The sequence below is a fragment of the Leopardus geoffroyi genome, chromosome D4, assembly GCF_018350155.1.
Source record: "Leopardus geoffroyi isolate Oge1 chromosome D4, O.geoffroyi_Oge1_pat1.0, whole genome shotgun sequence".
In the NCBI taxonomy this organism is placed as follows: domain Eukaryota; kingdom Metazoa; phylum Chordata; class Mammalia; order Carnivora; family Felidae; genus Leopardus; species Leopardus geoffroyi.
Genome location: NC_059342.1, coordinates 81,987,575 through 82,109,470, shown reverse-complemented (window position 1 = coordinate 82,109,470; position 121,896 = coordinate 81,987,575). Strand labels below are relative to the sequence as shown.

Below are 121,896 nucleotides of genomic sequence, written 5' to 3'. Positions count from 1 at the left end.
TCAGTATTACTGCACACACACACAAAAAGATATATGGAAGTCAAAGGGAGACAACTCATGTTATAAGTTAAGTAAAAAAGAATGTATATTGTACATACAGCATTTCCTCATAAAAGCAGAAACAAGATCATTTTGAAAAAGAAAGTAATGATGTACAATATTAGTATTGGTGGGTTTTAAATGAAGGGATGGTGGGTGATTTCTTCTTTTCTCCTACTACTTTATGTTTTATATTCTTATTATAGTGTTTATTGCAAAAAACATATTCTTTTGCTTGGAGGGAAACAAAATAAATTAGAGATTAAAAACTAAGGAATTGGGGTGCCTGGGTGGCTCAGTTGATTAAGTGTTTGACTCCTGATTTTGGCTTGGGTCATGATCTCATGGTTCCTAGGTTCAAGCCCCCCATCAGGCTCTGCCCAGTCAGAGGCATTCTTTCTCCCTCTCTCTCTCTTTGCCTCCTCTCTCTGCCCCTCCCCAGCTCCGTCATTCATGTGCACGTGCTCTCTCCCAAATGAATAAACATTAAAAAACCCCAAAGAATCACGAGCTTGTCCCATTAAATAATAACCACTCACTGTCAGAGTCTTAAATCCAGTCTCCGTTGTGTGTGATTTGGGGCCAGGCTTCTGATGTATCTGTGCCTAGTTTCTTCTCTTAGAATTATTCTTGTCCTCTTAGTCCCAACAAATTCTTTCTCTGCTTCTTTGAGATGTAAATCTTTGAAAAAGCCTCTTGCCAGTTTTACAACTCAGGAATGTCCCAACTCAATAGATGGGAGCCATGCCTTTGAAATGCAATGAACAAGAAAGGAAGCCATCATTTCCCCCTCTTTGTGAGAGGGTAGAATCCTCCCTCCTGTGGACAAAGCTTGTTTGAAGTTACAAATCTATCTCTTATCATAGAGGTGTGAGAGGTTTGTTTTTCCTTTGGGTGAATACAGTTAGGAAACACAGGTGGCCTGTGTTTTTTCACTCACCCCAGAATTTAGGAGTACTCTCATCATTTATCCCAGCAGACTTGGGTTCAGAGTGAGCTCCGCTTTCTCCCCCTATTGCAAGAGCCTTGAATAAAGTCTTCCCTGCCTGTTTAACTTTGTCGGTGCCATTTCTGCTTTGAAACCCTGCAGGAATTGATGGCCGATCCCTGTCTCCAGGCAGGAGTGCTGTCCTTGGCCCCTTGGTTCTATTCCCCTCCTGTCAGGTCAGGTATCATTTGTTCCTTAACCTGCTTGTGATGCTGAGCATTAATCCTACCTTAGACTTGAGCTTCTCAAAATTGTAATAGAGAAGTCCAATGAGGAAGGAATTCCAAAAAGCCTGGTCTTCTTTTCTGGTCTTTTTATGGGATGGAACATCTTCCCCAGACAAGGAGTTTCCATAAAGCCCTCTTCATGTCCCTGTTCCTCAGGCTGTAGATAAAGGGGTTCAGCATGGGGGTGACCATCGTGTATACCACAGATGCCACCATACCTGTGTCTGCTGAATAGGAGGAAGAAGACTGGAAATACACCAGAAAGACAGTTCCATAGAAGAGAATGACCATTGTAAGGTGAGAGCCACAGGTCGAGAAGACCTTGTGCTTCCCCCCAGCAGAGGGGACCCTGAGGACGGTGTGGATGATGTGGGCATAAGAGACCAGGACACAGGTGAGAGGGACCACACCTGAGAGGGCTGCTTCAGCAAACATCATGACCTGAAAGATCTGGGTGTCTGAACAGGCAAGTTTGAGGAGAGGGAGAAGATCACAGAAAAAGTGTGGGATGGCATGAGAGGCACAGAAGGAGAACTGAGACATGAGGAGGGTGAGCGAGGAGGCCAGGAGGTGGGAGCAGAGCCAGGATGCGGCGACCAGCAGCAGGCAGCGCTGGGGACACATGATCGTGGTGTAGTGGAGAGGAAGGCAGATGGCCACGTAGCGGTCATATGCCATCACAGCCAGTAGGAAGTCATCCAGTAGAGCCAACGCCATGAAGAAGTACATCTGCACGAGGCACCCAGTGTGGGAGATGGCGTGGCGCTGTGTCAGGATGTTCGCCAGCACCTTGGGGACAATGGTGCAGGTGAAGCAGGTCTCGACGAAGGACAGGTTGGCCAGGAAGAAGTACATGGGGGTGTGGAGGTGCTGGTCAGAAACTATGGCCATGATGATGAGCAGGTTCCCCAACACGGTGACCAGGTACATGCCCAGGAAGAGTCCGAACAGGAGAGGCTGCTGCTCAGGGTGTGCAGAGAAGCCCAGAAGCAGGAAGTCAGAGACCCTGGTTTGGTTGCTGATTTCCTTCAAGGAGAGAAATTGGAGGAGAATCTTGTTTAAATAAAATTAGCTCTGACTAGTACAGGCTGAGTACAGACCGAGGGGACTGAGAGGGACCTGTGCTTTTTTATTTCATAGGTGCTATGTGAACATCACAGGTGGGGCTTGGGAAAGGGTGGTCTGAAGACCATTCTCTTCAGTGACTTCAGAGAGGACCATCAGGGACATGAAGGACACCAGAGAAGGTGATCAGAAGAGCCAGAAATCGATTGGCAGATACAGGTATAGGATAGAGAGGAAAAAAGCAAAAGGAGAAGCCGAATTGCTACGCGTGTGTGTGTGTGTGCGCGCGTGTGTGTGCACGCGCAAGCATGTTTACAAGGGGCCTTAGGTGGACCGTTCATTCTCCATCCATATGCCTCAGTTCTTACCTGGACATGCTGGCCAGCCTCAGTCTCTGACACTTCCAGGAAGGAGATTGGGTTTGCTCTCCCACTGACTCTTTGAGAAGACATGGCTAGAGTCACTGAGCCCTTCCCTGCCTGTAGGAACAGCACGGACTGGAGACTCAGGTCCTTGGTGACATGTCAGGCACAGGAGCCAGGAGGGGCTGCTGACTTTTCACAGGTAGTGTCTCCTGGGACCCATTCCCAGATCTCCTAGTTAGAGCCTAGATGGGGCGATTGTCCAACCTCCCAGCTGGCCCTTCTGCTTCGTGGTCCCCTGAGTCCCAGCAGTGTCAGTGATAAGACCGTTCGGATGACCAGATGGCCTTCCTGGTTTTCCCTGGGGTGACGTGCTGCTTGGATCCATCCTCATAGCCCTGATCCTGACCGGGGTCTGGCTCTATCATGGAGTCATACTTTTCTAATTGGAACCCAGTCCCCATGGATGGAATGCAGTATGTCCTAGAAAACAAGGGGGAAAATGTAGATAAAATAGCACAATCAACACCTTCAATTGTCATATAGTAGAAATAGTAGCAGGAATATTCCTATTTTCTCTGACTCCAGAGAACAGAGATATAAGCACTATGTGGTCTCTACATCAGGCTTGGGATACAGTTTCTGAATATATTTATCTTTTGTTGTAATTTTACCTTACATAAAAAAAGCTTATAAAACGTGTATGTGCTGTTGAAGGAGTGATAATAAAATTACTGACCACTCTCCCACCACTCAGCTTCAGTGGTATATAGTTCAATCTTGTAGAAGCCCTGTGTGTACGTGTGTTTAATCATATCCTTTCTTCCCCTTTTTGAGGAAATAACCATTGTGAATATGTGTACTATTTCTTTCTGTTCTTTATAGCTTTGCCACATGTGCGTTGTTGAAGATGTGACCACCATTGGATCCATAAGTTGTCCCCAGGTAATGGGAGGCTCCTCACCTCTCCTCTCCTCGGAATGTAGCTCTGCCCTCGTTCCCACAGTGGGAGCCGGTGTTGTCAAGGTCACAGCCCTGAGAGAGCAAGGTGCTGTTGAGGCCTTCTGGAGGGCGAAGTGACTGAACCCCTATGAGGCCTCTCTCTATATAAACTTTTAGGATTCTGGCAGGCAGGTGTGGGTATCAACTTGTCTTGGGGTGCCCAAGACACATGCCTTGTGCGTAAGTTCCCTTGCTTATTAGCACTGCTCCCTACTAATCCAGAGTGGCCTGCCTCTTTCCTTGTTCTGTCCCTGCCCTCTGTGTACTGTGGCCAGTTTGAGGACCAACACGCATAGATGTCTGAACTGTATGGTTTACTCTAAATTTGCCTGTTCTTGTCATTTATGCGAATGGAATTATACTTTTTATATTCTTCTGTAGATCGCTTATATTGGTCTGCATTATTCTTCCACATTTGTTCATGGGACGCCTGTAACCGCAGGGCGTTCCCGTTCAGTGTCGTCTCATACACCCCTCACTCTACACCCTTGCTGCCTGCTGACGTTTCAGTTTCAGAACTTCTGGCTTGGGAATTACTGTGTGTGTACGTTGTCTGTGATTCTCTCAGCGGATTCTGGGGTAGCATTCCATAATCAAACACATGGCACTTCCACGACAGAATGAATGCATATTCCCACTGAGTACAACTAGTTGAGAATGTAAATACTCTTGTGTAAATTCGGATCATGTTTTGTTGCTCAATGAGTTCACTGAGAACATACAGAAAATCCTTCTCTCATGAGAGACTTTTTACAATAGAAATGTAGGTAGATTTTCTGGTGCCTATGTATGTATGTATGTATTTTCTGTGCCATTGTATGTATGTATGTATGTACGTATGTATGTGTTTATATGTAGAGTTTTTTAGTTTTAATTTTTTTTTAATATAGCTTATTGTCAAATTGCCTTCCATACAGCACCCGGTGCTCATCCCAACAAGTGCCCTCCTCAATGCCCGTCGTCCACTCTCCCCTCTCCCCCACCCTCCCATTAACCCTCACTTTGTTCTGTGTATTTAAGAGTCTCTTATGGTTTGCCTCCCTCCCTCTCTGTTTGTAACTTTTTTCCCCTTCCCTTCCCCCATGGTCTTCTGTTAAGTTTCTCAAGATCCACATATGAGTGAAAACATATGGTATCTGTCTTTCTCTGACTGACTTATTTCACTTAGCATAATACCCTCCAGTTCTATCCATGTTGCTTCAAATGGCAGGATTTCATTCTTTCTTATTGCCAAGTAGTATTCCATTGCATATGTAAACCACAACTTCTTTATCCATTCATTAGTTGATGGACATTTAGTCTCTGTCCATAATTTGGCTATTGTTGAAAGTGCTGCTGTGAACATTGGGGTACATGTGGCCCTATGCATCAGCAGTCCTGTATCCCTTGGGTAAATTCCTAGTAGTGCTATTGTTGGGTCATAAGTTAGTTCTATTTTTAATTTTTTGAGGAACCTCCACACTGTTTTCCAGAGTGCCTGCACCAGTTTGCAGTCCCACCAACAGTGCAAGAGGGTTCCCTTTTCTCCACATTCTTTCCAGCATCTATAGTCTCTTGATTTGTTCATTTTAGCCACTCTGACATGCATGAGGTGATATCTGAGTGTGGCTTTGATTTGTATTTCCCTGATGGAAGAATGATGTTGAGCATCTTTTCATGTGTGTATTGGCCATCTGGATGTCTTCTTTGGAAAAGTCTCTATTTATGTCTTCTGCCCATTTCTTCACTGGATTATTTGTTTTTTGGGTGTGGAGTATGGAGAGGTTTTTTATAGATTTTGGATACTAGCTCTTTATCCGATATGTCATTTGCAAATATCTTTTCCCATTCCATTGGTTGCGTTTTAGTTTTGCTGATTGTTTCCTTTGCAGTGCAGAAGCTTTTTATCTTCATAAGGTCCCAATAGTTCATTTTTGCTTTTAATTCCCTTGCCTTTGGAGATGTGTCGAGTAAGAAATTGCTGAGGGCGAGGTGAGAGAGGTTGTTGCCTGCTTTCTCCTCTAGGGTTTTGATGGTTTCCTGTCTCACATTCAGGTCTTTCATCCATTTTGAGTTTATTTTTGTGTATAGTGTAAGAAAATGGTCTAGTTTCATTCTTCTGCATGTTGCTGTCCACTTCTCCCAGCACCATTTGTTAAAGAAAGTCTCTTTTTTCCACCGGATACTCTTTCCTGCTTTGTCAAAGATTAGTTGCCCATATATTTGTGGGTCCATTTCTGGGTTCTCTATTCTATTCCATTGATCTGAGTGTCCGTTCTTGTGCCAGTACCATACTGTCTTGATGATTACAGCTTTGTAGTATAGCTTGAAGTCTGGGATTGTGATGCCTCCTGCTTTGGTTTTCTTTTTCAAGATCGCTTTGGCTATTTGGGGTCTCTTCTGGTTCCATACAAGTTTTAGGATTATTTGTTCTAGCTCTGTGAAGAATGCTGGTGTTACTTTGATAGGGAGTGCATTGAATATGTAGATTGCTTTGGGTAGTATCAACATTTTAACAATATTTGTTCTTCCTATCCAGGAACATGGAATCTTTTTCCATTTTTTTGTGTCTTCTTCAATTTGTTTCATAAGCTTTCTATAGTATTCAGTGTATAGATTTTTCACCTCTTTGGTTAGATTTATTCCTAGGTATTTTATGTTTCTTTGTGCAAATGTAAGTGGGGTTGATTCCTTGATTTCTCTTTCTGTCACTTCATTGTTGGTGTATAGGAATGCAATCAGTTTCTGTGCGTTGATTTTATATCCTGCAACTTTGCTGAATTCATGAATCAATTGTAGCAGCTTTTTGGTGGATTCTTTTGGGTTTTCCATGTAGAGTATCATGTCATCTGCAAAGAGTGAAAGTTTGACCTCCTCCTGGCCAATTTGGATGCCTTTTATTTCTTTGTGTTGTCTGATTGCAGAGGCTAAGACTTCCAATACTATGTTGAATAACAGTGGCAAGAGTGGACATCCTGTCTTGTTCCTGACCTTAGGGGGAAAGCTCTCAGTTTTTCCCCATTGAGGATGATATTAGTGTTGGGTCGTTCATATATGGCTTTTATTATCTTGAGATATGCTCCTTCTATTCCTACCTTCTTGAGGGTTTTTATCAAGAAAGGATGCTATACTTTGTCAAATGCTTTCTCTGCATCTATTGAAAGGATCATATGGTTCTTGTCTTTTCTTTTATTAATGTGGTGTATCACATTGATTGTTTTGCGGATGTTGAACCAGTCCTGCATCCCAGGTATAAATCCCACTTGGTGGTGGTGAATAATTTTTTTAATGTGTTGTTGGATCTGGTTGGCTAATATCTTGTTGAGGATTTTTGCATCCATGTTCATCAGGGAAATTGGTCTATAATTCTCCTTTTTAGTGGGGTCTTTGTCTGGTTCTGGAGTCAAGGTAATGCTAGCTTCATAGAAAGAGTTTGGAAGTTTTCCTTCCATTTCTATGTTTTGGAACAGCTTCAAGAGAACAGGTGTTAACTCTTCCTTAAATGTTTGGTAGAATTCCCCTGGAAAGCCATCTGGCCCTGGACTTTTGTTTTTTTGGCAGATTTTTGATTATTAATTTGATTTCCTTACTGGTTATGGGTCTGTTCAAATTTTCTATTTCTTCCTGTTTCAGTTTTGGTAGTTTATATGTTTCTAGGAATTTGTCCATTTCTTCCAGATTGTCCATTTAATTGGCATATAATTACTCATAATATTCTCTTATTGTTTTTATTTCTGCTGTGTTGGTTGTGATCTCTCCTCTTTCATTCTGGATTTTATTTATTTGGTTCTTTTACTTTTTCTTGTTGATCAAACTGGCTAGTGGTTTATCAATTCTGTTAATTCTTTCAAGGAACCAGCTTCTGGTTTCATTAATCTGTTCTACTGGTTTTTTTTTTTTTTTTTTTTTTGGTGTTGATAGCATTAATTTCTGCTCTAATCTTTATTATTTCCTGTCTTCTTCTGGTTTTGGGTTTTATTTGCTGTTCTTTTTCCAGGTCCTTAAAGCGTAAGGTTAGGTAGTGTATCTGAGATCTTTCTTCCTTCTTTAGGAAGGCCTGGATTGCTATATACTTTCCTCTTAGACCGCCTTTGCTGCATCCCAGAGATTTTGGGTCGTGGTGCTATCATTTTCATTGACCTCCATATACTTTTTAATTTCCTCTTTAACTTCTTGGGTAGCCCATTTATTCTTTAGTAGGATGTTCTTCAGTCTGCAAGTATTTGCTACCTTTCCAAATTTTTTCTTGTTGTTGATTTTGAGTTTCATAGTGTTGTGGTCTGAAAATATGCACGGTATGACCTTGATCTTTTTGTACTTACTTAGGGCTGATTTGTGTCCCAGTATATGGTCTATTTTGCAGAACGTTCCATGTGCACTGGAGAAGACTGTATATTCTGCTGCTTTAGGATGAAATGTTGTGAATATATCTGTTAAGTCCATCTGGTCCAGTGTGTCATTCAAAGTCATTGTTTCCTTGTTGATTTTTTGATTAGATGATCTGTCCATTGCTGTGAGTGGGGTGTTGAAGTCTCCTACCATTATGGTGTTACTCTCAATGGGTTTCTTTATGTTTGTGATTAATTGATTTATATGTTTGGGTGCTTTCACATTTGGTGCATAAATGTTTACAACTGTTAGGTCTTCTTGCTGGAGATACCCCTTGATTATGATATAATGCCCTTCTGCATCTCTTGATACAGTCTTTATTTTAAAGTCTAGATTGTCTGATATAAGTATGGCTACTCCGGCTTTATTTTGTTGACCATTAGCATGACAGATGGTTCTCCATCCCCTTATTTTCAATCTGAAGGTGTCTTTAGGTCTAAAGTGGGTCTCTTGTAAACAGCATATAGATGGATCTTGTTTTCTTATCCATTCTGTTACCCTGTGTCTTTTGATTGGAGCATTGAGCCCATTGACGTTTAGAGTGACTACTGAAAAATATGAATTTATTGCCATTTTGATGCTTGTAGAGTTGGAGTTTCTGGTGGTGTTCTCTGGTCCTTTCTAATATTTGTTACTTCATATATATATATATATATATATATATATATATATATATATATTTTTTTTTTTTTTTTCCCATCTTTTTTCCCCTCAGAGAGTTCCCCTTAAAATTTGTTGTAGGACTGGTTTAGTGGTCACAAACTCCTTTAATTTTTGTTTGTCTGGGAAACTTTTTATCTCTCCTTCTATTTTGAATGACAGCCTTGCTGGATAAAGAATTCTTGGCTGCATGTTTTTGTGATTCAGCACACTGAATATATCCTGACACTCCTTTCTGGCCTGCCAAGTTTCTGTGGATAGGTCTGCTGCAAACCTGATCTGTCTTCCCTTGTGTGTTAGGGACTTTTTTTTCCCTTGCTGCTTTCATGATTCTCTCCTTGCATGAGTATTTTGTGAATTTGACTATGATATGCCTTGTTGATGGTCGGTTTTTGTTGAATCTAATGGGGGTCCTCTGTGCTTCCTGGATTTTGATGTCTGTGTCTTTCCCCAGGTTAGGAAAGTTTTCTGCTATGATTTGCTCACATGACCCTTCTACCCCTATTTCTCTCTCTTCCTCTTCTGGGACCCCTATGGTTCTGATGTTGTTCCTTTTAAATGAGTCACTTATCTCTCTAACTCTTAAATTGTGCTCTTTTGCCTTAGTCTCCCTCTTTTTTTCTGCTTCATTTTCTCTATAAGTTTGTCCTCTATATCGCTGATTCTCTGTTCTGCCTCATCCATCCTTGCTGCTGCTGCATCCATCCATGATTGCAGCTCAGTTATAGCACTTTTAATTTCATTGAGACTATTTTTTACCTCTTTTATCTCTGCAGAAAGGGATTCTAATCTATTTTCGACTCCAGCTAGTATACTTATTATCACGTTTCTAAATTCTGGTTCAGACATCTATCTTGTGTCTGGGTTGTTTAAACCCCTGGCTGTCGTTTCTTTGTGCTGTTTCTTTTGGAGTGAACTCATTCGTTTTGTCATTTTGAAGGGAGAAAAGGAATTAATGAGGTAGAAAAATTAAAATAAAAAGTATTAAAATTAAAAAATTAAAAACACACACACACACAGAAAATCTAATAAATGATGCTAGATCCTAGGTGTGTTTTTTGTGGGTGTTGAAAGTGGTTTGACAGATTAGAGAAAAAAAGGGGGAAAGGAAATTGTTTGAGAATTTGAAAACATGAATACACTGAAATAGACTAAAATAAGATGATGGGAGTTAAATAGAATTTGAAAAAAATTACACAAAAGTAAAGAATGTAGTAGAAAAAAAACAAACTATTTTTAATAACAATTAAAAATAAAAGAATTTTTCTCTTTCTGTATTCAAGAAAAAGAAACTAAAAAGAAAAATGAGAAAAAAAATAAATCGTTTGAAAATTTGAAAAAGTGAATACACTGTAGTAGCCTAAAATAAAATGATGGATGTAAAATAGAATTTGAAAAAATTTACATAAAAGCAAAAAATATAGTAAAAAGTTAAAGAAAAATATTTTTGATAGAAATTAAATGTAAAAATGAAGTTTTTCTCTTTCTGCATTCAAGAAAAAGAAAAGAAATGAAAAGAAGAAAAAAAGAAAAAAAGGAAATCGTTTGAAAATTTGAAAAAGTGACTACACTGAAGTAGACTAAAATAAAATGATGGTAGTAAGATAGAATTTGAAAAAGTTTACACAAAAGTAAAATATAGTAAAAAAAATAAGGAAAAATATTTTTAATAAAAAATGAAAATAAAAATGAATTTTTTCTTTTTCTGTATTCAAGAAAAAGAAAAGTAGTGTAAAAGAGAAAAAGAAAAGAATGTTGAATAGTTGGACCTGCTAACAGATTGAAATCGGACTGAAATTACTTCATTTTCCCCTAGAAGTCAGACTATGTAGCGCTCTGTAGTCCATAAACTAAGCAGGCGGTGAGACTTGTGTTCTTAAAGAGTGAGGTTGGCCCAGTTGGGCGTGGCTCAGTGTAATGGCTCTGTTCTCCACTAGATGGCACTGCTAGCCTGCTGGGGTAGATTGTTGTGGCACTAGTAGGTGTGTATGCATATGCCCTGGAGCGGTGAAAATGGCGTCCCCTAGCTACCCAGTGTGTAGTATGGGTAGTGTTCTCTCCGATCAGCAATCGTGCACCCGTCCTCTGTCTTCACCTTTCGTCCACTCCCTGCTTTTACACTGTCCGTGATCAGGCCCCAGGCAGTACCTCTCTCCCGAGTTTTGTCTCAGATGCGGCTGTTTTCCCCAGCCCCTTACTTCTGAAGGTCTGTGGCTTTGACCCGTTCCTCCCCTCTGCGAGAGGATCTCACTGAGCAATGGGCAAACAATGGCCGAATGTCAGCTGTACCCAGGAACGCTTGCTGGACCCTGCTGCTGCCGGAGCCCCGAGACTGTGGCCAGGTGCCAGCCCGCCCCAGAAAAAGTTTGCGAGATAGTGTAGCAGCAGCTTTTCACAGATTATGGAAAATCACGACACACATCTGGGACCAGGCTTCATCCTTAACACCAGTACCAGCTAATGTGGCCGCCTTCCGGGGTCTGCTGGGACCAGCTGGCTTCAACAGTTTCTACCAAGTGTCCTTCCAGCAGTGGAACTGCTTTTCCCCATGTAGCCTCAGAACCTCCCAGACCCCACTCTGTTCCTGGGGATTCACCTTTCCCACCAGAGCACCGCCAGGTATTGAGCGGTTGAGTTGCAGACTTTGCACTCCCCTTGTTTACAGTCTTAATGAAATTTAAACCCTCTCCTTTCTCCTTTCTCCTTTCTCCTTTCTCCCATTTTAGTTTAGTCCCTGTGGCTGTTCCCAATTTTTCACTTTCTCTCCAGCTGCTTTTGGGGAGGGGTGCTTTTCCCGTATTCTCCCCCCACCCAGTCTCAGTCCTCTCTCCACCTGCAAAAGCAGCTCCCTGCCTGCCACCGGCTTCTCTCTCCCCAAGTTTACCTCTCCACACCACATACCTGCTGAAGTCTATAGTTCAGGTTGTGCAGATTGTTGTGTTAATTCTCCAATCAGCTTACTAGGTGTGTAGGATGGTTTAGTGTTGATCTGGCTGTATTTCATGGATGCGAGACACACACACACACAGACACACACACACAAAATATTTTTATTTTAACTGATTGAAGTCATCAATATATATTTTATCTTGTAAGCACTTTACTTGTGTCTGTTTGTAAAAGTCCTTTCTTCCCTGAGTTCAGGGAGACATTTCCCAACATTCTCTTTTAAAAACTTTATAATTTGGCTCTTCCCAATCAGTTCTTTAGAGAATTTTTTTTTTATGTGTGTGTGTATCTTGTGATGTGTGTGTGTGTGTGTGTGTGTGTGTGTGTAGGGGGGGGTCTATATTTTATTTATTTTTACATCAAGAAACTAATTATTAAACAAATGGTTCTCCATAGACTCTTCTGAATTGCAATTATATGGAAATATCATCTGTAATTGAAATGCAACCTTGTTTCCTCCTTTAGAGGGTTTAAATATTTTATTTTTTTCTCCCTCTACTGCAGTGGGTGGGACTCAGGTAAAATGTGGGCTAGCTGTGGTGAGAGCTGGTATTCTGTCTTTTTTTTTTTAATCTTTATTTTTGAGAGAGAGAGACAGAGCGTGAGCGGGGGAGGGGCAGAGAGAGAGGGAGACACAGAATCTGAAGCAGGCTCCAGGCCCTGAGCTGTCAGCACAGAGCCCAACGCGGGGCTTGAACCCACAAACTGTGAGATCATGACCTGAGTCAAAGTCGGACGCTCAACTGACTGAGCCACCCAGGCACCCCCCTACACCTAACGGTAATATCATTCTACTATCTGTCAAGTATACTTCTGTCTATGCTTCATTTTTTCTGAAGATATTAAAAAAAATTTTTTTAAGTTTATTTATTTTGAGAGAGGCAGATACAGCATGAGTTGGGGAGGGGGAGAGAGAGAGGAAGAGACAAATCCCAAACAGGTTCTGTGCTGTCAGTGCAGAGCCCAGTGCAGTGCTCGAACTCATGAACTGTTAGATCATGACCTGAGCCCAAACCAAGAGTCAGATGCTTAATTGACTGAGCCACCCAGACATCCCTTTTCTGAAGATTTTACTTTTTTTTTTATGAATATAATTTACTGTCAGATTGGCTTACATACAACACCCAGTGCTCATCCCTACAAGTGCCCTCCTCAATGCCCATCACCCATTTTCACTGTCCCCCACCCCCCATCTACCCTTAGTTTGTTCTCTGTATTTAACAGTCTCTTGTGGTTTGACTCCCCACTCTCTGTGTAGATTTTACTTTTAAAGCAAAAGTAAAAGGGCGCCAGGGTGGCATGGTTCGTTGAGCGTCGGACTCTTGATTTCAGCTCAGGTCATGATCCATTGGTTCATGAGATAAAACCCTGCATCAGGCTTTGTGCTGATAGCATGGAGTCTACTTGGGCATCTCTCTCTCCCTTTCTCTCTCTGCCTTTACCCTGCCTGTGCTTTTTCCCTCTCTCTCAAATAAATAAATAAGATTTAAAAATGTATGTAATAAAGTAATATCTGTACAAAATGTGAGGCTCAAACTTAGAACCCCAAGATTAAGATTTGCATTGCCCTTGTCAACTACACTTCAGTTAAAAAAACAATAGGGATGCCTGAGTGGCTCAGTTGGTTAAGCATCTGACTCTTGAATTTGCCTCAGGTGATGATCTCAGGGTTGGTGAGATCAAGCACCACATCAGGTTCTGTGCTGGCAGTGTGGAGCCTGCTTGGGATTCTCTCTCTCCGTCTCTCTCTGCCCCTCTCCTGTTTGCACTCATGCTTTCTCTCTCTCTCAAAAAATAAAAAATAATAAAAATAAAAGAATGAAATGGAAGAAAATGGTTAACAGACTGTGGAAAACAGTGCCTTCACCAACAATCAAAGAAATTAAAACTAAAGCAAGGAGATACCATTTAGCTGTCATATCATTTATAATTAAGGGTACAGTGTGAACATCAAAATATGGAGAACATGTAGACAAGAGGGCACCCTCATTTGGTAATTTTTGCAGAATGGATAAAGGGTCCTATAGAGGTTAGATATTCTACTTTTAAAAATATTAAATATAACAGATTATGAACACATGAAAATATTTTTCAGAGATGTTCTTTGCATCATTACTTGTAATAGTGAAAGCTTAGAAACCCTCTAATCTTTAACAATGGTGAAATACCGTATATGTTATGGATATTTATTCTGATGTACTTTCAGAGAGCCAAATGTCCAGGAAGAGATAATAATATGGAGATAACTCATGAGATTAAGCAAAAAAGTATATATATTTGTACCAGCAGTATTTTCTCAACAAAGTAAAGACAAAAAGTCATTAGAAAAAGACAGGCAGAAAATATTGTAAAATATTACCAGTGGTTTTCTTTATATGGAGGAATAGTGTGTGTTTTCTTTTTTCCTATTTCTTATAGTTTACAAATTTACTATAGTAAGCATGGATTATTCTGTAGGTGAGACATATGAAATAAACCAGAATTTAAAAGCCAAAGAATCAAGGACTTGTCCATAAGTAATAATTACTCTCTGTCAGAATCTTAGATCTGATCCCTGATGTGTGATTTGGGGCCAGTCCTCTGAAGTGTCGGTGCCTAGTTTCTTCTCCTCAAATGATTCTTGTCTTCTTAGTCCCAGCAAATAGCATGTCTTCTTGGTGCAGCCTTCTCCATGGGTAGGTTAGTCCCTATCAGTGAGTTGTTTCCAAAGCTGGACTTGGAAATGGTCCCTGAAACTCTGAGCACTTGAGCCTTCCTGGTTGTGAGCATTTCTTGTAGCTGAGTGGGACCTGTTAGTCCCAGGCTGAGCTGCTTCTACCTGGCTTCCTCCCAGCACCCAAATTCTGTCTGGTGTCATTCTTGGTGATTCCTACTCTCTGGCTTGGATCTGCTTGGACACCTATACCACTAGTCAAGTCACCCTGTAGGGATTACTGGCCACTCATCTTCCAGGGGTGCAGTTCTGTCCTTTTCCAGTATCTCTGATTGTAATTCTGGCCAGTGAGGCATTCTCTGTTTGTTAAACCTGGTTGTGATGTTGGGCATCCATCTTGCTTGAACTTGAGTTTTCAAAATTACAGTGGGGAAGTGCAGGGAGAAGGCATTTCAGAGAGCCTGAGCTTCCAGTCTGAGGAAGGACCCTCTACTGAGTAGAGCATCTTTCTGAGTCAAAGAGTCCCAACAGGGCCCCTTTCATGTCCCTGTTCCTCAGGCTGTAGATAAAGGGGTTCAGCATGGGGGTGACCATCGTATATACTACAGATGCCCCCATTCCTATTTCTGCTGAATAGGTGGATGAGGGCTGGAAATACACCAGAAAGAGCGTCCCGTAGAAGAGAGTAACCACTGACAGGTGAGAGCCACAGGTCGAGAAGACCTTGTGCTTCCCCCCAGCAGAGGGGACCCTGAGGACGGTGTGGATGATGTGGGCATAAGAGACCAGGACACAGGTGAGAGGGACCACACCTGAGAGGGCTGCTTCAGCAAACATCATGACCTGAAAGATCTGGGTGTCTGAACAGGCAAGTTTGAGGAGAGGGAGAAGATCACAGAAAAAGTGTGGGATGGCATGAGAGGCACAGAAGGAGAACTGAGACATGAGGAGGGTGAGCGAGGAGGCCAGGAGGTGGGAGCAGAGCCAGGATGCGGCGACCAGCAGCAGGCAGCGCTGGGGACACATGATCGTGGTGTAGTGGAGAGGAAGGCAGATGGCCACGTAGCGGTCATATGCCATCACGGCCAGCAGGAAGTTATCCAGCAGGGTCAGCGCCATGAAGAAGTACATCTGCACGAGGCACCCAGTGTGGGAGATGGCGTGGCGCTGTGTCAGGATGTTCGCCAGCACCTTGGGGACAATGGTGCAGGTGAAGCAGGTCTCGACGAAGGACAGGTTGGCCAGGAAGAAGTACATGGGGGTGTGGAGGTGCTGGTCAGAGCCAATGGCCATGATGATGAGCAGGTTCCCCAACACGCTGACCAGGTACATGCCCAGGAAGAGTCCGAACAGGAGAGGCTGCTGCTCAGGGTGTGCAGAGAAGCCCAGAAGCAGGAAGTCAGAGACGCTGGTTTGGTTGCTGATTTCCTTCAAGGAGAGAAATTGGAGCAGAATCTTGCTTAAATGAAATTAAGCTCTGACTAGTACAGTTTGCTACTGGTCTGTTTTCTCTATACTTTGAAAGGTCTCTGAGATTCACTAGCAGCTATAAGTGCAGGTTTGCAGATATGAGGACTGTGGTCTATGGTAGTGAGGTGTCAGAGTGGGGCCGTAGTCTGCATTCTAGATTTCTGTAATGTGGCAAGTTTTTGCCATGGATTGTCTGATACTGAATGGGGATTCACTGGAAAGAACTGCTTCACCTTTAATTCCTTTTATAGTAAACACAGAGCAACCACTTTGGATTATCTCTTTTTTGGAGCTACTTTTGGGATCATGCATCTACTAGGATTTCATGGACTCATGGAGTGCCTGTGTGCATGTGTGCAAGTGTGCGGGGGCATATTGAGGGAGATTGAAGAGGAATGGCTTCTCCAGAGAGGAGCCAGCTGAGTCCAGGGGTCTCCAGGTGTATGGAGTGCTCTGGAGCCCTTTGTCTTTGAAGATCATTCCAATGGGTCACCGTGGACGTGAGAACATTGGAAACTGGGAAGCACTCTATCATTCAGGGCATATCATTTTCATTCTCCTCACCATCAACACCTTTCTTTTCATCTTCTGGGCTTTGGCATCCTGGAGATGGGGTGGGAATCTATTCTCTGTTTCTTATTCTTGGTCTGACCCTGGTTGGCCACTTAACTCTGAATGTGTGTTACCTCATTTGGACTATGTGCAACACTTTCATGGAGTCATTGAAGTTATGACTGAGATGATATGTATGGAGGGCAGGTTACTATTGAGGGTGGTGATGCCCCTGTCTCTGTTAGTAGCAGTTGCTGGAATGTGAAGCGGAGACATAGAATGTCACGGAAAAGCATAGCATGCTGTGCTTGATGGCTCTGTTCCCCACATGCCTTTTAACTTTGGGGGCTGTTTTCTCCCTTTGAGCCTTCCTTCCTTCCTCTGTATGATAGATACTAGCCCTACCTGAGAGGTCTGTTGAAGGGACCAAAGGCTGGAATCCGTTGAAGTTTCCTTATCAATCATGATGTGCAATCAAGATGAGAAATTCCCATGTTCCTGTTTGATGGTGTGGAGAAACAAATGTGATGAACAGTCAGTGGCAGCACGGGTTAATGTCATGTTTATTTAGTGCTGTGATAAAAACATAATATACCCTCAGGAATTGGAATGCATTCCCCAATCTGTACTCTTGATGTGACTTTGAGAAGGTCATGGAACCTTATTTGGCTTTAGTTTCAACATCTGTTTAAATGCAGTAACAATTGAGTTTACTGCATATAGTGGTTATGAGGATTAAGTTGGATTAGAAATTATGGTATACTATTTAAACCAAGGGTGGCACATAGCAAGTGCTCAGTAAATAGGATTTAGCATTGTTACTGCTGTTTTTAATAAAACAGCAGTCATCTTGTACAAGGTGAGCCAAGCCGTACAGGGTGTTTTGTGGTTGTTGTGTTCTGGTCAATGTCTGCAGATTGGGCTTGTCAGTTGTGAGATGTCAACACCCAATGTCACCACCACCATCACCACCTTTAACATCAGCAGAAGCACTACCACCTTTGAAGGGTTATGCCTCAGAAATGTCAATGCAAAGCATTTGTTTTAGCATCTGAAAGCCATGTGTAAACTTGGTTAAATAACTGAATCATCAGAGCCCCTCAAATTATTAGTGGAAGAATGGGAATAAATGAGTGTATCTGAAATAGTTATTTGCTGGCTCAACATTTTAGAAAGAGAAGGGTTGTGAAGAAGTGATTTGGGGTGGTGGCCGAGAGAGATTCTGGACCCACACCTGCTGAGTGGACTGAGAGGGAAGTGTGCTTATTGTTGCCTAGGTGCAATGTGAACGTCACAGGTGGGGCTTGGGGAAGGGTGGTCTGAAGACCATTCTCTTCAGTGACTTCAGAGAGGACCATCAGGGACATGAAGGACACCAGAGAAGGTGATCAGAAGAGCCAGAAATCGATTGGCAGATACAGGTATAGGATAGAGAGGAAAAAAGCAAAAGGAGAAGCCAAATTGCTACGCACGTGTGTGTGTGTGTGCGCGCGGAAGCATGCTTACAAGGGGCCTTAGGTGGACCGTTCATTCCCCATCCATATGCCTCAGTTCTTACCTGGACATGCTGGCCAGCCTCAGTCTCTGACACTTCCAGGAAGGAGATTGGGTTTGCTCTCCCACTGACTCTTTGAGAAGACATGGCTAGAGTCACTGAGCCCTTCCCTGTCTGTAGGAACAGCACGGACTGGAGACTCAGGTCCTTGGTGACATGTCAGGCACAGGAGCCAGGAGGGGCTGCTGACTTTTCACAGGTAGTGTCTCCTGGGACCCATTCCCAGATCTCCTAGTTAGAGCCTAGATGGGGCGATTGTCCAACCTCCCAGCTGGCCCTTCTGCTTCGTGGTCCCCTGAGTCCCAGCAGTGTCAGTGATAAGACCGTTCGGATGACCAGATGGCCTTCCTGGTTTTCCCTGGGGTGACGTGCTGCTTGGATCCATCCTCATAGCCCTGATCCTGACCGGGGTCTGGCTCTATCATGGAGTCATACTTTTCTAATTGGAACCCTGTCCCCATGGATGGAATGCAGTATGTCCTAGAAAACAAGGGGAAAAATGTAGATAAAATAGCACAATCAACACCTTCAATTGTCATATAGTAGAAATAGTAGCAGGAATATTCCTATTTTCTCTGACTCCAGAGAACAGAGATATAAGCACTATGTGGTCTCTACATCAGGCTTGGGATACAGTTTCTGAATATATTTATCTTTTGTTGTAATTTTACCTTACATAAAAAAGCTTATAAAACGTGTATGTGCTGTTGAAGGAGTGATAATAAAATTACTGACCACTCTCCCACCACTCAGCTTCAGTGGTATATAGTTCAATCTTGTAGAAGCCCTGTGTGTACGTGTGTTTAATCATATCCTTTCTTCCCCTTTTTGAGGAAATAACCATTGTGAATATGTGTACTATTTCTTTCTGTTCTTTATAGCTTTGCCACATGTGCGTTGTTGAAGATGTGACCACCATTGGATCCATAAGTTGTCCCCAGGTAATGGGAGGCTCCTCACCTCTCCTCTCCTCGGAATGTAGCTCTGCCCTCGTTCCCACAGTGGGAGCCGGTGTTGTCAAGGTCACAGCCCTGAGAGAGCAAGGTGCTGTTGAGGCCTTCTGGAGGGCGAAGTGACTGAACCCCTATGAGGCCTCTCTCTGTATAAACATTTAGGATTCTGGCAGGCGGGTGTGGGTATCAACTTGTCTTGGGGTGCCCAAGACACATGCCTTGTGCGTAAGTTCCCTTGCTTATTAGCACTGCTCCCTACTAATCCAGAGTGGCCTGCCTCTTTCCTTGTTCTGTCCCTGCCCTCTGTGTACTGTGGCCAGTTTGAGGACCAACACGCATAGATGTCTGAACTGTATGGTTTACTCTAAATTTGCCTGTTCTTGTCATTTATGCGAATGGAATTATACTTTTTATATTCTTCTGTACATCGCTTATATTGGTCTGCATTATTCTTCCACATTTGTTCATGGGACGCCTGTAACCACAGGGCGTTCCCGTTCAGTGTCGTCTCATACACCCCTCACTCTACACCCTTGCTGCCTGCTGACGTTTCAGTTTCAGAACTTCTGGCTTGGGAATTACTGTGTGTGTACGTTGTCTGTGATTCTCTCAGTGGATTCTGGGGTAGCATTCCATAATCAAACACATGGCACTTCCACGACAGAATGAATGCATATTCCCACTGAGTACAACTAGTTGAGAATGTAAATACTCTTGTGTAAATTCGGATCATGTTTTGTTGCTCAATGAGTTCACTGAGAACATACAGAAAATCCTTCTCTCATGAGAGATTTTTTATGATAGAAATGTAGATAGATATTCTGGTGCCTACATAGTAGTAATTGTTGTGTTTAAAAAAATTAATCGGGTGCCTGGATGGGTGTGTTGGTTGAGGCTCCAACTCTTTATTTCAGCTTGGGTCATGATCCCAGGGTCATTTGATCAGGCTCCATGTCAGGCTTTGTGCTGTTGGAGCCTGCTTAGGATTCTTTCTCTCTCTCTCTCTCTCTCTCTCTCTGTCCTTCCCCAGTCACTCTCCCTCTAAAAAAGTAAATAATAAAAAATAATAAAATAAAGATGGATAGACGTAAAAAAATTATCAGCATAGAGTAACACATACAGAAAACTGCAGAAAACAGAAACCTTGCACCCGGGAAATTATTAGAAAGCAGTCACCTATGTATCACTTCCCAAATTTAGAAGTAAAACATTGCCAGCACATCTGAAGCTCGTTTTGTGTATCTTGCTAAATCATTACTTTTCTCTCCTTCTCAGAGAAAAATAATCCCTATCCTCTTTCTAACAGTTTATTTTATCTTTGCCTGTTTCTGAAGTTTAGTAAACACACTCACTCATTATGTATTCTGGTTTCTGGCTTCTTCGAAATTTTACTTGTGTGAGATTCATCTAGATAGGTGTATGTAGTGGCAGTCTGTTCATTACCATCGAGGTGAGTTGCTCCACTGTAACCGTGTGTGTTACTCACACACTGTAAGGTTGAAGGAATAGTTGGCTTTGTGGCTGTTAGGAATGATATTAGGATGATCATTCTTGTACATGTTTCTTGGTGTGCACACGCATTCCTTTCTGTCGTGGACATGCCTAGGAGTGGCACTGCTGGGATCTGAGATGTCCATATCCCCCCATTTAGTGCACACATCAAGTTGACTTCCAAAGAAATTGTGTCAAGTTGCACTTGTATCAGCAGTGTGTGCGAGTGCTGGCTGCACCACATCCTTGATAACTCTTGGTGGTTTCAGCCTTTTCCGTTGTGGTCATCATGTTGGGTGTGCTTTGGGGGACATCTCCTGATGCTTTGATTTTATGTATCAGTGATTAATCATGAGATGGAGGACCCTGTAAATACTTACTAGTATTTTCATTTCCTTATTTTGAAACTGCTTGTTTAAAGTTTTGTTCATTTTTCCGTTTAGTTATTTGTTATATTCTAATGTATTTGTAGAACTATTTAGAGCTATTTATTTATTCTAGATACTAGCCTTTTGTTGATTTATGCATTATAAATATTATATCTTGGTGGTTTGTCTTTTCACTCATTATAGTGCTGTTTGCTAAATAAATATTTTTACTTTAACTGATTGAATTCAAGTGTGTGTGTGTGTGTGTGTGTGTATAATTTTTTTCCCTTAGCGTTTTATTTGTGTCTAGTTGAAGAAGCCCTTTCTTTCCTGAGTTGAGGCAGACATTTTACACCATTCTCTTTTAAAAACTTTATAATAATGCTCTTCCCAATCAGTTCTTTGGTACACTTGGAATTGATTTTTGTGTATGTTATGAAGTGTGTGTGTATGTGTGTGCAGGTGTCTATATTTATTTGTTTTTACATCAATATAGCTAATTATTAAACAAATCGTTGCTCCATAGACTCTTCTGAATTGCAATTATACGGAAATATCATCTGTAAACAAAATGCAGCCTTGTTTCCTCCTTTACAGAGTTTAAATCTTATTTTTTTCCTCTCCTGCAGTGGGTGGGACCTCAGGTGAAGTGTGGGCTAGCTGTGGTGAGAGCTGGTATTCTGTCTTGTTCCCCATTTAGACAGCAGAGATTTAAATGTATAAGCTTTATATATTGTATGTGCTGTGTGTTTGCAAAAAGGCAATTTTTTTTTGAGATTAAAAAAGTTTTCTTCTATCCACATTTTGCTAGGAGGACTTTTCGGTGAGTGGATGTTGAATTGTATGACATGTTTTTTCTTTTTTCTTCCATCTTTTGAAATGTTCTTGCATCTAATGATTTTTGTCCTTTGCTTTGTAAATATGGTGACTTACTTTGATTGACTTTTGAGTGTTAAATCAACCATACCTTCCTAGGAAAACTCAACTTGGTAATGATATATCTTATTGTCTCTGCATTGTTGTGATCGCATTGCTAATATTTTAGTTTGAATTGGTATGTTTATTTTATAAAATTGTTGATGCATTTATCTTCATGGAGATCAACTTGTAATGGTAATTTTTTTTGCAATGTTCCTGTCACTTTTTGGTATGAATGTTGTGCTAATCTCATAAAGGGAATTGAGTGAATATTCCTCATTTTCTTTTTTTTTAATTTTAATATAACATATCTTTTTAAATTTTAATTAAGCTCCACACCCAACATGAGCCAGCCCGGTGCCTCTCTAATTTTTTTGAAAGGGTTTGGAAGCCTGAAATATTTTCCTGGTTGGATTGTGTATAGACACTCACTCTTACAGACATTTGGGCCTGAAACTTTCTTTGAGGAAAGCCTACACACTCAGCTTCTTCAATGGTGATATGTCTATTCCAGTTTTCTATTTCTTACTAAATTAGTTTTGATGAGTTATATTTTTCTAGAAATTTGAGTTTAATCTAAAATTTAAAATTTGGGGCGCCTGGGTGGCGCAGTCGGTTAAGCATCCGACTTCAGCCAGGTCACGATCTCGCGGTCCGTGAGTTCGAGCCCCGCGTCAGGCTCTGGGCTGATGGCTCAGAGCCCAGAGCCTGGAGCCTGTTTCCGATTCTGTGTCTCCCTCTCTCTCTGACCCTCCCCCGTTCATGCTGTGTCTCTCTCTGTCCCAAAAATAAATAAACGTTAAAATTTATATATCATTGTGGGGCACCTGGGTGGCTCAGTCGGTTAACTGTCTGGCTCTTGATTTTGGCCCAGGTCATCATCTTGTGCTTCGTTGGATTGAGCCCCATGTCAGGCTCTGCGCTGATAGCATGGAGCCTATTTGGGATTCGCCCCCCCCCCCCCCAGAATAAATAAACTTTAACATTGTTCATAATATCCTCTTTATTTAATATCAGAGGTAATGTCACTTTCTTCATTCTTGTTACTGATGATTGGTGTTTTCCCCATCTGACCATTTTCATCAGAGGAATATAAATGATCTTTTCAAAAAATAATCTTTTAGCTTTGTTGGTCTTCTCTATCGTATGTTTTTTTTTCTATTTTGTTGTATTTTTCTGTCATCTGTTTTCTTCCTTGGACTGATTTTATTGTTCTTTTTAAGATGGATTCTAAGCTTATTTTGCAGCCTTTTCCTTTCTAATATTTGCATGTAACTGTAAGAACTGTAAGTTTCCTGTGAAGAATTTCCTGTAAATAATGTTTCATAATTGTTTTTTTTAATTTCAGTTAGTTAACATACAGTGCAATATTGGTTTCCGGAGTTGAATTCAGTGATTCATCACTTACATACAACATCCAGTGCTCATCACAAGTGCCCTCAATACCCATCACCCATCTAGCCCATCTCCCAACCACCTCCCTCCCTCAATCGTCAGTTTGTTCTCTGTCGTTCAGAATCTTCTATGGTATTTTCCCCTCTCTTCACTCCTCCCTGCCCCATATGTTCATCTGTCTTGTTTCTTAAATTCCACATGTGTGTGAAATCATATATTTGTCTTTCACTGATTTACTATTTCACTTAGCATAATACAGTCTAGCTCCGTCCATGTCATTGCAAATGACAAGACTTCATTCTTTTTGATGGCTGAGTAATATTTCATTATATATGTGTATATATATACATATATATGTGTATGTGTATATATATATGTCACATCTTCTTTATCCATTCATCAGTTGATGGATATTTGGGCTCTTTCCATCATAACTGGTTTTCATTCATATAAAAAATTTTTCTAATAGCCATTATGATATCTTTTACTCCTAAGATTATTCCTAGCTGAGTTTCCTAACACCCAAATATACACTTATTGTGGGGAGCATATTGTGATGTATATAATTGTCAAATCTCTATGTTGTACACCTGAAAGCAATATTATTATATTACATGTCAAGTGTACTTCTATCTATGCTCATTTTTTCTTTCTGAAGATTTTACTTAAAAGTAAAAGGGTATGGGAGTGACTCAGTCGGTTGAGCATCTGACTCCTGATTTTAGCTCAGATCATGATTTCATGATTCATGAGATCAAACCCCTCATCAGGCTTTGTGCTGATAGCACAGAGCTTGCTTGGCATTCTCTCTCTGTGTCTCTTTCTGTCTCTCCCTGTTCCTGCTCTCTCTCTGTCTCAAATAAATAAAGATTTAAAAATGTATATCATAAAGTAATTCTATACACTACATGGAGCTCGAACTTATGACCCCAAGATCATGAGTTGCATGCTCCACCCACTGAGCCAGCCAGGCGCCCCAGTCAACTACACTTCAGTTAAAAAAGGAATAGGGGCACCTTGGTGGCTCAGTTAGTTAAGCATCTGACTCTTGAATTTGGCTCAGGTCATGAAATCAGGGTTACTGAGATCAAGTCCCACATCAGTTTCTGTGCTGGAAGGTTGGAGCCTACTTGTGATTCTCTCTCTCTCCCTCTGTCTCTGCCTCTCTGCTCACAATCAGGCTCACTCTTTCTCAAAAAAAAAAAAAAAAAAAAAAAGATGGGGCACCTGGGTAGCTCAGTTGGTTACGTGTCTGACTTAGGCTCAGGGCATGATCTCATCGTTCATAAGTTTGAGCCCCGTGTCAGGCTCTGTGCTGACAGCTCAGAGCCTGGAGCCTGCTTCGGATTCTGTGTCTCCCTTTCTCTCTGCCCCTTCCCTGCTCATGCTCTCTCTCTCTCTCTCTGTCTCTCAAAAATAAATAAACATTGAAAACAATTTTTTTAAAAAGAAAAAGAAAAGAGTGAAATGGAAAAAAATGGTTAACAGACTGAGGAAAATAGTGCTTTCGCCAACAGTCAAAGAAATTAAAAGTAAAGCAAGGAGATACCATTTTGGCTATCCTATCATTTGTAATTAAGGATACAATGTGAACATCAAAATATGGAGAAGATGTAGACAAAAGGGCACTCTCATTTGGGAATTTTTGCTGGCTGAATAAATGGTCCTGTAAAGGTACTACTTAGATATCCTACTTACTTTATCTATTATCTATCTATCTATCTATCTATCTATTTCTTTTTTTTTGAGAGAGAGAGCATGAGCAGTGGAGAGGGGCAGAGGGAGAGATAGAGAATCTTTAAAATTTTTTTTAAATGTTTATTTTTGAGAGAGAGGGAGGCAGAGAGAGAGAGAGACACAGAGAGGGAGAGAGCTAGAGTGAGGGAGGGGAGGAGGAGAGAGAGAGGGAGACACAGAATCCGAAGCAGGCTCCAGGGTCTGAGCTGTCAGCACAGATGTGGGTCTTGAACTCATGAACTGTGAGATTATGACCTGAGTTGAAGTCAGACACTCACTGACTTGAGCCACCGAGGTGTCCCATAGATATTCTACTTTTAAAAATATTAAATATGATATATGAAAATAATTTCTTTTTGGAGACTTTCTTTGCATCATTATTTGTAATAGTGAAAGCTTAGAAACTTTCATCCCCCTAATCATCCAACAATGGTGAAATGCCATATACATCATGGGCATTTTTTATAATGTATTCTCAGAGAGCCAAATGTTCAGGAAGACATAATAATATGGAGACAATTCATGTTATAAGATTAAGCAAAAAAGTATATATAATTGTACCAGCAGTATTTTCTCAACAAAGTAAAGACAAAAAGTCATTAGAAAAAGATAGGTGAGAAATACTGTGAAATCTTATCAGTGGCTTTCTTTATATGGAGGGATAGTGAGTGTTTTCTTTTTTGCTATTCATGTTTTACAAATTTACTATAATGAGCATGGATTATTCTGTAGTTGAGACAAATGAAATAAACTAGAATTTAAATACCAAAGAATCAAGGACTTGTCCATAAGTAATAATTACTCTCTGTCAGAATCTTAGATCTGATCCCTGATGTGTGATTTGGGGCCAGTCCTCTGAAGTGTCGGTGCCTAGTTTCTTCTCCTCAAATGATTCTTGTCTTCTTAGTCCCAGCAAATAGCATGTCTTCTTGGTGCAGCCTTCTCCATGGGTAGGTTAGTCCCTATCAGTGAATTGTTTCCAAAGCTGGGCTTGGAAATGGTCCTTGAAACTCCAAGCACTTGAGCCTTCCTGGTTGTGAGCATTTCTTGTAGCTGAGTGGGACCTGTTAGTCCCAGGCTGAGCTGCTTCTACCTGGCTTCCTCCCAGCACCCGAATTCTGTCTGGTGTCATTCTTGGTGATTCCTACTCTCTGGCTTGGATCTGCTTGGACACCTATACCACTAGTCAAGTCACCCTGTAGGGATTACTGGCCACTCATCTTCCAGGGGTGCAGTTCTGTCCTTTTCCAGTATCTCTGATTGTAATTCTGGCCAGTGAGGCATTCTCTGTTTGTTAAACCTGGTTGTGATGTTGGGCATCCATCTTGCTTGAACTTGAGTTTTCAAAATTACAGTGGGGAAATGCAGGGAGAAGGCATTTCAGAGAGCCTGAGCTCCCAGTCTGAGGAAGGACCCTTTACTGAGGAGAACATCTTCCCCAGCCAAAGAGTCTCCACAGAGCCCCCTTCATGTCCCTGTTCCTCAGGCTGTAGATAAAGGGGTTCAGCATGGGGGTGACCATCGTATATATCACAGATACAACCATTCCGGTGTCTGCGGAGTAGGAGGATGAGGGTTGGAAATACACCAGAAAGAGTGTCGCATAGAAGAGAGTAACCACTGACAGGTGAGAGCCACAGGTCGAGAAGACTTTGTGTTTCCCCCCAGCAGAGGGAATCCTGAGAACTGTGTGCATGATGTGGGCATAAGAGACCAGGACACAGGTGAGTGGAATCGTGCCAGAGAGAACTGCTTCAGTTAACATCGTGACCTGAAAGATCTGGGTGTCTGAACAGGCAAGTTTGAGGAGTGGGGGTACATCACAGAAAAAGTGTGGGATGGCATGAGAGGCACAGAAGGAGAACTGAGACATGAGGAGGGTAAGCGAGGAGGCCAGGAGGTGGGAGCAGAGCCAGGATGCGGCGACCAGCAGCAGGCAGCGCTGGGGACACATGATCGTGGTGTAGTGGAGAGGAAGGCAGATGGCCACGTAGCGGTCATATGCCATCACGGCCAGCAGGAAGTCATCCAGCAGGGTCAGCGCCATGAAGAAGTACATCTGCACGAGGCACCCAGTGTGGGAGATGGCGTGGCGCTGTGTCAGGATGTTCGCCAGCACCTTGGGGACAATGGTGCAGGTGAAGCAGGTCTCGACGAAGGACAGGTTGGCCAGGAAGAAGTACATGGGGGTGTGGAGGTGCTGGTCAGAGCCAATGGCCATGATGATGAGCAGGTTCCCCAACACGGTGACCAGGTACATGCCCAGGAAGAGTCCGAACAGGAGAGGCTGCTGCTCAGGGTGTGCAGAGAAGCCCAGAAGCAGGAAGTCAGAGACGCTGGTTTGGTTTTTAATTGCCATTTAAAGTAGAACAGGTTCTTGCTTAAATGTACATAGACTCCAAAAGGTTATATCATTCAAAGCCTCTCCTCTGTTTTCTGTGTTCTTTTCAAAGGTCACAAGAATGCACTCCTGTCTCTCATGGTGGGTTGTAAGCACGTACAGGGCCGAGAACTGTGGACAGCGACAGTGGGCGATCTTGGGAGTGAACTTTGCATTTTAGCGTCTCAGAGTTGTCTTGTAGACCTCCTGGATGAGGTTGAACTGGAGCTTAGCTAAGAAGAAACTTCCTAGGTTTTAGTCCACTCTCCACCTTTTTAAAAAAGTGAAAATATCAGTCTCATATGCTTGTGAGGCCTGAATAGGATCTCTTGAGGATCTGCATTTACTACACAGTTGTTAAGGAGAGTCATCTCTCTCTCAACCCTCATTGCTTTTTATATTTTGGGTAAATTATCTGTAACCTTTGAGTCTCATTTTCTTCACCTGTAAGATGTGGACATAAACCTAACATATAAGACTGTTGAAAGCATGAAAATACCAGAATCAGTTAAAGGTTTTTTCAGGACCTTTGGATGGAAAATCCCAAAGACAGACTTTATGTTGTGCATTTGGATGGTATGGAAAGATGAACACACACACAGTCAGCGCCAGCCTGTGCGAATGTCATGATGTGGTGATGAGATACGTTGCCTCTGGGTCTGACAAACCTTCATTGGGCCACCAGCCTCCTTGTGCGCTGTGATGTTGAACAGGTCTACACGGTTTTCTGGCCTCAGTTTCTGCACCTGCTTAATGAGAGTAATAATGCCGAAATCAGAACTTTGTTGAGGATTAAATTAGGTAAGGATTGTAAAGAGCTAGAACAGTGACTGACTTATATCAACTGCTTGTCAAATAGTAGGTTTTCATGAGATTTTTGTTTACTCCTGATGGATTTAACAGAAGAAAGGTGCCTTCTGGAGTGACCAACTAGTCCTCTGTGTTTATCCAGGACTTTTCTGCTTTCAAAACTGAGCACCTCACTCCCAGGAAACTCCCTCAGTCCTGAGAAAATTGGACTTTTCTTGGTCCCTGTCTGTGGGAAGTTGAGCTCTGAAAACTGTAAAGTTTCATAGAGTTGTAAATACCATAGTCACCAATATCATCATTGTGACCTTGGATGGCAATGGTTCTGACCTAGTAGTACCATGACAGAGCATCCATTTGGACTTGTGACATGTATAGGCCCAGGTTTGAATCCCAGGCATACCATCTCGGTCAAATCATTTACCTTCTAGAACCTGAATTGTAAAATGAGCCTAAATAAATCTAAATAGCATATACCTCTGAGTCTTAAATTAAAAAAAAAAAGAGAGATAAGACTTGTTGACCTGTTAATTGTTGGGGAGATTATTTCACTCCTTGGATGGTGGTATAGACTGATTCCAGAAGCCATTCACAATCCAGTGGGTTGGGAGTGAATTGTCTATGCACAATCCAGGGGTTCTCAGCACTGTTATTGCACAGCTACCATGTCTTGGCCACTGCCGGGGGCTTGGGGACCACTTGCACTAACTTCAGGCTGGACACTCAGGGAATTCATGGATATCAAATCAAAGCTTTTCTCATGGTGGTTAAGAGAGCCAGGTTCTACTTGGCTGAGAGTGAGGAAGGGACAGGAAAGGAGGAAGGAATAGGGGAGGAGGTGTTTGTGTGTGACCAATGCCTCCCACCTCTACCCTCTCAGGTCTTACCTGGAAATTCTGATCATCCTCACATTTTGTCACCATCACTAGATATTTTTTTTTTTTTTTAACAATTTAACGTTTATTTATTTTTGAGACAGAGACAGAGCATGAATGGGGGAGGGTCAGAGAGAGGGAGACACAGAGTCCGAAACAGGCTCCAGGCTCTGAGCTGTCAGCACAGAGCCCGACGCGGGGCTCGAACTCACAGACCGCGACATCATGACCTGAGCCGAAGTTGGCCGCTTAACCGACTGAGCCACCCAGGCGCCCCGTCCCCATCACTAGATGTTTTGTCTGCCTTGCCAGTTTGGTTTGCCTTTCCTTCTTCTCTTCAAGAGGACTTGCTACAACCTCAGTTTGTTTCCTTCTCTGTAACAGCAGCATGGACTAAAGATTTGGGGCTGGAGCAACCTGTCCTCAGGAACAGGAACCAGGAGGAGCTGTGGGCTTTTCACATGGAGTATCTCCTGGGACCTAATCCCCAACCTCCTAGTTAGAGACAAAATGGGGCAAATGTCCAAACTCCGAGCTGGCCCTTCTGGGCCTTGGATTTGTGAGTCCCAATAGTGTCAGGAGCACTTTTGTCTCAGAGTGACCAGGTCTGTGACTCCTGAGAGTACCACACCTGGTGCCCTTGCCCTGGGCACAAGCAGGGGAGGGGTTGCCTTCTCCCCCCACCCTAATCTGCCAAGGAGTGTGTACTCTAATCAGATTCTAATCCTCTTAAAGAAACCCCATTATTTCTCAGAAAATAATAATAATAAGTGAATTGGACAGGTTTGATGTAGGGTGGGCTACACATTGTCTTCAGATTCTTACTGTTCTATGAACAGATGTGTTTCCTGTGACTCTAGAAGGCAGAGAGATGGCTCATCTATAAAAATCTACTGAAGTAATAGAGGCTTCTGCACGCAAAATTCCTTTAAATTTTATAAATTGCAAAATAAATCATATATAAAAATGAGTATATAAAACACATGGGACACTTTTCTTATGGTTTTACCAGTTATGTCTATGTGTGAAAATCATGTATTGTTTATATTTGCCTCTTCTTGTCTTTTACATGAATGGAATCATTTAGCTTCTTTCACTAAATTTTATGGTTTTTTTTTTTTTTAATTTTTTTTTTCAACGTTTATTTATTTTTTGGGACAGAGAGAGACAGAGCATGAACGGGGGAGGGGCAGAGAGAGAGGGAGACACAGAATCGGAAACAGGCTCCAGGCTCTGAGCCATCAGCCCAGAGCCCGATGCGGGGCTCGAACTCCCGGACCGCGAGATCGTGACCTGGCTGAAGTCGGACGCTTAACCGACTGCGCCACCCAGGCGCCCCAATTTTATGTTTTTTTAAAACATTTTTATTTGAATATAGTTGGCACATGATGTTACATTAGTTTCAGGGGTACAGCACAGTGATTCAGCAAATCTATACGTCATGCCGTGGTCACCACAAGTGAAGCTAGCATCTGTCACCATACAATGCTGTTACAATACCACACATTCCCTACACTGTACCTTTTATTCATTCCATGACTTTAGGAAGCCTATACCTCCTACTTGCCTTCACCCATTTTGCCCACTCCCCAGTCTCCTCCCCCCGACAGCCATCAGTTTGTTTTCTGTATTTACAGTCTGATTCTGCTTTTCCTTTGTTTATTCATTTGTTTTGCTTTTTAGATTCCACACATAAGTGAAATCATATGGTATTTGTCTTTCCCTGTCTGACTTATTTCCCTTAGCGTAATGCTCTCTAGGTCCATCCATATTCAATTTTATGTTGTTGCCATTCATTCATATGGAAAGTTGTAGCTACAGGTCATTCTTTTTCACCAATGTGTAAGAAAGGTTCACAGTGTCCTATGTAACATCGTTGGGGCTTTTCATTTTGGAAATCAGAATCTTTCTAATTTTAGACTTATAGAATTGTACATATTTATGGTGATTTGATATGCATATGCTTTGTGGAATGATGACCACAATAAACACATCCATCAATTGAGAGTTACCATTTCTGTTTTGTGGTGAGAATGCTTAAGATTATTTACTCTCTCAGCAAATTGCAAATACATAATTCGATATTGTTAACGGTCATCACCAGGCTGTACGTTAGATCCCAGAACTTACTCATCTTATAGCTGAGAGAGAGAGAGAGAGAGAGAGAGAGAGAGAGAGAGAGAGAGAACGCGGGAGACACAGAATCTGAAACAGGCTCCAGGCTCTGAGTTGTCAGCACAGAGCCCGACACAGGGCTCAAACTCACTAATTGTGAGATCATGACCTGAGCTGAAGTCAACACTTAAATGACTGAGCCACCCAGGAGCCCCTGAAAGCTTGTACTCTTTGAAGAGCAATGTAATCATCTGCCATAACTTCTCTTTTCCTCTGCAGGAAGGTTCCTACATTTCCCCCCTCCCTCTTTTGTATCCAGTCCCCTTAGTTCCTCCTGGGTAAAGTCATATTTTTGTCCCCCATCTTTTCTTCACTTGTCTCCTTCATATCTCACAGCTTTAGATTGTATTTCAGAACTTTGAAGTGCTGAACAACATTCCTCATGAAGGTTCTATTTGATAGAGGAATTATTTGAACGTTATTGGAAATGAAGATGGGATGGAGGGAGGAGGGAGGGAAAAAGGAGGCTGGGGGACATTTTGTTATTGTGGATATTGGGGAGGCCTTCTCTGTACCCACTGGAATTCTTAAAAATATTGACAACATAGTTATAAGGTCCTAAGGACAGGATCATTTATAGTGAAACACTTGGAAATACTGAAATAGTTTCAGGAGACACGTAGACTGAACTCACTTGGAGGATGTATGACAATATGACTATTTCCCACTTCACTACAAAACTTCGAATGTTATTTGGGAAGGGTCTATAGACACACTTTCATATACTTTTGATGTAATGGCTGAAATTTATTTGGAGCTTGCTATGTGCAAGACACTATTCCAAATACTTAAAACAGAAATAGTATACATCTTAGGACACTTGTTATATCATTCAATCCTCACAACAATCCACTTTGCATATGACAACTGAGGGACAGAGAGGTTAATGTACTTGCCCAAGATCAGAGTTGGTGATGGTGGATTTGGGCCTCCAGTACAAGCAGTATAATTTCAGAACTAGGGAACAGAAGCTCAGAGGGGTTAAGTAAATAATCAAAAGTTGTTAAATTTGGAATTTTTCCTTTGACACCCACAACCACATGGTGAGATTACTTTTTGTATGCATTATGTAGGTGAAGAAAATTGTCTACGTCAGTAGACTTTGTGGCTTGATTATGGTCACAATTTGTGGGACTGTGTTGTAACGTAAGTGCTTGACGGCATAATCTTAGGGTCTTATTACCATATTGGTGAAGCTGCTTTCTCTGAAAAATATGTGAACAGCTTTGGGGAAGTTATGAGCAATTCTAAAAGTAACAAGAAAATCTACTAGCTAGACCCAAGGGGATTGTGCCTAAGATGATTAACTCATATGATGAGGACATTGACTTACTGAAGCTTCTTAGGAGGTGACCCATATCCTAATGGATTAAAAAAAAATCCCTACAGAAGTTTTTCCTGCTTTTCATCAGGATATTTTACACAACATTGGTCACATCTGTGACAAACATGAGACAGAGACTGCAAGAGAAAAAGGCAAACTATGTGTCTAATACAGAAAGGCATCAATATCTGTGTCTCATATTATTTTTACCAAGAAGTATAATAACCTTCTATTGTAATTGTCTCATTCCCCCTCACTGGACTGTGATTAACTTTGAAGACAGAGCTATGATTGAGGTATCTTTGCAATATTTTAATCATTAAGTACAGTTCCTGGCACATAGCAGGTGTTTCATGGGTTCTTATTGAATGAATGAATGCTGAGAAGTACCATATATGGGTTTTGCTATTCTACTCTCCTGATCAGCTTTTTCAAGGCCTGCTTCATGTCCTTATTCCTAAGACTATAAATAAAAGGATTCAGCATGGGGGTAACCACTGTGTAGATGACAGTGATCACACGATCCTTTGTCACTGAGTAGGTGGATGAGGGGCGAATGTACACGAATATTATGGTCCCATAGAAGAGTGCCACAACTGTGAGGTGGGACCCACAGGTGGAGAAGACCTTGTGCCTGCCTCCTCAAGAAGGGACCCTCAGAACGGCACAGGTGATGTGGACGTAAGAGACAATGATCAAGATGAAGGGACTCATGATCACCAAGGAGCCCTCTGTGAAGGCCAAAAGCTCATTGACAGAGGTGTCAGAGCAGGAGAGCGTCAGCAGTGGCTGGACGTCACAGAAGAAGTGGTGGATGACGTTGGGCCCACAGAAGGAGAGGTGGGCCATGAGAATCGTGTGGGTGAGTGAGTGAAGGTGGGACAGCACCCAGGACACCGTCACCAGCAGGAGACAGCGCTGGGGGCTCATGGTCGTGGTGTAATGCAGTGGGTTACAGATGGCCATGTAGCGGTCAATAGCCATGGCAGCCAGGAGGAAGCTGTCAGTGATCCCAAAGGCCACGAAGAAATACATCTGTGTGAGGCATTGGGCAAAGGGGATCTTCTTGGTCTTGCTCAACATGTTTGCCAGCATCCGTGGCACGATGACGGTTGTAAAGCAGACGTCCACCAGGGACAGATTGGAGAGGAAGAAGTACATGGGGGTGTGGAGGCGGGTGTCCCCCCGGATGGCTGCAATGATGACTGAGTTGCCAGCCACGTTGACCAGATACATGACTAGGAAGCTGGTAAAGAGCCACTCCTGATATTTGGGGTCACTGGTCAGTCCCAGAAGGAGGAATTCAGGAATATGGCTCTGGTTTCCCCTCAGCATTGATTTCCTGTAAATAAAAAATATGAAGGAATGTTAGGTGTGTGTCCTGGCTTGGGGTCTTCAGTCTGGTAGAGGGGATATCTTAAAACTTGTTCCAGCTCGTGTGCTGCAGGAGAGTCATCATGCAGCCCATCATGTATTCTTTTTTTTTTTTTTTTTTTTTAATTTTTTTTTTTAACATTTATTTATTTTTGAGACAGAGAGAGACAGAGCATGAACAGGGGAGGGGCAGAGAGAGAGGGAGACACAGAATCGGAAACAGGCTCCAGGCTCTGAGCCATCAGCCCAGAGCCCGACACGGGGCTCGAACTCACGGACCGCGAGATCGTGACCTGGCTGAAGTCGGACGCTTAACCGACTGCGCCACCCAGGCGCCCCCCATCATGTATTCTATGATAGAACTCCATAACTTCATAGAATTGGTGTTGGCTCTCTTGATTTCATTTCATTTTTATTTTTATTTTTTTGAGAGAGAGACCACAGTGGCAGAGGGAGGGAGAAAATCTCTAGCAGATTCAACACCCAGCATAGAGCCTAACATGGGGCTCGATGTCGTGACTGTGAGATCATGACCTGAGCCAAAATCAAGAGTTGGCTGGCCACTCAAGCGCCTCTGGCTACCTTGATTTCAATTCCAACTTTGCGTCTGACTAATTTTGTGAACTTGAACAAAGTACTTCATCTCTTGTTTTTGATCCAAAGACAAAACTTGTAATACTCATGTTCTTAGGCTATTCTGACAATATGTGGTAAAGATACTTGGAAAATTGTTCAGAAGGTAATCATTTTGCTTCATTTCCCAAGTTGTATCTAAGATACATCCTTTTGCTCTGTCTGGCCTCAGTTTTTGATCAGCTGCCAGCCCCTCGTTGCTTACACCTGGTGCTTCTGGCCTGGATTTCTCTCTTTCTGCTCCCCCTATATAAGAAAAGTAGGGTAACCTAAATTCTCCCTATAGAAATCACATAAATACTGTAGAGATTGTATTCTTGGACCCAACCCCTCTTGAAAAAAAGTGGTTTTGGAATGCATTTGAGAGTTTAATTATGGGCAAGAAGGTCAGACTAGGAATGGCTGGGACCTGGAAATTTGACATGTGCATCAAGGTGTGGAATTGTCAAGGGTAAGGGAGAAGTTGGAGAACTGACTCTGGCAGAGGAAGTTCAGTTACCCAACATTGAGCCTGGTGGTTTAGGGAGGTGGGTGGCATCAAGGAAGACACAGAGGAGCTAAATGGTGAGTGCTCTTATGGACAAGAAGAGTCTAAGGGGTGAGAAAGTGGGCAACAGAAATGTGGGAAGATGCAGTATTTTGGCAAAAGAATACTGAGAGGTATGCACAGAAAGGTGCCAAGGTTCAGAATGTGTTCTTTGTCCCCCCAAAGGCAAGAGCCAAGGAGAATAAGCCAAGGCTCCAGTGTGGCAGGAGTTGAGGCACGAGTTATCTATCTACCAAGGTAGGGGTTCATTTGAAGTAGGACACAACAAGAAGCCATTTGGACATAGAATTAGAACCAGCCAGCAGCCACCTGGGTTGACAGTGAGATGCTGAGTCACAGAGCCATGCACTCCATATGCCCACCCTGCCTTAGGACAGGATTGTTTTTAGAGAAAAGAGCAGAAAAGAGAGCCTGTAAGTAGTGGTCAAATAATGTTAGGTAAGGGAGGGTACAGTTAGGGATACAGTTTGAATGAGAGAAGTCCACATCCTGTACTCCTTTGTGTCTTCATCAACTTTCTGGTACTTTTGACAATCAGAAACAAATCTTTTTTAATGCTTAGTGATCTTGAATGAAATTCCTGGCCCTGCTTAGGAGAACTCAGGCTTTTGTTTCTCTTTTAACCTTTGAACAAGTGCATGCACACAGCAGCATTGTTTTCTGAAGTATTTCCCTCCTCTCTGAGATACTTGGTGCTCGGAAGGCCCAAATTGGATCTTTCCACTAGGCAAGGGTCCTTTAAGGCATGGACAACATGTAGACAGGTCTGTGGTGAAAGTGCTACCTAGGCAGGGTCCAAGTTTGTTTTGCTTCTTACTGGTTTCCACCTGGCTCACAATTACTGGCTCACAGAAATGTTATCCCTGACCATCCCTTATAAGGCTGTGGGTTTTACATTAGTAACTGGGAGACTAGACTCCTAGGAAAGTCAATGGGAAAAATTCATGATTTGGGAATTAGTTTTGGTTCAGATACTGGCTATTTCCCATTGGGAATATTTGGTTTCATTTTTTTTCTCATCTGAAAAATGGGGAAGTTAAAATGTCATCTCTTGAAGTTTACTGTTAAGTTCAAGTAGGATAACATATCTGAAAAGTGTTTGAGAACTACAATTTCTTTGTAAGTGTTGCTTATACTAATAATACTATTTCTTGTTAGTATTCCATACTTAATTGTGTACAGCTGAAAAATAATAGATACAATTTGGAGGAAGTCAGGCAGAGGGTAAGCGTAGTAGATGCCATCTACGGTAAGCCAGGCTAGTGTATTTGAGGAGGGGAATAGAGTGGTCACTGGAAGGAGTGCTAAGCTACGTGTTAAGCTAGAGGGGACAGCAGAGTGACAGGGTACAGACCTAGGACAAAGTGGTCTTTCCCAGGAAAAGAGGTAAAGGAACAAAGGTCCTCAAGGATTTTCTATTCTTTAGGATAATTCTTATTGGAAGTGTGTGTTAATTTTCTATGCCTGCTATAACAAATTACCATTAATGTAGTAGCTTAAAACAACACAAAATTTTATTTTACAGTTCTGTAGGACAGAAGTCTGAAAAGTCAAGATGTCAACAAGGCTGTATTCCATCCTGGAGGCTCCACAGAAGAATCTAGTTCCTTGGCTTTTCCAGCTTCTAGAAACTGCCCACATCACCTGATGAGTGACTCCCTCACTCTGCCTTCAATGCCAGCAATGATGGGTGAGTCCTTGTGTTGCCACCTCTCTGGTTCTCTTCTGCCCCACCCTTCCACATTGAAGGACCCCATGATTACACTGGGCTTATTTGGGTAATTCAGGAGGATCTCTTTATTTTAAGGTTATGGATTTCTGGTTTCCATAACTGTGAAAGAATACATTTCTGTTGTTTTAAGCCACCAAGTTTGTGGTAATTTGTTACAGCAACCCTAGGAAACTAATACACAGATCCCATGATATCAACGATATAGACCCCTTGGCAAGATTAATCATGGAAAAAAAGAATGCATGAAAAAATAGTCAAGGAAGGAGAAGTTATTTCAGGCATGAGAGATAAAATCATAAGTCTTAAGAAATTGAAAATTTTATGAAAAGTTTAAATGAAATGGATAAATTCCCAGAAACATACAAAATCTATAGGAATTATCTGAATAGACTAATCAATTATAAAAAAATTATAAGTGGTAGTCAAGAACCTTCCCTCTCAAAAAATCTCGGGCTCCAATGGCTTTAAGGTAAATTCTACCAAATTTTTGAAATAGCTAGTTCGATTTTATGCAAGTTGTTCCAGAAAATAATGCACAGAGGGTAGAAAGGGAACGTTCCAGCCCATTTTATAAGTTCAGTATGATACTGAGTCCAAAACCAGAAGAAAAACAAGAGAAGAAAATAAAATTATAGGCCCATTTTGTTTATGTACATAGATGCAGAATCTTAAATAAAGCAATAGTTAAATGAACCCAACATAGCACTGAAAATATTACATCATGAGCAAGTAGAATTTGTCCCAGTAATGCAGATTTCAGAAAAACCCATCAATATACTTCTCCACATTAATAAAATAAAGGAGAATAATATTACATGGTAATTTTCATTGAAACAGAGCAATCATTTGCAAGGTTCAACATCTGTCTACATCTGTCAACATCTCTCTGTTTAGAAAACTAGGAACAGGAGGGGATATTCTTAATTTGGTGGAAGCTATCTACACCCAAGTCCTACAGCATATCCCACACTAAATAGATAAACCTTAGATGCATTATTTTAAAATGAGAAACAAGATTAGGATATCCATTATGTCCACAAATATTTAACATAGTATTAGAAATCCTGCCTAATCAATGAGAAAAAATGAAATATGGCCTTTTGTAGCAACGTGGATGGAACTGGAGAGTGTGATGCTAAGTGAAATAAGCCATACAGAGAAAGACAGATACCAAATGGTTTCACTCTTATGTGGAGCCTGAGAAACTTAACAGGAACCCATGGGGGAGGGGGAGGAAAAAAGAAAAAAAAAAAAAAGAGGTTAGAGTGGGAGAGAGTCAAAGCATAAGAGACTGTTAAAAACTGAGAACAAACTGAGGGTTGATGGGGGGTGGGAGGGAGGAGAGGGTGGGTGATGGGTATTGAGGAGGGCACCTTTTGGGATGAGCACTGGGTGTTGTATGGAAACCAATTTGACAATAAATTTCATATATTAAAAAAAAAAAAAAAAAAAAGAAATCCTGCCTAATGCTGTAAGAAAAGAAAAATGTGAAAGGAAAAGAAGGAAAAAAATAAACCTTTCATTATTTAAAGAAGATAGGCTCATCTTCTTGGAAAAAAGAATAGAATCCACTAATAAAACATTAGAACCAATAAGTAAGTTCAGCAGGGATGCTGGAAACATGATCAACCTAAGAAATCAATAGCATCGCTCTAGAATAGAAAGAAATAACCAAGAGAATGGACTAGAAATAACCAGAATATGTAGTAATAAATGAGATGCTATCCACTGTCACAGTACAGACTCTAAATCTCTAGGAATTAATTTATCTAAGAATACACAAAACGGCCATGTAGAAGCTAAGTCTAATAAAGGGCATATGGATAATTAAAATGAATGGAGAGAAATCCGTCTTCTTGGGTGGAATAAATAATATTACAAAGATGTTATTTCCCACATTAATCTATAAGTTTAATTCAATCTTAATCAAAATATCTTAGATTTTTGAAGTCATTGATAACTTTATTCTCAAATTTACAAATAATAATAAAGATCAGGAAATAGCTAAGTCAAACTTGAAAATAAAAAGTAAAAAGATGACATTTGTCTTAATAGAGATTAAGAATAATAAAAGTTCATAATAATAAAGACAGCATGGTTTGGGTGCAAGAACAGATAAAAGACCAATGGAAAAAACTAAGTAGCTCAGAGAGAGACCTATATTTATACAAGGACTTAATACAGGAAAATGATGGTACTAAAAACCAATGGGGGAAAGTATGGAATGTTTGGAAATATTGGGAAAATCGACTCTTTATATTGAAAGATATCAGAAAGAATTGTTATCTAATATCATATATAAAGGTGGAATCAGGTGTATTATGAGCTTATCTGTGGTAACATGTAAATCTATAAAGTTAATAGGGAAAGACTAGGAGAATATCTATGAGCTAGAGGGGAAAGAACTTCTTAAATAAGACACTCTTAAAAAAAGGGCAAAAGTAAATTGTTTACATAAGTATGAATGAAGCTAACAGACATATGAAAGGCTAGGAGATGATATTTGCAAGTATAACAGGTGAGATACTAATATGTAGAATATGCAATGATCACTTTCACATCAGAAAGAGAAATATATGAATCCCAGTACAAAAATGAGCAAGAAAGCCAAAAGGCTAATAAGCCTATGAAGAAATGCTCAAATCCATTGCTTATCAGAGAAATGACAAAATAAACCATGAGATTTCACTTGACATTTGTTAGCTTGGCAGACATTAGAAAGGAGAATAAGGTCAACTCTTGCAAGGGGATGTGGCAATATAGGGATCCTTTGGACACTGCTGGTTGGAAAATAAAACTGGTGCAAGACTCTACAGAACAAACTGGCATGATTCAGTCAAGTTAATGAATATCCCATGAGCTTACAACCCTGCTGCTAGACGGAAGCCCAGGGACATTGGTACACAGGCAAATAGAAGCTTCTGGATGAGGATGTTTCCACAGTGTCAGTTGCAGTGATGGGGAATTTGTGGCAACCTCGGTCTCCCTCACTGGGCTGGTAAATGTGATAGGCGCCCGCCATGGGTACAGTGCAGCTGTCTAGAAAAACTGATTAGAATTACAGCAACTTTGATAGATTTTAAAAACATAATCTGAGTGAGAAAGTAAGGGAATGAATGAGATCTATGACACAAGATGTTTTATATAAATTAAAAATGCAACACAAATGGTAATATTTCATAATGCATGCATATCAATAAGTCACATTGTACACCTTAAAAATAACTTAAAAATGCAATAAAACAACAAGGATATCCATACACAAAGTTGAATGTTAAGCATATTAGAATGGGGGAGGAACAGTAGTGGGGAGTGAGTGAGGAAGCAAACAAGTAAGAGAAAAAAGGGTCCAGAGTTGGCAATATGCCGTGAACTGGGTATGTGATTAATTCAACCCTTTGCATCTGAAGTCTATGAATAAGAAAAAGAATATTAAGTCTTAAATAAAACTCAGAGATTTATCTTCCTTTCTATTTGTCAGAGCATGAACCCATCAGGAACACAGATGCCAGGTCATCCCACTAAAATATTGTCAGTAAATGGAGCCCACTGTCTCCTAAAATGTGCCCCTGTCCCTTTGCAGTCAAAATTGGAGAAGCCCATTTATCTTGGATTGAAATGCAAAAGCCAAGCATTCTACTAAGCCCCCCAGTACCAGCATCCTGTTAGCTGGCTTTCTCTTTGCTAGTGATGTTAGGTATGCCTTCCTTTCATGGGTTGATGGATTGATTTATGATTCACTTGACAAAGTTTCACCAAGTGCCAGGAAACAACCCAAGCATTGAGAATACAGAAGAATCAGATACCATGATAGCCATTCTGATGTTTGAAAACAATGCCTATGTCCCCAGGTTTGTTCTCTGGGTGAAATTCCTCCAGTTCCTTCCAATCCTTACCCAGCAAGACTTGGTATTAAGTCATCCCACCATCTACAGTCACCTTTCAAAGATTCTGGCTGGCATGGCTAAAGCTCCCTGTGTAATGGTCAAGTATTTCCTTTTAGAATGTAAATTACAGTGAGACATTTGTACAATTCTAAGTTGTTGGAGATGGAAGTGATCTTAAAATTTATCCATTTCATAAGTTTCCAAACTGCTCCCCTGGGGACTCAGGGGCCACCCCGAGAGGGATCAGGAAGCTGAGGGGAAGGCTGAATGAGAGGTACTTTGGGTCTCTTTCTCTTTAATTAGAGCAATTCTGCTATCAATGTGTTTTACAGAATGAATTACTCCATAAGAAATATTATGAACATGAGGATGAAATCAAGGTACTCATTTTATATAGGGAAAACTTGAGGCCCAATTTTTTACCCAGTACCACAGTCTCCTCTTACCACTCACATGTGTCAGCTCATGACTTAGGTTGTTCTGAAGATGTTCAGAGGTCAGGGTGAGGCCATAGTATCTGGAGGCTTCCTCAGCAGGCCTGGCTTTTGGGACAACCAGGGGCCAGACTAGGTCTCCCCGTCAGGATCAGGGCAGCTACATCTGTTTCATTCCTAGTGCAGAACTTCTTTCCTTGGGGTCTGACCCACTAGAATAACAAATCCTTCCTGTATTATATAAATGGAGAAGGAGAAACAGAGGGATGTGGAGACCATGGCATTAGAAGCATGGATATATGACTTGGTTTGTGGTTTCAGCTATGCTGAATCTGAGCCTCAGATTTTGTCCTTGGAAAAGGGGATGATTTACAACACGATTTCTTAGTTTCTAATGCTCCAGGGTTTATAGGACTTGGGTGTAACAATGGGTAGATGATAACAGCTACTTACTCAGAAAAGGGATCGTGACCTCCAGGGTGGTCATTCGAGAATCTAGGCATCTTCTCCTCAGCCTCACTGGCCTTGGTGGTTAGGGAGAACATGGGGGCTGGGGAGATAGAACTCTCGTATCAAGTGAGGAAGAAAAGATCCAGACTTGGTGTGGGAGCAGACAGGACTCACTACACTCTGACTGTTGTGTGTGTGATTGTCATCTCAGACACTTCTCTTCCTTTAGAGAAGTAATCTTTCAATGTAGCCTCAGCCATCTGGAACCCAAGGCTTTCTCTCATGCCCAGCTACCATCACTGGTCTCTGAAGATTTACTCAAATGATGAGGAAGGGTGAAGACCTGGAAGGAGGTGATTGCCTTTCACATGAATCATCCCAAGGAGGCAGACAGTATTTCCATCAACTGCCCCTGGAGAGCTCATTAAGAGGGGAGCCTTGGGGAGAACAGTAGAGACTGAGGAATCTCTGCATTCCAGGGTGGCAAGTTTCTTTGAATCTCGGATAATTAGTTTGTTACCATTGTGATTTTGAAGGAGATGGAGGTAGGTAAATAGAGAAGGCTTGGACCTGAGGCTGTCCCTGGGATGTTGGGGAGTGATGTGTGGTGCCATGGAAAGGATCCTAAGGGTAAAGATTCTCTTCACTCACAATGAGTAGTTGTGATTTGATTAGCCTCTCTAAATTTTAGGCTTGTCATCTAAATTTTAGTACCTGTATGGCAGGGCAGGTTGCCTGGAGAATGAAATAAACTTAAGAATATGTTCATATAATAATAACCGTTTATCAAATGCTTATGTGACATTTTTATATATCACTCTTCAAGTGCAGTGTTCTTGTTTTTGCAGATGAGGGAAATGAGGCTCAGTCTTATTAAAAAACTTGCCTAAGGGGACGCCTGGGTGGCTCAGTCGGTTGAGCGTCCGACCTCGGCTCAGGTCATGATCTCACAGTCCGTAAGTTCGAGCCCCATGTCGGGCTCTGTTCTGACAGCTCAGAGCCTGGATCCTGCTTCAGATTCTGTGTCTCCCTCTCTCTCTGCCCCTCCCTTGCTCATGCTCTGTCTTTCTCGGTCTCAAAAATAAATAAAAACATTAAAAAAGGAAACTATTAAAAAAAAAACTTGCCTAGGGGCATCTGTGTGGCTCAGTTGGTAGAACTTCCAACTTCAGCTCAGGTCATGAGCTCACAGCTCGTGGTTCAAGCCCCGTGTCAGGCTCTGTGCTGACAGCTCGGAGCCTGAATCCTGCTTCGGATTCTGTGTCTCTGGCTCTCTCCATCCCTTCCCCATTCACAATATGTGTCTCTGTCTCTCAAAGATAAATAAATATTCAAAAAATAAAACAAAAACTTGCCCAAATTCACATAACTAGAAAGTGCTGCAGCTAACTTCAAATTCAGCGTTGTCTCAGTCCTATATTTCACACTTAGTCTACTTTGTTATGTGGAGACTACACCTAGGAATGTCTTTGATGGCTCCCTCTTATTTTCTCCTCCATGGTGCTAGGCCATCTTCAGATGTTCTGCAAATTTATCTGCTTTTCCCCCTATTCTGATAATCCTGAGCAAGCTCTTGCTCCATTGGAGGAATGGCTCATTGAGGGTAGGGTCATGTCTACTTTTTACTTCACTGATGTGTCCCCTTGACATCTAGCACAGACTCTGGCCCATAGCGGGCATTCAAAACCATTGGCTAAAGTAATAAATAATATATCAGCAGGGTATTTCTTTTTAAAATCTTTGTGAAAAATTTAAAAAGTTATTCCAAGTAAGAATACACTCTTACTGCTGTGCTACCAAAAACAGTTATATTTATAAAGTGTTTTAAGACTTTAGGTGAGTACATCATGCCCAGGAACAGCAAACAGAGACTTAAAGATACTCCTACCATATCTGATGTAATGCAGCCATTGTATCATCAGCTTCTCAGAATGAGAAAGCCAGAAAATACTCTGAATGTGGCTTTGCCTTCAGTTATGTTGCTCCCTTGATTAAAACTTTCAGTTCATTTATTCATTCAGTACTATATTAGATGCTAGAAATAAAGAAGTCAATCACACCAAGTAAGTCCTTATTCATACACTCTAGAAGGGAGAGTGACCTGTATTAGTGTAATTACATGGAGTGATCAATCTTATACAATAGGAGTATGTAGGAGTCTTAGGAGTATGGAAAGATGAGCATTGAATTCATGGTTGGGTGAGGCTGGGGATTAGGGATGGGTTGAGAAAATCATTTAGAGTATAAATGACACTTGAGCTGTTTCTTGAAAGTTTAGGTAAAAGATGGCCAGAGAGTCATGGTAGAAGGACACTGAAGGCAGAGGGACCACCTCATGGGCAGACATACCATTTCTGGAGATCTGAAAATAGCCATGTTACTCAAATTTAGAGTGAATATGTAGGAGTGATCAGAGATGAGGCTGGAATGTTAGGTTTACTATATTTATTGAAAATAATTAAAATTCCTTAGCTTGCCATTCATAGCATTCCATGGACAGGTCCTTTTTCTAGTTTTCATCACCTATCAGTACTTCCTGAGGCCATAGCCATCCTTGGCTTCTTGCCATTCTTAGCACCTAATTGCCATGTGGATCTGCACGTGCCATTTCCTTGGCATCACTGATTTACTGAGGCTCACCATCTTTGCTTGCCTGAAAAATTTTGTCTTCCAAGTCTAGCCTTCCTCTGCTGAGAAAGCTTACCATATTTGCTCATCTTTAAATATGACTCATTTGGTACTTCCTTTGATTCATGTAGTTCTGGCCTTTCCACAGTCACACTGGGGGGGACTCCCTTTCAATCTGGTATGCTTTTATTTGTGTTCGTTTCATTTTACCCGATATATTACCAACTCGTTGAGGACAGGACGCATCAGAGTGGGGTGAAGCAGACACCATAGGTTGGTTCACCCAGTACCTGATCCAATCCCCTTCTCCTTTCCTACCTTTAGAATGCAGGCTGTAAAAGTTATACATTAGATTTTCAGCCACTCTCTCAGCTGGAGGAGGCCCCCAACATAGTCTTGGTCAATGAAAAGATGTAAACATAAGTCGTATATTGCTATCCCTTCCCTGTGTTTCTCACTCTCTTCTTTCTCTCTCTCTCTCTTTTACTTCCTTTAACTCTTTTAGTTGGAGCTGAAGCAGCCATCATAAGAAGAGTCAAGAGATTGAGACACATAGCATCTCTGACATCACAGAGGCATGGACCTAATGCAAGCAACCATCTCTTCTGATATCTTAGGGGATAGGTAGGATATAAACACCCCCTTCCCAATTGATTAAACCATTGTGGTAACATTTTCCATTACTTTCAGCCAAATATGAGTCTAAATTATACAGAGAACTTTGTGAGAAACTCAGAGATTAGTAGAAAGATGGATCTAGACAGAGGAGATACACACTTGAGCAGCGTCCATGCTGAGTGGACATATGGGGTGTGCTAATGGGAGGCCATCAGGGCAGATAAAGTATTTAGAGGTGACAATTCAGACAAGAGGTATTCTTAGGAAGGTCTAGTAACAGGGAGACTATGAACAGGCTACGTATTATGGTTCTTTTTTTCTGTTAGTGAATCTCAGCATAATCAGCCCTTGTTCTAGGCTAGAGTAGTAAAGCATTCATATTGGATGGGATCTTAAATATCACTGGTCACTCTTTCAACAACAATTAATCTTCTACCATATCATCCATCATTTGCTGGTACACCTCCTGTGGTGGAAAGCTCACTTCTGCCCAGACCACCCTATCCATTTTTAAGCAGCACTGAGACTTGTTCAGGTCCCTGGGGTTGTTCTAGTCTTATTCTTTTCCTTGTACCCTGTATGGTGGGGACTGGGTTCCTCCACATTGTAAACATTCTCCTTCTCCTGGATTTTCAGGACTGGCTGCTCCAGGCTTCCTTTGACCTCTCTCTCTCACTCATCTGGTTTACAACTCATTTGCTGAGCAGAATGGTAGACACATCTAGGGTCTAACACATACTTTGACATTTATAAGCTAAAGTTTTCAATCCTCTGTCAGGTATTCTAATTTACTTCAACTCAGAAAAATGACTTCAAACAATTCTTATTTCTCAGCTTTATTGAAGTATAATTGACAAATTAAATTTGTATATATTTAAGGTATATGCTTGATGTTTTGATATACATATACACTGTGAAATGATCACCACAATCAAGTTATCACGTCCATCACCACATCCGTCACCTCACGTAGTTACCATTTTTTTGAGTGTGTGGTGAGAAAACTTAGGATCTGCCCTCTTAGCACATTTCATGTGTACAATACAGTACTGTTAACTGTAGTCACTAGGATCTAAATTCTATCTCAAGAATGTATTAATCTGGAATAACTGAAATTTTATACCCTTGGGTCAGCTTTGCACAATTCTAACAGTTGTGATATTACCAGTCAAGGCATGTCTAATTATCAAGCACATGTTATTTTCTCAGTTTCAAGAACCCCTTTCACTACCATTAATAACACATACTGAGTGAATTCTAAAGTTCTGTGCTGATGACTGTGTATTTATCATTGCAAATCTTTACAATAGCTCACTATCTACAATAGCCCAATAATACTATTATTATACCTATTTATTGTTGGCTTACACAATAAAAGTTTATTTTTTGCTGACCCAAAGTCCAACATGAATGTGATTTCCATGTGTGATTTCCTTCAGGGTCCTGGAATTCTTCCTCCTGTGGCTGTACCCTACCCTAGTTTCTCAAAGTCCTTTCTATTCAGCCCATGGTTGGGTTAAGAGAGAGCGTAGCAGGTAGGAGACTTGAATGGGCCAGGCTGAAAAGTGATGTGCATTTTTCCTACCCACATGCTTTTGGCTGGAACTCAGTTCCATGGCCACATTTAACTCTAAGAAAGGCTGGGAAGTGTGGGATAGCTGTGTTCACAGAAGGAAAATGCTGAGGAGTTTGAGTGTTATTTAAGCAAGGTCTGAATTTAGAGAGAGCAGAAGTGTTGATATGTGTGAGTATCTGAGGAAAAAGCATTTCAGACAGTGGAAATGGTGAATTCAAAGGGCCTGAGGTGGAAGCAATCCATGTTTTTTGAAGGAACACCAGAGATCAGTGTTTCTGGAGGGGTGCAGGTAAAGACAGGACCAGCAGGGTGAGAAGGCAGAGGGGTGTGGGGGGACAAATTCTGTAGAGTCTGGTAGGCTATTACAAGGACTTGGCTCTTTCTATGAGTGAGATGCGAGTCCACTGGGTCATTGTGAGGTTTTGAGCAGAGGGGGGATATGATCTGATTTATGTTTTTGCTTCCAAAGTTTTATGTGGAAAAATTTCAAAGTCACATAAAAATGGAAAGAATATTGTGGCAAACATATATCCTTCATGAAGATACACTGGTTATTAACCTTTGGCCACATTTGTTTCATTCCTTTCTATAAATTTCCAATTTATTTTTTGCTGCCCTATTGAGAGTAAGTTGAATACAATATACCACTACCCCTTTGGGTGCATCAGGGCAAACTCGGTAATTCTCCTGCTGGGTCTGCCATGATTTGAGTTTGATTATGAGTCTGTAGACTCAGAGAGGTGATACAAGTTGGTCTTGAGAAGAATCAACATTCCCCTGCAAGATGACTGCCATAGGAGGAATTATTCTAGCTGGGAAGAGCAAAGGGCAGATAACTTCTCCGTGAGAAGTGGCAAAGGGGGCTCAGACATTTGGGTGTTCCAAGTACTCAGATTCATCACTGTCTATCAAAATTTTCCCATTCAAATTTTCAGGAAACCATTCTTTCCCAGTAAATGCCCTGACTTTAACATAAATGACAAGGCCATAAATCTGATTTGTGCTGTAATTTGGTCACTTACAGGGTGAGATTCTGGGTTTGCTTTTTATTTTATTTTATTTTTTTAAACTTTTTAAAAAAAGTTTATTTTATCTATTTTTAGAGAGAGAGTGTGTGAGCAGGGGAGAGACAGGGAGGGAGGGAGGGAGGGAGAGAGAGAGAGAGAGAGAGAGAGAGAGAGAGAGAGAGAATGAATGAATGAATCCCAAGCAGGCTCCATGCTGCTCAAACTCACAAACCTGAGCCAAAACCAAGAGTTAGATGCTTAACTGACTGAGCCACCCAGGCGCCCCATAGGTTTGCTTTTTATTAGTCTGGGTCCTGTGACAGAAGTAAGAAGGGATTTTTTTTTTTTCATGGAATCATAAAAGCTTTTAGCTTTTCACTCATGTCTTGAGTTTGAAGTGTAAATTGTTGAGCTTGCCATGTTCTTTCTCAAAGTTCTCTGCTATAATCTGAAGCAGCCAGTACACCCCACTCTTTTTATACTCTTTCTTTCCATTCTAGCATTCTATTGCTAAGGCTTCTTGGTCTCCCAAGTGATCATAACATTGTTTGTAGTGGATTCCATGGGTTAACAGTGTCCCATTTTCCACTAGCAAGGTCATTACTACTTTCAAATCTAAGCCGATTGGATTCTAGATTCTCTTATTTAATTAATTCTAGATTCTCTTATTTAAGTCTCTCTTTCTTTGGAGCCATCTTTGGTACTAAAATGTGTATCAACCAGTTAGAAAAACATGGTATTCTGTGTTCCTGATATAATAAGTTTAATATAGCATTTGGGACATATAGAATTCTTTAAAGAATGAGAGGAACAAAGGTCAGAGAAGCTTCTACTAGAGGTAAAGGAGACTGACACTGAAGATCTTGGCCAGAAGCACTTGTTAAAAATAAACTAAGAGGGGCGGCTGGGTGGCGCAGTCGGTTAAGCGTCCAACTTCAGCCAGGTCACGATCTCGCGGTCCGGGAGTTCGAGCCCCGCGTCGGGCTCTGGGCTGATGGCTCAGAGCCTGGAGCCTGTTTCCGATTCTGTGTCTCCCTCTCTCTCTGCCCCTCCCCCGTTCATGCTCTGTCTCTCTCTGTCCCAAAAATAAATAAACGTTGAAAAAAAAATAAAAATAAAAATAAACTAAGACATATAAGTGAAATCATATGGTATTTGTCTTTCTGTGACTCATTTCACTTAACATTACACTCTGTTCCATCCATGTCTTTGCAAATGGCAAGATTTCATTCTTTTTTATGGCTGAATTATTTCCATTACACACACACACACACACACACACACACACACACACACCATATCTTCTTTATCCATTCATCAGTTGAAGGACACTTGGGCTGCTTCCATAATTTGGCTATTGTAGATAATGCTGCTATAAACATCGGGGTGCATGTATCCCTTTGAAATAGTATTTTTGTATTGTTTGGGTAAATACCTGGTAATGCAATTGCTGGATCGGAGGGTAGTTCTATTTTTAACTTTTTGAGGAACCTCCATACTGTTTTCCAGAGTGGCTGCACCTATCTTAGCTAACTGGAATTTAAATAAAAACTTAAAAATATAAACTGAGATATATTAAAAATTTAAATTTGAGCAAAAGTCAATTAAAATTGGGTAGCATTCAATCTAGAAGATGGAAAGAAGCTCTGAGGAGTTGTACAAAGTGAAAGACTTTCATAGGCCAGAAGGGAGTGGGAATCAGGAAGTTATACTAGACAAAAAGGTGAAACTAATATAACATTTTATGTCAACTATACGTCAGGAGAAAAAGAAAAAAGTGGGTTGATTATTGCAAAGTCGCTTTCTTTTAGGGGATGGCAGGGATCTTTCTATGGGATTACTGACCTAGTGCTGATCAGGTGACTCCTGATTGATTGGTTTAAGATTCCATTTCCGGGAGAGCCAAAACCATAATGAAGTCAAACCCAAATTTGATGGCACAGGGCTTAGAATAAACAGCTCCATTTGGGGCTTGTTATTTTGTTTTTGACATTCTAAAGCAGAGGGTTCTCAAAGGCTTGCCTAGAAGATGCCATAACTCTTGAGAATATCTGAGAAGTTTCCACAAAGTGTCTTAGTTTGCAGTTGCAAAGCAGGTGGTTTCATGAATTTTTTTCAGGAGCTATTATAAATTCTTACTCTGTCCACACATTTGGCTGTATCTGTCTCCAGGGAATAATGTTTTGCACTTCACTTCTGTGTTCCAAATATGATATAAGTTCCTTTTTTGGCAAACTATCCCAGAACCATAGAGAGAAAGGAATTCTGGGAAATGTAGTTCTAGAGTGGTGGATTGACAGTAGTCAATCCAACACACTATGTAAATAAATAGATGATATTTTAAAATAACAGAAAGTTTGATTACTATACAAGGTAGTAGGATACAATAATTTGTTATAAAATATCTACCACACCTTTACTTCATGGAAATACATTTTATGACAGTGATAATTTGTATTTTAACATTTTTTTAAGTTTATTTATTTTGAAAGAGAGAGAGAGTGCAAGTGGGGAAAGGGGAGGAAAAGAGAGAGAGAGAGGGAGAGAGAGAGAATCTCAAGCAGGCTCCACACTGTCAGCTTGGAGCCCGATGTGGGGTTCAATCTCATGAACTGTGAGATCATGACCTGAGCCAAAACCAAGAGTTGGATCCGTAACCAACTGAGCCATCAAGGCACTCCCATATTTCAATATTTCATTTTCTTCAGAAATGGTCACTAAGTTTGAGGTTCTTATGATATTGAAAGTATTTAGCAGCTTAAAGAATTCTTCAAGGCTGTAGCAACTTCTTACTAGATATGTCTCCTGAGGCAAGGGAAACAAAAGCAAAAATAAACTATTAGGAGTAAGTCAAAATAAAAATCTTCTGTACAATGAACGAACCATCAACAAAACAGACTATTGAATGAGAGAAGATATTTTCAAATGACATATCTGATAAAGGGTTAGTATCCAAAATATATAAAGAACTTATCAAACTCAACACCAAAAACAAACATTCCAGTTTAAAAATGGGCAGAAGACATGAATAGACATTTTTCCAAAGAAGACATACAGATGGCCAACAGACAAATGAAAACGTGTGCAACGTCACTCATCAGGGAAATGTAAATCAAAACTATAATGAGATATCACTTCACACCTGTCAGAATGGCTAAAATTAACAACCCAGGAAACAACTGGTGTTGGCAAGGATGAGGAGAAAGGGGAATCCTCTTACACTATTGGTGGGAATGCAAACTGGTGCAGCCACTCTGGAAAACAGTATGAAGATTCCTCCAAAAGTTAAAAGTAGAACTACCTTATGATCCACAGTTGCAATAGTAGGTATTTACCCAAAGGATAAAAAAATACTTATGAGAAGGAACACATATACCCCAGTGTTTATAGCAGCATTATCAACAATAGCCAAAGTATGGAAAGAGCCCAAATGTCCATAGATTGATAAATGGAAAGAGAAGAAATGGTATATACATATATGTATATATATACATATACATACATATATATATATATATATATATATATATGTGTGTGTGTGTGTGTGTGTGTGTGTGTGTGTGTGTGTATGTATATATATATACATACACACACAGTGGAATATTACTCAGTGATAAAAAAGAATGAAATCTTGTCATTTGCAATGATGTGGATAGAGCTACAGTGTATTATGCTAAGCAAAATAAGTTAGAGAAAGACAAATATCACATGATTTCACTCATATGGGAAATTTAAGAAACAAAACAGATGAACATAGGAGAAAAAAAAAGAGATGCAAACCAGGAAACAGACTCTAATCTACAGAGAACAAACTGAGGGTTGATGGAGGGGTGGTGGGTGGGGAGATGGGTTAAATAGATGATAGATATTAAGAAGGACACTTGTGATGAGCACTGGGTATTGTATGTAAGTGATGAATCACTAACTTCTACAGCTGAAAATAAAAAAAAATTGTCTAAAATTTTGAAACAGTCTCCAGATTACAGAAAAATGCCATTATGGCACAAAACCTGACCTTTCTCCCTCAAATAGTTTACTATGTATTTCCTACAAACAGAGACATTCTCCTCCATAGTCACAATAAAATTGAAATCAGGAAATTAACATTAATACATTACCATATCTACCATGTCAAGGTTCACTGCTTGTCCCAATAATGTCTCCATAGCAAAAGGAATAATAAAAATATCCAGTTCAGAATCCTATATTACATTTAACTTGTTTCCCCCAGGCTGGAATAATCCCACAAACTTTCCTTAACTTTCACACACTTGACATCTTTGAATATTATGGGGTACTTGTTTTCTAGAATATCCCTCAGTTTGGTTTATTTTTCATTTCCTTATGACTAGATTTGGGCTATCCATTGTTGGCAGGAATATCATAGAAGTGACACTTGATTCTAGTCATTGCACCCTATCGGGGTACAGGATTTTGAATTGTCCCATTACTATTGATATTCATTCTGATTACTGGATTAAAGTGGTTCTGCCAGACTTCTCTGTGAAGTTACTTTTCCTCTTTGTTAGAAATACATATTTTATGAAATGATGTAACTACCCCATTCCTCACCAAAATTCTTCCCATCTGTTCATTTACCTGTTTTGGTATAGACTCCCGTTTTTTACTTTATTCAGTGAGTTATATAATTTATTGCTTCTGTGTTCTTTTGATATGTTCCCACCATTCTCTAGGCACTTTCTTGCTTTCTATCTCAAGATGTTCCAGGATCATCTTATTCTTTCTCTGCCCCAGTCCTGTAATTAGCTGTGTCTCCAAAGATCCAGGCTCCCAACAGGGATGCCTTCTTCACTCTACTTGGACTCAGTACACACCAAATCACCCCTCCTTGAGGACACTCTTGTCACCCATTTTTGGATCTGACTCTCCTCTCCAGGATGTACTGCACACAGATGCTTATTTTTGTCATTGAGGAAAATGGGGCTTGGAGATAGTGACAGCCTTCTTCATAATACTAGGAAGACCAAGTTGTGACCTAATTTCAAGTTTCTTGTCTTAGAATTCTATGACCTTTTTACCACTCCAGGTTAGTTTGTTACCCGCTTAAGCCCTTAAGTAGACAGCTATGGAGCAGTATGAGCTTTATTATATTGATATTTATACTATATCTTACTAAGAAAATCTATTCAGGTCCAAGAGAACCAAGTGTAGAATTAATGACTTATTTGGTAGGAACATTAAACCATATGCCTAAACTGTCGAAACTATACATTCAGAAGCTTTTCTTCCTTACTCTTTATGGTTAAACATATTGGTCTACACTGGCAATTTACATAATAAGATGCATGAACTAAAGAGTATAAAAAAGGAGCACCTGGGTGGCTCAGTCGGTTAAACATCTGGCTTCGGCTCCGGTCATGATCTTGTGGTTCGTGGGTTTGAGGCCCACGTCAGGCTCTGTGCTGACAGCTCAGAGCATGGAGCCTGCGTCGGATTCTGTGTCTCCCTCTTTCTCTTTGCCTCTCTCCTCCTCTCATGCACTCTCTTTGTCAAAAATAAATAAACTTTAAAAAATTTTTTAAAAAGATTATAAAAAAGAAGGGATAAAGTGAGGAAGAAGGGAGTTGGGGAGTTATTTTATAATTTATTAAGGTTGATAATATGAAAAAGTATGACATTCTGATTACAGTAAGCTTTTAACAGTCTTTTCCTTTCTGCTAACTAGACTGTAAAGACTTTTGGAGACAGAAGAGATGATTGATGTATTTTGCCTTCCTCACAGAATTAAACATAGTATCTGTAGGTAGTAGGTGCTTAACCTTTAATTGTCGAGTCAATGATTAAACTCCTAGAAGTAGCAGAATATGAGTATTGTATTCCTTTCTCCTAGTCAGCTTTCTCAAGGCTTGTTTCATGTCCTTGTTCCTAAGACTGTAGATAAAAGGGTTCAACATGGGGATTACCACAGTATAAATAACAGTGACCACGCTGTCCTTTGTCACTGAGTAGGTGGATGAGGGGCGAATGTACACAGAGATGGCAGTCCCATAGAAGAGTGCCACAACTGTGAGGTGGGACCCACAGGTGGAGAAGACCTTGTGCCTGCCTCCTCGAGAAGGGACCCTCAGAACGGCACGGGTGATGTGGACGTAAGAGACAATGATCAAGATGAAGGGACTCATGATCACCAAGGAGCCCTCTGTGAAGGCCAAAAGCTCATTGACAGAGGTGTCAGAGCAGGAGAGCGTCAGCAGTGGCTGGACGTCACAGAAGAAGTGGTGGATGACGTTGGGCCCACAGAAGGAGAGGCGGGCCATGAGAATCGTGTGGGTGAGTGAGTGAAGGTGGGACAGCACCCAGGACACCGTCACCAGCAGGAGACAGCGCTGGGGGCTCATGGTCGTGGTGTAATGCAGTGGGTTACAGATGGCCATGTAGCGGTCAATAGCCATGGCAGCCAGGAGGAAGCTGTCAGTGATCGCACAGGTCACAAAGAAATACATCTGTGTGAGGCATTGGGCAAAGGGGATCTTCTTGGTCCTGCTCAACATGTTTGCCAGCATCCGTGGCACGATGACATTTGTAAAGCAGATGTCCACCAGGGACAGATTGGAGAGGAAGAAGTACATGGGGGTGTGGAGGCGGGTGTCCCCCCGGATGGCTGCAATGATGACTGAGTTACCAGCCACGTTGACCAGATACATGGCCAGAAAGCTGGCAAAGAGCCACTTCTGGTGCTTAGGGTCACTGGTCAGTCCCAGAAGGAGGAATTCTGTGATGTGACTCTGGTTTCCCCTTGACATTTTTATCCTGCAAGTAGAAAATACAAAGGAACGTTAGGCATGTGTACTGGCTTGGAGTCTCCAGTTGTTATAACTTCCCGTGAAGGCTGGTATAATTGATGAGAGTATGCATTTTTGATGTGGCTTCAGGAACTGGATTCTTACCCTTGAAATGGGTGCAGTGAAGCAAGGTCCAGAAAGAACAAAGTGGGACCTCAGTTTGGCAGGAATTGTGGCTCTGCTTATCCACATAAAGACAGAGACTCGGCTGTAGTGAAACATAATCAGAAGTCAATTACCTGCTCTTGTGCTCAGGATGAAGTCATTCTGGCCAATAGCCAGATTTTAATCCTGGTCAGTCACTATGTTCCTGGCCTTGGACTCCTAATGTCCACCTTGCCTAGGGTCAGGATTAGTTTGAGAGCAGAATTCAGGAAGAGATCTGCAGATGTCTGCCAGTGACTCCAGATAAAGGGAGAAACAGGGGTATAAGAAACATGAGTGAAATGAAGTCTACTCCCAAGGACACTGACTATCAGTGATTTTTTTTTTCAATGTTGAAAGCACTTAAATAAAATCCTTTGCAATGTTGGAAAAGATCCATACTGTCTGCATGTTCCCTAAGATGCAGAAGCATGGGCTTCTGAAGCATCTTTTTTTTTTTTTTTTTTTTTCTCCCAAGTCCTTGGAACTATGGACCAATTTGATTTCTCTTACCAGGTAGAGCACAATAAGACACCATTGACACACAGAGGCCCAGGATATTACTTCGGCAAGGGCAGGGACCTGTCTGGCTATTACACTGTATCCCCAGTTCACCACTGTATCCTTGTAGCAGGTGGAGAATACAAATATCAAACACATCGAGACTATTTACATGTGCTAGGCACTGTATGATTATTTAATCCATGTAATAACTCTGGCAGTATACAAATGAGGAAACTGAAGATCATGTGTGTTTTTTTTTTTTAATTTAAATTCAAGTTAGTTAACATACAGTATAGTCTTGGCTTCAGGAGTAGAACTCAGTGATTCATCTCTTACATATGACACCCAGTGCTCATCTAGAAAAGTGCCCTCCTTCATGCCCATCACCTATTTTACACATCTCCCCACCCACCTCCCTTCCAGCAACCTTCAGTTTATTCTCTGTATTTAAGAGTCTCTTACGGTTTGCCTCCCTCTCTGTTTTTATCTTATTTTTCCTTCCCTTCCCTTCCCCTATATTCATCTGTTGACTTACACTACTAGGAATTTATCCAAAGGGTATAAAAATGCTCAAGATCATATTATTAGTAAGTGGCTATATTTCCAATGCAAGCAGTTTGGCCTCAGGGTCTTGTTTTTTTGCCATTCTGCTATATTAACTCTCTGCCTGTTATATATTTGCTAACAGAATAAACTCAGAATGGACAGCTTTGACAGCACCTTGAATGATGGAGCATGTTGTATAAGTGCCAGAATTAGATTCTTTGGATCAGGAGAATTAGTGTAAAAGGTCCAGGATTTGGTTTTAGTCCTGGTGTAGTTACTTACCAGGTGTTCCCCTTTGAATATCTTGTGCCTTCTTTATTTTTCTCATGGAAAAATGGGAGAAGTACAACACCATTTCTGTCAAAATGTTGTGGGCATCAAATGAGGGAACATATCTGAAAAGTGTTTTGTAAATGAGCAGGTGCTATATAAGTGATAATTATATAAATAATATATAACATAAAGTAATATATAATAATGGAAAATAATAGTTCTCATATTTATACTTTTTTAATGTTTATTTTTGAGAGAAAGAGAGGCAGAGCATGAGCAGGGGAGAGGAAGAGAGAGGGAGACACAAAATCCAAAGCAGGCTCCAGGCTCTGAGCTGTCAGCATAGAGCCCGATGTGGGGCTCTAACTCACGAACAAGGTCTTGACCTGAGTCAAAGTTGGATGCTTAACCGATTAAGCCACTCAGGCACCCCACCCCAGTAATCCTCATATTTAATATATAGTACCTGGTTAAGGCAAAAGAAAGTGAGAAAGTGTGTGTGTGTGTGTGTGTGTGTGTGTGTGTGTGTGTGTCTGTGTGTGAAATGGATGAGGTGGTCACTGAAAGGAGAGCAAGATCAAAGCTTCTGGAGAGGTGTGAAACAGGCAGCATTAGAATTTCCTGGTCAGAGAATGAGAAGGGACAGAGATTTCAGTGGGTTTCCTACTTTGTGAGGTCTTTTCTGCAGTAGTGACGGATAAGTTATGGGGCCCAATGCTGACAGTCTTCCCACAACCAGGTCACCTAGAATGGTTTCAAATATCTTAGCAAAGCCGGATGACCTTTGTTTAGCCAATACTTTTGACTTACTCAAAGGTTTTTTGATGTGGGACAAGAGACTGATTTGCTACGACACCCTCATTCCTATGATTATCTCTATGCATCCTTCTTAGTTCCCAGGCAGGCTGTTTCTGAGCTGAGACAGTGGGAGAAATGGAGAAAAGGCCAGGAAGAGGCAAGGGGGCATGGTCATAGGGTAGGTGCATGTGCCAGGTAGGGTCAAGGGCCTTGCCCGAGAAGTTTCCAATTAAGAAGCAAGTGATTGAACTCCTACAGCCCAATAGTAAGAAACCCAATAGCCCAGTTAAAAAATGGGTTAAGGATGTGAATAGACATTTCCCAGAGGAGACATGCAAATGACAAAGAGGTATATGAAAAGATGCTCAACGTCAATCATTATTAGAGAAATGCAAACCAGAACTGTAATAAGGTATCGCCCCATACCTGTTATGATGGCTGTTACCAAGGAAACAAAAGACAACAAGTGTTGGCAAGGATGTGGAGAAAGGGAACCATTCTACATTGTTGGTGGGAATGTAAATTGGTACAGCCATTATGGAAAACCTGTATGGAGGTTGCTCAAGAAATAAAAAATAGAATTACCATAAGCTCACAGCAATTTCTCTTCTTGGTATAGATCCAAAGAAAATGAAATAACTATTTTGAAAAGATATTAGCACTTTTATGTTCATTACAGGATTATTTATAATGGCCAAGGTGTGGAAACAACTTAAATGTCTATTGACGGATGAGTGCAATGTGTTCTAGATGTACAATGAAGTCCTATTCAGCCTTAAAATAGAAGGAAATTCTGCCAGATGGCGACAATGTGGATGAACGTTAAGTTCATTATGCTCAGTGAAATAAGGCAGCCACAGAAAGACAAATAACTTCACAATTCCACTTATATATCTAAAACAGTCAAATCCATAGAATCGGAGAGTGGCATGGTGTCCAGAGGCTGGGGAGGGGACACTGGGGAGTTACAATGGGCATAAGGTTCAGTTAAGCAGGATGAATAATCTCTAGAGATCTGTTATACAACAGGGGATGTATAGTCATTAATAGGTATTTTATACTTAAATATTTGTTGAGGGTAGATCTCATATTAAGTGTTCTTACCACAATAAAATAAAATTTTTAAAAAAGGAAGCAAAATAATGAGAGCAGAGAGGGGATTGAGGAGAGTATTATGGGACCGCTCAACCGCAAAGCCACTTGGGGTGTGACTGAGTTGGGTTCAACTGCAAACTCCACTGAGTCCAGCCTAGTGGCTACAATTGAGGGCCCTGAGATCAGACAGTCCTGGTTTCAAGTACTAGCCTCACCAGATATTGGCAGAGTGATTGGGCAAGCTGCTTAACCTTTAAGCCTTAGTTTTCTGGTTTAGAAACAGTAATTATAATAGGATCTGCCTGTAGGTGGTTATAAGGATTCTCATAATATGCATATATAGCATATGTAAATATGCATATATATTATGCATATGTAGTTAGTAGTGTAAGTCAGACAGAATAAACTCCTGATAAATGCCAACTATAATTATTTCTGCTCTTTAACAACATTATTTAATGGATTCGTGTGTGTAAGCTGTAGGAAACTGGCACATAATCGATGTTCAGTAAGTGTCTGAAGAACTAACTAATCTCAGAACCAAAAGAAAAATCAGAGATCATTCCTTCCAAACCACCACCCAGGGCAAGAGACTTGCAGTAGCTCTGATGGCAGTCATCCAGCTTGTATACCTGTAGTGACAGGGAACTTCCTGGCCTTCTAATTTTTACCCGTAGAGTTATACTGAGCAAAAATTGCATTTTTGGTATTAAAGTCAAGATCAAGAATTCTGAACCTCACACTTCCAATATTCTTTCTTTACTGATTTCAGTTATAACAAGTGACCACAATTTTGCTTTTCTTTTGCTTGTGGAATTATTGATTTGTTAAGCACTCAGTAAGCACTTTCTGAGTGCTGGCAGTCACGGCAGGTCCTGGGGACACAGAGGTGAAGAGACACCAAGTCTTCCTACGGATGTTTGAAGACAGTGGCCATGTCTGCCTGAGTCTTCACTTTTCCACATCAACTACCTTCCGTTTCCTCTGGCCAACCCCCAGGACACAGCCTCAAATTCTCTCCCATCTCCAGTCACCCTCTTCCTCCATCCTGGGACTGACCCTCCTATGTGACAGACATGTCACCAGCGAGGTAGAGTGGGATTAGGGGCTCAGGAATCCTAATATCTTCCTCTTTACTCAGAAAAATTCTACTTTCATGTGTTTTACAGATTTAAAAACCAGTATTTTTGAAGTCAAGCTCTCAGTGCTAAAGAGGAGTGTCAAAACTGAAATTCTAGGGGCGTCTGGGTGACTCAGTTGGTTGAGCGTCTGACTTTGGCTCAGGTCATGATCTCACAGTCTGTGGGTTCGAGCCCCGCGTCGGGCTCTGTGCTGACAGCTCAGAGCCTGGAGCCTGCTTCGGATTCTGTGTCTCCCTCTCTCTCTGCCTCTCCCCCACTTGTGCTCTGTCTCTCAAAAAAAAAAAAAGTAAAACAAAATTTTAAAGGAGCAAAAGATTGAAATTCTAATTTACATGATCCATTTGCAAAGGGCCAATTAAGACTTAAAGAAGGAATTTGGTCATGTAATTTGTGTATTTATTGTATTGAAGTATAGTTGACACACAATGTTACATTAGTTTCAAGTGTGCAACATAGTGATTCCACAACTCTGTACACCGTGCTATGCTCGCGGTCAGTGTAGCTACCATTTGTCACCAATTACATTGCTGTTACAATACCATTGGCTATGTTCCCTATGCTGTACCTTTCATTCTCATGACTTATTCATTCCATAACTGGAAGCCTGTATCACCCATTTTCCTCTGCCTCCTGCTCCCCTCCCCTCTGGTAATTGCCACTTTGTTCACTGTTTCTGCTTTTTTGTTTGTTTGTTTGTTTGTTTGTTTTGCTTTTTAGATTCCACATATAAGTGAAATCATGTGGTATTTGTCTTTTTCTGTCTGACTGGGTTGGGTTCTGATTTATTTCAGATTTATTGGGGTCTGATTTATTTCACTTAGCATAATCTCCTCTAGGTCCATTCATGTCACAAATGGCAAGGTCTCATTCTTTTTATGGCTGTGTAATATTTCATTGTGTATATGTAGCACATGGAAGTTGGTCATTTAATACTGTACTATGAGTTCACAGCAGAGCTGGTGTGACAGGTCTTCGGAATTTTCTCCTTCCTTACCTTTCTCCTGTTTTAGCCTTTCCCACGGCCTATGTCCCATGCTGCTCTGAAGTTGGGGTAAGGCCACTGATGTGGGTTCTCTTTAGTGCAGGACTGGCTTTAGGGAACACTGTGAAGCCAGGCTGGGATGACAGAGCCTGGACTCTTACCCCTCAGCATCCATGCAGCTACACTGTTCCTCTGAAAGGGTCCATTCCTTTGCTTGGAGTCTTACCATTCATAGCAAATCCTTCCTTTTTTTTTGTGAATGGAGAAGGGAAGCAGAGGCATGTGGAAGAGTTTGAGACAAAGAGATAATGGAGGCGGGGTGGTAACTAATGGTCACATGACCTGGCTTGTAGTCCTACCTATGGCATTAACGTGTTGCATGTAATTGGGCAACTCATTTTACCTCTCTGTAAAAATGAATGTGTTAGTAAGTTTCTGGCACTCCAGGTTAGAAGCACTCTAGGTTGGGTATGGTTGAGGATACCATTTACTTACCCAGGTAAGGGATGGTGACCTCCAGAGTGGGTTTTGGAGGATCCAAGCACCTTTTCCCTGGCCATGGTGGTCTTGATGTCTAGACGAGGAATGGAGGGCTTGGAGCATAGAAAGAATGCTCATAGGCCAGGAAAAGGAAGGAACCCCAGATTCTGATGAGAGGTATCAAGACCGTCAATGTTGGGTAATGTTGGGGCATGTGTGATTGTTGCCTCAGCCTAGAGATGAGGTTGTCAGCTCCTGAGTGGCCACATTTCTTCTTCCTCCAGAGAGGTGACTCCTCAATGTAGCCCCAGGCACTGGAGTCATGAGCCTTTCTGTCATCCCCGGCTATACACCACCTTACTGCTTCAGGTTCCATCAGATGTTAAGGGAGAAGGTGTGGGCTCAGAGGCATCTGACTGTCCTGTATGTGACCTCATCCCAAGGAGCTAGACAGCCTCCCCAGGCATCAACCCCAGGGAACTCATTAGACACTGTGTCTGGGAGAGAAGTAGAGACCTCTCAGTAGAGACCAAGGAAACTCAGGCTGAGATAGGAGTGTTTTTCTTGGATCTCCAGATAATTAGTCACTTGTTCTAGAAAACAGAGGCAAATGCATAGAGAAAGCCTGGGGCTTCTCCCAAGATGTGAGAGAATGTGTACACACACACACACCTTTTTTTTTCTAGTTGCAAACTAGACGTCACATAAAATTTACCATTTTAACTGTTTTAAAATGTATAGTTCAGTGGCTTTAAGTACATTCACATGGATGTACAACCATTACTGCCATCCATCTCCAGAACTTTTTCATCATGCTGTATGGAAACTCTGTCCCCACTAAGCCCCAACTTTCCACAGCTCTCTCTTCAGCCCCTGGAAACCACTGTTCTCCTTTCTGTCTCTATGAATCTGACTGTTCGAAGCTCCTTACATAATTGGACTCATACAGCTTTTGTCCTTTTGAATCTGACTTATTTTACTCCACATATAATGTCTTTGAGGCTCATCCATGTTGGAGCATATTGGATTCCTCCATTTTTAAGGCTACAGTGTAGTTCTGCAGTCCAGATATTAGCTCAGTCTTAATGTTTGTAGCAATATCTTTTTTTTTTTAAAGGTCACATATTTATTTATTTATTTATTTATTTATTTATTTATATGAAATTTATTGTCAAATTGGTTTCCATACAACACCCAGTACTCATCCCAACAGGTGCCCTCCTAAATGCCCATCACCCACTTTCCCCTCTTGCCCCCCCCCCATCAACCTTCAGTTTGTTCTCAGTATCCAAGAGTCTCTTATGGTCTGCCTCCCTCCCTCTCTGTAACTTTTTTCCCCCTTCCCCTCCCCCCTGGTCTTCTGTTAAGTTTCTGAAGATCCACATATGAGTGAAAACATATGGTATCTGTCTTTCTCTGTATGACTTATTTCACTTAGCATAACACTTTCCAGTTCCATCCACGTTGTGTAGCAATATCTTTAATTCAGTGAGTTACTGTATCAGAAAACAACAGTGCCATCATTAATTTTACTAACTTTTTATCCAGTAGGCATTCAGTAGTATCCACTGGAAACAGGCTTTGTTCCTCAGCTACGGAGTGCCCATTTCCAGACACTGCAATATGGTTAGTTAGCCTGTAAGGTGCCTTAGTGGTTTTCTTAGTTCCAGTTTGAAGGATTGGTAAAAGCAATTTTTGACTTTTTATTACTGTAGTAAAATATACATAGCACCATTTTTGACTCATAGGGTGCTCCTAATGCCCATGTTTAAACTATTCACTCTCTTTTTCTTTAAACTCTGAGCAATTGGGCTCAAGATGATGTTACAACTTAACTGGCACCAATATACTCTTTGAAAACACTGTTTCATATGCCACAGTAGGCTAAGTTATTAACATGTATATAGTCAAGGAGAAGACAGCTTCATCATTTTTTTCGTTTATTTATAGGTTTGCCCAATTTATTTGGAAAAAAGTTCTCTCATGATCAGAGAACTTACTAAAATGCCATTTTCATTTGTTTTAGTAATTTTAAGTGTAGATAGTGCGGCTGTGGGGTGAGAAAGTGAATCTTCATATCTCCTTTTAAGCAATGATCCGTTAAGTATAAGAAAAATATGAGCAAAATCTACTTTATCTCAGCACATATTGACTAATCTAACTATGTTCTCAGCTCTACCCTAACCTCAGTGGAAAAGAAAATCAAATGAGCAACATGTTGCCTAAGCTGAGAAATGTTCATACTGTTTTCTATGGTGGCTGCATCATTTTACATTCTTATCAGTAGTGAGTACACAGGGTTCTATTTTCTCCACATCCTCACCAACATTTGTTATTTTCTGTTTTGTTTTGTTTTGTTTTTTTTTTTTGGTAATGGCCACCCTAACAAGTGTGAGGTATTATCTCATGGTGGCTTTCATTTACATTTCCCTGATGGTGAATGATGTTGTTTTTTAAAAAATTTTCTCAATGTCACTCATCATCAGGGGGAAAAAATCGAAACCACATTGAGATACCACCTCAAGCCTGTCTGAATGGCTAAAATTAACAACACAAGAAATAACAGGTGTTGGTGAGGATTCTGGGAAAAGGGCACATGCTTGCACTGTTGGTGGGAATAGAAACTGGTACAGCCACTCTGGAGAACAGTATGGAGGTTCTTCAAAAAACTAAAGATAGAATTACTCTATGAGTCAGCAATTGCACTCTTAGGTCTTTACCCAAAGGATATAAAAATACAGATTTGAAGGGTACTGGCACCCCATTGTTCATAGCAGCATTATCAACAATAGCTAAACTATGGAGAGAGCCCAAATGTCCACTGACTGATGAATGGATAAAGAAGATGTGGTATATGTATATGTTTTTACAAAACTGTTTATTTATTTTGAGAGAGAGATATAGAGAGAGGGAGAGAGAGAGCACTGGGGAGGGGCAGAGAGAGAAAGGGGGAGAGAGAACCCAAAGCAGGCTCTGAGCTGCCAGCTCAGAGCTCAGAGCCCAATGTGACTCGAGGCTCAATCTCACGAACCCACTGAGACCATGACCTGAGCCAGAATCAAGTCAGATGCTTAAGTAATGAGCCAGCCAGGTGCCCCTCTCATTGTAGTTTTGATTTGCATTTCCCTGGTGATGAGTGATGTTGAGCATCTTTTCATGTGTCTGTTGGCTATCTGTAGGTCTTTGGAGAAATGTCTATTCATGTCTTCTGCCCATTTTTAAAATGGATTATTTGTTTTCCTGATGTTGAGTTGTATAAGCTCTTGTATTTTTTGGATATTAATCCCTATCAGGTCTTCCATTTGCAAATATCTTCTCCGTTCAATAGTTTTTCTTTTCTTTCAGTTTTGTTGATTCTTTCCTTTGCTGTGCAGAAGCTTTCTAGTTTGATGTGGTCCCAAAAGTTTACTTTTGCTTTTATTTCCCTTGCCTCAGGAAATATACCTAGAAAAATGTTGCTATGGCCAATGTCAGAGAAATTACTGCCTGTGCTCTCTTCTAGGATTTTTATGGTTTCAGGTCTCACGTTTAGGTTTTTCATCCATTTTGAGTTTATTTTTGTGTATGGTGTGAGAAAGTGGTCCAATTTCATTCTTTTGCATGTTGTCGCCCAGTTTTCCCAGCACTATTTGTTGAAGAGACTTTTTCCCATTGCATATTCTTGCCTCCTTTGTCATAGATCAATTGGCCGTGTAATGGTGGGTTTATTTCTGGGCTCTCTATTCAGTTCCATTGATCTATGTGTCTGTTTTGGGTCAGTACCACACTGTTCTGCTTACTAAAGCTTTGTGGTATGTCTTGAAATCTGGGATTGTGATACCTTCAGTTTTGTTTTTTCAAAATTGCTTTGGCTACTTGGGGTCTTTTGGGTTTCATACAAATTTTAGGATTATTTGTTCTAGTTCTGTGGAAAATGTTGTTGGTATTTCGATAAGGATTGCATTGAATTTGTAGATTACTTTGAGTGTTATGGACATTTTAACAACATTTGTTCTCTAGTCCATAAACATGGAATGTATTTCCATTTGTGTCATCTTCAATTTCTTTCATGATGGTTAACAATCTTGAGTATATTTTCATATATTTTTTGGCCATTTTTCTGTCTTCTTTGGAGAAATATTTGAATCCATAGCCCATTTTAAAATCAGGTTATTTGGGTTTTTGCTACTGAATTGGAGGAAAATACAGTTTCTGTACAATGTATCTGATAATGGATTAATCTATTAACCTAATAGATTATCTGGTATGTTTTGCAAATATTTTCTCCTATTTCCTAGGTTGCCTTTTTCCACTGTGTTGATTGTTTTGTTTGCTTTGTAGAAGATTTTTAGTATGATGTATTTCATTCCTCTAGTTTTGCTTTTGTTGCCTTTGCTTTTGGTGTCCTATCCAAGCAATCAATCACTGTCAACACCAATGTCAAGTAGCTTTACCCATAAGTTTTATTTGAACAATTTTATGGTTTTGGGACTTACAGTTAAGTCTTTCATCAATTTAAAGTTGGTTTTAGTAAGTAGTATAAGAGTCCAATTTCATTCTTTTGCATGTGGATATCTAGTTTTCATAACATCATTTTTTGAAGAGACTACCGTGTCCTCATTGTATATTATTTTTTTTCATGTGGTCATTAAAAAAAATTTAAATCCAAGTTAGTTAACATATAGTGTAATAATGCCTTCAGGAGTAGAATTTAGTGGTTCATCATTTGCATAGAGTGTTCATCACAAGTGCCCTTCTTAATACCCGTCACCCATTTAGCCCATTTCCCCCTGCCCCCGCCTCCCCTCAGTTTGTCCTCTATAGCTAAGAGTCTCTTATGGTTTGCCTCCCTCTTTGCTTTTATCTTATTTTCCCTTCCCTTCCCCTATGTTCATCTGTTTTGTTTCTTAAATTCCACATATGAGTGAAATTATATGGTATTTGTCTTTCTCCGATTGACTTATTTCATTTACCGTTACACACTCTGGCTCCATCCACGTTGTTGCAAATGGCAAAATTTCGTTCTTTTTGATGGCTGACTAATATTTTGTTTTATATTCTCAAGACTGTTTTTGCTATTTGGAATTCCTCGTACTTTCATGTGGATTTTAGGATTCTTTTGTTTATTTCTATAAAAAATGCCGTTGAGATTTTAGGATTTTAATAGAGACTGAATTGAATCTGTAGATCACTTTGGTTATAATGGTCATTTTAACAATACTTAGTCTTCCAAGCTATAAACATATGACATTTTTCCATTTACTTGGGTCCTTCTTTTATTTCTTTCATCAAATGCTTTTGTTTCCAATGATTAAGTCTTTCATCTCATTAGTTGAGTGTATTCGTAAGTAATTTTTTCTTTCTGATGCTACTGATGAGGTAGTTTTCTTATTTCCTTTCAGATTGCTCATTGTGAGTGCATAGAATCGCAACTGAATCCTTAACATGCTCTAGTCTGCCTCCTTTCGATTCCTCCATTGCAACCTCATTAACGAAGTCACTAATGGCCTTCATGTCATTAAGGGCAATGGAAAGTCTTCCAGACTGTTTTGCTTCAACTCTGTTAATATTTTAATGTTGTTGACACAGCCTCTTGAGCCTTATTCTATCCTTGAATTATATGATTACTTCCTTTCAATCCTCTTTGGTAATACCTTCCCTATCAGACTCTTCAATGTCAGAAATACTCAGCACTCTTCCCTAGTCCTCCTCAGCCTTCATGTTTCATACTCCTCCTAGTTTATGTCATTCATTCTGATAAAAAGGCAAAATATATTCAAGAAACTCAATATTTTGGTTTAGCCTTGAGCCAAATGTCCAACATTTACATATGTTTAATGAGCTTGTGTGTGTGTAAGGATCCAATACATTTCCCTTCACAATTTCCTCATTAAAGGACATACCTGTAGCATTATTCCACTATTGGAATCAACCAGCCTCGCAGGTATCTACATGGTGGGAGGAGGAGCTGTCAAGGGGGTTCCTCTCTACTCCCTAGGGTCATGTAGAAGCTTTCACCTGACTTGGCAAGGTGTTCAGATGGACTGCTTTGACCTTGCCTCTGACTATATTTACTTTCAGAAGAGATTTATTTCATTCTTACCAATGTTTATTAGCAAATTTCCAAGTTCACCCTAGGCTCCTTTGTTTGGGTAGCAAAACTTGATTCAAGTCCTTTGATAGCATCTGTTCACATCAGCTCACTCCTTCTAAAGGGTGGCAGGATATTCTGACAGAGGATGTCCTCCTATTCTGACAGAGACAGCACTCTATGTGACAGAGAAGGACTAACCTGGGAGTCAGAGTGGTAACTCTTTCACCACAACATATTATCTCAGGGTCTCTTGTTATCTAAAATTCCCTTTAGTGTGAACTTTTGGGAGATTAGTTATTGACAACGAGTTGTGGTTACAAATGTTATGAGTCACTTCCAGACCAGAGCGTTTGGATGCCAGGGCAAAATTTTTCAGAACGATGATAAGCATTTGCAATGGTGTTTCTCCATCGACATTGGTCACAGAATGTTTAAAATGAGAAGCACCCTTATGCTTTTTAATGGTGGACATGCAGTGTGAATATAAAATAAACCTTTGGTTTCAAGGTCCAATGATTTTGAGATTGTTTCCTCAGCACAACCTCGCTTATCCTGAAAGATACACATTGCCTTCTTCCAGATATAAAGGGCATTTCATGGACATGTGAACAAAGGCAGAATAAAAGGGAAAGGAAAAGGGGTCAAAAGCTGAGAATTCACTGTGAGGACCCATTGGTATTAGTGGGGGCACTAAATCTGTTTTGTATATTCTTCCATCTTTTCAGACTTATTCTCTCTGTTCTCAAATTGAACAAGCAGCATTGGAGTTTCTGCTGTCCCTCAGACACGTGCCAGTACTTATTGCCTTTTCCTCTTTGTGTGGTTCCCACTGTTTAGAATGCGCTGTCTACCTCCTGCTCTATTGAACTTGCTCTGTCAAAATTAATCCATCCTTAAGGACAGTCTCAAGTTGTTATTCTAAGAAGTCATTTCAAATTCCTTACCGAATCATGTAACTTCTTATTCTCAAAATGAATAGGACTTTGTAATTTCTTGAGTATTAGCCAAAGTCAAGTCCATAGAGGAGGGATTGAGAGACACTTTATTGTACTTCAAGATAACTTTATTTAAATAGGGGGCAGAAATAGCTTTCCTGAAATGTGGGTTCCTAGCAACACTTGTCCTGGATTGTACATGTATTTGGTCAAGGTTTTTGATAGAAACTAAGTATTCTAGCTTCCCAGTCAGGGCTCTTATTTCTTTTCAACACTACCTTATTATTTTAAAAAAATGTTTTTTAATGTTTGTTTACTTTTGAAGGAGAGAGAGACCGAGTGTGGGGTGGGTGGCAGAGAGAGAGGGAGACATAGAATCTGAAGCAGGCTCCAGGCTCTGAGCTGTCAGCACAGAGCCGGACGTGGGGCTCAAACCCACAAACTGCGAGATCATGACCTGAGCCGAAGTTGTATGCTCGATGGACTGAGCCACCCAGGCGCCTCTCAGCACTACTTTAAATGACCTCTTTGTGTGTCATGTGAAAAAATGGATAGGAGGGAAAGATAACATGATCATTTCTTGGGTCATCTCCCAATTAAGACATTCCATCAATTTTTTCTTTCTATGAGTGAATTCTGTCCCTTAATTTCCTCAAACCCCTCTTCATATCTTTGTTCCTCAGGCTGTAGATGAAGGGGTTCAGCATGGGTGTCACTACTGTGTACATGACTGTGGCTACCCGGTCCTTCACCACTGAGTACATGGACAGAGGCCTGAAATACACATAGGTGATACTCCCATAGAACAACGCCACTACGGTGAGGTGGGAGCTACAGGTAGAGAAGGCCTTCCACTTGCCGGCTGCAGAGGGAATTCTGAGCACAGTGACGATGATTCGCAGGTAGGAGAAGAGAATGCACAGAAAGGGGGTCGCGATGACAGCCAGGGTCTCGGTCATGACCACAATCTGGCTGGAGGACGTGTCAGAGCAGGATAGCTTTAGCACAGGCTGGGTGTCACAAAAAAAGTGCTTAATGACATGGGAGGCACAGAAGGACAGGCGGGACATGAGTAGCACACGGAGCAGGGAGTGCAGGTGGGAGATGGTGCAAGAACCCAGCAGCATGAGGAGGCAGCGCCGTGGGTTCATAACCCTATTGTAATGGAAGGGGTGGCAGATGGCTACCAGCCGGTCTATGGCCATGGAGGCCAGCAGGTAACTGTCAGTGTTCCCACAGGCCATGAAGAAGTACATCTGGACCAGGCATCCCACGAAGGAGATAGCCTTTGTCTCTGACAGTAAATTCACCAGCATCTTGGGCACAGTGACAGTTGTGAAGCAGATATCCATGAATGATAGGTTGCTGAGGAAAAAGTACATGGGGGTATGGAGCCGAGGGTCTGAGTGGATGGCCAGGATGATGAGTACATTGCCCAGCACGGTGACCAGGTACATGATGAGGAAGATGGCAAAGAGAGGTTTCTGTAGCTGAGGGTTGGAAGAGAGGCCCAGGAGGATAAAGCCTGAGTCACTGCTGTAGTTCTTGGTCTCCATGTCTGTGCCTTCCTGGACAGGGTGTGGAGAAGCAGTTGGAGAGATGTGAAGGGCAATTTCATCAAGTCAGCTTCTTCCCTAATCTGCAGCCTAGAAAAATAATCTCTCTGCTTTTGTTAGAATTTCAAAACACATTTACTTTAAGAAACTACTGAGATAGAGAGTAAAATCCAACAAGGAATAAATAAAGAAAATTCCAGTTGCTTTCCCAACGAGAAACTAAAAGTGTGTCCCATGCTTCTTAGGAACTTCTAGGTAGCCTAATGTGTGTGAGTTCTTCTCAAAAATTTTAGAACGATATTCTTCTTAGGTGGTTTCCTGAACAACTCCTTATCCTCTTTTTTCCTTCATGTCCCAGGGGAAGAGGCTGCTGAGTTCCACCTTGAATCAGGATGCTTTCATACAAGGGGTTTCCATGAATTAGGTTCTCTCATTAGGAGTCTCTCCTACTCATGGGACCAGAGGTGGTGGTAGTAGTAATGGGGATGGAACAAAAGGGAGCAACAAATGTCATCAGTGCTCCTTGGTATCCACAGAAGTCCGATGAGACTTGCTTAGGTCTTCATAGCAAAATTTGCTTACTGTTTATTTAAGTATTTTTGTTTGGCCAATATGATCCAGATACTTGAAGTTTGAGAAAAGGATGCCAGTCAAAATAGGAATACTACCATGGATAGCCCATGTTATTGTGGTTAGTTTTAAAATATGTTAATTTTTCTGATTAAAAGACTATGCTTCATTCTAAACCTTCAAATATTATTGAAATAGAAAACTTTGAATGTAAGTCCCTTTCTTTCCAATATCATGATAAGGAACACACATAAAAAGATATGGTCATTTTGTGCAGTGATGAAGTAGTTAACCAACTCTGTTGTGGTGGTCATTTCAGAATGTGTAAGTGCATCACATCACCATCTTGCACACCTTAAGCTTACAAAATGTTATGTGTCCATTATATTTCAGTAAGGGTAGAAAAAAGTCAATTTTCTCAATTAATAAAGATCAGTGCATGTGTAATAACACCCCAAAAGCATTTTTTTGAAGTGTCAAAGTCATTTGTACAAAAATATTTATGGCATCAAATTCAAACTCAAAAGAATTTTTAAAGGGTCTTGAGAAGGTCATTCTAAAACTCATCTAGAAGAGTAAGTGGCTAATGAAAGAGAAAATAATTTTGAAAAAATTAGAATTTCAGAGAAGTTTTCTAACCAAAAATCAAAGTACATAACAATGAGAAACAGTAAGATAATAGTACACACAGAGAAAAACAAATGAAGGGTCAACATAAAGAATCCTGTATACCTGTGTTTATACATGTTTATAGATCTTAATCTACATAGAAATTAATATATAATATTTATCTCATAGCAATGAAAAATGGATGAACTATTAAATAAGAGATTTGATATTTATGTCAATTGGCTGCAGCTTTTGAAAAGAGAAGACTAGATTTATATCTTCACACACATAGAAATAATTCTATATGAATGAACAAACTAAAAGTAAAAACAAAATCCAAACCATAAAGTAAGTATAAGCTAAAAAGGAGTATATATTTATGGTCTCAGGACAAGGATGCCATTCCAAGTAAGAAAAAAAAATGTAGAGGTATAAAGACAAAATACTGTACTCATATTTGATAATTACATAATAAGTAAAGCTGCAATGTACACTAATGACTCAGTGAGAGAGAAGAAATAACAGCCAACCCTACAGAAAATACAAAAAATTATAAGAGAATATTATGGAAAACTATTTGCCAACCTGGAAAACTATTTGCACAACGTAGAAGAAATGGATAAATTCCTAAAAACATATAAATCATCAAAACTGCAGCAGGAAGAAGTAGAAAACTTGGACAGACCGATAACCTGCAAAGAAATTTAATCAGTAATCAAAAAACGCCAACAAAGAAAAGTCCTAGACCAGATGGCTTCACAGGTGAATTCTACGAAACATTTTAAGAAGAGTTAATACCAATTCCTCTGAAACTATCCCCTCCCCCCCCAAAAAATAGAAAAGGACGGAAAACTTCCAGATTCATTCTGTGAGGCAAGCATTACCCTGATACCAAAACAGGTAAAGACACAACAAAAAGAGAACTGCAGGCCCTAATGAACATAGATCCAAAAATCTCAATAAAATACTAGCAAACTGAACCCTACAATACATTAAAAGAATCAGTTGCATTTCTATACACCAAAAATGAAGCAACAGAAAGAGAAATAAAGAAATTGATCCCATTTACAATTGCACCAAGAACCATAAAATACCTAGGAATAAGCCTAACCAAAGATGTAAAAGATATGTATGCTGAAAACTATAGAAAATTTATGAAGGAAATTGAAGACACAAAGAAATGGAAAAACATTCCATGCCCATGGATTGGAAGAACAAATATTGTTAAAATGTCAACACTACCCAAAGAAATCTATAAATTCAATGCAATCCCAATCAAAATTGCACTGGCATTCTTCTCAAAGCTAGAAGAAACAATCCTAAAATTTGTATGGAACCCCACAAGACCTCGAATAGCCAAAGTTATGTTGAAAAAGAAAACCAAAGCAGGAGTCATTACAATCCTGGACTTTAGCATCTACTACAAGGCTATAATCATCAAGACAGTATGGTTCTGGCACAAGAAAAGACACATAGACCAATGGAATAGAATAGAGAACACAGAATTGGACCTGCAAATGTATGGCCAACTAATCTTTGACAAAGCAGGAAAGAGTATCCAAAGGAAAAAAGAGTCTCTTTAGCAAAGGGTGCTGGGAGAACTGGACAGCAACATGCAGAAGAATGAAACTAGACCACTTTCTTACACCATTAACAAAAATAAACTCAAAAGTGTTGAAAGACCTAAATGTGAGCCAGAAAACTATCAAAACTGGCAGTAATATCTTTGACCTCAGCCGCAGCAATTTCTCGGCCAACACATCTATGGAGGCAAGGGAAATAAAAGAAAAAATGAACTATTGGACCTCATCAAGATAAAAACCTTCTACACTGTAAAGGAAACAATCAATAAAACTAAAAGGCAACCAATGGAATGGGAGAAGATATTTGCAACTGACATATTTGATAAAGGGTTAGTATCCAAAATCTATAAAGAACTTACCAAACCCAACACCTAAAAAACAAAAAGTCCAGTGAAGAAATGGGAAGAAGACATGAATAGACACTTTTCCAAAGAAGACATCCAGATGGCAAACAGACACATGAAAAGATGCTCAACATCACTCATCATTAGGGAAATACAAATCAAGACCACGCTGAGATACCACCTCACACTGGTCAGAGTGGCTAAAATTGACAACCCAGGAAACAACAGGTGTTGGTGAGGATGTGGAGAAACAGGAAACTTCTTGCATTGTTGGTGGGAATGCAAACTGGTGCAGCCACTCTGGAAAGCAGTTTGGAGGTTCCTCAAAAAATTAAAAATATAAGTACCCTACAACCCAGGAATAGTGCTACTAGGAATTTATCCAAAGGATACAGGAGTGCTTATTCATAGGGGCAGATGTACCCCAGTGTTTATAGCAGTACTTTCAACAATAGCCAAATTGTGGAAAGAGCCCAAATGTCCATCAACTGATGAATGGATAAAGAAGATGTGGTTTATATATACAATGGAATACTACTTGGCAATGAGAAAGAATGAAATCATACCATTTGCAACAACATGGATGGAACTGGAGGTTATGCTAAGTGAAATAAGTCAGTCAGAGAAAGACAGATATATGTTTTCACTCATATGTGGAACATGAGAAACTTAACAAAAGACCATAGGGGAAGGAAAGTGGAAAAAATTGTTTTAAACAGAGAGGGAGGCAAACCATAAGAGACTCGTACATACAGAGAACAAACTGAGGGTGATGGGGGGTGGTGCAGGAGGGGGGAGATCAGTGATGGACATTGGGGAGGGCACTTGTTGGGATGAGCAGTGGGTGTTGTATATAAGTGATTAATCACAGGAATCTACCCCCAAAGCCAAGAGCACACAGTATATACACTGTATGTTAGCTAACTTGACAATAAATTATATGTATAAATTTTTTTTAATGCTAGAAAAAAAATGAAAGAATCATTCATGACAGTCAAGTGGTTTTTTTTCCCCTATGTTGCAAGGATAGTTCAATATTCAAAAATCAATGTGATACACTACATTAATAAAGGATAAGAACCACATGATGATTTCAATATATGCAGAAAAAGCATTTGACAAAGTACAACATCCATTCGTGATAAAAACCTGCAACTAAGTGGGTTTAGAGGGAATATACCTCAACATCATAAAGGTCATATATGAAAAACCCACAGCTAATATCATCCTCAATGTGGAAAAATGGAGAGTTTTTCTTCCATGGTCAGAAACAAGACAGGGATGATACATTCATCACAGTTATTCAAAATAGTACGGATAGTTTTAGCTACAGCAATCAGACAAGAGAAAGAAATAAAAGGCATCCAAATCAGCAAAGAAGAAGTCAAACGTTCACTATTTGCAGATGACATGATAGTCTATATAGAAAGCCCAAAGACTCCACCACAAATCTGCTAGAGCTGAACAGTGAATTCAGTAAAGTTTCAGGATACAAAATTAACCTACAGAAATGAGTTGCATTTCTATAAAGCAATAACGAAGTAACACAAAGAGAAATTAAGGGATTGACCCCATTTAGAATTGCACCAAAAACAATGAGATACCTAGGAATAAACCTAACCAAAGAGGTGAAGATCTGTACTCTGAAAATTATAAAACATTGATGGAAGAAATTGAAGAGGACACAAAGAAATGGAAAGTCATTCCATGCTCATGGATTGGGAGAACAAATATTGTTAAAATATCTATACTACCCAAAGAAATCTACACATTTAATGCAAGCCCTATTAAAATACCAACAGCATTTATCACAGAGTGAGAACAAACAATCCTATAATTTGTATGGAACCGCAAAGGGCTCTGAATAGCCAAAACAGCCTTGAAAAAGAAAAGCAAAGCTGGAGGCATCACCATTCCAAACTTCAAGTTCTACTACAGCTTTGATCAAAACAGTATGGTACTTGCATAAAAATAGACACAGGGGTGCCTGCGTGGCTCAGTTGGTTAAGTGTCAGACTCTTGATTTCAGCTCAGGTCATGATCTCACAATTCACGAGTTTGAGGACTGCATCGGGCTGTGAGCTGACAGTGTGAGCCTGCTTGGGATTCTCTCTCTCCTTCTCTCTCTCAGCCCCTCTCTAACTTGTGTGCACACACACTCTCTCTCTGTCTCTCATTCTCAAAAATAAATAAACTTAAAAAACATGAGACACATAGATCAATATACAGTATAGAAAACCCAGCAATGAATCCACAACTATATGGTCCTTTATACTTTGACAAATCAGGAAAGAATATCCAATGGGGAAAAGTCTCTTCAACAAATGGCATTGGGAAAACTGAGCAGAAACTTGCAAAAGAATTATATTGGGCCACTTTCTTATGCTATACACAAAAATAAATTCAAAATGGATGGAAGACCTAAGTGGGAGACCTGAAACTAGAAAAACCCTAGAGGAGAACACAGGCAGTAACTTCTTAGACATCAGCCTTAGCAACTTCTTTCTAGATATGTCTCCTAGGGAAGGGAAGCAAAAGCAAAAATAAACTATTAGGACTACATCAGAATTAAAAGCTTCTACACAGCAAAGGAAACAATCAACAAAACCAAAAGGTAACCTATGAATGGGAGAAGATATTTGCAAACGACCTATCTGGTAAAGGAATCTATAAAGAACTTATAAAACTGAACACCAAAAGATAAATTATCCAATTAAAATATGGGCAGAAGACATAAAGAAACATTCCTCCAAGAAAGATATATTGATGGCCAACAGACACATGAGAGGTGCTTAACATCAGTCATCGTGAGGGAAATGCAAATCACAACTACAATGAGATATCACCTCACACCTGTCAGAATGGCTACAATCAACATCACAGGAAACCACAGGTGTTAGCAAGGGTGTTTAGAAAGGGGATGTAGTAAGGGTGTGTAGTAAGGCACCTCATACACTGTTGGTGGGAATGCAAAATGGTATAGCCAGTGTGGAAAACATTATGGAATTCCCTCAAAAAGTTAAAATAGAATTACCCCATAATCAAGCCATTGCACTACTAGGTATTGACTCAAAGAATACAAAAATACTTATTCAAAGGAACACATGCACCTCAATGTTTATAGCAGCATTACCTACAATAGCCAAATTATGGAAAGAGCTAAAATGTCCATCAACTGAAGAATGGATAAAGAAGATATATACTATACACACACACACACACACACACACACACACGTGCACACGAATATACAATGGAATAGATATACAATGGAATATTACTCAGCCGTCAAAAAGAATGAAATCTTACCATTTGCAACTATGTGGATGTAGGTAGAGAGTATTATGTTAGGCAAAATAATTCAACCAGAGAAAGACAAATACCATATTTCAAGTGTTGTGTTTTATCTACCCTAAGTGATGCTATCACACCTGTTCCCCAAGCCATACAGATGTGGTAGAGAACAAAGCTGGTGTGGTCTCTGCAACAGAAGTCCTTTTACTGCCCAGTGCCTTATGCCTCCTTCTGACCTACTCCTTTTCTCCCTCCTTTGTTTCCACACATTGGGACCTTTTCAATTTACTTCTTTCTTTTCCCTTTTTGCCTCCCATCCCATGAAGCCATGTGCTCACCCATGTTCCCTGTCTTCAGAGAGGAACAGTTGTAGGAGACTTTGGCCCTCAGTGCTGTCACATTGTGAGAAAAAGCAACTCTCTCCTTTTGCACTATCAGTACTTGACCTTCGAATCTCTCGTGGGTCAGGTTCTTAGAAACCCAGCTTGTCCCTGACTACCCTCTTCCCACTTCCAGCAGAGAGGCAAACGGATATGGAGCCCCTTGAACAGATATGTCTTGCTTAGGGAACCTGCAGAGCCCTTTCTAGGCATGTTCCTTCTCTTCAATTGTCTGAAATCCCTTCTTTATGCCCAATGTTCACTCTAATGTCAGATTGGAGCTTGACCCAGCCATTCCCAGCCATTAAATTATAGATTCCAAGGCAAGTGGACATTTGAAATATGCCCACTGGGTTCTTTTTTATGAACAATTGTCTTCCGTCTCTTTCAACGTACCTTTGGTATCCATCTGATCGACCAGAAGTGCTTCAAGTGGGACTTTGGCTGAAACCCTGTGTAGTGTCCCTCTGCTGGGTTGGCAGTGCCTCACCCCGATGTCTCCTACTGGAGACACCCACTTCATCGCAGCCCCTTCCCGTGGATACTCTCAGTCACGGTCATACAGTAGCGAGCAGTGACACAGTGCTCAGGTGTGCCAGACCCTGTCCCAGGAATTTTATGTACATTAAGTCATTTGGTCTTTACAGTACCCCCTTTTTACAGATAATGAAAGTGAGGTAGAAGCACTTGAAGTGACTTGGCTAAGTCCACACAGCTAGAGGGTGTGGAGTCCAGCTTCAGAATGTGTGCTCTTACCCCCTGCAGTATCCTCGTTTTCTCGTTCACTTGTCTCCTGTCTTTGAGATGGAGGAGAGAAGATGGGATTAGGAAAAGAGAGGAAGATCATATGAAGATGTTGACCCCCAGGTTCTGTTCCCAAGGACCCCTCAGCCTGCCTACCTGTGGGCTTGACAGAGGAGGTTCAGGGTCCTGATCAGACTAGGGAGTTTTCCAGGGGGTTAAGGTCAGGCTCCGAATCTGTGAGGAAGTAGGCGAGGGGAAATGCAGATCTGGTTTCAGGAATGTGCTGTCTCCTTTCTCTACCTACAGTGGGCGTTGGAACCCAGGGCCTGTCCTCCATGCATGTCAGAGCCCTGTGGGGATTGGCCCTGTGGGCTTCCCAGGAGAGGAGAACATTACTGATGTCCTCACTGAGCTCTTTTGGGAGCTCACAGGGGCTTCTCACGGGAGCTTGGTGGGAACTCTGGGCTGTAGGTGTAGCCTCATCTCCCCAGGAAGAGATAGGGCCATTCAGCAACAAGGGTGGAGGTGATTCATGAACAATTTATGTTAAGTATGTATGTGAAAATGCATGTCATGCACACACACGCTCTCTGTACATGCATGTACTCCTTGTGCATGTCTGTGTGTAGGCTTCTGTGTGCCTACCTGGAGGGAGAAGTGATGGCCTCTTACGTCTCTGAAGCCTGTGTCTACATGCATGGCTTATCTAGGTGCTGGTGTAGTGTTATGGCAAAGGATTTAAGAGGCAGGCTCTATAGCCAGAGGGAGTAGATTCAAATGCCGGCTCTGTCACCTACAATCTTGATGTGCTTTTGCAACTTAGCAGATAGATATTTTAAGTTTTTGTTAGAATTCCAGTTAACTAATATACAACATAATATTAGTTTCATGTGGACAATGTAGTGATTCAACACTTCCATACAACGCCCGGTGCTTGAGTGAATTCCTTAATCCCCATCACCTATTTAACCCATCCCTCCATCCACCTCACCTCTGCTAGCCATCAGTTTGTTCTCTATAGTTAAGAGTCTGTTTCTTGGGTTGCTTCTCTTTTTTTCCCTTTGCTCATTTGTTTTGTTTCTTAAATTCCCCATATGAGTGAAATAATATAGTATTTTTCTTTCTCTGGTTGAGTTATTTTGCTTAGCATAATACTCTCTACCTCTATCCTTGTTGTTGAACATGGCAAGATTTGATTCTTTTTGATGGCTGAGTAATAATCCACATCTCCTTTATCTTCTTTATCCATTATTCAGTCGATGGACATCTGAGCTGTTTCCATATTTTTGCTATTGTATGTAATGCTACTGTAGACATAGGGGTGCATGTATCTCTTTGAATTAGTATTGGGTTTTTTTTTAAAGACAGAAATAGCATGAGCAGGGGAGAGGGACAGAGAGAGAGGTGGGGGGGGGATCTTAATCAGGGTCCATGCTCAGGGCAGAGCCTCATGCAGGGCTGAATCCCAGGACCCTGGTATCATGACCTGACTGAAACCAAGAATTGGAGGTCGGCCAAGTGAACAACCCTGGTGCCCCTGAATTAGTATACTTTGGGAAAATACCTAGCAGTGCAATTGATGGATTGTAGGATAGTTCTATTTTTAACTTATGAATCCCCAAATTGTGTTTTGCACAATTGTGTTTGCAGTCAGTTGAGTGAATGCACCAGTTTGCATTTGTACCAACAGTGCCAGAGGGTTCCCCTTGCTTACATATTTGCCAACACTTGTTGTTTCCTATGTTGTTGATTTTAGCCATTCTGACAGGTGTGAAGTGATATCTCATTGTGGTTTTGATCTGCATTTCCATGATCATCAGTACAGTTGAGCATCTTTATATGTGTCAATTGGCTATCTCTATGTCTACCTTGGAAAAATGTCTCTTTTTGTCTTCTGCCCCCTTTTTTAGTTGGATTATTCATTTTGGAGTATTGTTGATTGTTTCCAGATTTTTTTTAAAAATGTTTTTTCTTTTAATAGACTTAGATTTTTTAGAGCAGTTACAGGTTCACAGAAAATTGATCACTTGGTACAGAGGGTTCCCACATACTTTCAAGCCCCCATACATGCACAGACACCTCCCCTCCCCATTATCAACTTCCCCAGCAGAGTGCTACAGTTGTCATGATTGATGAACCATAGCAACACATCATCATTGTTCATCGAGTTTACATTAGGGTTCACTCTTGCTGTTGTACATTCTACAGGTTTTGACAAATGTATACTGACACCATGATAGTGGTGGCCCTAAAGTCCTTGGTGTTTCACCTATTCCTTCCTCTGTCTCCCTGAACCCTTCAAGCACCAATCTTTTTACTGTCTCCATAGTTTTACCTTTTCCAGAATGTCATGTAATGGAATCAGATAGCTTGCAACCTTTTCAGACTGGCTTCTTTCATTTAGTAATATGTGTTTAAGTTTCCTCCATGTGTTTTCCAGACTTGATCGCTCATTTCTTTTTTGTACTGAATAATATTTCATTGTTTGGATGTACATATTTATTTATCCTGTTTATCCATTCACCCACTGAAAGATATATATTTAAAAATAGAGATGATTTTATCATTACATGGGAAATGCAAAAATCTTATTCTGCCACATGACACTGTCTTCTGTTTTGTGTGTGGTGCTTCAGTTCTTAAACCCCACCTCTATTTCAGGTTCCCAGCTTTATAGTGGCTCTGCAAAGGCTCTGTGTATGGGTACTGTGTTCCACTTCACAAGCAAGGCAGAGAAGTCCTCTGACTTGCCAAAGTCACTGTTAGGGTGGGGCTGGCATGGGAGCCTGTTCTTATGGTTCCTTACTTGGTTTCCTCTGATATAGTAGCAGAATACCGCCTCCCTAAGAAGGGGCAGGTGTTTGGTGGCTGAGGGCAGGGCTTGGTGGTGGTGGATGGATTCCATGAAGGGAATCTAAAACCCCTAAGCATGCCAGTGGGAATCTGAGAGCTGACCATGGTGAAGCGGTTTGGGACCGGGTCTTCAGTTTCTTTATGCCTGTGTATAGCTGGCTGACTTCATCTTTGTCTTTTGAACCTCCTCATTTCCAAAAACCTTGGTTATTTCTATTTTGTGCAGCAAGCCCAGGGTTACCTATGATGCAGATCCGTAGGACTCTGGCTCGGATGAAACGAGTTTCTGGGGACGCCCCTAAGAATGACTTCATGATATGTGTCTGGAATTCCTGACACATCCAGAAACAATGGCTCTGAGAACACTTCTCCTGTGCAGGGAATGCAGTGGCTCTGGACAAGCTCGGTGCTGTTTGTATTTATAGTTATACACCAGGTTCCACCCTAAGTAGCTCATTTGCTTCCTCCATGTGCAAGTTCTGCTGATGGGACATCTCCTGGAGAAGGCTTGTCTGGAAGGAGATTCTTCTGCGGTGGGGGGAAATACATCCATATCCTCATCTCTTGAACCTTCTACTCTTGGATTATATGACTCCTTGTTTTCAGTCTTCTTTGCTAATATCTTCTCTCTCAGACTCTTCAACGTCAGAAATACTCAGCACTCTTCTCCAGTCCTCCTTAGCCTTCATGTTTCACATCCCTCGTAGTTTATGTCATTCACTCTGATACACAGATAAACTATGTCCAAGGAACTCAACTTTCCTTAGCTCAATATTGAGGAAAATCTCCTCAATATTGAGGAAAACTTCCTCAATATTGAGGAAAAACTCAACTTTCCTTAGCTCAATATTGAGTGATGTTGAATGTTTACAGTGGCATCAGCTCCATTGGCTTTGGTTGCTGAATGTTTAAAATGAGCAGCACCCTAATACTCAGTGGTGGACATGCAGTGTGATAACGAACTAAACCTTTGGTTTCCAAGTCCAGCAATTTTGAGATTGTTTGTTTCCTCAGTACAATGTAAGTGGAAGGACCCACTGCATTTCCCTTCACAGTTTGCTCATTAAAGGACATGCCTCTAGTATTAGTCCACTGTCACATTCAGCCAGTCACAGGTATCTACATGGTGGGAGGATGAGCTGTCAAGGGGTTTCCTGTCTACCTGCAAGGGCTATGTAGAAGCTTTCAGTTGACTTAGAAAGATATTCAGAAGGCTTGCTTAGACCTTTCCTCTGAATACATGTACTTTCAGAAGAGATTTATTTCCTTCTTACCAATGTTTATTAGCAAATTTCCAAGTTCACTGTAGGCTCCTTTGCTTGGATAGCAAAAGTTTTAATTATTTATGTTTTCATTAGAGAGAAAGGGAGACAGAGAGAGGGAGAGACATAGAGAGAGCAGGGGAGGGTGGCAGAGGGGGAGAGAGAGAGAATCTTAAGCGGGCTCCACTCTCAGCATAGAGCCTGACACAGGACTGGATCATGCAAACTTGGGATCATGACCTGAGCTGAAATCAAAAGGCAGACGCTCAACCAACTGAGCCACCCAGGCGCCCCTGGATAGCAAACTTTTATTAGAAGGTTTTTGATACTACCAGCCGCCATCAGTTCACTCCTCCTAAAGGGTGGCGGGATTTTTTTTTTTTATAATATATGAAATTTATTGTCCAAATTGGTTTCCATAAAACACCCAGTGCTCATCCCAAAAGGTGCCCTCCTCAATACCCATCACCCACCCTCTCCTCCCTCCCACCCCCCATCAACCCTCAGTTTGTTCTCAGTTTTTAACAGTCTCTTATGCTTTGGCTCTCTCCCACTCTAACCTCTTTTTTTTTTTTTTTTTTTTTCCTTTTTTCCTCCCCCTCCCCCATGGGTTCCTGTTACGTTTCTCAGGGTCCACATAAGAGTGAAACCATATGGTATCTGTCTTTCTCTGTATGGCTTATTTCACTTAGCATCACACTCTCCAGTTCCATCCACGTTGCTACAAAAGGCCATATTTCATTTTTCCTCATTGCCACGTAGTATTCCATTGTGTATATAAACCACAATTTCTTTATCCATTCATCAGTTGATGGACATTTAGGCTCTTTCCATAATTTGGCTATTGTTGAGAGTGCTGCTATGAACATTGGGGTACAAGTGCCCCTATGCATCAGTACTCCTGTATCCCTTGGATAAATTCCCAGCAGTGCTATTGCTGGGTCATAGGGTAGGTCTATTTTTAATTTTCTGAGGAACCTCCACACTGTTTTCCAGAGCGGCTGCACCAATTTGCATTCCCACCAACAGTGCAAGAGGGTTCCCGTTTATCCACATCCTCGCCAGCATCTATAGTCTCCTGATTTGTTCATTTTGGCCACTCTGACTGGCGTGAGGTGATACCTGAGTGTGGTTTTAATTTGTATTTCCCTGATAAGGAGCGACGCTGAACATCTTTTCATGTGCCTGTTGGCCATCCGGATGTCTTCTTTAGAGAAGTGTCTATTCATGTTTTCTGCCCATTTCTTCACTGGGTTATTTGTTTTTCGGGTGTGGAGTTTGGTGAGCTCTTTATAGATTTTGGATACTAGCCCTTTGTCCGATATGTCATTTGCAAATATCTTTTCCCATTCCGTTGGTTGCCTTTTAGTTTTGTTGGTTGTTTCCTTTGCTGTGCAGAAGCTTTTTATCTTCATAAGGTCCCAGTAATTCACTTTTGCTTTTAATTCCCTTGCCTTTGGGGATGTGTCGAGTAAGAGATTGCTACGGCTGAGGTCAGAGAGGTCTTTTCCTGCTTTCTCCTCTAAGGTTTTGATGGTTTCCTGTCTCACATTCAGGTCCTTTATCCATTTTGAGTTTATTTTTGTGAATGGTGTGAGAAAGTGGTCTAGTTTCAACCTTCTGCATATTGCTGTCCAGTTCTCCCAGCACCATTTGTTAAAGAGGCTGTCTTTTTTCCATTGGATGTTCTTTCCTGCTTTGTCAAAGATGAGTTGACCATACGTTTGTGGGTCTAGTTCTGGGGTTTCTATTCTATTCCATTGGTCTATGTGTCTGTTTTTGTGCCAATACCATGCTGTCTTGATGATGACAGCTTTATAGTAGAGGCTAAAGTCTGGGATTGTGATGCCTCCTGCTTTGGTCTTCTTCAAAATTCCTTTGGCTATTCGGGGCCTTTTGTGGTTCCATATGAATTTTAGGATTGCTTGTTCTAGTTTCGAGAAGAATGCTGGTGCAATTTTGATTGGGATTGCATTGAATGTGTAGATAGCTTTGGGTAGTATTGACATTTTGACAATATTTATTTTTCCAATCCATGAGCAGGGAATGTCTTTCCATTTCTTTAAATCTTCTTCAATTTCCTTCGTAAGCTTTCTATAGTTTTCAGCATACAGATCCTTTACATCTTTGGTTAGTTTTATTCCTAGGTATTTTATGCTTCTTGGTGCAATTGTGAATGGGATCAGTTTCTTTATTTGTCTTTCTGTTGCTTCATTATTAGTGTATAAGAATGCAACTGATTTCTGTACATTGATTTTGTATCCTGCAACTTTGCTGAATTCATGTATCAATTCTAGCAGACTTTTGGTGGAGTCTATCGGATTTTCCATGTATAATATCATGTCATCTGCAAAGAGCGAAAGCTTGACTTCATCTTTGCCAATTTTGATGCCTTTGATTTCCTTTTGTTGTCTGATTGCTGATGCTAGAACTTCCAGCACTATGTTAAACAACAGCGGTGAGAGTGGGCATCCCTGTCATGTTCCTGATCTCAGGGAAAAAGCTCTCAGTTTTTCCCCGTTGAGGATGATGTTAGCTGTGGGCTTTTCATAAATGGCTTTTATGATCTTTAAGTATGTTCCTTCTATCCCGACTTTCTCAAGAGTTTTTATTAAGAAAGGGTGCTGGATTTTGTCAAAGGCCTTTTCTGCATCGATTGACAGGATCATATGGTTCTTCTCTTTTTTTTTGTTAATGTGATGTATCACGTTGATTGATTTGCGAATGTTGAACCAGCCCTGCATCCCAGGAATGAATCCCACTTGATCATGGTGAATAATTCTTTTTATATGCCGTTGAATTCGATTTGCTAGTATCTTATTGAGAATTTTTGCATCCGTATTCATCAGGGATATTGGCCGGTAGTTCTCTTTTTTTACTGGGTCTCTATCTGGTTTAGGAATCAAAGTAATACTGGCTTCATAGAATGAGTCTGGAAGTTTTCCTTCCCTTTCTATTTCTTGGAATAGCTTGAGAAGGATAGGTATTATCTCTGCTTTAAACGTCTGGTAGAACTCCCCTGGGAAGCCATCTGGTCCTGGACTCTTATTTGTTGGGAGATTTTTAATAACCGATTCAATTTCTTCGCTGGTTATGGGTCTGTTCAAGCTTTCTATTTCCTCCTGGTTGAGTTTTGGAAGAGTGTGGGTGTTCAGGAATTTGTCCATTTCTTCCAGGTTGTCCAATTTGTTGGCATATAATTTTTCATAGTATTCCCTGATAATTGTTTGTATCTCTGAGGGATTGGTTGTAATAATTCCATTTTCATTCATGATTTTATCTATTTGGGTCATCTCCCTTTTCTTTTTGAGAAGCCTGGCTAGAGGTTTGTCAATTTTGTTTATTTTTTCAAAAAACCAACTCTTGGTTTCGTTGATCTGCTCTACAGTTTTTTTAGACTCTATATTGTTTATTTCTGCTCTGATCTTTATTATTTCTCTTCTTCTGCTGGGTTTAGGCTGCCTTTGCTGTTCTGCTTCCATTTCCTTTAGGTGTGCTGTTAGATTTTGTATTTGGGATTTTTCTTGTTTCTTGAGATAGGCCTGGATTGCAATGTATTTTCCTCTCAGGACTGCCTTCGCTGCGTCCCAAAGCGTTTGGATTGTTGTATTTTCATTTTCGTTTGTTTCCATATATTTTTTTATTTCTTCTCTAATTGCCTGGTTGACCCACTCATTCGTTAGTAGGGTGCTCTTTAACCTCGATGCTTTTGGAGGTTTTCCAGACTTTTTTCTGTGGGTGATTTCAAGCTTCATAGCATTGTGGTCTGAAAGTATGCATGGTATAATTTCAATTCTGGTAAACTTATGGAGGGCTGTTTTGTGACCCAGTATATGATCTATCTTGGAGAATGTTCCATGTGCACTCGAGAAGAAAGTATATTCTGTTGCTTTGGGATGCAGAGTTCTAAATATATCTGTCAAGTCCATCTGATCCAATGTCTCATTCAGGGCCCTTGTTTCTTTACTGACCGTGTGTCTAGATGATCTATCCATTTCTGTAAGTGGGGTGTTAAAGTCCCCTGCAATTACCACATTCTTATCAATAAGGTTGCTTATGTTTATGAGTAGTTGTTTTATATATTTGGGGGCTCCGGTATTTGGCGCATAGACATTTATAATTGTTAGCTCTTCCTGATGGATAGACCCTGTAACTATTATATAATGTCCTTCTTCATCTCTTGTTACAGCCTTTAATTTAAAGTCTAGTTTGTCTGATATAAGTATGGCTACTCCAGCTTTCTTTTGGCTTCCAGTAGCATGATAAATAGTTCTCCATCCCCTCACTCTCAATCTAAAGGTGTCCTCAGGTCTAAAATGAGTCTCTTGTAGACAGCAAATAGATGGGTCTTGTTTTTTTATCCATTCTGATACCCTATGTCTTTTGGTTGGTGCATTTAATCCATTTACATTCAGTGTTATTATAGAAAGATATGGGTTTAGAGTCATTGTGATGTCTGTATGTTTTATGCTTGTAGTGACGTCTCTGGTATTTTGTCTCACAGGGTCCCCCTTAGGATCTCTTGTAGGGCTGGTTTAGTGGTGACAAATTCCTTCAGTTTTTGTTTGTTTGGGAAGACCTTTATCTCTCCTTCTATTCTAAATGACAGACTTGCTGGATAAAGGATTCTCGGCTGCATATTTTTTCTGTCTAGCACACTGAAAATCTCGTGCCAATTCTTTCTGGCCTGCCAAGTTTCAAAAGAGAGATCAGTCACGAGTCTTATAGGTCTCCCTTTATATGTGAGGGCACGTTTACCCCTTGCTGCTTTCAGAATTTTCTCTTTATCCTTGTATTTTGCCAGTTTCACTATGATATGTCGTGCAGAAGATCGATTCAGGTTCCGTCTGAAGGGAGTTCTCTGTGCCTCTTGGATTTCAATGCCTTTTTCCTTCCCCAGTTCAGGGAAGTTCTCAGCTATTATTTCTTCAAGTACCCCTTCAGCACCTTTCCCTCTCTCTTCCTCCTCTGGGATACCAATTATGCGTATATTATTTCTTTTTAGTGCATCACTTAGTTCTCTAATTTTCCCCTCATACTCCTGGATTTTTTTATCTCTCTTTTTCTCAGCTTCCTCTTTTTCCATAACTTTATCTTCTAGTTCACCTATTCTCTCCTCTGCCTCTTCAATCCGAGCTGTGGTGGTCTCCATTTTGTTTTGCATTTCATTTAAAGCGTTTTTCAGCTCCTCGTGACTGTTCCTTAGTCCCTTGATCTCTGTAGCAAGGGATTCTCTGCTGTCCTGTATACTGTTTTCAAGCCCGGCGATTAATTTTATGACTATTATTCTAAATTCACTTTCTGTTATATTATTTAAATCCTTTTTGATCAGCTCATTAGCTGTTGTTATTTCCTGGAGATTCTTCTGAGGGGAATTCTTCCGCTTGGTCATTTTGGATAGTCCCTGGCGTGGTGAGGACCTGCAGGGGACTTCCCCTGTGCTGTGGTGTATAACTGGAGTTGGTGGGCGGGGCCGCACTCCGACCTGATGTCTGCCCCCGGCCCACCGCTGGGGCCACAGTCCGACTGGTGTGTGCCTTCTCTTCCCCTCTCCTAGGGGCAGGATTCACTGTGGGGTGGCGTGGCCCGTTTGGGCTACTTGCACACTGCCAGGCTTGTGATGCTGGGGATCTGGCGTATTAGCTGGGGTGGGTAGGCAAGGTGCACAGGGGCAGGAGGGGCAGGCTTAGCTCGCTTCTCCTTAGGTGATCCACTTCAGGAGGGGCCCTGTGGCAGCGGGAGGGAGTCAGATCCGCTGCCGGCGGTTTGGCTCCGCAGAAGCAGAGTTGGGTGTTTGCGCGGAGCGAGGAAGTTCCCTGGCAGGAACTGGTTCTCTTTGGGATTTTTGCTGGGGGATGGGCGGGGGAGATGGCGCTGGCGAGCGCCTTTGTTCCCCACCAAACTGAGCGCTGTCGTCCGGGGGCTCAGCAGCTCTCCCTCCCTTTGTCCTCCAGCCTTCCCGCTTTCCGAGCAGAGCTGTTAACTTATGACCTCCCAGACGCTAAGTCGCACTTGCCATCGGAACACAGTCCGTCAGGCCCCTCCGCTTTTGCAAGCCAGACTCCGGGGCTCTGCTTGGCCGGCGAGCCGCCCCTCCGCCCCCGCTCCCTCCCGCCAGTCCGTGGAGCGCGCACCGCCTCGCCGCCCTTCCTACCCTCTTCCGTGGGCCTCTCGTCTGCGCTTGGCTCCGGTGACTCTGTTCTGGTAATCCTCTGGCGGTTTTCTGGGTTATTTAGGCAGGTGTAGGTGGAATCTAATTGATCAGCAGGACGCGCGGTGAGCCCAGCGTCCTCCTACGCTGCCATCTTCCTGGAATCCCCAGGGTGGCGGGATATCTTGCTGAAACTATGTCCCATTCTGACAGAGACAGCACTCTAGCTGTGCCTGAGAAGATTAGGACTAACCAGGGGCCCAGATTTGTAATGCACCCCGACATGTTATTTCATATTTGTCATCTACTTTATGGAATACCTATAGTATTAAACATAAAAAGTCTTGATTTCTAGTGACTATGTGTTGTTGAGAAAAGAGAGCCTGAGTTGATGGCAGAGTGGAGAAAAAAAATATGTTCGGTTTCCTGGGAACAAATGACTTAATTACATTTAGAAGTTACTTGAAGGTAAAATTAATGAATTTACTCAATCCATATATGCCAGGAATCCCTCAATTTTTAATGTGGTTGATTCAACTAGCCTAAAATTATGTCACAAAAATAGAGGAAGTAGAAAGTATACAGTAGCTCAAGGCCAAAAACTGAGTGACTGGTGGGAGACAGTGATGAAAGCCAGGTATGTGTGTATAAGATGAAGGCAATTGCAATTTGAGTTTGTTTCCTGAATTGCTGGTTGCTTCCTGATCAGTGGAAGAGGACACAGTAACAGCAATGAGAGACTTTAATGTTGGGCTCTCGGTGGCCCTGTGTTCCATTAGGCCACCATACACCTCTTGTTATATCGCTAAGGCTAAATGTCTGACATTCAGCTTCAGCTCTTACCATCTATAAGTTTATGATTAATAAAGTCTGGTGGTTGTTAAAACTTGTTGAAATAATTGAGACAAAAGGATTCCAGATACAGTATATAATCTTGTTATTTTTGTTATTGAAATTGATAATCAGGAACATTGATTAAGCAACAAATTCACACGTATGTATTTGTGTTACTAGAGTTGTGTAGTAATCATTAAATCTGTTCATTAGATGATGTTGGGTCCATTTGACAGATTCACTGTTGAATTGTGCCTCCTGTCTCCCTTGTGTTTGGGAGGGATCATGAGATTAGTTGTTGATAATAAATTATGGTTACAAGTGGTGTGAGTCACTTCCAGACCAGAGTTTTTCAATGCCCATGTGAAATCTGCTCAAGAGATTTCCTCAGCTTCTGACAGATTGATGGTGAATGTTTACAGTGGCATCTGCTCCATTGGCTTTGGTTGCTGAATGTTTAAAATGAGCAGCACCCTAATACTTTTCAGTGGTGGACATGCAGTGTGATAACGAACTAAACCTTTGGTTTCCAAGTCCGGCAATTTTGAGATTGTTTGTTTCCTCAGCACAATCTCGCTTATCCTGATTGACACACACATTGCTTCTTCCAGAATATATAGGGCATTTCCGTGAGGATCATGGCCATGTGGACAAGGGCAGAAGAAAAGGAAAAGGAAAAAGAGTCAAGTGCTGAGAATTCACTATGAGGACACATTGGTGTTTTGGGGCATTAAATCTGCTTTCTGGATTCTTCCATATTTCCAGCCATATTCTCTTTTCTCTCAAATTGAACAAGCCTCACCGGGCTTTCCACTGTCCCTCAAACACATTCCAGTATTTATCATCTCTTCCTCTTTGTGTGGTTCCCACTATTTGAAATGCTCTGTCCATTTCCTACTCTATTGAACTTTGCTCTGTCAAAATCAATACATTTTAAGTGTGATCTTAGGTCATTATTCCAAGAAGTCTTTTCCCAATTCCCTACCAGATTCATGTAACTTCTTATTCTCAAATTGAGTAGGACTGTAATTTCTTGAGTATTAGCCAAGGTCAAGCCCATAGAGGAAGGATTGGAAGATGCTTTATTGCACTTCAAGATAGCTTTATTTATATAGGGGGCAGAAATAGCTGTCCTGAAATGTGGCTTCCTAACAGCACTTGTCCTGGGATTGCACATGTATTTGGCTAAGGTCATTAATATAAACAGACTGTTCTAGCTTCCTGCTCAGGGTTCTTGTTGCTTTTCAACACTCCCTTCTAGGACCTCTCTGTATGCCATGTGACAAATGTGTATGAGGGAATGATGAAGTGATCATTTCTTGGGTCATCTCCTAATTAAGCTGTTCCATCTATTTGTTCTTTCTATAAGTGAATTCTGTTCCTTAATTTCTTTAAGCCCCTGTTCATGTCTTTGTTCCTCAGACTATAGATGAAGGGGTTCAGCATGGGTGTCACTACTGTGTACATGACTGTGGCTACCCGGTCCTTCACCACTGAGTACATGGACAGGGGCCTGAAATACACATAGATGACACTCCCATAGGTCAACACCACTACGGTAAGGTGGGAGCTACAGGTAGAGAAGGCCTTCCACTTGCCGGCTGCAGAGGGAATTCTGAGCACAGTGATGATGATTCGCAGGTAGGAGAAGAGAATGCACAGAAAGGGGGTCGCGATGACAGCCAGGGTCTCGGTCATGACCACAATCTGGCTGGAGGACGTGTCAGAGCAGGATAGCTTTAGCACAGGCTGGGTGTCACAAAAAAAGTGCTTAATGACATGGGAGGCACAGAAGGACAGGCGGGACATGAGTAGCACACGGAGCAGGGAGTGCAGGTGGGAGATGGTGCAAGAACCCAGCAGCATGAGGAGGCAGCGCCGTGGGTTCATAACCCTATTGTAATGGAAGGGGTGGCAGATGGCTACCAGCCGGTCTATGGCCATGGAGGCCAGCAGGTAACTGTCAGTGTTCCCACAGGCCATGAAGAAGTACATCTGGACCAGGCATCCCACGAAAGAGATAGCCTTTGTCTCTGACAGTAAATTCACCAGCATCTTGGGCACAGTGACAGTTGTGAAGCAGATATCTATGAAGGACAGGTTGCTGAGGAAAAAGTACATGGGGGTATGGAGTCGGGGGTCTGAGTGGATGGCCAGGATGATGAGTACATTGCCCAGCACGGTGACCAGGTACATGATGAGGAAGATGGCAAAGAGAGGTTTCTGTAGCTGAGGGTTGGAAGAGAGGCCAAGGAGGATAAAGCCTGAGTCACTGCTATAGTTCTTGGTCTCCATGTCTGTGCCTTCCTGGACAGGGTGTGGAGAAGCAGTTGGAGAGATGTGAAGGGCAATTTCATCAAGTCAGCTTCTTCCCTAATTTCTAGCCTGTAAAAAGAATCCCTCTTGTTTTAAAGAGGAAATATTATAGTTTTGTTAGAATTTAAGAACATTTACTTGAGTAACCCCCAAAACAGATAGTAAATCCCACATGGAAAACTTAAGATAATTCCAAGCTATTTTCTTAATGAGAAAGTAAAGGTGCGTCTCATGTGTCTTAGGAACTTCTAGGTAGCCTAAGGTGTGTGAACTCTTCTCCATTTTCTTTTGAATATTCTTCCTAGATTGTTTCTTGAACAACTCCTTATCCTCTTATTTTCTTCTTTTCTCAGGGGAAGAGGCTTGTGGGCCCCATCTTGAATCAGGATGCTTTCATATAAGGGGTCCCTATGAATGAGATTCTCTTTAGTATTCTCTCCTACTCAAAGGACTACAGGTGGTGGTGGTGGCAGTGATAATGGGAATAAGACAAAAGTGAGAACAAGATGTCATTAGTGTTCCTTGGGGTCCACATTGTCAGATGAGACTTGCTTAGGTCTTCATAGCAGAGCCTGCTTAATGTTTATTTAAGAATTGTATTGGCTAATATGATCTAGGTACTTAAGGTTTTGGGTGAGGGATGCCATCAATATAGGAATACTACCATGCCTATGTTACTGTGGTTAATTTTTAAAATACGTTAATTTTTATTTAAATATGAAGTCATCATTCTCAACCTTCAAATATTATTGGAATAGAAAACTTTGGATGTAAGTCCCTTTCTTACCAGTATTAATGTAAGAAACATACATAAAAAATTGTGATTTCATGAGGTGATGGAGGTGTTAACTAATCTAACCGTGGCAGTCATTTCAGAATATGTAAGGTTGTCAAGTCATTATGTTTTACACCTTAAACTCACAAAATGTTACATGTCCATTATATCTTAGGAAAGCTGGAAAAAAAGTCAGTTTTGTCAATTAATAAAATTCAGTGCACATGTAATAACACCCCAATGTCATCGACTCTCAATAGGAGTTGAGAAGGTCATTCTAAAACTCAGAGGAGTAAAGGCTAAATAAAGACAAGATAATTTGAAAAAATTAGAGTTTTAGAGAAGTTTTCTAATCCAAATCAAAGCACATTACAATGAGAAACTAAGATAATGGTACACACAGAGAAAAACAAATGAAGGGTCAGCATAAAGAGTTCTGTATACCTATATTTATACATATATATAGATCTTAATCTAAGTGGAACTTCGTGTATAATATTTATCTCACAGCTATGAAAAATGGATGAGCTATTAGATAAGAATATTTGATATTTGTGGCACTTGGCTGCAACTTTGGAAAAGAAAAGACTAGATTTCTATCTAACACACATAGAAATACATCCCGTATGAATGAACAATCAAGGTAAAAAATCCAAACCATAAAGTAAGTATTCACCAAAAAGAAGTATATATTTATGGTCTCAGGACCAGGATGCTGTTCCAAGTAAAAAATATATAGAGGCATAGTGACAAAAAACCGTACTCAAAATGTGAAAATTACACCAAAAGAGATAATAAGTAAAGCTAGACTATAATGATTCACAGAAAATATCTGCAATATATTTACCAAAGAAAACACAGAGAAAATGCTCAGCTTCATTAGAAATCAGAATATTGGGGTGCCGGGTGGCTCAGTTGGTTAAGCCTTGAATTCTTGGTTTTGGCTCTGGTCATGGGCTTGCAGTTTGCGAGTTCAAGCCCCGCATCAGGCTCCATGCTGATAGTATGGAGACTGCTTGGGATTCTCTCTCTTCCTCTCTCTCTGCCCCTCCCCTGCTCGCTGTCTCTGTCTCTGTCAAAATAACTAAATAAAGTTGAAAAAAATTAAAAAAAGAAATCAGAAAATATACATTAGTCTGAAATGCAATTTTCATCCATGAGATTGTCAACACTTTTTTTTTTTTTTACAATATATATGCAAAGGAAAAAAGAGCCTCACATATACTAATGATGGGAAGGTAATCACTATTGGCTTTTTGGTAATCTCTATCAGAATTGAATATACACTTATTTATCCAATAATTTCACTCACAGAAATCTATCCTTTAGAAATAGTCATATTTCATAGCACAAATATACACACATTTTTATTTTAGCATTGTTTGTAATGCCAAACAAAATAATATAAACAAACAAACAAAACATTCCCCAGAGAAATCACCCAACAATCCACCATCGGGGAATTATTAAAGCAATTTATAGTGCATCTCTTTACTTAGTACCTCACAATGTCTAAAAAAATCATATGGCTCACATCTGCCAACATTTATTAGCATGCAGTGTATGTCCCACACTGAGCTAAGTGCTTGGCATGCCTTCCATCATTTTATTTTCTCCAAATCCTAAGAGACAGGCCCTATTATTTTCCCTACTTTACAGATAAAAAATAGAATTTAGAAAGGGTAAGTAATGTGGCAGATCCCACAGTTAGTAAGTGGTAGATCAGGGATTGTAATTCAGGCAGCCTGATGGCAGAGTAAGAGCTGTTTACTGCTGCTCTATTATCAAGGCTATACTCTTGCCCATTATAGTTTGTGAAGTGACAAAAGCAGGTTGCAGAACAATACATATAGAATTATGCTGTTTTGTAAAGAAGAATACTTTTTATTTGTGCTTGTTGAGGTTTGTGTGTTTATTTGTGTGTGGCTTCCTTCTGAAGCGAAGATATGCAGGGAGGAGATCCTTCCATATTTAACTTTTTACTTTATTGTTCATATTTAAAAACACTGGCCACATGTTTATTTATATTAATTATATTTATATAATTAAAAAGTTGATAGTTTCCTATAATTCCAGTTTTCAGAGACTAGACTTGTGTGCATATTCCAAGTTTTTTCCTCTACATAGATGTAGACAAAGATTATATACAATAATGGGGTCACTGCATCCATAATGCTTTGTCCCCCACAGATGGTGTCACAGTGGATGTGTGTGTGTGTGTGTGTGTGTGTGTGTGTGTGTGTGTGTGTGTGTATGTTCATACGCGCGTGCACATTGCACTCATGAGAGTTTCTGGGGGTGTGGAATACATTCTGAGATACGGAATGCTGAATTGGAGTTCATGAATATTGAAAATTCCAATAGATACTCCCAATCTGAGACAAACACCCTCCATCCCACGGCAATATATTCATTTGACTGTCTGGACCCTTTCTCCATCTCCTTCACTAGGTCTTTCAGCCTCAGTGCTGGGACATTGTTTTCCCTGGCAGTGAAGGGTTATCTGGTCCTCTTTGGGCTTGCACCAGGTAACATTGTGTATTTCCTTGTGCCTTGGGCAAGTCATTTCCTGTCCTTAGAGTCATCAGTAAGAGACGCTGGCTCTACTTCCTGTCTAGCCTACTCCTCACACCTGAACCCTCACGTGCCTCTTGAAAAATGCGTATACCTGTGCTACCATCATCACATTAAATTGCATAAATAAATATATAAAGGTTTTTGTATAGCAGTTATGCCCCAAAATAGCTGTTAAAGAAAAGAAGATGAAGGAGAAGCATAGCAGAGCCTGAAATATGTGCAGACCTGTCTACATAGGTAATGATAAGAGGACCCTGCCCATTTGGCTGTCCCTGAATACTTTTCAAAGGTAGACCTGAAAAGAATTTAGGGATTTTGACTGCTGGCTGAACAGTCTCATAGGCAACAGTCAGCTCCTTTTACTTGGAGTACTTGTGTGCTGCCCCAGAGCAGAGTTGGAGGAGGGGTGCTCGTGCTGTCTAGCGCCAGATAATTACTTATCTTGCTTATCCTGAGGTTTTGATGTAAAAATGCCGTGTTAATAAAGGATTGTAGTAGAATTCAGAAATGAAGTGCCTGTGTCTCTTTGTAAAAGTTTAGCCTCTCTTTCCCATAATGCTGGTTTTGCCTGACCTACCTAAGGGGGAGGTAGGATGATGCTACATCAGGGCTTTGTAATGATTCAGAAGCAACATGGAGTTTTGATTCACAATTTAAGAGTAAAAATGAAAAAACACAGTTATCATTCTCTTCAGAAGCACAGTTGTTATAATGTCATTGGTCTGTACCTTCTTAAGTTCAATTAGTAATTTACGAAGGTTATTTCCCCACCTTCCTAGTATTTAAATGAGATACTGTGTGCAAACTCATTGTGATATGGTATAGCACCATGTAAATGGAAGTTATTACAGTTAGTAATAAAGCATTTTATGTTACTGGCCAAAAATGATAGTTGAATGAAAGAGTTTGGTAAGGCTTTCTACAGGTGGGTGGTATGATTGCTCATACAGTAAGCTTGAGAAGTGACATTTCAAAGATGGGGCTGGTCATCAGGTAGTGGTGGGAGGGGCAAAGAGGGATAGGAGCCTTTCCAAGACTTTTAAATTATGCTATCCCCCCTTAAAAGAAGGTATCCATTCCCTTCCTTATTAGACAGGAAATCTAATCTATTTCTGTACTTCTCAACTTTCTCTATTGGAATTTTCCACTTTGTGGACATTTGTCATCTCAGGATGGTTTTCCCTTGCTTGCTTTCTCACCAGTGATGCAGGGCCCTTCTCCTAGCTGCCAGCCCACATCCAACCCAGGACTACAAACTTGGGGTGCAGCGCGGTCTTCCCAAACAGGAAATAAAAGTGCTTGGTGTATAATGCACTAGGAAAGCCGCCCATCATCCATGCACCTGCGCCTGTGAATGAGTGAGGACAGTTGGGAAGTGAGTCAACTGGACAAAATTCAGCTAACATTTCGTGGCAAGGTTCTGGGCTTAGTACTCGTCCATTTAGTTCTTCTCACACTAGCACTATGTTGTTAGAAGCAGTGCTTCTCCTCGTGTATAGAAAAAGGGACCGAAGTTCAGAGAGGCATGCCGCTGGTAAGTGGCATAGCTGAGACTCAAACCCAGGTAGGTTTGATTTCAAATGTTGTGTTTTATCTACCCTAAGTGATGCTATCGCACCTGTTCCCCAAGCCATACAGATGTGGTAGAGAACAAAGCCAGTGTGGCCTCTGCAACAGAAGTCCTCTTACTGTCCAGTGCCTTACGCTTCCTGCTGACCCACTCCTTTTCTCCCTCCTTTGCTCCAACACATTGGGACCTTTTCAATTTACTTCTTTCCTTTCCCTTTCTGCCTCCCATCCCATGAAGCCATGTGCTCGCCCATGTTCCCTGTCTTCAGAGAGGAACGGTTGCGGGAGACTTTGGCCCTCAGTGCTGTCACATTGAGAGAAAACAGCAACTTTCTCCTTTTGCACCATTAATCTTCTGGGTCAGGTTCTTAGAAACCCAGCTTGTCCCTGACTACCCTCTTCCCACTTCCAGCAGAGAGGCAAACAGATATGGAGCCCCTTGAACAGATATGTCCTGCTTAGGGAACCTGCAAAGCCCTTTCTAGGCATGGTTCCTCTCTTTTTAATTGTTTGAAATCTGTCTTTTATGCCTAATTTTCATTCCTGCGTCAGATTGGAGCTCTACCCAGCCATTCCCAGCCATTCCCAGCTATTCCCAGCCATTAAATTACAGATTCCAAGTGGACATTTGAAATATGCCCACTGGGTTCTTTTTTACGAGTAATTGTCTTCCGTCTGTTTCAACGTACCTTTGGTATCCATCTGATCGACCAGAAATTCTTCAAGTGGGACTTTGGCTGAAACCCTGTGTAGTGTCCCTCTGCTGGGCTGGCAGTGCCTCACCCCGATGTCTCCTACTGGAGACACCCACTTCATCGCAGCCCCTTCCCGTGGATACTCTCAGTCACGGTCATATAGTAGCGAGCAGTGACACAGTGCTCAGGTGTGCCAGACCCTGTCCCAGGAATTTTATGTACATTAAGTCATTTAGTCTTTACAGTACCCCCTTTTTACAGATAATGAAAGTGAGGTAGAAGCACTTGAAGTGACTTGGCTAAGTCCACACAGCTAGAGGGTGTGGAGTCCAGCTTCAGAATGTGTGCTCTTACCCCCTGCAGTATCCTCGTTTTCTCGTTCACTTGTCTCCTGTCTTTGAGATGGAGGAGAGAAGATGGGATTAGGAAAAGAGAGGAAGATCATATGAAGATGTTGACCCCCAGGTTCTGTTCCCAAGGACCCCTCAGCCTGCCTACCTGTGGGCTTGACAGAGGAGGTTCAGGGTCCTGATCAGACTAGGGGGTTTTCCAGGGGATTAAGGTCAGGCTCTGAATCTGGGAAGAGCAGATGAGGGGAAATGCAGATCTGGTTTCAGGAACATGCTGTTTCCTCTCTCTACCTACAGTGGGCATTGGTGATAGAAAGGGTGACCCAGGGGCCTGTCCTCCGTGCATGTCAGAGCCCTGTGGGGATTGGCCCTGTGGGCTTCCCAGGAGAGGAGAACATTACTGATGTCCTCACTGAGCTCTGTGTGCAGGAGCTTGGTGGGAACCTGGCCTCTGGAGGTGCAGCCTCATATACCCGGGAAGGGAATTAGGGCCTTGCAGCAACACAGGTGATGTTTCATGCACATGTATGTGAAACATGTACACTAACATGTATGTTCATGCACATATGCATGCTGTGCACATACATGTGCTCTTTGTGCAAGTCTCTGTGTAGCTTCTGTGTGCCTACCTGGAGGGAGAGGTGGGGTGATGGCTTCTGACGTCTCTGAAGTTCTGTGTCTGTATGTGTGTCTGTATCTATGTGAAAATGTAGTGTTAGGGGAAGGGATTAAAATATAGGCTCTGGAGACAGAGGGAATAGATTCAGATGCTGGCTGTTTCTTGTAAACTGTGTGAGCTTTTGCAAACTTAGACACATTTTTTTAAGTTTTTATTTTAGTTCCAGTTAGTTAATATTCAGGGTTATATTAGTTTCAAGTGTACAGTATAGCAATTCGACACTTCCATTCCTCACGCTGTGCTCATCATGATAAGTGAGCTTCTTGAGCCCCATCTCCGCCTCCCCTGGAAACTGTTAGTTTGTTCTCTATAATTAAGAGTTTGTTTCTTGCTTTGTCTCTTATTTGTTTCCCTTTGCTCATTTGTTTTGTTTCTTAAATTCCACATATGAGTTAAATTATATGCTATTTGTCTTTCTCTGACTGACTTATTTCATTTAGCATAATACTCTAGCTCCATCCATGTCATTGCAAATGCTAAGATTTCATTTTTTGATGGGTGAGTAACATTCCATTGTGTGTGTGTGTGTGTGTGTGTGTATCTCACAACTTATTTTTTTAACGTTTTTAAAAGTTTGTTTATTTTGAGAGTGAGAGAGACAGAGAGAGTGCTCAAACAGGGGAGGGTAGAGAGAGAGGGACAAAGAGAGAATCCCAAGCAGGCTCTACATTGTCAGCACAAAGCCCGATGCGGGGCTTGACCCGTGAGGCATGAGATCATGATCCGAACTGAAACCAAGAGTAGGAGGCTTAACCGACTGAGCCACTCACAACTTCTTTATCCGTTAGTTGATGAATACTTGGGTTGCTTCCATATTTTGGCTATTGTGGATAATGCTGCTATAAACAAACAGGTGCATATATCCCTTTGAAGTTGTATCCTTTGGGTAAACACCTGGTAGTGCAATTGCTGGATTGTTGGATAGTTCTATTTTTAACTTTTTGAGGAACCTCCATAATGTTTTCTAAAGTGGCACACCAGTTTGCATTCCCAGCAATAATGCAAGAGGGTTCCCCTTTCTCCACATCGTCACCAATACCTGTTGTTTCTCGTGTTTTTGATTTTACCCATTCTGACAGTTGTGAAGTGATATTTCATTGTCATTTTGGTTTGTATTTCCCTTATGATCAATGATGTTGAGCATCTGTTCATGTGTCCGTTGGCCAGCTAATGTCTTTGGAAAAATGTCTGTTCGTGTCTTCTGTTTTTAATGGATTTTTCACATTTTGGGTTTTGTTGATTGTTTCCAGATAGTTTTTTAAATTTTTTCCTTTAATAGACTTAATTGTTTTAGGGCAGTTACAGGTTCACAGCAAAATTGATCACATAGTCCAGAAGTTCCCACATACTTGTAAACCCTTGTACATGCACAGACCTCCAAATTGTCAACATCCCCAGCAGGGTGCTACAGTTGTCATAACTGATGAACTATAATGACACATCGTCATCACTCATCCACAGTTTACATTGGGGTTCACTCTTGCTTTTGTACATTCTACGGGTTTTGACAAATGTATATTGACACCATGATAGTATCATAGAGAGTAGTTTCACTGGTCCTAAAGTCCTTGGTGTTCCAGCTGTTCATTCCTCCCTCCCTCTGCGCCCTGCAAGCACCAATGTTTTTACTGTCTCCATAGTTTTACCTTTTTCAGAATGTTATATAATGGAATCAGATGGCTTGTAGCCTTTTCAGACTGGCTTCTTTCATTTAGTAATATGTGTTTAAGTTTCCTCGCTGTGTTTTCCAGACTTGATGGCTCATCTCTTTTTTGCACTTAATAATATTTGATTGTTTTGATGTACCACTGTTTCTTTAGCCACTCACCCATTGAAAGATATATATTTAAAAATAGAGATAATTTCTTCCACGTGATGCAGTCTTCTGTTTTGTGTGTGTTACTTCAGTTCTCAAGCCCCGCTTCTATCTCGGGTTCCCAGTTTTATAGTGGCTCCATGAGGGCCCTGTGTATGGGCACTGTGTTCCACTTCACAAGCGAGGCAGAGTAGTCCTCTGACTTGCCAAAGTCACTGTTAGGGTGGGGCTGGCATGGGAGCCTGTTCTTATGGTTCCTTACTTGGTTTCCTCTGATATAGTAGCAGAATACCACCTCCCTAAGAAGGGGCAGGTGTTTGGTGGCTGAGGGCAGGGCTTGGTGGTGGTGGATGGATTCCATGAAGGGAATCTAAAACCCCTAAGCATGCCGGTGGGAATCTGAGAGCTGACCATGGTAAAGTGGTTTGGGACCGAGTCTTCAGTTTCTTTATGCCTGTGTATAGCTGGCTGACTTCATCTTTGTCTTTTGAACCTCCTCATTTCCAAAAACCCTGGTCATTTCTGTTTTGTGCAGCAAGCCCAGGGTTACCTATGATGCAGATCCGTAGGACTCTGGCTCAGATGAAACGAGTTTCTGGGGACGCCCCTAAGAATGACTTCATGATATGTGTCTGGAATTCCTGACACATCCAGAAACAATGGCTCTGAGAACACTTCTCCTGTGCAGGGAATGCAGTGGCTCTGGACAAGCTCGGTGCTGTTTGTATTTATAGTTATACACCAGGTTCCACCCTAAGTAGCTCATTTGCTTCCTCCATGTGCAAGTTCTGCTGATGGGACATCTCCTGGAGAAGGCTTGTCTGGAAGGAGATTCTTCTGCTGTGGGGGGAAATACATCCATATCCTCATCTCTTGAACCTTCTACTCTTGGATTATATGACTCCTTGTTTTCAGTCTTCTTTGTTAATATCTTCTCTCTCAGACTCTTCAACGTCAGAAATACTCAGCACTCTTCTCCAGTCTTCCTTAGCCTTCATGTTTCACATCCCTCGTAGTTTATGTCATTCACTCTGACACACAGATAAACTATGTCCAAGGAACTCAATTTTCCTTAGCTCAGTATTGAGCAAAATCTTCAACATTTACATATGTAATGAGATTCCAGTAGAAGACCCACAACATTTCCTGTCACAGTTTGCTCATTAAACGACATGCCTCTACTATTATTCTACTATCACATTCAACCAGCCTCACAATATGTGGGAGGAGGAACTGTCAAGGGGTTTCCCGTCTAATCCATGAACCATGTAGAAGCTTTCCCCCTGACTTGGCAAGGTATTCATAAGGCCCATATAGACCTTTCATCTGCCTATATGTACTTTCAGAAAAGATTTATTTTATTCTTACCAATATTTATTAGCTAATTTCCAAGTTCACCCTAGGCTCCTTTGTTTGGATAGCAAAAATATGATTAAAGTCCTTTGATAGCATCTGTTCACATCAGCTCACTCCTTCTAAAGGGTGGCAGGATATCTTGTCGAAACTGCCTTCTATTCTGACAGAGACAGCACTCTAGCTGTGTCTGAGAAGATTAGGACTAACCTGGGGGCCAGATTGGTAACTCTCCTCAATGTATTATATCATGACCACTTGTCATCTACTTTATAGAACACCTGTAGGATTATACATAAAAGATCTTGATTTCTTAGTGACCATGTGCTGTTGAGAAAAAGGAGTGTGGGACTGATGGCAGAGTGGAATCAGAAAAATAATATGTTCAGTTGCCTGGGACCCAGTGACTTAATTTCACTTAGAAATTACCTGAAGATGTACTTAATGAATTTATTTATTCCATATATGCCAGGCATTCCTCACATTCTCAAGTGGCTGTGCTTAGTTAAAACTATGGCACAAAAATAGAGAAAGTAGAAAGCATACAGAAATCCTAGGCCAGCATCCCCAAAACTGAGTGACTGGTGGGATATAGTGATGAAAACCAGGTATGTCTGTATAAGATGAAGGCAATTGCAACCTGAGTTTATTTCCTGGATTTCTAGTTGCTTTCTGATCACTTGAAGAGGAAGCAATAACAGCAATGGCAGGGACCTTAATGTTGGGCTCTCGGTAGCCCTGTGTTCCATAAGGCCACCATACACCTCTTGTTATATTTCTAAGGCTAAGGTCTGATATTCAACTTAAACTCCAGCCATCAACAAGCTTATGATTAGTAAAGGCCACTGGTTGTTAAAACTTGGTGAAATAATTGAGGCTAAAGGACTCCAGAGACAGTATTCAATTTTATGTTATTTTTGTTATTGAAATTGATAATCAGGAACATTGATTAAGCAACACATTCATACGTTTGTATTTGTGTGTTATTAGAGTTGTGTAGTAGTCATTAAATCTGTTCATCAGATAATATTGGGTCTCCGTTTGACAGATTCACTGTTGAATTGTGCCTCCTGGCTCCCTTGTGTTTGGGAGGGGTCTTGAGATTAGTTGTTGACAGTGAGTTGTAGGCACAAGTGGTGTGAGTCACTTCCGGACCAGAGTTTTTCGATGCCGGTGGAAAATCTTCAAGAGTTTTCCTCAGCTTCTCATAGAGTGATGATGAATGTTTACAATGGCATCTGCTCTATCAGCTTTGGCCACTGAACATTTAAAATGAGCAGCACCCTACTAGTTCTCAATGGTGAACATGCAGTGTGATTACAAACTAATCCTTTGGTTTCAAGGTCCAACGATTTTGAGATTGTTTCCTCAGTGCAGTCTCGCTTATCCTGACTAATACACACATTGCTTTCTTCCAGAGTATAAAGGGCATTTCTGTGAGGATCATGGACATGTGGACAAAGGCAGAGTAAGAGGGAAAGGAAAAGGAGTCAAGTGCTGAGAATTCACTGTGAGGACTCCGTGGTTTTGGTGGGGGCACTAAATCTGCTTTGTAGATTCTTCCATCTTTCCAGCCTTATTCTTTCTGTTCTCAAATTGGACAAGCGGCATTGGAGTTTCTGCTGTCCCTCAGACACATTCCAGTGTTTATTGCCTCTTCCTCTTTGTACGGTTCCCACTATTTGAAATGCTCTCTGTCCATTTCCTACTCTATTGAACTTTGCTCCGTCAAAATCAATACATCTTAAGTGTGATCTTAGGTCATTATCCCAAGAAGTCTTTCCCAATTCCCTACCAAATTCATGTAATTTCTTATCCTCAAAATGAATAGGACTTTTTAATTTCCTGAATACTAGCCAAAGTAAAGCCCATAGAGGAGGGATTTGGAGATGCTTTATTGCTCTTCAAGATAGCTTTAATTTTATAGGGGGCAAAAATGGTTTTCCTGAAATGTGGATTCCTAGCAGCACTTGTCCTGGGATTACACATATATTTGGTCAATGTTATTGATAGAAACTAAGTGTTCTAGCTTTAAGGCCAGGGCTCTTACTGCTTTTCAACACTACCTTCTATGACCTTTTTGAGTGTCATGTGAAAAATGGGTAGTAAAGAAAGATGATGTGACCATTTCTTGGGTCATCTCCCATTTAAACTGTTCCATCTATTTTTTCATTTTATGAGTGTATTCTGTCCCTTAATTTCCTCAAACCCCTCTTCATATCTTTGTTCCTCAGGCTATAGATGAAGGGGTTCAGCATGGGTGTCACTACTGTGTACATGACTGTGGCTACCCGGTCCTTCACCACTGAGTACATGGACAGGGGCCTGAAATACACATAGATGACACTCCCATAGAACAAGGCCACTACAGTGAGGTGGGAGCTACAGGTAGAGAAGGCCTTCCACTTACCGGCTGCAGAGGGAATTCTGAGCACAGTGACGATGATTCGCAGGTAGGAGAAGAGAATGCACAGAAAGGGGGTCGCGATGACAGCCAGGGTCTCGGTCATGACCACAATCTGGCTGGAGGACGTGTCAGAGCAGGATAGCTTTAGCACAGGCTGGGTGTCACAAAAAAAGTGCTTAATGACATGGGAGGCACAGAAGGACAGGCGGGACATGAGTAGCACACGGAGCAGGGAGTGCAGGTGGGAGATGGTGCAAGAACCCAGCAGCATGAGGAGGCAGCGCCGTGGGTTCATAACCCTATTGTAATGGAAGGGGTGGCAGATGGCTACCAGCCGGTCTATGGCCATGGAGGCCAGCAGGTAACTATCAGTGTTCGCAAAGGCCATGAAGAAGTACATCTGGACCAGGCATCCCACGAAGGAGATAGCCTTTGTCTCTGACAGTAAATTCACCAGCATCTTGGGTACAGTGACAGTTGTGAAGCAGATATCCATGAATGATAGGTTGCTGAGGAAAAAGTACATGGGGGTATGGAGCCGAGGGTCTGAGTGGATGGCCAGGATGATGAGTACATTGCCCAGCACGGTGACCAGGTACATGATGAGGAAGATGGCAAAGAGAGGTTTCTGTAGCTGAGGGTTGGAAGAGAGGCCCAGGAGGATAAAGCCTGAGTCACTGCTGTAGTTCTTGGTCTCCATGTCTGTGCCTTCCTGGACAGGGTGTGGAGAAGCAGTTGGAGAGATGTGAAGGGCAATTTCATCAAGTCAGCTTCTATCCTAATCTCCAGCATGTAAAAAAGCTCACTGGTATTTGTTTTGATTGTAAAGAACATTTACTTCAAGATCTTCCAGAAAAAATGGAATAAAATCCAGTAGGAGAAAAATAAGAAAATTTCAAGCTGCTTTCTAAATGAGAAACTAAAGTTTCCCTTGTGTTTTCAGGATATTTGTTTGTTTTGAAATTCTATTAGCCAAATTTCTCTGAGTTTTCTTAATTATCTTTCAAAAGATTCTTCTTGAGTTCGTCAAGAAACAACCATGATTTTTTTTTCCTTTTTCACCTAGGGGATGGCTTTATATATATTAATTATTCTGACTAAAATATTATGAAACCCTTATTCTAAACATTTAAATTTTACCAGAGTAGAAAACTTTGAATATAAGAGTCTCATTCCCACCAATTATGGGAAAGACAAAGCAAGGATGGTGTCTGTTACCACTGGTAAGGTATATTTTCAGATGGCAGTGTAATCCAGTGAAAAAGCAAAGTTAATGCAATAGGCACAAATATTTAAAATATGAATATGTAATTATTTTTAACTGACTTGACTGACACTCTAGAAAGCTCCTAGGGACTCATATTAGAACTTTTAAACCTGTGAAGATTTACCAAAGTAGTCAGATACAAGATACATATACAAATATTAATATTTATCCTGTAGTAGAAAAATATAATGCAGTGACAAATTTCAATTGGCAATGGCAAGAAAGTATAACTATCCGGTGCCTGAAGTTCCTGTCCTGATCCAGATCCTCTGCCTCTACACTTGACTGGCAATGTAGCCCCCCAACCTTGCACTGGTATAGGATGTGAGAGCCTGTGCTTCAGTAAGTAATCAGGCCTTATTGGAGACACTCAGGCGAAGGTTGGAGAACTAACTTTCCAGAGTAAAAAGGAAACTCATACATCAGAAAAGGTGACTGATAAACATACCAAAAGAATATGTACCCAGTACAAGTACCAAATACAAGAATTTGATCAGATAAAACAATTTAAGGAATTTCTTGGAACCTACAATAAATTTCCAGCAACCTGCTTTTTGGGCTGTGTTAAAGACCCCACAACAAGAGGAATAAAACCTGAAGAGACCACCTGTTTAGAGCATTGCTTTCAGACATATTTAAAAATGACACAAGGAATATCCATGGGGTTTCAGGAATATCATGTTTAGCTGGATGAAGCCCTGGCACCCAAAGCAGGACTACTTGGCCAACCATGATAGAGAAGTCCTGATGGATGGACTTTTGATGAAAGATTGCCAGCAGCTATTGTGATGGAGGTGAGGATTCATCAGATAGAATTCCCTGAAAGCAGTAGCCACCATGTTAAACTGTCTGTCATGACTGTTTGGCAAATGGAAACAGCTGTAGTAACAAAACTGCTATTAACCAGGAATAATAAAAGTAGAAAATCTTATTGTTTAATGAAAATAATAAGGTACAACATTTGTTGAGACCTTAAGATTCAGCAGCTTGGTAACTTCATTAAAAAAAAAATAAACCAAATTGTTGGAATATTACTCAGCCATCAAAAAGAATGAAATCTTTCTATTTGCAATGATGTGCATGGTGCTAGAGTATATTATGCTAAGTGAAATAAGTCAGTCAGAGATAAGTACCATATGATTTCATTCATATGTGGAATTTAAGAAACAAAACAGATGAACATATGGGAAGGAAAAAAAAGAGAGAGGGAAACAAACCATAAGGACTCTTAGTGATAGAGAACAAACTGAGGGTTGATGAAGGGAAGTGGGTGGGGGGGGGTGGGTATTAAGGAGCGCACTAGTTATGATGAGCATAGGGTATTATATGTAAGTGATGAATCACTAAATAAAAAAAAAATAAACCATTGTTTCTTTGGAAGGAAGGAAGGAAGGAAGGAAGGAAGGAAGAGAGGAAGGAAGGGAGGGAGGGAGGGAGGAAGGAAGGAAGGAAGGAAGGAAGGAAGAGAGGAAGGAAGGAAGGAAGGAAGGAAGGAAGACAGACAGACTTGGGAATAAATCTGATAGAAACAAGTAAAAAGAAATGAGAAAGATCTATCTGAAGAAAGTGTAACAGAACACAAAAGGATGTATGAATAAATGGAGATATTATACTTCTAAAAAGGGAAGATTCAGTATTTAAAAATGTCAATTCTGAGATTGCACATATAAGTGCTATCATACAGTTTCTATTTAGCATAATATCCACAAGTTCTAGCCATGTTATTGCAAATGGCAAGATTCCCTTCTTTTTTTATTTCTGATTCTAAAAAAGACAAACTCATAGAAACCAAGAGTTGAATTGTGGTTACCAGTATCTAGGAGATGGCAGAAATGGGGACATGCTGAACAAAAGGTACAAACTTACAGTTGTAAGTTCTGTAAATGTAATGTAAAGTGTGGTGATAAAAGTTAGCAATATTGTATTACATACTTGATATTTGCTAAGAGAGTAGATATTAATTTATTATTTATTTTATTAGTATATAATTGAAATATAGCATCATGCAAACTTAAGTTGTAAAATGTGTTGATTTGATGCATTTAATTATTGCAATATGGTTACCAGTATAAGATTAGCTGACACCTCTATCACACCAGATAATTATCATTTTTTTTCATGATGGGAAAAATTAAGATCCCTCTCTTAGAAACTGTGAAGTTTATATATAATTCAGTATTGTCTTTGCTGCATGTTAAGTCTCCAGGAATGGGGCACCTGGGTGGTTCAGTTGGGTGAGCATCTGACTTGGGCTCAGGTAATGATCTCACAGTTTGTGGGTTTGAGCCCCGTGTCGGGCTCTGTGCTGACAGCTCAGAGGCTGGAGCCTGCTTTGGATTCTGTGTCTCCCTCTCTCTGTGCCCCTCCCCCACTTGTGCTCAGTCTCTTTCTCAAAAATAAATAAACATTGGGGCACCTGGGTGGCTCAGTCAGTTAAGTGTCTGACTCTTGGTTTTGTCTCAGGTCATAAACTCATGGTTTTTGAGTGCAAGGCCTGTGTCAGGCTCTGTGCTGACAGTGTGGAGCCCGCTTGGAATTCTCTCTCTCCCTCTCTTTGCCCCTCCCCCACTCACACTCTCTGTCTCTCTCTCAGAATGGATAAGTAAACTTTAAAAAAAATAATAAACATTAAAAAAATTTCCAGGATTTATTCAGTTACTGGTTGCAAGTTTGTACCCTTAAACGTCTCCCTAATTTCCCCATCTCCCAGCCCCTCCTAATTGCCATTCAATTTAAGAGAGTACTTCTCAAATGTTCTCATAGAAGAACCAGAAATGATCATTATGTGAGGTGATAGACACATTAACTAACCATACTGTGGGAATCATTGCACAACATGTAAGTATATCATATCATCATGTTGTACATCTTAAACTTACACAATGTTATATGTCAATTATATATCAATAAAACTGGAAAAAATCAATTCTTCTAAAATTAATAGAATTTTAGTGCACCTATATTAACACCCTAAGGGCATTTTTAATAGAACTTGAGAAGGTCATTCTAAGATTCACCTAGAGGAATAAATGACCTAGAAAAGATAAGATAATTCTGAAAAACTTAGAATAATGAGAGTTTTTAACACGAAAAATCAAGGTAGGTAATAATAATAATAGGAGAATGGTACACACAAAGAAAAACCAGTCAATGAACCACCATAAAGAATTCTGTATGCCTGTATTTATGCATGTATATCGATATTCATCTATAGACATGCTAAACCTTTGTAAAAAATAAGGCCAGATTTCTATCTAACCCACATAGAAAGAAAAATCCATATGAATGAACAAACTAGAAGTAAAAAACCCAAATCATGAAGTATTATCCAAAAATAAAGAACATATCTATATGGTGTTAAGATGTGGATTCCATTCCAAATGAGAAAAAAAAAAATGTAGAAGCAAGAATGACAAAACTGTACTCAAAAATGTGAAAATTACACAAAAAGAGATCATAAATAAATCGAAAATATTAACTATTGAGTTAAAGAAAATATCTACAACACATTTATCAAAGAAAACATACCAACCTAGTTGGTGCTCAGAAAATGTAAATTAGATTGAAACACGATTTTCACTTATCAGATTGTCAGTAAATTTCTTTGGCAGTGTTTAAAGGGAAAATGACCCTCATGTACACTGATAATGAGAAGATAGTCAGTTTAGGCTTTTTGGTAGTCTCTATCAGAATCAAAAATCTACATCTCTTTGTCCAGCAACTCCACTCATAAAAATCTATCCTTTAAAAATAGTCATATATGTGTAGCACAAAGATACATATGCACTTTTTTTTTTTAATTTTTTTTTTCAACGTTTATTTATTTTTGGGACAGAGAGAGACAGAGCATGAACGGGGGAGGGGCAGAGAGAGAGGGAGACACAGAATCGGAAACAGGCTCCAGGCTCTGAGCCATCAGCCCAGAGCCTGATGTGGGGCTCGAACTCACGGACCGCGAGATCGTGACCTGGCTGAAGTCGGACGCTTAACCGACCGCGCCACCCAGGCGCCCCCATATGCACATTTTTGTAGCACTGCTTATAATACCAGATAAAAAATATGAACAAACAAGACAAGCAACAGACGAAACAATCTAAATATCCACAAATTATTAAAACAATTAACAGTGCATTCTCATTCCTCAATAGCATACAGTTTCTAAAGAAATGAGATGGCTTGGGGCGCCTGGGTGGCGCAGTCGGTTAAGCGTCCGACTTCAGCCAGGTCACGATCTCGCGGTCCGTGAGTTCGAGCCCCGCGTCGGGCTCTGGGCTGATGGCTCAGAGCCTGGAGCCTGCTTCCGATTCTGTGTCTCCCTCTCTCTCTGCCCCTCCCCCGTTCATGCTCTGTCTCTCTCTGTCCCAAAAATAAATAAACGTTGAAAAAAAAAAAAAATTTAAAAAAAAAAAAAAAAGAAATGAGATGGCTAATATTAGCCAATTTATTAGTACTCTTGTCAATTCCAACCTGAGGTGTAAGGGCTTTGCATATCTTTTATGGTTTTATTTTCCCCAAATCCTGGATAGGCACCCATTATTATTATTTTCAATTGGACTAGATGGGTGATGAGTATTAAGGAGGGCACTTGTGATAAGCATTATGTGTTCTATGTAAGTGATAAATCACTGAATTCTACTCCTGAAACCAGTATTGCATTGTATGTTAACTAAAATTTAAATTAAAAAAATAGAATTTAGCAACATAACTTACCAGATCCCACAGTTAGTAAGTGGTTGAGCTGGGATTTTAATTCAGGCAGTATGATGGTAGAGCAGAAGCTACTCCTTACTAAGCTATATTTTCAAGGTTACACTACTGTCCATGATATTTTATTAAGTGATAAAAGCAAGTTGCAGAACAATGCATATAGAATAATCTCGTTTTCTGTAAAGAAATAAATCTCCTTTATATTTGTGTTTGTTGTGTTGTGTATGTTTATGTGTGTGTAGTTGCCTTTCGAAGTGAGATTGTAGGGATGGAGTGAGGAATTCCTTCCATATTTAACTTTGTATTATATTGTCTTGAAACAGATGTGTCCTGCTTAGGGATCTCACAGAACCCTTTCCAGGCATGGTCCTTCTCTCTTCAGCTCTCTGAAATCGCTCCTTTATGCCTAATTTTCACTCTAGGGTCAGGTTGGAGCTTGACCCAGCCGTTCCCAGCCATTAAATTACAGATTCCAAGGCAAGTGGACATTTGAAATATGCCCACTGGGTTCTTTTTTATGAACAATTGTCTTCCGTCTCTTTCAACATACCTTTGGTGTCCATCTGATCGACCAGAAGTGCTTCAAGTGGGACTTTGGCTGAAACCCAGTGTAGTGTCCCTCTGCTGGGCTGGCAGTGCCTCACCCCGATGTCTCCTACTGGAGACACCCACTTCATCGCAGCCCCTTCCCGTGGATACTCTCAGTCACGGTCATATAGTAGTGAGCAGTGACACAGTGCTCAGGTGTGCCAGACCCTGTCCCAGGAATTTTATGTACATTAAGTCATTTAGTCTTTACAGTACCCCCTTTTTACAGATAATGAAAGTGAGGTAGAAGCACTTGAAGTGACTTGGCTAAGTCCACACAGCTAGAGGGTGTGGAGTCCAGCTTCAGAATGTGTGCTCTTACCCCCTGCAGTATCCTCGTTTTCTCGTTCACTTGTCTCCTGTCTTTGAGATGGAGGAGAGAAGATGGGATTAGGAAAAGAGAGGAAGATCATATGAAGATGTTGACCCCCAGGTTCTGTTCCCAAGGACCCCTCAGCCTGCCTACCTGTGGGCTTGTCAGAGGAGGTTCAGGGTCCTGATCAGACTAGGGGGTCTCCCAGGGGGTTAAGGTCAGGCTCTGAATCTGTGAGGAAGTAGGCGAGGGGAAATGTAGATCTGGTTTCAAGAATGTGCTGTCTCCTTTCTCTATCTACAGTGGGCGTTGGAACCCAGGGGCCTGTCCTCCGTGCATGTCAGAGCCCAGTGGGGATTGGCCCTGTGGGCTTCCCAGGAGAGGAGAACACTACTAATGTCCTCACTGAGCTCTGTGTGCAGGAGCCTTGGGGAACCTGGCCTCTGGAGGTGCAGCCTCATATACCTGAGAAGGGAATTAGGGCCTTGCAGAACAGGGGTGGAGATGTTCCATGTGCATATATGTGAAGTACATACATGAACACATGTGTTCACGCACACATGCATACTCTCTGTGCATACATGTGCTCCTGTGCAAGTCTGTGTGTAAGCTTATCTGCACCTACCTGGAAGGAGAGGTGATGGCTTCTGACATGATGGCCTCATGACTGTATCTAGGTGCAGGTGTAGTGTTATGGGAAAGGGATTAAGATACATGCTCTGGAGCCAGATGGAATAGATTCAGATGCTGACTCTACCTCTTACAACCTGTGTGAGCTTTTGCAATACTTAACCTTTTTGAGCCTCATTTTGTGTGTGTGTTTGTGTGTGTGTGTGTATGTGTAAGAGAGAGGTTTTTGTTGCATTTCTTCAACATTTTATCGCTTCATTTTTAAGCCAGGTCTCTTGTTTTTGAACACCAGTTTCACTAATTACTGAGTGGGTGAATTTGGGCAAGTTCTTTAGTTTCACTAAACCACATGTCCTCATCTATAAATGCATAGCAATCATGCCTTTAGATAGATATTTTCTGTTTTTTTTCTATTTTTTTCCTTTAATAGACTTAATTTTTTAAGAGCAGTTACAGGTTTGCAGCAAAATTGATCACTTGGTACAGAGGGTTCCCACATACCTGCTGGCCCTACGCATGCACAGACCCCCCTCCCCCCCCAAATATCAGCATCCCCAGCAGAGGGCTACAGTTCTCATAGTTGATGAACTACAGTGACACATTATCATCGCTTACCCACAGTTTACATTAGCGTTTACTCTTCCTGTTGTACATTCTACAGGTTTTGACAAATGTATACTGACACCATGATAGTATCATAGAGAATAGTTTCACTGGCCCTAAAGTCCTTGGTGTTCCAGCTATTCCTTCCTCCCTTCTCCAGAGTCCTGCAAGCACTGATCTTTTTACTGTCTCCATAGTTTTACCTTTTCCAGAATGTCATATAATGGAATCAGATAGCTTGTAGCCTTTTCAGATTGGCTTCTTTCATTTAGTAACATGCATTTAAGTTTTCTCCATGTGTTTTCCAAACTTGAGAGCTCATTTCTTTTTTGGACTGAATAATATTTCACTGTCTAAATGTACCACTGTTTCTTTATCCACTCACGTACTGAAGGACGGTAGCAATATTCTTGGTAGTTCCAAGTTTGGCAATTATGAGTAGAGGTACTCTAAACATCCATATGTAGAGTTTTATATGGATATAAGTTTTCAGCTCCTTTAGTTTAATACCGAGGAGTGTGATTGCTGGATCATATGTTAAGAATATGTTTAGTTCTGTAAGAAACTACTAGATGGTCTGTACCTTTTGCCCTCCTATCAGTTGAGAATTCCTGTTGTCTACATTTCTGCCAGCATTTGGTGTTGTCAGTGTTTTGGACTTTGGCCATTCTAATAGATGTGTTGTGGTATCACAGTGTGGTTTTATTTTGCATTTCCCTGATGGCATGTGATGCTGAGAATTGTTTCCTATACTTATTTTCCATCTGTATATCATTGCTGCGGAGGTGCCTTTAAAGTCTTTGGCCTATTTTATTAGGGTATTTGTTTTATTATTACTGAGTTTTTTGAAAGGAATATTTAGATACAGATCTCAGCCTAAGATTTGATACAGCTCCCCTCAAGGAGCACAGAGCAGGGTGGACAAGGGTGGAGAGAAGGGCAAACGGGCCACTGGAAGCTTTCCCTCACAACCCCATCTGGTGACCAGAGTGGTTTGTATAAATTATAAATAACTTTGTAATTATTTGGTTACTTCTCTGGTGTACATCCTTCAAAGTCTCCCCTGGGTAACAGCCCATGTTTTCTAGGTGGTTCGTGATACATAATTATACAGAATTAACATGGAGTGATGCCAATTTTACTCATTTTTTTTAAGGGGGAGGAGAGCCGCACTGTTCTATCTGGCCTGGAATGGGAGCTTTGCATGAATCTTGGTGATGGAACATATATAACCTGAAACCTGAATGTTTACAAGTTCTTAGTTCTTTGGGAGAGTTGCTTGTCCCTTGAAAAGTCACCTCTCACAGGGTGCTGTATGGAAGTGTTGAATGACTATATTGTACACCTGAAACCAATATAACACTATGTTAACTAACTGGAATTAAAATAAAAACTTAAAAAAGGAAAGACGTCAGTTTTCTTGGGCATGCCCCCATGCTCAAGACAGAATGTTCTTGCTGGTCCTCCTGTGAGCTTGTCTTTCTGCTGCTGCTGCTTGTTCTGGTTTGTTTCAGGGCAAGGTGTGATTGAGATCCTCTTCCATGATCTCTTAAGACACACAATGCTCAAGGCTGTGTAGTCACAGACTCTAACAAGACTTGAAGGGAACACAAAGAGATAACACTAGAGAAAAGCATAAAAGTAGATAGCCGATCTCACTGTCCCTAGGTGCATTGGCTGTGAACTCTTCTGATCTTTTCTTTCCTTGTTCCAGCAGCATAATCTTATGGCACATTTACCTTTCCCCGAGGAAAGTCCCCTTTTCCATGTTCTCATATTCCCAAATTCAAGTCTAAAAGTGTACTTCTGGGCACACCAGAGGACTGTAGGGTTGCCAGACTTAGCAACCCTATGAGGAACTAATATCATTTATCTCCCAAGATACCACCGTCCAATGAAGACAGTCATTTACACTTGTAACAAAACACATGCTATCTCAATCTGATGCTCTGCAATGATAATATCCTGGCTCAGGGGCTCCTCCAGCACAGTGAAGGAGTATTTTATTTATTTATTTACATAAGTAGGAATGATCTCTCCCCAAAGAAAATTGACAGCAAAGACCCATAAGTAAGTAGTAGGTAATAGAGTGACCAATTGGTGACATAATCCATATTTCTGGATGGGAAGATAATATAGTAAAAATGTCAATTTCCCCAAATGAATACATATATTCAATAGACTCACAAAATTCTAAAATGATTCTTTATAGAATATGTCAAGTCTACCATAAAACATGTTAATGAGAGAAAATGTACAAAACAATATAATTTTGAAAACGAAGCAAAATGGTGAGTATGGGTTCGTCTTCATAGTCAGAAGAACACACAACAAAACTTTGATAGTTAAAGGAGCATAGTATTTGTATAGGAATATAAAATCCAGAAATAGACCAAAATAAAAAGACATTTAGCCTTTTTGGATGGGACAGGAAAGAAAACTGTGAGACAATCATATATTCAAGTAAAAGATAAATTTAATAAATTTAGATCTCAATATTATACCACCTATGAAAATAAGATCTAGAAGGATTTGAAGATATAAAAAATAAAAATGCCTAAAGTGGTAACAAGGAATTATAGGCGAATATTTTTATAATCTTGTGGATGGAATAACACTTACTCAGCAAGATATAAACTTTGAAGCTGTAAAGGAAAAAGATGGGCAGATTTGACTACATAAAAGCAAAAACGTGTGTGTGACCAGTGATGTCATGAACAGGGTTAAAAGAGAGTCAAAGGGGGGAGGGGGGACTGGGTGGCTCAGTCAGTTAAGTGTCCAACTTCAGCGCGAGTCATGATTTTGTGGTTTGTGAGTTTGAGCCCCGCATCGGGCTCTGTGCTGACAGCTCAGAGCCTGGAGCCTGCTTCAGATTCTGTGTCTCCCTCTCTCTCTCTACTCCTCCCCAGCTCACAGTAGTCTTTCTCTCTCAAAAATAAAATAAACATTAAAAAAATTTAAGAGAGAGTCAAAGGATTTGGACAACATACTGATGAGATATATATATATGTATCAGACAAGATTAGTATTCATGTGATAGAAAAGACTCTAATAAATCAATAAGAAAACGACAAATATTCCACTTGTGATGTTTACAGGATGTTTACAGGAGCAGTGATGGTTACCAAATATTCCATATGAAAACTTGCATTTCCCACCCCTTGCAGTTTGATGTGAATTTCATGTGGTATCTGTATCCTCAGAAAGCAAAAAATGGTAAGAAATAAGGAAGGTGAGAAAAATAGAATTAAAATATTTTAACACAATGCCTTCTTTCCATCAAATATTGACATATAAAAACCTTAAATACCTTATGATAGCTAAAAACATACCTAGGAGACAGAGAAAGAAGGTCATTAATTTGCCAAACCTTAAAATAACAACAGTGGTTCTACCAAATTTCACAAGCCAACTGAAGTCCCTTAAAGAGGTCAGTGGTTTTCAAGCTTGGCTGTTTATTGGAATCACCTCGGAGCTTTCAAACTGATACCTGGGTTACATCTCAGGGGTTTAGATTTAATTGGTCTGGGGTGTGGTCCTGGGCATCAGGATCTTTAAAAAAAAATCTTTTTTTTTTTTTACATTTTATTTATTTTTGATAGAGCACAAGTGGGGGAGGGGCAGAGAGAGACACAGAGACACAGAATCTGAGGCAGGCTCCAAACTGTCAGCACAGAGCCCGACATGGGGCTCAAACCCACAAACTGCGAGATCATGACCTGAGTGGAAGTTGGATGCTTAACCAACTGAGCCACCCAGGCAGCCCTTTCAGGCTTTTTTTAAAAGCTCCCCAGGTGATGCTATATGTGCAGAGGAGGCTGAGAACCACTGCTTCAGATAAAGTAGATAGACACTATTGCTAAGATTTTTAATTAGGAGACCAACAGGAATGGGAGAATTGATTTCTATGCCTAAAGGATAAATTTCTTCAAAGCATATAAGGGAAAAGGTTCTGGCTACAACTGGTTTAAACATTGTCTCCCTCTAAAACCGGTTACTCAGTAGCTCCCTCCAAAGCTGCCCTTACAGGATTGAGCTCAGATGGGAGAAGGCAAGGCCTTAGAGTTATGGCATCCTCAATTCCCTTTGTGGAATCAAAGCAGAATGTGGCCCTTTGAGAGGAGCTCAGGGTAAAGCAGGAGAACTCACTAATGACACTGTGCCAGAAAAGTTTCTGAGCCACTGTCATGGCAGAAGTTCCCTCAGAGGGACAAAATCCAATCACAACTTTCTTAACGAGGCTCTGGGGAGATCTTACTGGTGAACCTCCAGGATTCTTTACTTTGATGCTAATTAACCACTAAGGGTAGCTTCTTACAGCCTAATTAAATAGAGCTCTGGGGTAAAAGTTTGTCTTCTCCTTGTGAATGGTTGCTTGGGAATTAAGCCTAGAGCCTCTCAGGACATCAAGTCATTACCAATGTAACCATGGCCATAATGTATCCCAACACTGTCCCGCTGTCAGAGAAACAGATGATCCAGACACACCCATTTCATTGTGTAGTCAAAGAAATATACTTTACATTGAGAACAAAAAAGTTGATGTCCTGATCAGAACATTGGTCACCTGGTTCATAACTCTTCTGGAATAGAGGCCAAGCAGGGCCTCTGGGGGAAGGTCATGGCTGTTCTTGGTGATAGCCTCACACAAGTTAAGGTGTGGCCACAGACAGCTTGCATTTCTCCTCATGCTGTTTGGGTAGGCACTTGGGATGTAGATTTTGTCAATTCTGAGTTTGAATTCTGTTTATTCTTACCTGCTAGTGACTTTGGGCAAGTCACTTTACCTCTTTGAACTTCAGTTTCCTCATCTTTAAAATGAGGTCACTCAAATAAATAAGTAATAAATAGAATGAGGTCATTAATTCCCATCAGTCAGAATTATAGGTCAGATTTATGCTAGTTACCTCTATGTTACCATGATAACCTAGTTATCTAAACCTAAACTGGGCTAAAACCCCAGTGTGTTAGACACCAAATTCTTAACTCTTAAGAGTCATCACTTGGGATCCACATATAACCCAGGGAAGAGTTGAAGAAGAAATAAACGCAATAGAGCACATTTAAATAACACTAGAGAGTCTCTTGCAAGGTCCTTTAAGTCTGTGAATCTCACAGTAGAGTGGACGTGTGCCCTGATCCCAATATGAGGGCTGTAGTGGTTCTCCTCTTGCTCTCACAATTAAAAAGAGTGATAGGAAATGGTGGCATTTTATTTAAACAGCAGAGGACCTGATATTGCCCTCAGTATTTTCCTGGAGGTTAATTTAAAGGTTTTCCAGGGGCTCAGTCAGTTAAGCATCCAACTTCAGCTCAGGTCATGATCTTGCAGTTTGTGAGTTCGAGACCTGCATCTGGCTCTGTGCTGACAGCTCAGAATCTGGAACCTGCTTCAGATTCTGTGTCTCCCTCTTTCTCTGCATCTCCCCCACTCACACTCTGTCTCTCTTTTTCTCAAAAATAAACCAAAAAAAACATTAAAAAAAATTAAAGGTTTTTCAAGGGCCTAGAGTGACTTGTTCAAATACATGAGTGAGAGGAACAGAAGCCAGGTTCATAGAGAGAAAAGACTAGACTAATGTCAAAGGGCTGTGGCAGGAACCCCCTCATGATGGCCCCCACTGATATCACCATTGGATCATCATTGCACAGTATAAGAAGTCATGTGGGCCAGTCATCAATCTCATAGTCAAGCCCCAGCCCTTACCCATGGTGACAAATGAATGGAATAAGGTCAGATGTCAGAAACTGAATCAGCAAAGATGAAAGTACAGAGTAATCTAAAAAAAAAAACAAACAAACAAGCAAACAAAAACCTGTTGTGTCTTTGAAGACATCAGGGGCAAGTTGTGTATGTCCTGAGAGTTTAGAAACAGGACTTGGAAGGAACAATGATATCCATGAGAGGTGGGAAATGAATGAATGAGGCTCAATTGTAAATAAAAATTTACTGAAAAAATATTGGATTGGGTTCAGTCCAAGTTGAGATACAGCCAGATAGGTGGAGGGCTCAATAGCAAAAGTAAATTGAACTATAGAAATGAAGATATAGAAATAAAGTTCCATTTTCAGATGTCTGAGGTGTGAGGTTTACAATGGCTGTGAAAATCTGCTTGTTGTATATGTACTGGTACTTTTTGCACCCACAACCAAAACAGACACTGTTATCAATCTTTATTCAATCTTCTGTATTCAGCGCAGAGTTCAGCACAAGTTTTTTCACTACAGCAAAACGGATATCCTTATCAATTGATGAGACTTGGAATGGAGTTAAACTAATTTGCCATACATGTAATAAAGGAATGAAATTGAGGAATTTGTTCTCACCCAGACTCAGCCTTGCCCTAGGTTAGGGATGACTGAGGCAAAATCAAAGGGGTATAAAGACTCCTTATTCTATTATTTAAAACTTTAAAATTATCCATAAATCTCTTGTCTGAAATACTATGGGAGATTAATTTGATTGACTTAGGCATCTCTAAAATGCAAACACTTGGATAGAAAGAGAGAGAATCTCACCATGTTGCTGTTCGTAAGGGTAAAGCAATTTCTTAAGTTTAAAGTAGGGGATGGACTAAATGGGTGACAGACATTAAGGAGGGCACTTGTTGGGATGAGCACTGGGTGTTAAATATAAGCGGTGAATCACCTAGTTCTACTCTTGAAATCATTATTACCTATATGTTAACTTACGTGGATTTAAATAAAATTAAAAAATAAATGAACAAATAATTTATCAGACTGCTTTTCTATGTAATTCATTTTCCAACTGAATTGAGAGCCTCTTTTATATGATGCTTTGTAACCCAAAGCTTCTTAGTAGTAGTTTACGTCCATTGATTTTTGACTCTTGTCTTCAGTGGCCACCGGGAGCATTTCTGATTACATAGAACAAATCTTCCATCATTCCGAAAAAAGTAATGAATAGAAAAGACATGGAAATACAGGCACCTTTGAGAGAGAAGCACACAGGCAAGGAGTTTCAGGGAGTGTTGGCTGATGAATGCAACTTGAGGAGGGGAGGAGACCAAAACACATACAGAGGCATAGAGCTGGCTTACTAATTGTCAGTTAAGTGATTGATGTCAGTTGTTGTGAATCTAATGACTCCAGAGCTCAGGATATCCAGCTGTGGGGAGAATTAATAAAAGGAACCATAGTTGTATCATGGCATGATCAGAGAACACAGACTCTGCAGTTGGGAAGCTCCTAGTCCAACAGAGAGGACACACACACACACACACACACACACACACACACACACACTCACCCACCCAACAACCTGCAAAACAACTTCTGACTATTTCAGATAGAACAGAGTGTTTATGAAGGCAAAACATTTTTGCACATATATAAATTTCTAAGTAGATGTACAAAAACTCTCTTGTAATTCAGGTGACCAAATTTGGATGTATTTATAAATGTTGGAAATATGGGAGGTTCCATATAAATATGGAAGGGGTAAAAGGAATGTGATTTTCTGGAATAGAGAAATATTGTAATCTGCATTGTAGCATAGGTACTAAGACATGAATGATACTGTCAACCATGACATAACAGAGACCACAGGGCTGAAAAGTACAGGGTGCAACTACAGTTGAGCAAAGAGTATATTTTTACAAAATTTGCCTTACATCCTGGTGTGTGTATGTGTGTGTATGTGTGTGTGTGCACCTATGAGTGTGTGCAGGCATGTGTACATGAGCACACACAACCATACTCACACCTTATAATCAGGATCCATGGATTTTGTTGGCTTGTGTAGTAGAAAGCATATCCATTTGAGCCTTAATCCTGCTTATCAGTTTCTCTAAGCCCTGTTTCATGTCTTTATTTCTCAAAGTGTAGATAAATGGATTCAACATGGATGTCAGTACAGTGTAGATGATTGTTGCTACTCGGTCCTTGACAGTATACCTGGACAAAGGGTGAAAATATTCATAGCTAATACTCCCATAAAACAGAGTCACCACAGTGAGATGGGAGCTGCAGGTGGAGAAGGCTTTGCATTTTCCAGACGCCGAGGGAATGTTGAAGACAGCAATGAGGATTCTTAGGTATGAGATGATGATGCAGATACATGGGGCCATCACAGAAGCCATCCCTTCTGTCATGGCCACAACTTCATTAACAAAGGTGGAAGAGCAGGCCAGTTTCAGAACAGGGTTGACATCACAGAAAAAATGTTGGATTACATTTGATGCGCAGAACGTGAGTCGATTCACCAGGAGGACATGTAGGAGGGAGTGGAGGCAGGAGAAAGCTACGGAGAAGGCCAGCAGCAACGTACAGCATCTGTGGTTCATCACAGTGACATAGTGGAAAGGATTACAAATGGCTACATAGCGGTCAATGGCCATAACTGCCAGGAGATAACTGTCTATGTTTCCAAAAACCAGGAAAAAATACATCTGTGTCAGACATTCAGCATAGGAAATGGTCTTTGTCTCTGATAAGAAGTTCACTAACATCTTGGGGACTACGACTGTTGTGTAGCAAATATCAGCAAAGGACAAGATGCTCAGGAAGAAGTACATGGGGTTTTGGAGTTTGGGATCAGAGCGGATAGCCAGGATGATGAGCAGATTCCCCGTTATAGTGACCAGGTACATGATAAGAAAGAGAGCAAAGAGTGGCTTCTGGTCCTCAGGGTGAGAGGAGAGTCCTATGAGGATGAATTCAGACAGTCTTGTCAGGTTGGAAATTCCCATGGACTTGAATGCACCTACAGATACAAGGTCCTGTCAATTAATGGTTCTTATGTCATCTAGGACATGCACCTTTCCATCTGGTTCTTGCAATGAGAATTAGCAGTTAGTAATAGAGCATGGACTTCAATGTTTTTCTTTATGAATATGGGCAAATGAGAGCCAGAAGTGTATTTTCACTTGTTCTTTTAGAATTTTTGAGATAGAGATCTATAGAAAATAGATTCAAGAGGAAATAGAGAGAAAAAGAGAGAGGAGCACAGAGAGAGAGAGACAGAGAGAGAGACAGAGAGAGAGAGAGAGAGAGATATTACCGTCTTCTTTTCCTTACTCTGTGGCTGATAATCACAGGATCCACAGATACAGTCTATGACTGAGGTTCAGGTCAGCTTCTCATAAAGGTTATTTTTGGCTAAGCCACCCCTATATAATCATGAAGTAGCTATCTCACCTAATTTGTGGTTGAAGAATAACAATCTTTTTAAACAAACATGCTTCTTTCCACATCACTTGCAACAGAAGCAGGGTAGTCATTAAAAAACATTGAACTGAATGTAGAACTGAATGTAAGAAGTTAGGGGCAAAGAGAGCTGGGGAAGGGAAAGTGAAAGGGAGGGAGTATATTTTTATGAGAAAATTCTCTCCCCAAATTCCCTTTCTTCAGCTGATAATTCCTATTCTGAGGTCTGGGCTATGTGACTCACAGGTAGACTGGGTAAATAAAGATTATAGAGTATAGATATAAAATCTCAACATTTAGCACAAACATAAGGTCACTCTCTTAGCATCCAGTGATGACTAATTATCTCTCTGAGATCAGATATTTACACCTTTTCACGAGGTATTCTCAACATTGACTTCTTACCAGGGAAGGACATTGAAGTCTTGTCTCATGTATTTATTCCCCTCTCTGATTTCTGCTCCATGGAAAAGAAGACAAACTGTGCTTAGAGACAGCAAACAGAAAATGTGCCTGGTTGTAGAAAAATCTAAGGTTTCTTGAATATGAATGCTCCCTTCCATGGATTCTTACCACCCTTCCCAAGCTGTAGATACTTACAGCCCCTACATCCCTCATGGGAGAGTCTTCTGATGCTGTGTCACTAAATCCCTGGTGTTTGGTGGAAAAGAGAGTAAGAAGAGAAACACACATTAACCTTTTACAGGATTGTCTCCAAAGGTTCAGAAGAATTGTATGTGTTGTCCCTCCCTAGGTGGCCGCATATCCCTCACCTCAAACATCTGGGTAGAACCCAACATCTGCATAGCCTGGTGTAGGTGTCCAAGATGGACAATAATTTTCTGTTCCTAGCTCTTGTAACCTCTCTGAAACAATAAGCTTCTGTCCCTGGCTTGGTGGGTGATGTCCCATATATCAGTGAGGACAGAGCACCAGGCAGGGACACCTAGGTCCAGTTTCCATCTTGAAAAAGTTTTATTTGGAGTTCCCCTTAATGCCTCCATTTGTTCAAAGGACAACTCCCTGGAAGAACTACAACATCATGTGTATCTTCAAGTTTATTTTTATGTATTTATGTATTATTTAAGTGTCACTGGCATATAACATATTAGTTTCTGGTGTACAGCATAGTGCTTCAACATTTATATACTTTATGAAGTAATTACCAGGATAAATGTAGCTACAATCTGTCACCATACAAAGTTGTTACAATCTTAAACTATATTAACTATGCAGCACATTACATCCCTATGACTTATTTTTCAAAATTTACTTATTTTTATTTATTACTGAAATATAATTATTTTTTAATATCAGTAGTTTTTTGTTTTTATTATTAATTCTACTTTTTAAATTTTTTCCAAATTAGCATATAGTGCAACAGTGATTTTAGGAGTAGATTCCTTATTGCCCCTTACCCATTTAGCCCATCTACCCTCCCACAATCCCTCCAGTAACCCTCTGTTTGTTCTCCATATTTAAGAGTCTCTTATGTTTTGTCCCCCTCCCTGTTTTTATATTATGTTTGCTTTCCTTCCCTTATGTTCATCTTTTCTGTGTCTTAAAGTCCTCATATGAATGAAGTCATATGATATTTGTCTTTCTCTGACTAATTTTGCTTAGGATAATACCCTCTAGTTCCATCCACGTAGTTGCAATGGCAAGATTTCATTCTTTTTGATTGCCGAGCAATACTCCATTGTATATATATATATACCACATCTTCTTTATCCATTCATCCATTGATGGACATTTGGGCTTTTTCCATACTTTGGCTATTGTCGATAGTGCTACTATAAAATGGGGGTGCATGTTTATGAAACAGCACACCTGTATCAAAACAGCACACCTGTATCCCTTGGATAAATACCTAGTAGTGCAATTGCTAAGTCATAATGTAGTTCCATTTTTAGTTTTTTGAGGAACCTCCATACTGTTTTCCAGAGTGGCTGCACCAGCCTGCATTCCCACCAACAATGCAAAAGAGATCCTCTTTCTCTGCATCCTCGCCAACATCTGTTGTTGCCTGAGCTGTTAATGTTAGCCATTTTGACAGGTGTAAGGTGGTATCTCATTGTGGTTTTGATTTGTATTTCCATGATGATGAGTGATGTTGAGCATTTTTTCATGTGTTGGTTGGCCATCTGGATGTCTTTTTTGGAGCTGTGTCTATTCATGTCTTTTGCCCATTTCTTCACTGGATTACTTATTTTTTGGGGTGTTGAGTTTGATAAGGTCTTTATAGATTTTGGATACTAACCCTTTATTTGATATGTCATTTGCCAATATCATCTCCTATTCTGTCAGTTGCCTTTTAGTTTTGCTGATTGTTTCCTTCGCTGTGCAGAAGCTTTTTATTTTGATGAGGTCCCAATAGTTCATTTTTGCTTTTGTTTCCCTTGCCTCTGGAGATGTGTTGAGCAAGAAATTGCTGTGGCCAAGATCAGAGAGGTTTTTGCCTGCTTTCTTCTTGAGGATTTTGATGGCTTCCTGTCTTTCGTTTAGGTTTTTCATCCATTTTGAGTTTATTTTTGTGTATGGTGTAAGTAAGTGGTCCAGGTTCATTCTTCTGCAGGTCGCTGTCCAGTTTTCCCAGCACCACTTGCTGAAGAGACTGCCTTTATTCCATTGGATATTCTTTCCTGATATGGCCAAGGATTAGTTGGCCATACGTTTGTGGGCCCATTTCTGAGTTCTATATTCTGTTCCATTGATCTGAGTGTCTGTTTTTGTGCCATGAAATATAATTATTATAAAATGTAATATATGTTTCAGGTTACAGCATATTGATTCAACAATTTTGTATATTAGTCAGTGTTCACCACAATAAGTGTAACCACTCTCTGTCACCATACAATATTATTACAATATTATTGACTATATTTCTTATGCTGTACATTTGCATGACTTACTTATTTTATAACTAGAT

At 40.8% G+C, this 121,896-nt stretch overlaps 9 protein-coding genes and 1 pseudogene across 9 annotated transcripts; 1 reads left to right on the top strand and 9 right to left on the bottom strand.

The window, feature by feature from the left end:
• Positions 1–1,341: 1,341 nt before the first annotated feature.
• On the bottom strand, positions 1,342–2,771 carry LOC123592746 (olfactory receptor 1G1-like). Its single transcript, XM_045468081.1, has 2 exons — positions 2,688–2,771; positions 1,342–2,307 (listed from the first exon to the last, which is right to left on the bottom strand). The coding sequence occupies exons 1-2, from the start codon at positions 2,769–2,771 to the stop codon at positions 1,342–1,344; spliced, it is 1,050 nt and encodes a 349-aa protein (XP_045324037.1).
• Positions 2,772–2,995: 224 nt separating this feature from the next.
• On the bottom strand, positions 2,996–17,977 carry LOC123592745 (olfactory receptor 1G1-like). The gene is made up of 3 exons (XM_045468080.1): positions 17,894–17,977; positions 14,807–15,741; positions 2,996–3,164 (listed from the first exon to the last, which is right to left on the bottom strand). The coding sequence occupies exons 1-3, from the start codon at positions 17,975–17,977 to the stop codon at positions 2,996–2,998; spliced, it is 1,188 nt and encodes a 395-aa protein (XP_045324036.1).
• An 8,192-nt stretch (positions 17,978–26,169) lies between these two features.
• LOC123592744 (olfactory receptor 1G1-like) lies at positions 26,170–27,111 on the bottom strand. The gene has a single exon (XM_045468079.1). The coding sequence runs from the start codon at positions 27,109–27,111 to the stop codon at positions 26,170–26,172; it is 942 nt and encodes a 313-aa protein (XP_045324035.1).
• Positions 27,112–32,718: 5,607 nt separating this feature from the next.
• On the bottom strand, positions 32,719–33,648 carry LOC123592974 (annotated as a pseudogene).
• A 19,335-nt stretch (positions 33,649–52,983) lies between these two features.
• LOC123592927 (olfactory receptor 1L4-like) lies at positions 52,984–54,113 on the bottom strand. The gene has a single exon (XM_045468362.1). The coding sequence runs from the start codon at positions 53,961–53,963 to the stop codon at positions 53,001–53,003; it is 963 nt and encodes a 320-aa protein (XP_045324318.1). The 5' UTR covers positions 53,964–54,113; the 3' UTR covers positions 52,984–53,000.
• A 13,484-nt stretch (positions 54,114–67,597) lies between these two features.
• On the bottom strand, positions 67,598–68,545 carry LOC123592955 (olfactory receptor 1L4-like). The gene has a single exon (XM_045468393.1). It carries the CDS (start codon positions 68,528–68,530, stop codon positions 67,598–67,600), a length of 933 nt encoding a protein of 310 aa, XP_045324349.1. The 5' UTR covers positions 68,531–68,545.
• A 19,971-nt stretch (positions 68,546–88,516) lies between these two features.
• Positions 88,517–89,464, bottom strand: LOC123593031 (olfactory receptor 1L4-like). The gene has a single exon (XM_045468534.1). The coding sequence runs from the start codon at positions 89,447–89,449 to the stop codon at positions 88,517–88,519; it is 933 nt and encodes a 310-aa protein (XP_045324490.1). The 5' UTR covers positions 89,450–89,464.
• Positions 89,465–101,458: 11,994 nt separating this feature from the next.
• LOC123592912 (olfactory receptor 1L4) lies at positions 101,459–102,406 on the bottom strand. Its single transcript, XM_045468352.1, has one exon. The coding sequence runs from the start codon at positions 102,389–102,391 to the stop codon at positions 101,459–101,461; it is 933 nt and encodes a 310-aa protein (XP_045324308.1). The 5' UTR covers positions 102,392–102,406.
• A 489-nt stretch (positions 102,407–102,895) lies between these two features.
• LOC123592743 (mitochondrial import inner membrane translocase subunit Tim9-like) lies at positions 102,896–103,692 on the top strand. Its single transcript, XM_045468078.1, has 3 exons — positions 102,896–102,919; positions 103,333–103,564; positions 103,649–103,692. Exons 1-3 carry the CDS (start codon positions 102,896–102,898, stop codon positions 103,690–103,692), a joined length of 300 nt encoding a protein of 99 aa, XP_045324034.1.
• A 13,840-nt stretch (positions 103,693–117,532) lies between these two features.
• On the bottom strand, positions 117,533–118,528 carry LOC123592742 (olfactory receptor 1L3-like). Its single transcript, XM_045468077.1, has one exon. It carries the CDS (start codon positions 118,508–118,510, stop codon positions 117,533–117,535), a length of 978 nt encoding a protein of 325 aa, XP_045324033.1. The 5' UTR covers positions 118,511–118,528.
• Between the last annotated feature and the right edge of the window lie 3,368 nt (positions 118,529–121,896).

Coding starts and splice junctions, on each gene's coding strand:
- LOC123593031 (XM_045468534.1), bottom strand. CDS start 89,449: ATGGAGACCAAGAACTATAGCAGTGACTCAGGCTTTATCCTCCTTGGC.
- LOC123592746 (XM_045468081.1), bottom strand. CDS start 2,771: ATGTCTTCTCAAAGAGTCAGTGGGAGAGCAAACCCAATCTCCTTCCTG. Junction 2,308..2,687: donor AGGCTGGCCAGCATGTCCAG/GTAAGAACTGAG, acceptor TATTTAAACAAG/ATTCTCCTCCAATTTCTCTC.
- LOC123592743 (XM_045468078.1), top strand. CDS start 102,896: ATGGTGTCTGTTACCACTGGTAAG. Junction 102,920..103,332: donor TGTCTGTTACCACTGGTAAG/GTATATTTTCAG, acceptor GGAGACACTCAG/GCGAAGGTTGGAGAACTAAC. Junction 103,565..103,648: donor AATAAAACCTGAAGAGACCA/CCTGTTTAGAGC, acceptor ATGTTTAGCTGG/ATGAAGCCCTGGCACCCAAA.
- LOC123592927 (XM_045468362.1), bottom strand. CDS start 53,963: ATGTCAAGGGGAAACCAGAGTCACATCACAGAATTCCTCCTTCTGGGA.
- LOC123592742 (XM_045468077.1), bottom strand. CDS start 118,510: ATGGGAATTTCCAACCTGACAAGACTGTCTGAATTCATCCTCATAGGA.
- LOC123592912 (XM_045468352.1), bottom strand. CDS start 102,391: ATGGAGACCAAGAACTACAGCAGTGACTCAGGCTTTATCCTCCTGGGC.
- LOC123592955 (XM_045468393.1), bottom strand. CDS start 68,530: ATGGAGACCAAGAACTACAGCAGTGACTCAGGCTTTATCCTCCTGGGC.
- LOC123592745 (XM_045468080.1), bottom strand. CDS start 17,977: ATGTCTTCTCAAAGAGTCAGTGGGAGAGCAAACCCAATCTCCTTCCTG. Junction 15,742..17,893: donor AGGCTGGCCAGCATGTCCAG/GTAAGAACTGAG, acceptor CTCTCCTTGAAG/GAAATCAGCAACCAAACCAG. Junction 3,165..14,806: donor TCAGAAAGATGCTCTACTCA/GTAGAGGGTCCT, acceptor CTTGTTTTCTAG/GACATACTGCATTCCATCCA.
- LOC123592744 (XM_045468079.1), bottom strand. CDS start 27,111: ATGGCAATTAAAAACCAAACCAGCGTCTCTGACTTCCTGCTTCTGGGC.